The sequence below is a fragment of the Mauremys reevesii genome, linkage group 12 (assembly GCF_016161935.1).
Source record: "Mauremys reevesii isolate NIE-2019 linkage group 12, ASM1616193v1, whole genome shotgun sequence".
Lineage (NCBI taxonomy): Eukaryota > Metazoa > Chordata > Testudines > Geoemydidae > Mauremys > Mauremys reevesii.
The window spans coordinates 50890609-51031802 of NC_052634.1; the positions used below are offsets into that span (position 1 = coordinate 50890609).

At 50.6% G+C, this 141194-nt stretch overlaps 1 protein-coding gene, 1 long non-coding RNA gene and 14 other non-coding genes across 18 annotated transcripts; 6 read left to right on the forward strand and 10 right to left on the reverse strand.

Annotated features, from left to right (window-relative positions):
* Positions 1-6900: 6900 nt before the first annotated feature.
* Positions 6901-11077, forward strand: LOC120375864. Its single transcript, XR_005586848.1, has 3 exons — positions 6901-7127; positions 9880-9968; positions 10975-11077. It is a non-coding gene; the product is annotated as an uncharacterized LOC120375864 (long non-coding RNA).
* A 7527-nt stretch (positions 11078-18604) lies between these two features.
* TRNAV-AAC lies at positions 18605-18677 on the forward strand. The gene has a single exon. It is a non-coding gene; the product is annotated as a tRNA-Val (tRNA).
* Positions 18678-20513: 1836 nt separating this feature from the next.
* On the reverse strand, positions 20514-20585 carry TRNAG-UCC. The gene has a single exon. It is a non-coding gene; the product is annotated as a tRNA-Gly (tRNA).
* Positions 20586-25039: 4454 nt separating this feature from the next.
* TRNAT-UGU lies at positions 25040-25113 on the reverse strand. The gene has a single exon. It is a non-coding gene; the product is annotated as a tRNA-Thr (tRNA).
* Positions 25114-26993: 1880 nt separating this feature from the next.
* TRNAS-GCU lies at positions 26994-27076 on the reverse strand. Its single transcript has one exon. It is a non-coding gene; the product is annotated as a tRNA-Ser (tRNA).
* A 27005-nt stretch (positions 27077-54081) lies between these two features.
* LOC120375443 lies at positions 54082-67853 on the forward strand. 3 transcript variants are annotated; one of them, XM_039496079.1, is made up of 5 exons: positions 54082-54339; positions 54461-54520; positions 56471-56590; positions 56726-57159; positions 67794-67853. In XM_039496079.1, exons 1-5 carry the CDS (start codon positions 54285-54287, stop codon positions 67815-67817), a joined length of 693 nt encoding a protein of 230 aa, XP_039352013.1. In that variant the 5' UTR covers positions 54082-54284; the 3' UTR covers positions 67818-67853. The 3 variants fall into 3 exon arrangements, with proteins under 3 accessions (XP_039352013.1, XP_039352012.1, XP_039352011.1); XM_039496078.1 differs by lacking the exon at positions 67794-67853 and having other exon boundaries at positions 54082-54217; positions 54307-54339; positions 56726-58294; XM_039496077.1 differs by lacking the exon at positions 67794-67853 and having other exon boundaries at positions 56726-58294.
* Positions 67854-73268: 5415 nt separating this feature from the next.
* On the reverse strand, positions 73269-73341 carry TRNAV-AAC. Its single transcript has one exon. It is a non-coding gene; the product is annotated as a tRNA-Val (tRNA).
* A 2544-nt stretch (positions 73342-75885) lies between these two features.
* Positions 75886-75957, reverse strand: TRNAA-UGC. Its single transcript has one exon. It is a non-coding gene; the product is annotated as a tRNA-Ala (tRNA).
* Positions 75958-80950: 4993 nt separating this feature from the next.
* On the forward strand, positions 80951-81032 carry TRNAS-GCU. Its single transcript has one exon. It is a non-coding gene; the product is annotated as a tRNA-Ser (tRNA).
* A 7024-nt stretch (positions 81033-88056) lies between these two features.
* On the reverse strand, positions 88057-88273 carry LOC120376573. The gene has a single exon (XR_005587431.1). It is a non-coding gene; the product is annotated as a small nucleolar RNA U3 (small nucleolar RNA).
* Positions 88274-96191: 7918 nt separating this feature from the next.
* Positions 96192-96264, reverse strand: TRNAF-GAA. The gene has a single exon. It is a non-coding gene; the product is annotated as a tRNA-Phe (tRNA).
* A 1539-nt stretch (positions 96265-97803) lies between these two features.
* TRNAS-UGA lies at positions 97804-97885 on the reverse strand. The gene has a single exon. It is a non-coding gene; the product is annotated as a tRNA-Ser (tRNA).
* Positions 97886-104082: 6197 nt separating this feature from the next.
* On the forward strand, positions 104083-104156 carry TRNAT-UGU. Its single transcript has one exon. It is a non-coding gene; the product is annotated as a tRNA-Thr (tRNA).
* A 5369-nt stretch (positions 104157-109525) lies between these two features.
* Positions 109526-109607, reverse strand: TRNAS-AGA. Its single transcript has one exon. It is a non-coding gene; the product is annotated as a tRNA-Ser (tRNA).
* A 5042-nt stretch (positions 109608-114649) lies between these two features.
* On the forward strand, positions 114650-114723 carry TRNAK-CUU. Its single transcript has one exon. It is a non-coding gene; the product is annotated as a tRNA-Lys (tRNA).
* Positions 114724-123517: 8794 nt separating this feature from the next.
* On the reverse strand, positions 123518-123589 carry TRNAD-GUC. The gene has a single exon. It is a non-coding gene; the product is annotated as a tRNA-Asp (tRNA).
* Positions 123590-141194: the final 17605 nt, after the last annotated feature.

Below are 141194 nucleotides of genomic sequence, written 5' to 3' on the forward strand. Positions count from 1 at the left end.
CTTTGGTTTACTTAGGCCTAGTGACACCAACAGGTTCCTGGTTTGCACATCGATGGTGACAAGGGATTGAACTCGACTCCCCTCTTTCTACAGACACATTTGTTTTATTCTCTGAGGTCAAACGTAAGTTTAAATGTTGTACTTAGTCCTCTGCCTTGTAGCTTCAACAGCCGCAGATGCAAGATGAGTTACTGCAGAGCAAAGAAAGGTTGGTTCGGTCACTAGGTCTGTGTTTCTATTGCTCGTTGTCTCTCTCCCCTTCCCTGATAAGGAGCAACACTAAGAGAAGAAGAGGTTAAACCATGTGCTAGGTGGTGGCTGGGTTTGGATGACAAATTTAAAACCATCTCAGCGCCCTCTAGTGTGACACTGACACCATCAGATTCTCACCTTTCACTCACACTTCATTAATCAGAGTTTCCCTGAACTACTTTGCTGTGATTATTTCAATGGCTCCTACACCGATACCTGCTGCCCCTTCTGGCTGGTTAATTGCACTATTTGGAACCTGCTCCTAAAATTACACCCTTCCTGGGAGCAAGATTCAGAACTGCCCAAGGAAACCCCATTGGGTTTCAAGTGCAGCCCAGGCAGGGTGGCAAGGGGACTGCCCAGGGGTCTCAGAGCTTCTTCCTCCTCACAGAGAGAAGGTTAAGGGGGGGGGCCACCAGTTATGACTCCTGGGTTTTAGTCCTGGCTGTGGGAGGAAAGGGGTGTTTAGTGGATTAGAGTTGGGGGCTTAGGAATCAAAGAGGAAACATCTCCCTTTTCAGCTTCAATGCACATTGAACAAGAACATGGCTTCTCATCTCAGGTTTCAGAGGAGCAGCCGTGTTAGTCTGTATCCTCAAAAAGAACAGGAGTACGTGTGGCTCCTTAGAGACTAACACGTTTCTTAGGTTCTGTTGCCATCATGTGGCCATTTCATTTCACTTCTTATTGTTAAAAGGTTTGGGTACTTCAATGAGGCTAATCATCTAGTGGAACAAGCTCCGCAAGGGATGTGGTTAATTCCCCATCACTGCCCTGTGTAAATCAAGACCGCAGCTCTTGCTGCAAGACACCTGGTGTGTGGGTGTCCCTGTTCCCCCTTCAGAACCTCTGGTACATGGTGCGTCCCTCCTCCCAATTCAAGATCCCCCTCATGTGGGTGCTCCCATCCAGGACCTCTGGGGTGTGTCTCTGTCCCCTACCCCATGAACTAGCTCCCGTGTGTGGTTTCCCCTGCCTACCCCCATCCAGGATCTGTGGGTGTCGCTGTTCTCCTTTTTAAGATTCATGTTGCTTGGGTGCGTCCCTCCCCCCAAGTCAGAATCCCCAGCGTGTGGGTGCTCCCATCCCCCCCCCCAGGCTCTGCGGGGGGTGTCTGTATAAAAAGAGACCGTGTCTCACTGCCTTGCCCAGGCTATGCTGCAGGGGCTATTCACAGGTGCAATCCCACTACTGATCAGCACAGGAGTTTTGACCTGCTCCGTTTCTGACCTGGGCCGGTTCACCCCTCCTTAGGCAACCTGGGGACCCCAAGCTTCCCCGGGATCACCATATTGATGCCGAACTTAGTGCGGACACCCGATTGGCACAGCCCCCTGCAGCCCAGATCTCCTGAGCTCAGGCGATCCACCAGCCTCAGCCTCCCCAGAAGCTGGGATCACAGGCACCAACCACAGGGCCCAGCTGGTTACTGGGTCTCCCACTTCCAATTTCAGGCTCAGCCTGGGAGCTCTGCGCTCTGAGCGGGTGGAAGTGGAGCCTGGAGCTGAGCTGATGCGCTGAGGGTTATTTGCACTGCGCACTTCACACAAAGGTGAAAACACGGGGCACAGATCTTTGAGCACAACCCTCATCCTGAGGAATGGGGGGGGGCTGCATAAAGAGAGACCGGCTCTCCCTGGCGGGGCTGCAGCGGCTCTTCACAGGGGCAGTCCCACTGGCAATTCGTACCAGAGTTTTGAAAGCCTCTTTTCCTGGGCTGGCTCCCCTCTCCCTAGGGGGAACTGGAGACCCCAAACTTCCCAGAAACCAGCATAGCGAGGCCAACCTGAGCACAGGCACCTGCTCAGCACCCCAGGGTGCAGCCCTCAACTCCGGCAATCAGCTACGCTCAGCTGCCCACCCAACAAGCGTTACACGCAGGAGCCTTCGTGCCCCGCGTGTTCAGGTCCCTCCCAGCGCCAGCTTTAAACTCCGCTGCTCAGTTCTAAGCTTTGGCCACACGGGGGCAGCCTGGAGTTCAGCCAACGCCTCCCGTTGCTGGTTGCGTTTCCCGCTCCTCATGGCAGGTTCACACCCCGCAGGCAGATCTCTGAATCGGAGCCGAACCGTTCCCCAAATCCAGCGCTTTAGCAGCAGCTTTGCTAGGAAAGCGCCGACGTCCCCAAGTAAAGTAAGAGCCAGAGCGCTGTGTCCAGGATCTTCTATCGGTCCCCTCACCGTGGTGTCTGTCAGGCGCAAGGAGAAACCAGGGAAATGTTTTCATGGCGTTTAAGGGCAGAAGGGGCCATTAGCTCAGCTAGTCTGACCCCGAATAACACAGAATTACACCATGACATGTATTGATCCCACAGACCTTAGATAGATCAAAGCGTTTCAGCCCTCAGGAAGGAGGCTAAACTGGGTGCCAGAGGCAGCGAACAAGGGGCCCCCAAGGCAATGGCAGGGAACTGACGAGGTGAAATATTCCCAGATGATCCCAGCAGGCGACCCACCCCCATGCTGCAGAGGTGGGAGTCCCTGTTCCTCCTGCCCTTAAGAATCTCTGGTGGTAAGTGGGTCCCCCCAGTTCCCCAGATAAGAATCCTCCATGTGGTTTCCCTGGCTTCACCTCCAGATAAGAACATTGTGTGGAGGGGGTGGGAGGAAGGTTGTCTGGCAGATATGTGAAGGGGGACTGTGTCTCCCTGTCTGGCCCAGGCTCCTGGGAGGAAGTGATCTCAGTGTGTCTGGCTGTCTCCATTCTTCCCGCCCATAAGAATCCCTGGTGTGTGGGTGCACCCTAGACCATTAAGGATCTCTGGTGGGTGGGTGTCTCTCTCCCCCTAGTCAGGATCTCTGGGACGTGCCTGTATAAAAAGAGACTTTGACTCACCCAGGCTGGGCTGCCATCATGGAACAGACCAGGTCCTTCTGTGGAGGGTTTGCGTTCCTCCAAGGACGTGATCTCAGTGTGTGTGGGTGTCCCTGTCCCTTCAACCCTTAACAATCCCTGGTGCATGTGTGTGCTGGGCACCATTACAATCCCCTCTGTCTTACCCCCCCATGAGGGATCCGGTGGCTGTGGGTGTTCTCCACACTACCGGGGGTGTCTGGTTCCCCTGTCCCTCCTGGTTAATAGTGGAGTGTGTGGGTGTCCCCCTGACCGTTAAGGATCCGTGTTGTGCGGATGCCCCCGTTCTTCTCATTAACAATGGTGCAACGGAGCATATGGGTGTGTCCCCCACCCCATGAACTAGCTCCTGTGTGTGGTTCCCCTGCCCCCCTCCAGGCTCTGTGGTGTGTGGGTGTCGCTGTTCCTCTTTTCAAGATCCGTGTTGCAGAGGGCATCCCTCCCCCCACGTCAGAATCCCCAGTGTGTGGGTGCTCCCATCCCCCCCTCCAGGCTCTGTGGGGGGTGTCTGTATAAAAAGAGACCATGTCTCACTGAGGATACGCTGCAGGGGCTATTCATAGGTGTGATCCCACTACTGATCAGCACGGGAGTTTTGACCTGCTCCATTTCTGACCTGGGCCAGTTTACCCCTCCTTAGGCAACCCCAAGCTTCCCTGGGATTATCATATTGATGCTGAACTTAGTGCAGACACCTGATCGGCACAGCTCCCTGCAGCCCAGAACTCCTGAGCTCAAGCGATCCACCAACCTCAGCCTCCCCAGGAGCTGGGATCACAGGCACCAGCCACAGAGACCAGCTTGCTTTGCAGCTTGGCAGCTGGAGCTTTAAACTCTGCTTGTGAGCTCTGTGCCTGGGCCAGACGGGGACAGCCTGGAACTGGGAAATGCTCCTGCTTCCCCCGCCCCCGTCTCATGTCGAGCTGCAGGCGCTGCTGTCCTGCCAGGTAAGATCCCGGATGTTTCGGTGCCCCCTTCCCCCGTCCAGGTGTCCGGGTACCTCTGCCCCCCATACAGAATCCTGGGTGTGTGGGTGTCCGTCCCTCTGCAGAGGATCCCGGAGTGTGGATGCCCTTGTCCCCCCCTACAAGATCCTGGGTGTGTGGGTGCCACTCCCCGTAGATCTCTGGTGGGTGGGTCCCCAGGGTGTGAGTGCTCCCATCCCCCGATACAGGCTGGGGGGGAGGGTATAACTGGCTCTCCCTGTCCTGCCCAGGCGGTGCTACAGCAGCTGTTCACAGGGGCAGCGACCCCACTGTGACCCTGCAGCTTTAACCTGCCCCAGGGGTGACCTGCTTCACCCTCCTGTGGGAGCCTGGGGACCCCGAACTTCCCAGAATCACCTGATTGATGCCGAGCTTAGCACAGACACCGGCTCAGCCTGGCAGGGAGCTGCCCTGAGCCCTGACAATCAGCTTCCCTCCGCCTCCTGCTGCACAGCGAGGGTCCCACGCGAGAGGCTTCGTGCCCAGTTCGTTCAGGAGCGTCCCAGGCTCCAGCTGTAAACTCTGCTGGTCAGTTCTAGTCTTTGGCCACACGGGGGCAGCACTAATGGTCCCATCTAAACGCTGTTTGCGTTCGACCCTTCGGATCGCAGATTGTAACCCACAGGCAGATCTCTGAGTGCAGCCAAATCCCTCCCCAAACTGAACATTGAAGCAGCAGCTCCCGTTGGAAAGATCAGGATTTTTGCCTTTAAAAACAAGGGAACTATCTGCAGTGAGAAACTGAAGAAGCTCAATTGATTTCATTGACTCCATGAATGTTCCTCTGTGTCCCCCTAGGAGTCATGCCCCACATTTTGGGGACCACTGAACCCTACTCGCTAAGCAGGGGCTAGTGATGCCAAAGCCCAGGGAAAGGGAGAACAAGTGCGGGGCCCCCAGCACTGGAGCCATGTGCAGGGGCTGCAGGAGAGGGGCAATGGCTGGTGGCCCAGGGAGTTAAGGGCAAAGGGGGCACAGGAGGGGGCAGGAGTTAGGGGTGAAGGAGGTGCAAGGGTTGGGAGTGCAGGAGCTAGCGGTAAAGGGGGAGGGGGGATCGTCCAGGGGCAGTGGGGAAGTGCCAAAGTACAAGCTTTGCCCAGGGCACCATTTTCCCTAATGCTGGTCTGAGCAAACAATTGGAAATGACCCTTCAGTGAGACCAGAACCATAGTGTAGAAAAACCCCTTTGTTAAGTGGTGGTGGCTGAGGGCTTAGGGAGATGGGTTAGAAAACAACAGCCACTTGTCTGTGGAGGTTTGATTCTTGCCTGCTAGGCCAGGCTGGGGTGTGGTGTCTCCATGGCTGTACTTCCAGTGTCTGATCTGCCACAGGGAGCCAAGTCTAGACATACTCAGAGGCTCTATGCCAGGGTTCCTCAAACTTCCTTTCACTACAACCCCTTTTTGCCAAAAAAAACCCCAAAAAACTTACTACCTGACCCTAGAAAGACGCACCAAGCCCCTCTACACTGAGCACAGGCAGAGGAGACAAAGCCTGAGCCCTGCCCCAGTTGGGGGAGGGCAAAACCAGAGCTTGAGGGATTCAGCCCTGGGTGGTGGGGCTCAGACTTTTGGTTTCAGCCCCAGGCACCAACAAGTCTAATGCCAGCCCTGGCGACCCCATTAAAACAGGGTTATGACCCACTTTGGGGTCTTGCCCCACAGTTTGAGAACCACTGCTCTATGCTGATGGGAGAGTTTTCCTGTGGGTGCAGTTAATCCACTTCCCAAGAGGTGGCAGCTATGTCAGTGGGAGAAACTATATCGGTGGGTGTGCAAGCTGCGGTGTTTGCCACATTTAAGAAGTTTAATCAAACCCCATTTTGAAAACCACCTGTGGTCTGGGAATGGCAAAGGATCTCGAGGAAACAGGGTTTATCCTTCAAAGTGCTGGACATCATGGTTCCATAGTTCTGTTGTCATTGGGGATATTGCTCAGTGTTAGAGTGCTTAACTGCAGTTCAAATAGTCCTCGGTTCAAACCCCCGTGTTGTCTTATAATCTTCTTTCTTTTTTTAAAAAAAGTTAAACATTTTCATTTCCATTCTCCATTCTGTTCAGGGGCTCCTCTATACAGGAGTGCTTGATAACAATGTAAACACTCAACATTTCGCTGTCCAAATGCACAAAAACCTAGCAAAGCTGTCCATCAGCTGAAATCAGTTCCAATCCTCTAAGTGTCTAGTTTATGTTTTCATCAGTTAAACAAAGGTATCATACGAATGTACATTTGCAGATCCCTCTTCTCCAGGAGCTATGTTGTGCAGAAGAAGAAGAACCACATCCAGCTGCAGTTCAGGAGTCTGATGACCAAAGAGCCACAAAGTGTTCTCAGGGCTGGAGAAAAATGCCGTCTAGTGAGCTATTGAACGAGCTCAACCTGTTTAGCTTATCAAAAGAAGATTGAAAGGTGACTTCATTGAAGTGTTGAAGGGCCTTAATGGAGACAAAAGATAGGTAAATTAAAGGGCTTTTTAATTGAGGAGAGAAAGGCATAACAAGAGCTTGTGGCTGGAAGGTGAAAAGAAACAAATTCATATTAGAAATAAGACACAAATATTCAACAGCAAGGATGATTCACCACAGGAACAAGCTACCAAGGAAAGTAGTGGATTCTCCATCTCCTGATGTCATTTAATGAAGACTAGATGCCTTTCTGGAATGTGTTTGCCCCAAAAGTAGCTCTGGTGTCATACAGGAGGCCTGTGATATGCAGGGGGTCCACAAACTTGATAAGTGTAAAAGAGACTGTTACTGGGAGGGTTTCACGATTTCTCAGAGGGTTACACCTGGTGGGAGGGGGCTAGGCCTGTACTGGAATAAGGTCACTCTGTTCTTCACAGTGTGGCAGAACCTAGAATGTCCATTAGCAGGGAAAAATCCTGGGGAGAATCGGCTTGTGGAATGGATGAAAACCCCATCTGAATTCTCTCACATTACCCTTCTCGCCCTGACAGGCTACAGACTAACGTCCACGTTTGATCCAGATCATCCCATCCTCCCAGGGGGCAGGAAATGGCTGCAGTGGAGCTGGCTCAGGTAAGAGATTATCATGAGCTGATGGTGGGCTCTGCTTGGAGGGAGAGGAGCAGTAAATGCATAGGAGGGTGGGAGCTGCTGGAGGTGGTGGGAGGCAGGAAATATTGAGGGTGGAGAAAGGGAGGGGACAGGATGTGACAAACCCGCTGAGACTTGTGTAATGTAGGGTATGATGGGTTGTCACCCCTAGGGTGCGGTCTGGGGGCTTCTGGGAACCGCTGCGCCCTCTAACCCTCAAGCTGGGCTGGCCTTTCTCACACTGCTTTGCTGGAGATTGTCAGCCTCTCCAGGCCCTGTTATCACCCAGCAGGACAGCAGGTGGCGCCATACACCCAACTAAGCCACTCAAGGACAGATAGAAGACGACAGCCAATTTCCCATCTCCCCAACCTTGCACACTTGCTGTAGTATAAGTTCAGAATTATACCATTTTATAGTGCACAGGGATCTCTATAATGTAATCTCATTAATATAATTCGCCTTCCCCTCAATATGGGAAAGATATGCACAACAAGCTTGTGCTAACCAAGCTCAGATTTTCCCCAGACACTTCATTCAAAATACTTAACACTGGTTAAGATAAAGCACAAAACGAGTTTATTAACTGCAGAAAGATAGATTTGAAGTGATTATTGTTAGAAGAATAAAGGAGCAGGTTGACCCGCAGGCGGATACGAGTACAGGCTTCTTTATTGCAATACTTGTTCCCCTCGACCCAATAGTTGAGTAAGCACTGGATTAGTTACATCACTCTCCTTTTATCTCAGTTAGTATGTACACGCCTACATCCATTACAATACCCTCCAAACCCTTATTAAGTAATAGAAATATCCATACTGTTAGTATACCCCACCCTATCTATTATTCACAGGATTACACATGTCATACAGGTTTCAGAGTAGGAGCCGTGTTAGTCTGTATCCGCAAAAAGAACAGGAGTACTTGTGGCACCTTAGAGACTAACAAATTTATTTTAGCATAGGGAAATAGATTCAATTAGTGTAATGACCCAACCATTCCTGGGCTCTGTTTAAACCTAAGTTAATTGTATCTAATTTGCATATTAATTCAAGTTCAGCAGTCTCTCTTTGGAGTCTGTTTTTGAAGTTTTTTTGTTGCAAAATTGCCACCTTCAAGTCTGTCACTGAGTGGTTAGAGAGGTTGAAGTGTTCTCCCACTGGTTTTTGAATGTTATGATTCCTGATGCCAGATTTGTGTCCATTTATTCTTTTGCGTAGAGACTGTCCGGTTTGGCCAATGTACATGGCAGAGGGCATTGGTGGCACATGATGGCATATATCACGTTGGTAGATGTGCAGGTGAACGAGCCCCTGATGGCATGGCTGATGTGATTAGGTTCTATGATGGTGTCACTTGAATAGATATGTGGACAGAGCTGGCATCAGGCTTTGTTGCAAGTATAGGTTCCTGGGTTAATGTTTATGTTGTATGGTGTGCGGTTGCTGCTGAGTATTTGCTTCAGGTTTGGGGGCTGTCTGTAAGCGAGGACTGGCCTGTCTCCCAAGATCTGTGAGAGTGAGGGATCATCTTTAAGGATAGGTTGTAGATCTTTGATGATGCACTGGAGAGCTTGTAGTTGGGGGCTGTAGGTGATGGCTAGTGAAGTTCTGTTATTTTCTTTATTGGGCCTGTCCTGTAGTAGGTGACTTCTGGGTACTCTTCTGGCTCTGTCAACCTGTTTTTTCACTTCAGCAGATGGGTATTGTAGTTTTAAGAATGCTTGATAGAGATCTTGTAGGTGTTTATCTCTGTCTGAGGGATTGGAGCCAGTGGTGAGCTGCAGACGGTTCGCACCGGTTCGCGCGAACCGTTTGCTAAAATTAGATGCTGGACAGAGAACCGGATGTTAAGAGCCAGGCAGGTAGGAGAACAACTCTGGTCTGCTGGCCAGATGTGGCCAGCAGGACCGCCCTGTCTCCCACCTGAGCAGCTCCCAGGATTCCCTGCCCTCTACCCCCGCAGAACCGCATGGTGGTCAGCCCGCCGCCAGCTCAGCTGAGCTCCAGTTTCATGCTGATGATTTGAGCGGCCGCCAAAAGGTAAGAGGGGACTGGGTGCTTCAGGGTCGCCTGGGGCCGGGGGCAAGTGGGGCAATTTGCCCCGGGCCCTGCAGGGGCCCCCCCCCCCACGAGGATGCCCCCCCCGCCCCCGCCCCTCACCGAGCCGCAGTGACCAGCCGCAGCTTTGTCCTGTAGCTTTGAGCGGCTGCCAAGGTAAGGGGGGAGCTGGGAGCTCCAGGGCCACCTGGGGGCAAGCTGAGCTGTAATTTATAAACCTCCCAATGCAGCTCTTGGAGGAGCCTGTGTGATGAGGGAAGGATGGACTCAGGACAGGGTGTGTGTGGGGGGGCTCCTTTTATCCTCCAGGGGAGAATCATCCCCCAGTTCTGCCTCTGGGTGGGTTCAGATCTCTCCTGCAGTAGCATTTGGTAAGGCGAGCGGTGACTTGCGGGGCAGGGTCTGTGGTCCTGGGTTAGTGACCAGATGTCTCGATTTTTGGGTTTATTTTCTTATATAGGCTCCTATTACCCCCACCCCCACCCCTATCCTGATTTTTCACATTTGCCGTCTGGTCATCCTACCCGGTAAGCCAAAGGGAGCAGCCTGTGCCTGGGTAGCACTTGGCAGTGCTGTGCCCGGCAGCCGTCTGGGGCTGGCTGGCAGCAACTAGCTGTGGAGTTTGCAGACAGTTGCTGCAGCCGTCCAAGTATCTGCACACACATTCTGTCTAGGTCACTTTCTGCAAACAAGCTGCCTGTTGCAGTTCTCAGAGCCCCAAGCAGACCCCAAAGAACCCGCCGAATACCCGGAGCGCCGCTGGGTAAGTAAAAATTAAAAAGGCATCTCTAGGAGGCTCTAGCCAGGGAAGGGATTCTCACTGGGCACAGGGCCCGATTCAGGGGAATCGGTGGAATCGGCCTAAAGCCGTCCCTGCCAATGTTTGCTCACCCCAGTCTAGTTTATTATTTTATTAACAGGGTCACACTTGCCTTGTTTGTTAAGTTGATATACACATGTGAGTCAAATGTCATCACTCCCAAAGTTTCGTCTTGTTGAGAGAGAGACAACGTCTTGTTTCTGGTGTTAATTAATTGTAGCCTCACTTGCCTTGTTCGTGCACTTGTGCAACTGTTTCTACACGACCAGTCATAGTCGGTCTGTTTGTTTTTAGTAAATTGCGTGTGATATTTCAGTGTGTAATACTAACTGGACTGTTATTCGAAGATTAAAGTTTTCTATTCAATATTATTTACCCTTCATAATGAAACGCCAGAAAAGCATTAGTGATTGGTTTTCCAGTAAAATGACAAAATCATTAGTCAGTAGTTCGAGTAGTGAAAATAATGATTTAATTACTGAAAACGCCGATGACAATTTTGGTGATGAAAATATCTTAAAAGTTGAATCATCTGAAAAGGTGTCCCCAATGGAAGAGGATTTACATGATTGTGAAAATGTACTACCCGATTGTTGGACTTCCGAGCAGGCACAATATTTTTAAAATAAATATAATGGCTTAATAATTGAAGGCAAAAACTTGGCTGCTCCCACTGTGCAAAGGCATCACATTTGGGGGTCTTTGGAGGAAAATCTTTACACGTTTCTTCAGAATGGCAAAAGTGTACTATTAAAGCATCTGGAACTGATAAAAAAGTTCAGCAAGCATCATTAAGAAAAAAAATGAAGGGACATTTCGAATCAAGCTGTCATTTGAGAGTTATAAATATTTTAAATGAATCTAAAAAAGAACCTCTCACTACAGTGATTGATAAACTTACTGAACAAGATATTGCAATAACCAGCAAAATTTTCAACATCGTTTACAGCTTAGTAAAAAGAAACCAACCAATGTCAGATATGGAGGATGAAGTAGAGCTACAAATTAAGAATGAAACTGATTTAGGGAACTGCCTACATTCTCGATTTTCGGCCATCAGAATCGTAGAACATATTGCTGAATTAATAAAAAAACAAATTTTTAGTAAAATCATTGAAAACTATTCAAAGATTTGTATTATTATTGATGAAGCTTCTACAATTTCAAGTAAAACTGTGCTTGTAATTCTTCTAAAATGTGAACTACAAGATTCTTCACCAACAATTTTTCTCGATTTGGTGGAATTAGAATCAACAAAAGCAGAAAATATTTATAATGCTTTGAAACATACATTAGCTGATACAGGATTTGACACAGAATATTTAAAGAAAAATTTAATCGGATTTTGTTCTGATGGCGCAAGCACCATGCTTGGACATAAATCAGGAGTTGCTACAAGACTAATTGAAGATTTTCCAAACGTTATAATTTGGCATTGTTTGAATCATCGGCTACAACTGGCTTTAGATGATGCTATAAATGATATCAATGAAATAAGCCATTTCAAGATTTTTTTGGACAAGATTTATGCAATTTTTCATCAGTCAAATAAAAATCAGTTTGAACTTAAACAAGTTTCTGAAGAACTGTATATTGCAATAATCAAAATAGGCCGTGTTTTTGGTCCACGATGGGCTTCTTGTAGCCTTAGAGCTGTCAAAGCGGTCTGGAGAGCGTATCCAGCTCTTTATACTTACTTTTCCAAAAATCAGAAATTTTCTGGCATGGCAAAAAGATTAAAAAACAAAGAATTTTTAAAAGACTTGGCATTAATGATTGACATTTTGGATGAATTTGCATTATTATCAAATGCACTGCAAGCGAGACAATTGAGTTTAACAAAGGCAGATAAACTAATCAAACAAACTATTGTTTTTTTCATACAATTAAAAGATAGTTTTGGTATACACGAAAATAAAATTAATGAAATGATAGAAAGTGATGCTTTTAAATGCATAGAGTTTGAAGATAATGTAAAGTTTAGATCACTGCCACGAGACAAAGAAATAGAGTGCAAGACTTGCATCTGAAGAAGTGGGTATTCACCCACGAAAGCTCATGCTGCAAAACGTCTGTTAGTCTATAAGGTGCCACAGGATTCTTTGCTGCTTTTACAGAACCAGACTAACACGGCTATCCCTCTGATACATAAAATTTGTAGTTGATTTAAATGATTTTCGTGACTATGTAGACAATAACATTCAATCAAAAAATCTTCCTGATCCGGAAACAATAAGGAAAGGAAAGCAAATTATGAACACAATTGCAATTAGTTCTGCAGAAGCAGAAAGAGCTTTTTCGTTGATTAATATTATTTGTAGTGATATAAGGGCAAATTTAACAATTAAACATATCTCAAGCTTTATGACCATCAATTTGTTGGGAAAACCACTAAGTTCCTGGAACCCAATACCATATGTTAAATCATGGATGAGAAGTCATCGATCTGCATTAGATACCAGAGTTCGTGTATCCAACACCAAAGATAATGGAGAAGATCAAGAAGCCATCTGGAAATTACTACCTAATTTGTAATAAATGTACTTAAATATTCTTTAAAATGTTGTTTGTTGTTGCACTGTATACTTCAACATAAATATATTACTTTTTAAATAACTTAAATAGTTCACATGTAATATTTTAAAATACAAGAAAAGGCATTTAATTCTTTATTATTGTTTGCTTACTCATACATCTTTATATGTTTTTTCTTTTCAAATGTATTTTAAATTCATGTAATAAAGCAATACTTTGTTTCTATTGTAATAAACTTTTATAAAAATGTTTTTTTATTCTTAAGTATGACTTCCAATGATTCAATGCATTACCATTTCTTATGGAGAAAAGGTACAAAAATACATACTGTGGACGAACATCCCTTAAATCAGAACTTTTTATAGGGAACCCGTTGTTAAATCAGAACTTTTTATAGGGAACTGGTTTTGGCAGCTCATCACTGGGCCTGAGTGTATCTCTGCACCTTGAGTCCAGGGCACCCACTCTCTCTGCCCCACACATCGAATCTGGCCCTGCTGCAAAGTGACCCCTAAGAACCAGCAGCCTCCAGGACAGCAGGTTTGGCCTCAAAGCAGGGAATGTGTCCCCCATGCTGCTCTTAGGCCACTGGATGCTCTGGAAACAGGAGGGCTCTGAGTGTAACCTATAGAACACATGGCCCATCTGGGGATGTAGCTCAGTGGTAGAGCACATGCTTTGCATGTATGAGGTCCTGGGTTGCATCTCCAGGTTCTTTTCACCCTGCTGCTTTGCTCATGCCCAGAAGGGATGTGGCCCACCAGTCTGCCTGCAGGAATTTCAATCCTGCTCAGTGAGGGGCAAGTGCCAATTGCATGGAAGGTCTGGGGGGGTTTCTGCTCCTAAGTCTCCTCTGTACATTTAAGATTCCCACCTGCTGTGCTGCCTGGGACAATGGTAGATGAGAAGGGCGAATTCTCCAGCACTGGAGGGAAAGGTCCCATCTGCACAGACTGAGAGGCAAAGACTAGACTTATTTCTTGTCTGAGCCCAATCTTTTCACCTGGTATAGCCCTTGATCCAGCTCAGGTGGTAGTTAGGGGATGTCTCATGACTGCAGCCATGTTTGTTCAGTTCCACCCCTTTATACAGCTTTGGTACAAGGCAGGAATCTTTTGTCTCTTTCCTGAGGAAGAGCCCCAGGTTTAAGATGGATTCCTGTACCGGGGGACATGGTCACATGTCCTGTGAGACCCCCAAGCCTTCATTCTTCCTGGCCTGACTCACGGATGGTGCAGGACAGAGCCATCTCCAGTCAATTGTCCTGGTTAATAGGAGCCATCAAGAGTCCAAACCACTTCGCATCATTACAACAGGATCTCAGAGTTATAGTTCATATTTCTAGTTTCAAATCCAAGAATGATCGGTTCATACAAATAGGATGAACACACGCAGTAGATTATAAGCTTTGTAATGATACCTTACAAGAGACCTTTTGCATGAAGCATAGTCCAGTCACTTTATATTCACACTCATTAGCATATTTTCATAAAATCCTATGGAGTGCAACATCACAGCAGGGAAAGGGTTTTACTGCGGCACCTGGGAGCAGTTGAGTTTCATGTTCAGGCTGTGGTATGAGTTCCTCCAGGTTTCTCGTAAACACACAGGGCCCTTAGCGTGTGCATTCGATACAGGAATGGCCCCGACACGATAAAGTGATGGGGATTGCATTTTCCTTTTTTATTTTTGTATTTCCAATGACATTTCTGTTTGTGATTTCGTTTTGCTTTGTATAACTGTGTTTTCTCCTGGATTTGATATTTAACTAAAAAAAGAATAAGGCCTCAAGGCGGCGGATGGAGGATCAGGCTGGGGCCAGGACTGCTAAGAGAGCGAGAGTAGCAGGTTTTCTGTATTGTTTCCTGTCCTCATTTTCATGATTAGTTTCTCTTCTGCATGAAATTTGCTTTTTTTTATATGTCAGCCTGGCTAGCTCAGTTGGTAGAGCATCAGACTTTTAATCTGAGGGTGCAGCGTTCAAGTCCCTGGTCAGGTGAAGAAGGAACTATTCCCCTCAAAATGGAAGAAAGTGTCTCTCCAGGATGTTATTTGACATGACCTTTTTTTCCCCAGGACTTGGCATTTCACTAGGAAGGGCCATGTACTGCCTGGGACTGAAGGGGCAACTTCCTCACATGCCCACTGGCCTCTCAGTCTGGATTAAGAAAGGCCTCTGGGAGCTGCAGCAAACTGCTGCATGACAACTCGGTGAGCAAAGGCAGGGCTGCCCCCACAGGGTCATCCACACCAGAGCTCAGCAGAGGTCTGGGTGTTTCCTATTGGTCCCATGGTGTAAGGGCAGCACTCGGGACTTTGAATCCTGCAATCTGAGCTGAAGTCTCAGTGGGATCTGAGGGCAATTCCTGTGCCACAAACCCTGCTGGGTCTTCCAAGGCTCGATCTTGCTTTCTCCAATGCCATGAAAGCCTGTCTTTTGCCCGCTAGCTGTTGTGACTTGAGCACAAGAGGGGACGTTTGATCCAGAAGCCTGGCCGTGCCTGGAGTCCTGTAGGTAGGGATGCGAGCTCCATTTCCTCTGAGTCCTGAAGCTGGGCTGCAGCCTGGCCTAGGAGGTAGCCCTGTTGGTTGACCTACTGGCCCAAAGTCACTTGGGCGGTGTTGGTGTTCCCCAGGGATGCTGACGGGCCTAAGGGAGGGAGGCTCAATACTCCTCCCTATCAGTCAGGGCGGAAGAGGAGGGCTGCAAGCAGGGCCGGCTTTAGGCCTAGGAGGCAGCCCTATTGGTTGACCTACTGGCCCAAAGTCACTTGGGCGGTGTTGTCTTTCCCCAGGGATGCTGAAGGGCCTAAGGGAGGGAGGCTCAATACTCCCCCCTATCAGTCAGGGCGGAAGAGGAGGGCTACAAGAGTTTGCAGGTTGATGGCTGGGCCTTCTAGCGTTCGGTTGGGGACGAGGTGGGGAACGCGAACTGGGAGAAATGGTTGCTGGCCTGTGAGGAATGGCTCAGCCGGTGGCGGAAGGGGACCTTGTCATTAACCTCAGCCATGTGTTTCCCCCTGCTCCACGAATGCTGCTGAGACCAAACACGATGGCCTTCCACTTCTTGTGAGGCAATAGGACGTCCCTACCTAGTCAGGAGAAGTGCGGCTTTTCTGCTGTATTAGAAATGGTGGTTGGGCCTGGTGGGCTTTGAAGCCTTGTACGGCTCTACTTTTTTGTTTTTCAATTTTCAGTGGGTGGCTGAGCTGGAGGGCAGGTCAGGCCCGAGGGGAATGACGGGACAACCATAAAGAACCCAACTGACTCTTCCGATATGGCCGTATTTTTTTTACCCCACTGGGTGCAGCACCGGGTATGGGATGGCCAATAGTGGCGGAAGGGGGAGGAGATTAGGAAGGCCCCCGCCCCCCCCCCCCCCGTGTTCTTCTATTCCCTCCTTACATCCTACAGGATTTTCAGTGGGTGGCTAGGTGGAAGGTGCTTCCAGGATGGCTTCATCCGCAACAGTGGCCACCCTCACAGCAGCGGCAGCCACAGCAGCGAGGCCCCCCCACCTTTCGGCTCAGTCTGAACAGAGGTCAATGTACCACTGGGTGAGACAGGCCAATTTTAGGGAGCTTCCTCTGAAGGTGAGCAACTGTCCCCAGAACTTACTGACAGGATCTTTAAAGTATTTGCAAATGTGCATGGCCGGCATGTGCAGAGCAAAGGCGGCCCGGGGCACTGTGTCAGGCTCTGGCACCGCTCGAGACAATGGACCATCTTCAGCCACCAGGCGACCCAGGATCTAAGGCAGGAATGGGGTGAGGAAGCAAGTCAAGCTGAGCAAGGCAGGCAAAAATTCATCTCGCCTTCGTGGGCGCTTGCAAGGATACCCTTTTTGTGTGCCAGGGCTGACAAAAACCTCCCAGACAGAGAAGCAGCAGGCCAAAAAGCAGCAGGGTATTCTATCTGCTATCCAAGATCCATAAACGTAGAAATCCTGGATGCCCCATCATTTCAGGCAATGGCACCCTGACAGCAGGATTGTCTGGCTGTGTAGACTCCCTCCTCAGGCCCTACACTACCAGCACTCCCAGCTATCTTCGAGACACCACTGACTTCCTGAGGAAACTACAATCCATTGGTGATCTTCCAGAAAACACCATCCTGGCCACTATGGATGTGGAAGGCCTCTACACCAACGTTCCACACAAAGATGGACTACAAGCCGTCAGGAACAGTATCCCTGATAATGTCACGGCAAACCTGGTGGCTGAACTTTGTGACTTTGTCCTCACCCACAACTATTCCAGATTTGGGGACAATGTATACCTTCAAGTCAGCGGCACTGCTATGGGTACCCGCATGGCCCCACAGTATGCCCACATTTTTATGGCTGACTTAGAACAACGCTTCCTCAGCTTTCATCCTCTAATGCCCCTACTCTACTTGCGCTACACTGATGACATCTTCATCATCTGGACCCATGGAAAAGAAAACCTTTGAGGAATTCCACCATGATTTCAACAATTTCCATCCCACCATCAACATAAACCTGGACCACTCGACACAAGAGATCCACTTCCTGGACACTACTGTGCTAATAAGCGATGGTCACATAAACACCACCCTATACCAGAAACATATTGACTGCTATGCTTACCTATATGCCTCCAGCTTTCATCCAGACCACATCACACAATCCATTGTCTACAGCCAAGCTCTAACATACAACTACATATGCTCCAACCCCTCAGAAAGAGACAAACACCTACAAGATCTCTATCGAGCATTCTTACAAGTACACTACCCACCTGCTGAAGTGAAGAAACAGATTGACAGAGCCAGAAGAGTACCCAGAAGTCACCTACTACAGGACAGGCCCAACAAAGAAAGTAACAGAACCCCACTAGCCGTCACCTTCAGCCCCCCAACAAAAACCTCTCCAGCGCATCTACAACCTATCCTGAAGGACAATGCCTCACTCTCACAGATCTTGGGACACAGGCCTGTCCTTGCTTACAGACAGCCCCCCAACCTGAAGCAAATACTTACCAGCAAGCAAACAGCAGAAACACTAACCCAGGAACCTATCCTTGCAACAAAGCCCATTGCCAACTCTGTCCACATATCTATTCAGGGGACATCATCATAGGACCTAATCACATCAGCCACACTATCAGAGGCTCGTTCACCTGCACATCTACCAAAGTGATATATGTTATTATGTGCCAGCAATGCCCCTCCACCATGTATATTGGCCAAACCAGACAGTCTCTACGTAAAACAATAAATGGACACAAATCACATGTCAAGAATTATAACATTCAAAAACCAGTCGGAGAACACTTCAATCTCCTGGTCACGCATTTACAGACCTAAAAGTCGCAATATTACAACAAATAACCTTCAAAAACAGACTCTCATGAGAGACTGCTGAAGTGGAATTAATTTGCAAAGTGGACACCATTAAATTAGGCTTGAATAAAGACTGGGAGTGGATGGGTCATTACACAAAGTCAAACTATTTCCTCTTGTTTATTTGTCCCCCTACTGTTACTCACATCTTTTTGTCAACTGTTGGAAATGTGCCATCCTGATTATCACTACAAAAGGTTTTTTCTCCTGCTGATAATAGCTCACCTTAACTGCTCACTCTCGTTATAGTGTGTATGGCAACACCCATTTTTTTTCATGTTCTCTGTATATATATATATATCTTCCTGCTGTATTTCCACTGCATGCATCCGATGAAGTGGGTTTTAGCCCAGCAAAGCTTATGCTCAAATAAATTTGTTAGTCTCTAAGGTGCCACAAGTACTCCTCTTTCTTTTTGCAGATAAATGAATGGAGGTTAAGTCCATGAATGGCTATTAGCCAGGATGGGTAAGGAATGGTGTCCCTAACCTCTGTTTGTTAGAGGGTGGAGATGGATGGTAGGAGAGAAATCACTTGATCATTACCTGTTCAGTCCCTCTGGGGCACCTGGCATTGGCCACTGTTGGCAGATAGGATGCGGGGTTGGATGGACCTTTGGTCTGACCCAGTATGGCCATTCTTATGTACTTATGAAGGGAGGGGCAAAGGCTTTTGACAGAGTTTCTGCAGTGTAGTGGTTATCACGTTTGCCTAACATGCAAAAGGTCCCTGGTTCAAAACCAGGCAGAAACACAATGGCTTAATTTTCTAAGCTCCTACTGGCCTGTCCCTGCTGTTGTAGGAGCAGCAGTGATTTCTATGCTCAAAAGGTCTGTTGTACTTCCCCTCCTCCCACTTTTGTCTCCTCTCCCACTCTGAATGCCTGTGAAGTGGCTTTTCCCCTCCCGCTCCCTCCTGGAATGCTCGTGGGATGAATGGGCTGGTTGAAGAGCAGAAGAGCTTCCAGGTAGACAAGGTGTCTGGGACGCTAATTAGGCAGCACTCACACACCCAGAGCATGGACACTGCCCAAGGTGGAGTGTGACCAACCAGATGCAGCCAAGTCATCTCTAGTCGCAGGCCATGAGGTGCAGGCCCTTAAAAGGGGAAGGGGCCCTGTGCTCAGGAAAGCACTCACAAGCTTGTACCTCCAGTGAATGCCCTTTGCCCGGACTGCCTTACCTTGCAGAATCCTGACATCTCCAGTGCTGTGCCTGTCCTGGGAGCGTGAGTATGCAAGTGTGAGTGTGACACCCCTGCTGCCCCCCGCTTCTTCTTTTGAGCTTAGCTGTCAGTATAATAAACGTGCTGCTTTCTGCCAAACTCTGGTGGGTCATTAGCTTACTAGCTGGCCCAATTTTGGGTAACACCTGTGATAAACTCAACCCCTGCAAGATAGTGGGTGGTGAAATGAGCTGGGAAAAAGCCTTGGCATCAGCAGGGGAAAGCTAGAGGATCTTGGCCAGTCACCTTTTGAAGCCTTGTGGCTTGGTCTCCTCTGCCCTGGGAGGTTGGCCTATGGCGGCCGGCTCTTCCTGCTGGCCTCCTTTGTGTGACCTGCCAAAGGAGGGAGTGAGGCAGCAATGGGGCAAAAGAGGAAAGTCGAGCTGAGGAAGGCAGGGCAGAAGCTAAGCACCTCAGTGCGGCTAAGTGGGGTTAGTAGAGCACCACCAGTCGTTCTGCAAAGCCTGGGGAGGTGCGGTTGGCTGCTGGGAGGTAGAATCCTGTGCCTGCCTCTTGGCTTCCCAGGGATAGCTACTTGCAGCCCTGGAGAAGAAGGACGGTTCTGGGTGAAAGGAAGACAAGCAAAGCTCTGGCAGGAAATTTGGGTGCGGGGTGCGGGCTCTGTGCTGGGGGAGGGGGTTGGAGTGCAGGAGGGGTGGCGCTTACCCTGGGCACTGCAGCTCCCAAAGTGACTGGTACACACAACCCTCCAGCAGCAGGTCCTAGGTGGGCCATGCCAGGGTGTCTCCATGTGCCGCTGCCTGCAGGCGCCGCCCCCAGAGCTCCCATTGGCTGCAGTTCCTGGCCAATGGGCGCTGCGGAGTTGGTACTCGGGGCAGAGGCAGTGAATGGAGACACTCCCCCCACCCCAGGGGATGCTGGGACATGCCAACCACTTCTGGGAGCGGCACGGAGGGACGGAGGCAGAGTGGGCAGGGAGCCACCTCAGTGCTGCTGGCACATCTCTGCACACTGATGGGGGAGGGGAGCAGAGGGCCTCCATGTGCTGCCTGGGGTAGGGGCAATGAACAGAGCCGCCTCCCCTCCCGGGTCTATTACAGGAGTGGGTGGGTGGGGTCTTTTGGCCTGCAAGGTGCAGCAGGTCGGACTAGATGATCACATTGTTCCCTTCTGACCTTAAAGGCTTTGAGTCTAAAAGGGAGAGGGAAGTAAAGATTTTTTTTTTAAATAAACCAAACATTGTAATACCAGATAACTCCAACAGCTCATTGTACAGTCCCACCCCTTTCTTCCTCCATTGTGTGTTGAATGACCTGCAGGACATTGATTCTCTCATTTCATTGATAAACTGATACAACGTGACTGAAATAAAACCAATTCCCAGTAGAGAAAATGTCACATCCCTGCATTGGCTGGGAATCGAACCCAGGTCAACTGCTTGGAAGGCAGCTATGCTCACCACTATACCACCAATGCATCTGGCAAAAATGCCACTTATGCTTGCCCAATGAGGCTAGAGCAGCATTGAGGCACTTTTCTGCCTGTTAAAATGTACTGGATTCTCATCACTAAAAAAACACCTCCATCTTCACTTGGGTTTGAACCATCAGCCTTTCAATTAGCCAGCAAAGCCTTTCAATTAGCCAGCAAAGTTGTTAATCACAGGGTGTGTCTACACTACGGGATTATTCCAATTTTACAGAAACTGTTTTTTGGAAACAGATTGTATAAAGTCAAGTGCACGCGGCCACACTAAGCACATTAATTAAGTGGTGTGCATCCATGTACGAGGCTAGCATCGATTTCCAGAGCGTTGCATTGTGGGTAGCTATCCCATAGCTATCCCATAGTTCCCACAGTCTCCCCCGCCCATAGGAATTCCGGGTTCAGATCCCAATTCCTGATGGGGCAAAAACAGTGTCATGGGTGATTCTGGGTAAATGTCATCACTCAATCCTCCCTCCGTGAAAGAAACAGCAGACAATCATTTCGCGCCCTTTTCCCTGGATTGACCGGGCAGACACCATAGCACGGCAACCATGGAGCCCGTTCAGCCTTTTTTCACTGTCACCGTATGTCTACTGGATGGTGCTGACAGACGCGGTGCTGCAGCGCTACACAGCAGCATCCCCTTGCCTTTGCAAGTTAGCAAAGATAGTTACTAGCCATACCGTCCCGTCTGCTGCTTTGCAAGTTGACAATGACAGTGACCAGTCATAATGTACTGTCTGCTGCTGTCATGGGTGCTCCTGGCCGGCCTCGGTGAGGTCGGCCGGGGACGCATGGACAAAAATGGGAATGACTCCCCCGGTCATTCCCTTCTTTACGTTTTGTCTAAAGGGAGAGTCAGTCCTGTCTAGACTATCAGGCAAGCCTACTAAAGAACCAGAGAGGCAAACAGCCGCTCCGTGTCAGAGCCCCAGACATCCCGCAGAAATGATGAGCTGCATGCCATTCTAGGGGGTGCCCCTGCAACAACCACACCCATTGCTTCCCTCCTCCCCCACCCCTCCTGGGCTACTGTTGCAGTTATCCCCCCATTTGTGTGATGAAGTAATAAAGAATGCAGGAATTTGAAACAACACTGACTTTATTGCCTCTGCAAGTAGAGCTCAAAGGAGGAGGGGGGGCAGCCTCCAGCTGCTATGCTATTCCAGGCAGGACTGAATCTCCATTAGACAAAGCTTAAAGAAGAGAATGACCTGGGAGTCATTCACATTTTTGCCCAGGCGCCCCTGGGCGACCTCACCAAGGCCAGCCAGGAGCACTCATGGGACGACGATGACGCATACCAGTCCTACTGTACCGTCTGCCATCTGGAAGGGAAGGGAAGGGAAGGGGATGCTGCTGTGTAGCGCTGCAGCACAACATATGCCAGCAGCATCCAGTAGACATACGGTGACATTGAAAAAAGGCGAGAAATGATTTTTTTCCCTTTGCTTTCACGGGGGAGGGGGGGCAACGACATATACCCTGAACCACCCGTGACAATGTTTTTGACCCTTCAGGCTTTGGGAACTCAGCCAAGAATTCAAATGGTTTTGGAGAGTGCGGGAACTGTGGGATAGCTACAGTCATCAGCCCCTCCCTCCGTGAGTGTCCACTTCATTCTTTGGCTTTCTGGTACGCTTGTCTCAGCTCCTTAAGTTTCAGCACTGTGTTGAGTCCCTGTTGTGGCCTCTGTCCATCATAGCCTGGGAGATTTTTTTCAAATGTTTTGGCATTTCGTCTTTTGGAAGGGAGTTCTGATAGAACAGATTCATCTCCCCATACAAAGATCAGCTTCAGTATCTCCCCTACAGTCAATGCTGGAGCTCTTTTTTGATTCTGGGACTGCATGGTCACCTGTGTTGATCGGCGCTCCACGCTGGGCAAACAGGAAATGAAATTCAAAAGTTCATGGGGCTTTTTCTGTTTACCTGGCCAGTGCATCCGAGTTCAGATTGCTTTCCAGAGCGGTCACAATGGTGCACTGTGGGATAGCACCCGGAGGCCAATACCGTCGAATTGTGGCCACATTAACCCTAATCCGACATGGCAATGCCGATTTCAGCGCTACTCCCCTCGTCGGAGAGGAGTACAGATACCGGTATTAAGAGCCCTTTATATCGATATAAAGGGCTTCGTTGTGTGGATGGGTGCAGGGTTAATGCGATTTAACGCTGCTAAATTCGATATAAACTCATAGTGTTGACCAGGCCAGAGAGAGCAGCAGGTTTCCCATATTGTTTCCCGCTCTTGTTTTCTTGACTAGTTTCTCCTCTGCACCAACTTGCTGTTTTTCTTTATGAGCCTGGCTAGCTCAGTGGGCAGAGCATCAAACTTTTAATCTGAGGGTCCAGGGTTCAAGTCCCTGGTCAGGTGATAAACTACTCCCCAAGATCTTACACTGTCTTGCTGGAGTCCTCTTTGATGTTACTTTTTCTCTTCAGGATTTTCCCTTTCCTCAGAAGGGCCTTTTTGTGTGTGGTTTGAAGGGGCAACTTCCTGACAGCCCCTCTGTCCTTGCAGCCTGGAGGAATAAAGGCCTCTGGGCATAGAGCATATTCCTCCCCTGCGCACACACACACACACACATACAAACAAACAGAATATCCCTAAGGAATTAGAATCACCTGCTGCCTTCCTCTGTCCTGCTGGATCCCCAAATGAAGATGCTCTTCAGCCTAAACCCATGTCCCCTCTTTTCCCAGTGCCCCTCAGACCCAACCCTCAGTCCCTCCTATGCTCACTGCTCCTCACTCCCAACCAGAGCCTGCTCCTCTTCACCCTTCTCCTCTGTCCCAACCCACAGGCTCCTTCTCCTCATGCTGCTCCTCAATCGCAATCCACGGCTCCCTCCTTCCCTCCAGCAGCAGGTGCTTCAGACCCGCTCAGGAAGATTTTCTTGCAAGGTTTTGTGTATGAGTCTGCATGTGGATTTTACAGTGTGTTGGAAATAGGTTGGGTTGCTTGCCGAAATGATCACTTGTGGCTGGTGTTGGATTCCCAGTCTCCATGTTATAGGGGCAGGAGAAATAAAGGTTTGTTATCCTTGTTGTGTGAATCGAGGGCATCACAACTGTGCTTGGCAGACCCCGATTGAGGGACTCACCCTCAAATCAATAGCACTTGCTAGGCAGGGGACAGGGGTTCCAAAGCCAAGTGGGCTGGGGTCTGGGTCCCAATGCTAAAATTTAGGTGTTAGACCAACTTTAGGACAGGGTGGCTGTGGAGGGATGAGTGAGTCCCTAGACAACATAGTGAGTAGGGTGCCTTCTTATTTTCCCCCGTTTTCCACCCAGGATGGCAGGTGAACTCTACAGAGGCACCTCTGGGCTTGCACTGACTAAGGACAACAGCTGTGAGTGGGATGCAGAGAGGGGATGGCTCATGTTAAAGGACTTTTGGTTGCTGGACTTACGAACCATAGAGAGAAGGACACTGTCCAGCTTATCTGGGGGGTGGGTCTTTCCCTCGTGGTTTATGTTTATGTGTTGGGGCTGCTGACATGACTTCTACTAACCCTGGGCTTACATTGCAGTGTAGACATATCCTGAGAGGACATCTATACTGTGACAAAATCCCGCTGGCCTGGATGGTCTGATTTGGGCTCCTGGGGCTCAGGTTGTGGAGCTAAAAACTACAGCGTAGACATCTGGGCTCAGACTGGAGCCCAGGCTCGGAGACCCTCACCCCTCGTGGGGTCTCGGAGGCTGGGCTGAAGCCCAAGTGTCTATGCTGTAATTTTATAACCCTGCAGCACAAGCCTCACAAGCCTGAATCAACTGACCCAGGGTTTGAGAATAGTGGCTTGGGTGTGTTAATGGCAGTGTAGACATAATGCTAGGCTGTGTCCACACTGCAATGAAACACCCAGCGTTGTCCCGTGCCAGTGCAGGCTCCCAGGCTAGGGCTGTGGGGTGGTAAATTTGCAGTGTAGACATCTCGGCTCAGTCTCAATACCGGGCCTGGGAGCCCTCAAGGTTGGGAGGGAGTTTAGCAAGCAAACAAGGTAAAATGGCAGGGGAGTATTACCCTGGACTCGATGGCATTTCTCCATTGTTCTGTCTGCTTTGGGGCAGGGACAATAACACGTCTTGCTGCATTCGTTATTTCAAAGGGTGGTTTAGGATTTTCATTCTCACACATGGTGCACAAAGCAGGACTCAACCCTCGGTGTAAACTAAATGAGCTGCCCACAGGTTCTGGCAGCCACAATGAGCCATTCAGCATGAAAGCCCAGACCTGCCCCTGTCCCAGAAGGAAGCAGGATCATCTGTGACAGGCTGGAACACTGACCTATCAGCTCTTAACTCCCAAACTTTCAGTAAGTCTGTTATCAGTGCCTGTGAGTATAATTTAAACAACTATACTGGGCTGGACCAAAGAGCTCTGTGTTTTGTCCTCCCACAGTAGCCAATACCAGGTTGCCCAAAGGTTAGTCAATAAGGCACCACTGGGAATTGAACCCAGGATCTCCTGTTTACAAGACAGGTGCTTTAGCCAGCTAAGCCATGGTGCCTGCCTGTGGCAACAACACACTGTCTGCCCACACCTGACTCCCTGCCAACCCCACTGGGGCCTGACAAGCTTTGCTTGTGTTTGGATTCTGCAAAGCAGAGGAGCAGGTGAGGTTTTCCTTGCAAGGTGTGTGTGTGTGTGTGTGTGTGTGTGTGTGTGTGTGTGTGTGTGTGTGTGTGTGTGTGTGTGTGTGTGTGTGTGTGTGTGTGTGTGTGTGTGTGTGTGTGTGTGTGTGTGTGTGTGTGTGTGAGAGAGAGAGAGAGAATCTTTGGCCAGGTCTGCACTACAAGGTTACTTCAGCATCATTATATTGCTCAGATGTGTGAAAAACACACAACGCTCCCTCGGTCAGCAGCTTGTGGCTGGTGCACACACTGCAATACCACGTCTGGCGACAAAATTGCCCTGTTTTGGTGACAAAATAAAACCACCTCGATGAGATGCCTAGTGCTTTTTGCAGCAAACTTAAAGTGACAAATGTCAGTGTAAATGCTGCTGGTCATTATATCACCATAACTGGCCTCCACCAGTATCCCACCATGCCTGCCGTGAACTCACCTGCCCTGCATTCCTGCTACAGAGCCATGGGCCCCTCCCCTTTCATAGCTCCAGAAAGTTCTGACAGCTGAGCCACTATCTACACCGGGATTAGCTTGATAGAACTGCATTGCCAGCCTAAGTAATGTAATTACACCAACCTAATTTTGTAGTGTAGACCTGTCCAAAGAATCACACACACACCTTGGGAGCAAAACTTCATCTGCTCCTCTGCTTTATAGAATACAAACACGAACAACACTTCTCAGGGCCCAGTGGGGATTGACAGAGAGTCAGGTGTGGGCCATCTTTATCCCAGGAGAGATGGACTCTAAGGGTACGTCTCCATTGCAGTGTAAGCCCAGGTGTGGCACGCTGTGCTCAGAGCAGCACCTGGAAGCCCCATATTCACCACTCTCATATAATGATGACATGGTTTGTTCAAAGTCTGCCTGGTGACGTATCATTTCAAAAGTCTTGATCTGTTGAACATTAATATTGTGTTGGATTGTGTGTGCTCGCATTGTTATGAAGTTTTGCTCTGTGTGTGTTACTGAGATATGTTATGAGGTTGAGAAATGCCCCCCACCAACCTTTCAGGTGTGACAAGGGAGGAGCCAGACTCGCTGCTGGCCCATTGAAGGGATCCACACTCCCAAAGACTATCCCAGGAACCGTGTACAATGCAGACTTCTCCGAGATAGCACAGAGACAATGGACACTGCTTGACTCACATGGTAACAAAGGAGCTTCCTAGCAAGTTGGAAGAAACTATGAAAGAGGGGAAGAGACATCATGACTTGGCCTCTCTCCCCCACAACTCAGCAGCTAGAAACACACCTGGAGGACAGACTGAACTGACTCAGAAACAGAAGAGAATAATAACAATAATACTTTCAAACCAAAGTCCCCAAACAGACTAGTATTAGTTTTTCAGCAGAAAATTTTCAGTTTGGGGAATTTTGTTTTCTTAGTCAGACCTTGCCAAGGGAAGCAGGGAGAAAATGTTGGCGTTGCCTCCTTCAGAACAGCTTGTCCTAGACACTAGCTCTGGTTCACTGCTCTGGCCTTGCTCGGGGTGAGGGTATTTTAATAATTTGGGCAGGTCCCAGGGTGTTTGGGGGAGATGATGAGGATGTTCCCTTTTGAGATAAAAACTAAGAAATACAGCACTAGATAATTTCTTTTTTAAAGAAATCTGGGATTTAGACATTTTATTTAAAGCAAGGGAGTTCTGAGTTTCTGAGAAGGTTTTTGTTTGCAAGAAGCAACATTGTTTGAGCTGTCATTGTACCAAAGGGGGAGATGGTTGTCTACAAAGGAGGGGTGAAAACTAAACCCATCCAGTGAGGATGGGATTTGAACCCATGCGTGCAGAGCACAATGGATTAGCAGTCCATCACCTTAACCACTCAGCCACCTCATCTGAGGTGTTAGAAAACTGGACAGGAGGAGAAATCTAAGGCCAGCAGAGCTAGGGACAATAAGGAGTTTTTAAATACTAAGCGGAAGCAGGGGCTGAATGAGCTCCCCCCTCACATCTAGTGAGGAGCTGGGGGAAAGACTTCAGGAACAGACCGTGTTTGCATAGACACACCTACTCTGCCTAGGTATGCAGCATGATGGGGCCGCTTTCCCAAAATGACCCGTTTTGGCTGGTGGTGGGTTACAAATCACTTTACGAGTGAATAGAATGAAATGTTATTATCCTTCCTGCATGAGTGAAGGGCAGCAGAACAGACCTAGTCCGTCCTGATGGAGGGGTCAGTGGGTGAGAAATAGCTTTTATTGGACTGCATAGATGTGATTGAGAACATCACCCTAAACCAGTGGTCCCCAAACATTTCACACTGTGCCCTCTTAGCCATGGCTGTGGACCCTCAGAAGGTGCGATCAAGATCTCGGGTTGGGAGTGGGTCTGTTGCTTGCAGGGGAGAGGGATGCAGACAGAGGTAAGGGGGTCGAGGCTGAGCTGGGAGCCAGAGGCCCAGGCTGAGGGTGGGGTTGGGGAAGAGCTGGGGCTGAGTGGGGCTGAGTGCTGCTCCCTCCATGGGGGCTGGCTCACGCCCTGAGGTGCCCCCATGAATGTTCCTCTGTGTCCCCCTAGGAGTCATGCCCCACATTTTGGGAACCACTGAACCCTACTCACTAATCAGCGGCTAGTGATGCCAAAGCCCAGGGAAAGGGAGAACAAGTGCGGGGCCCCAGCACTGGAGCCATGTGAAGGGGCTGCAGGAGAGGGGCAATGGCTGGTGGCCCAGGGAGTTAAGGGCAAAGGGGGCACAGGAGGGGGCAGGAGTTAGGGGTGAAGGAGGTGCAAGGGTTGGGAGTGCAGGAGCTAGCGGTAAAGGGGGAGTGGGGATCGTCCAGGGGCAATGGGGAAGTGCCAAAGTACAAGCTTTGCCCAGGGCACCATTTCCCCTAACGCTGGTCTGAGCAAACAATTGGAAATGACCCTTCAGTGAGACCAGAACCATAGTGTAGAAAAGCCCCTTTGTTAAGTGGTGCTGGCTGAGGGCTTAGGGAGATGGGTTAGAAAGCAACAGGCACTTGTCTGTAGAGGTTTGATTCTTGCCTGCTAGACAAAGCTGGTGTGCGGTGTCTCCATGGCTGCACTTTCCGTCTCTGATCTGCCACAGGGAGCCAAGTCTAGACATATTCAGAGGCTCTATGCCAGGGTTTCTCAAACTTCCTTTCACTGCATCCCCCTTCTGCCAAAAAAAACAACTTACTACATGGCCCTGGAAAGAGGGACCAAGCCCCTTCACACTGGGCAGAGGCAGGGGAAACAAAGCCTGAGCCCTGCCCCAGTTAGGGGAGGGCAAAACCAGAGCTTGAGGGATTCAGCCCTGGGTGGTGGGGCTCAGACTTTTGGCTTCAGCTCCAGGCACCAACAAGTCTAATGCCAGCCCTGGCAACCCCATTAAATCAGAGTCACATCCCACTTTGGGGTCCTGACTCACAGTTTGAGAACCACTGCTCTATGCTGAGGGGAGAGAGTTTTCCTGTGGGTGTAGGTAAGCCACTTTGCAAGAGGTGGCAGCTATGTCAGTGGGAGAAGCTATATCGGTGGGTGTGCAAGCTGTGGTGTTTGCCACATTTAAGAAGTTTAATCAAACCCCATTTTTAAAACCACCTGTGGTCTGGGAATGGCAAAGGACCTCAATGAAGCAGGGTTTGTCCTTCTCAGGTCATTGTGGCTGTATAGCTCAGTGGTAGAGTGCTTAACTGCAGCTTAAGTGATCCTCAAGTGGTCAGATTAGATGCTCTAATGGTCTCTTCTGGCCATAAAGTTGACTACTTTCTGAAAAACTGAGTGTAGCATTGGGAGCAGCGTCTGATGTTTTCCTGTCTAGCCGGCTTGCTGCCTAGAACGAACGCTCCTTGAGTGGGGTGATCCACAGGGAGTAGCTCAAACCTCCAAAGTGCCTGGGCAGGGGCAGGACATTAGCACAGCAAGGGAGAGATGTGGCAGTGACATCACAAAGGCCTTTTGCAGGACCTCAGACTATTGGTCAAAGGTGGTGGGGAGGTGGTGACCTCACAGAGAGATGCTGACATCAGCCAGGCAGGACAGGAGCGAGGGGCCAGGGAAACCTCAGAGACCCCTGTGGCTTTGCTTCAGCAAGTCTCCTTCTCCAGGTCTCTCTTTGAGGACTGAGAGAGTATTCGGGTTCAGGTACGTGAGCGCCAGGAGGAACCTCTTTTGAGTTTTCTCCTTCCCTTTTCCTGATTTTACTAGAAAACAGCCGTCCCTGTTTAGAAGGTAAGAGCCTCTTCGAGGTCTGAAATCTTTTCGGTCTGATCCATCTGGTGACAGTTGAATTCTAGGCATGGAAAACACGAGCTTAAGGAGGCAGAATTTTATTTCACACTTGGGATTTTGTCCCATAGAATCAGTGGGGACATTAGGGTTTGTCCTTTTTGTTTCACCTTTTTCTCCATCCATCCCTCCCTCCTTTCTCTTCATCTCTTGCTTCTTTTGTCCTTTCTCCTGTTCCCCTCCCAACACCAGGAGCGAAGTGTGTGTGTGTGTGTGTGTGTGTTGCGGGGGTGTGCTCGGCAGCTCCCACTCTGGGAGGTCCACCCAAAAATGTGGGGCTGAAATAGTGCTTGGGCAGTGATCCCCACCGGTGACCTGGGCCATCCTTTGGGCTCTCTGGTGAGAACCCTCAGCCTCCCGTCCTGTCTCTACCCTGATTGGCTGAGCAGGGGGTTATTGACAGTGAGGAGACTCAGGTCCTTGTTGTTCTCTTTTAAGACCAAGTAAATAAGTCATAACCAGTTCTATGTTTGATGAATTTTGCTGCTTCTCTGCATTAATGGTCTCTGAGCAGTTCATGATTCTCTCTAACATTGCAGTTCTCCTCAAATACTTGCTGAATAATTACTGTCACTGTTGTTGGTCTGGAGCTCATCTGAGAGCACTTTACTCAGGTCATTCAATGTCTGAAATTCAAGATCTGATGGTTAGTTTGAAAATCAGGGCTCTTGTGTCCTACTCCCAACTCTTCCACTGACTGGCTGTGTGACCTAAGACAAGTCAATTCTCCTTTCTCAGCCTTAGCTTCTCCCTCTTTCAAGTAGGGATACTAATGAGCCGCTCCTACCAGGGCCGGCTCCAGGCCCCAACACACCAAGCACATGCTTGGGACGGCATGCCGCAGGGGGCGCTCCACTGGTTGGTGGGAGGGCGGCAGGCGGCTCCAGTGGACCTCCCGCAGGCGTTCCTGCGGATGCTCCACCGGAGCCGCGGAACCAGCAGACCCGCCGCAGGCACGTCTGCGGGAGATCCACCAGAGCCGTTGGACCAGCGTCTGCCAGAGCGCCCCCCGCGGAGTGCTGCCATGCTTGGGGCGGCAAAATTCCTAGAGCCACCCCTGGCTCCTACCTACCTCACGGTAGGTGGAGACAGGGCCGGCTCTAGGTTTTTTGCCTCCCCAAGCAAAAAAAAATTTGTCTGCCCCCCACATCCCCTTGCTGCCTGAGCCCTGGGCTCTCCCCTCCCCACACCTGCATCCCCTGCCTCCCCAGCTCTGGGTCTCCCACCACTCGCACCCCCCTGCTGCCCCAGCCCTGGGCTCTACCCCCTGACCCTCACATCCCTGCCAAGCCAGCCCTGGGCTCTCCCCCACACACACCCTGTGCTGCCCCAGGTCTCGACTCTCCCCTTCCCCCCTACCAGTGCTCCCCCACCCACACACACCCTGCTGCCCCAGCCCTGGGCTCCTCCCGCCACCTGCACCCTCCTTCCGCCCCAGCCCTGGGTCACTGGTAACTTGCTCCCAGTTTAATAGAATAGAAAAAAGAGAGGATTGAATGTGTAACAGGGAGTTTGGTAAATCTTGGTTATTTTATTTTTGCAACAGGCTCCTGTCCACCTCCAGTAGAGTTTTCAGTCCCAATGGCAACTTACTTATCAAATGTAATACAGACTAGTCCATTCCTCCCAAGTGGATGTGGTTCTTGTTCTTCTGCACATTGTAGCCCATGCAGGCCAAGGACCTGCAAATGTGTCTTCATGTGCCTTTGTTTAATTGATGAAACCAAACCTAAACACTTAGAGGATTGGAACTGATTTCATCGGAGGGACATGTTTGCTAGGTTTTTATGCATTTGCACAGGAAAGTGTTGAGTGTTTCCATTCATTTCAGGGATCCCTAGTCAGTGCAGCTCCTGAACATAATGGAAATGGATATGTAACTATTTTTGTTGAAATGCCAGGCATTTAAGGGGGTACTTAGATTTGAACCAAGGAACACTTGAAATCTGAGAGTGGAGTTCATTTCTTCCACACCAGTATTGCTGTCTGTGCATCCCGGAGCTATGGGGTGAGTGGGGAAGGCCCACAACTAGCTTGTCAGTATCGACAAAGGAGCAGCCGACATCAGGACCAACGAGACATGTTGGTGGCCCATTAAGAAGAATCCACTCTCCCAGAGACTTCTCGGCGAGGGCACGGTACACAATGGGGGCTACCTACCCGCCACGTCCCAGCAAGGGTCTTTCTAGTCCCACTTCAGTGTTACCCAATTTCTAATCAGTCTTTGGCCCAGATTCCCTCCCTGAGCGGCACCAGCACATGCCTGGGCCCCCTGCTAGTGTTAAATCTGCCTTGAGCTGGGACCCAGCTTGGCAAAGAGCCTGCAGCCCCCTCTGTGCTGGGGAGTGAGATCAGCCCTGGCACTGGGCAGGGCAGCCCTGAGGGAATGAACCCAATGGGCCCGTGAGGCCCTGATCCAGAACCTCTGCCAGGCAGCTTGTGCTGCTCGGGCGTGTCTAGTCTCCAGCGAGGATTCAAAGCTTCTCTGCTCCAGGGGAACCCCTGGGGGAGGGAGGCAGGGCTCCTGCAGGATAAATCTTCCTGCCGGCAGAGCTCCGGTCCCCTCCTCATGGGCACAGGGCGTTGCACACGGCACCCACCACATGCACACACCCCTTTGTGGGGAGAATCAGCTCTGGGATATTGGGGTCAACCCCCCCCACCTCCTCCCTGCAAACCTTCTCCTGGCTTCAGTGAGGGAATGGGGGCGTGAGGGGCTAGTGTGGTAACAGCAGCAGCGTGGCCGTGGGGCTCGGCCGGTGGCTGGGGCCAGTCACCTGAGCATGAACCCAGCCGACCCCAGGAGATTGACCCGGGTCACCAGCCCAACCCACCACGCGGCTGCTGCCGCTGCCCTGTTAGTGCGCGAGCTCCCACAGACCACGCTGGTGAGAGTCCCCAGCTGCAGGGGAGACGCCCCTGAGTGCCTGGCAGGGACCAGCTCCTGGCTGACCTGCACTGCTGGGGGTCAGGGGGCTGGGTGACAGGGAGGCTCTGGGGTGGGACTGTCACTTCCCCCCTGCCAAGCCAACAGGATCACAGCAAACGAAACCAGCTCGGCCGGCAGGGGAAGAGTTCAGTCCAGGGCCTGGTGCATTCTGGGAGCAGGGGCGGTGCAGAGAAAGGGCAGATAGGGGGCAGCTCTGAACACTCCGCGCAGAACTGCCTGTCCTGTCCCGCAGCCCCTGTTACAGGGGGCTTTTAGCCATAGTTTTAATCAGGCCAATAAATTGAAACAACCCCCTGTAAATCATTGCTCAGCCCGAGTCCTTCACCCACATTCCCTAGAGCATTGGGTGTTTCATTTCCTGCCTCAATTTCACACAGAGACACAATTTCCTTTGCACAGATCCATGAACAGCAAAACCTCCCTGTGTCTCTGGTCTGAGCCAGGGCATTCGATTCCAGTGAACCCTTCTCTCCTGCAATGGCGATGGTCAGACAGAGGGGACGTGGCACCTGCATCCCTGCCAGGGAGATATTGGCTCGGCTCTTTCTTTCTGCTGCTGTTGTTAGTCCATGAAACATCAAGGGTGGAATGCAAGGCTGAGTTCATGCACCAGTCCCCTGAAAAAATTTCAGTGCCCCAGAGAAATCCTGCCACCTGCTATTGGAACGATGTGCTGGAGATTTGAATGGGAAAGGGAATGTCTGAATTGTCAGAGTGGGGAATGGACAACAATCTACAGCAATGTCATTAACACAAACACACTCTCATCCTGCTCCAGCCGGAAGGGAAATGGGCAGGAATTCTCGCTGTTCACCTAAGGACACACTTACACTCATGCGCAGCCATGAATGTGATGGGGAAGCTGGTCTGAGCAAACCATTTGAAGTGACAATTCAGTGAGAAGTGAATTATCGTGTAGTAAAACAATTGTATATCAAGTAGTTGTGGCTGAAAGGTTAAGGCGATGGGCTAGAAATCCTTGGGGTTGCCCCGCGTAGGTTCAAATCCTGCCAACTATGCAAGCACTGCACTGTTGTTATGATTACTTTAGTTTTAGTGCCTAAGCATCCACAGTGCAAACTGGAGCTAAATCTAGTTTCACTCTGTCTACACTTAAAATGCTGCTGTGGCACCTGCTATAGCACTCTGGAGTAGACAGTCAGTGGAGAGGTTTTCCCATCCCTGTAATAGCTGCATTGACAGAAAAATTCTTCCTTTTCTTTAGCACTATCTAACCAGGGTTTAGGTCACTGTAACTATATGGGTGGACGGGGGGTTTCATACCCTGAGAGACGTTGCTCTGCCAGTGAAGTGCCCAGCGTACACCAGCCCTTAGATCCCTTTTGGTATTTCAATGCAGGCACTGACCTGTGAGAGGAAAACATCAGCTCACAAACACAGAGACTGAATTCCCCACATTTAATCTCGCTGCACTTTCCAGAAAGTCACAAAATTCAATTCATTCTTGCTAGGACAGAGAAAAAATAAGTGACACTAAGTTTTTGTCTTGGTTAAATAAAATTAAGTGTTTAATTAATATAGTAAAAATCTGTACTGATTCCTCTAACTAACACCACAGCGTGAAATAGGAACAGAGACAAAGCTTGTCAGTGATGACTAATTTTGCAAGTGATCTTCCCATTATTAATTTCCACGCTGCCCCCATTGGAGGTCTGGGCATCTCCAATGTCATAGCTCTGCATTCACCTTCCCCTTAGAATTGTTATCGGACATTCGCCTTTCTCTGCAGCATGGGGCACGGGTCACTTGCTGGAGGATTCCCTGCAAGTTGAAGTCTTTAAACCACGATTTGAGGACTTCAATAACTCAGACATAGGTTAGGGGTTTGTTACAGGAGTGGGTGGGTGAGATTCTGTGGCCTGCGTTGCGCAGGAGGTCAGACTAGATCATCATAATGGTCCCTTCTGACCTTAAGTCTATGAATCGATGAATCTATTCCCAAATTTGGAAAATTGTGCAGCTCAGAATGTGAATAGTGACCCCATCTCCTTCCTGCACCTGCTCTACATTGCTCCACAGCAGCTTCTCCACCTGCAGAGTCACCCCAGCACTGCAGTGCAGCCGCCCAGGGTTCAGCAGGGGCCCCTGGCAAGGACAGTGGGTGCAGCTAACAGCCCGGTGTGCCTGGCAGTGAGGCAGCTGTAAAAAAGCAACACTCCCCCCAGAAGTACAGAGACTGAATTCCCCAACTTTAACATCATGGCGGGGGGTCCCCACGGGGGGGCAGCGGTAAATCCGAGGGGGTCTCAGCCCCCCCCGTTTCTCCCCCCGCTCCTCGGGGGTCACCGGCTCCCCCCCCCCGGCCATGTCCGGGCTGCACCGACACTCCCCCCCTCCCCCCCCCGGGACCCCAGTCACCGCCCGGCCCCGCCCCCGGGCTCGCGCCGGGACCTGGAGGCTGCAGCTCCGCAGCGGGGGTGGAGCCCGGGCCGGGCACGGGGGGGTTAATGAAGGTCTCTCCCGCCGCGATCTGCGCATGCCCAGAGCCCCAGCGGCACAAACCTTCTCCGGCCCGGGAGAGGCTCCAACGGCCCCGCGCGAGCCAGGCAGAACCGCAGCGCTCCGCGCGCGTCCGCGCTCCGGCTCCGCCTCCCTCGCTGACGTCACTTCCGCTCCAGGGAGAATCCGGAACTACATCTCCCAGCCTGCCCCGGGGGCGCGTCCGCCCTCTCCAGCCCGGGTAAGGGAGGGGTCAGCAGCTGAAACTGCGCATGCTCCGTGCGAGCCCCGGTAGGGCGGGAGAACAAAGCTGCTGCTGCCGCCTCCGTGTGAGCCGGTGAGTGAGAGACCCCGGGGGGGGGGCGGGCACGTGACTCTGCCCCGGGGAACCTGGGAGAAGCCTCGGAGCCGCCTCGGCCCCGGGAGCCGCAGCAGGATCCGCCCCCCGCTGGGATGGGGGGGCGGAGCCTGGACCCCGAGGTCCCTGTGCGGGGGGAGAAGCCGGAGTTGCGGGGGGGGCGGGGAGTGAATTGGCTCCTGTCCCTGTTGGCGCCTCTCGCCCCCACCGGCACAGAGTCTCTCCGGTTCTGCCCCGTTTCTCTCTCGGGGTCTCGCTCGGGCTGTAACATCCGGGGAGATTCGCCCCCCCCCCCGATCCGCTCTCTCGGCTCCCCGGTCCCCCCCCCCGGTCTCTCCATGAGTCTCCAATGTCCAGTTAAAATCTCTCCGATGGGGGTCCCCCCCCCCGTTTTACCTGCAGCGATTTGTCCTTGTCCGGGTGGGAAATTGTCCCCCTGGGTCAGTCCCCAGCACGTGGCTGCCCCTGGCGGGGTGAGATGCCGGTTCTCTGCCAGGGCGGGGCGGAGGGGCACGTGTCCCCCGTGGGGGCTGCCCGGACCCCGGTTTCCCAGTTACTGCCCCCAACTACCAACACAGCCACCTGCCCATCCCCCACTGCTGCCCCCTTCCCTCATCCAGGGACCTGCCAGCTCCCCCACCCCCCTTTGCCCTCTTAAAGCAGCTCCTCACAGGGCTCCCTGCTGCCCGTGGGAATGGTGGGGGGAGCCACCACTTTCTGTATATGTATTGGATAGTAATATAAAATCCAGTCCAACAGTCCCACTTTTCCCTCTAGTTATGTAGCAGTAATATAAAATCCCCTCAGATCTTGGTGGTGTTCATAGACTATCAGGGTTGGAAGGGACCTCAGGAGGTATCTAGTCCAACCCCCTGCTCAAAGCAAGAGCAATCCCCAACTAAATCCTCCAACAGATTTTTACCCCAGTTCCCTAAATCGTCCCCTCAAGGATTGAACTCACAACCCCGGGTTTAGCAGGGCAGTGCTCCAACCACTGAGCTATCCCTCCCCCCTCTCATGTTATCACTTGCGTAGTTTCTGATATGTATTCTCTGCAAATCTAAAAATTATCCTAAGCCCCACTTTTTCTCTAATTATCTATTTCTAAATGACTATGGCCTGAGATTTTTCCCTGTCTCTCTAATTATAAAATACTAAGAAAATCTCAGATTTACACCTTTTCTCAGATTCCTGAACATGGATATAAAATGTTGGCAAATGTTGCCCATTTTCTCTCTATTCAGTTATCAGATATTGATGTGAAACACTCAGATTTTACCTCGTATCAACAACTGATATAAAATCCCTCTGATTTTCCACTTTCCTCTCTAAATGTATTTAATACCCATCAAATCCAGAGGCCTCCCCCTGTTTGGGGGATCAGTGGTTCCCAGCTGGTAACAGGAGAGTTGGCTGGACCCTTTTCTTTTCTCCAGCTGGCACTGGGTGAGGAGGTCACTCTGAGTGCAGCGTGGGTCCAGAAGTGTCCCAAAGCCCATGACAAATGGCCTCTGGGAGGGGTTGCTTCCCGCAGTGCGAAGATGTAGCTAGTGACAGGGCATGGACCTTTCTTGCCCTCCAGGCCTTCCATTCTCCTGTTGAAGCAGCACCTCCCAGGGATCCCTCTGCCCGGGTGACTGGCCAGCAGGGGGCAGTGATAACTTTCTATCCACTTAGCTGACACAGTGAGGTAACTGTTGCTGGGGTAGGGGATGGGGTGTCTGTGTGGGGCGATTGCAGCTGGAGCTGAAGGGGCATTGTGGGAGGGGGAGGCCTCTGGGTGACTGGGCAGGGGGTTCTGGAGGTTTAGGGGGAGGTTTCTGACGTGCCCAGCCCTGAGGCTGTGGGTCCTGGAGGTGGGTATCGCTGGGGACTTGTTGGTGCAGAACAGTGAGGGTGGGCGTCTCTTGGGGAGGCAGGGCAGGGGGCTGGAGGGAGCCTGGTGCTGTGCCAGGGGCTCAGTCGTGCCCAATGCACAGAACTGGGTGGGGGAGTGCCAGGCGCTAGGTCGGGATGCCAGGCAAGCAGAGGGAGGGGTCCCGTTGTAAAGCATCACGGGGTCCCAGGCAAACGGCCTGGCAGGTCCTGCTGGAGGACAGGTGGGGGTCCTAGGCAGGCAGTAGGGGAATCCTGGGCAGGCAGTGAGGGACTGAATTCCCAGTGAGGGGTCCCCTGGGGTGGGGGTCCCTGGCTGTTGGGGGCTCTTGGTGGGGGGAACCTTTAGGATTCCCAGCCTGCCAGTGATGGTCTGGTGGGGGTTCTCTGGCCAGTGGGGTGCTGAGGGGTATCTGGAGTCCCTGTTTAGGGATTTTGGGGGTTGGGTCCCAGGGAATATCTGGTGGGACTCTGACTGCGGGGTCTGGGCTCTGGGTACTGGGGGTGTCTGGGGGGCCCTGGATGGAGGCTCTGGGGGCTGCTACTAACCATGCTCCTTCTCTCTGATCAGCTTGTGCCAGAATCCTGACTCCAAGCACATCCCAGCATTCCCCAGCCAGGCCCAGTCACCATGATAACTTTCTAGCCACTTATCAAACATCTTGAAAACTCCAGGACCTTCCAGTTCCATTGGGAAAATTTGTGCCCCGAGTCCTTATACTAGATCTTGAGGGTGCGGCAGGTGGGAAGGGGGCTAGAAATGCCACACAATGGTCTCTTCCACAGCATTCTGGACTCATTCATTCTGAAATCTGGTTTCATTGAGACCATTGTTAATCCAGAGTCACTGCATGGAAAGACAAGGAGTGACTCCAGATGGACAGTGGGGCAAATGAGATCAGCAGTTCTCCCTGTGAGGAGGGGCTCTCATTAGCTGCTCTCCCCAGAGAGCTAAAGGAGGGAAGCTGCTCAAACGCTCTGTCCCTCTCTGCTCAGGATATTGGGGTTCAGCTTCCTGGGGCAGTCGCTGCAGCCTCCATTGTGATCTGGGAGACCAGGCTTAGCAGCTGCTGCTCCCCCAGCGGGGCTCTGTGCTGGGATGTGACCTTAATTAAAGCTGCTTCTCTGCCTGGCCCAGGTGATGACTTTCTCCAGCTGGTCCTAGCCCCTTGGGGCAGCCCTGGGCCCTGTTAATACAAATTCTACCACAGACTCCAGGTAACTGAAAGTCCTCTGGGAAAGTGCTGGGGACTGGCAAGAAAGTGACTCTACACAAACAGCCTCTCCTCCCATTAGCAATTGCCAGGAGCAAATCCAGCCATGGGAGAGCAAAGCCCCCAGGAATGGGACTGTCCCAGCCAGAGGGGCAGGGAGAGAGGACAGGGGAAGGAGAGACTGAAAGGGGCAGTGGGAGAAATGAGTGGGGGGAGAGATTTCCAGCTCTCTAGTCCACCCAGACACATGTATTGCAGCATCCCTGGGCAGAACCACTTTCCAGTGAACAAGAAAAGGATCAGACAGAGGAAAAGCTGGTTCTTGACTCCATATTCCCCCTGCTGGGGTGTGACTGCCATGGGGTCAGTGTCCGAGGGAATCCCCCACAGTGACTCCTTTGGTTCTGCTCTTTTCCAGCCTTGTGTTCAGAGACTTAGTTATGAGATTGGGAGAGGGAGAAGGAAGGTTAAAAATCTCTCTCTGGGCTTAGCCTGGCAGGAGGGGCCAGCTCCACACTGTAATACAGAGATTGAGCATTTTCCCAGGATGGCAGAATCTAGGATGTCTGTCTGCAGGGAAAGGGCCTGGGCGAATCGTCCTGTGACATTAACTAAAGCCTGTTCTGTAACCCCCACAACTGCCCTTCTCACCCTCCCAGGCTGCAGAATGACGTCCGTGTTTCACTCCAGCTCATCCCATCCTGCCATGGGACAGGGGAGAGAAATGGCTGCAGAGGAGCCTGTTCAGGTAGGGACTATCGGGGGGTAGCTGGTGGGTTCCTGCAGGAGGGAGAGGGACAGCAAATACACTGGAGATGGGAAGATTTGCACAGTCTGGTTTGGAGCAGGGCAGGAAATGCACAGGGTGGGGAAGGGAGGAGGACAGCTTGTGACATTCCTGCTGGGGGGAGTTTAATGATTGGCCCATATTCTAGGAACAGACCCATGAGATTAGGAGGTGGAAATAACCTAATTTGTGAAACAGAAAATAACCCTCCTACATGGGGCTAGGAAAACTGACCAGACTCCCAGTGCTGGAGCCTGACCTGACTAACCAGTGGCTGCTGTGAGATATGAAGGGGACACCCACTAGTGAGGTTTAGGGGAGATTCCCCTCCTTTCGTATCCAGCTCTGCACAATGGGGAGGGTGCTGGGCTTCCTACCGGAGATCTCTCCCTGGTCCCTGCTAGGGGCTCCATCTCCTTTATCCGTCTGTGGCTAGTAGGAGTGTGATGGATCTGCTGGGAGAGAAAAGGGACTCTCTATTCGTCCCCTTAACCTGGTGTTTCCAGGATGCTCTGAGTGGGGTGGAGGTGGGACTCTGACTGTGATCCACCCAGAGCTTGCATTTGATTGACTTCTCTCCCCCACAAATAGTGGGGCTGTGAGTGAGGCAGCAGGTACTGAGTGTTGGACTCTTGCTCTTTCAGAGGCCAGTGACCTTCGAGGAGGTGGCTGTGTATTTCTCCAGGGAAGAGTGGGCTCTGCTGGACCCTGCTCAGAGAGCCCTCTACAGAGACGTCATGCAGGAGAACTATGAGAATGTGACCTTGCTGGGTAAGGATTCCTGTCCCCTCAGTTCTTGGAAGGGGAAATGAAGAGATACGGTTCATGCCAGCCCCACAATGGTACCTCTACACTGTCCTGTCTCTGCATCACCCCAATATGCCAGTGACCCACACACTGCCACAGACCCTCCCCTGCTGCAGAACACAGGAACAATATTGCACAGTGTCAAATATCTCCTGTTTGCATAAGTAAACTTCTTTGAGATGGGGTGACCACACCTGCACGCAGTGTTATGCTCCTACAAAGCACATGGGATCTTTATAGAGGAAGGTAAACACGCACACACACACACACACCCTCTGCCAGAGCAGTTCATAGTTACCAGTCTGTTGTAGCTCGAGTCAATCTAATGGCCAATTACACTGAGCACGAGTGTGGGGCTGGGTTCTTGTCGGTCGCAATCCAATGCTCCGGGAGTGTGGAAAGATGAACGCAAAGTCCCATGGCCAAGCACCCTGGTTCTTATAGGGTTTTTTCCTTTGTTGAAGTCTATGGATTTTGCTGTATCAGTTTGTGATCGGTTACTTCTTAACTGGTGTAAACATTCCAGTGCACCTCTGAGAGGGTCAGCCTGTCCTTTGTTCTCATTTAATCAATTGTCCTCAGGGGTGCCAGCCTTGACCTCAGGGTCATCAATCTGCCCTTCGTTATGGATGCGCGTTGATGATTCTTTGATGTCCTTTAAGTCTCTTGACTCCTTCTTCCTTGACTCTGGCTATAACAATGGCCTTTACACCTTCTCTTTTCCTGATGCATACATCCTCATTCACACAAACCCACTGAGAATACAAACAGTAGTGTTTTATATCGAGCAAAAAGGCATTGCAAATGAAACCTTGCCTTCAATGTTTCTCTAATCTACTTAACATAGACACAATAGTGAATCCTGTCTCTTATTTACTAAACCTTAAAACAAAGACATGTAGATTTAACTAGAGTGCCTAATTTGTAATACATAGAGGAATCCATAGTAGACAGTGTAACTTATCCTAAAACAAAAGGTGACCATAATCAGTCAGAAGGATTGTTCTGGTCTGTCATTCCTTTCTGCTATTCAAACAGGGTGGCTGACAGGATGAAATCAAATCGTACATTAAATTCTCCCAGTACATTATAAAATCCAGCTCCTACAGCCGTATTCGAGATGTGGGCGTACCATAGATTTGTATACAGGCAATATGATATTTTCCGTCTTTTCTATCCCTTGCTTAATGATTCCCAACATTCCGTTCGCTTTTTGACTGCTGCTGCACATTGAGTGGATGTTTTCAGAGAACTATCCATGACTCCAAGATCTCTCTTGAGTGGAAACAGCTAATTTAGACCTCATCATTTTATATGTCTAGTTGGGATTATGTTTTCCAATGGGCTGCACTATGTGCTATCCTGACATCTAGTACTGCTGAGATCCTGCATTCAGTACTATCCCTGCCCTTCCTGTTCCCTTTCTCCACTGAACCCCACCAGCCCATGCTCCCTGTTCCCAGCTTCTCCAGGACTCTCTCATTGTCTCTGGACCTCTCCGTCAGCAAGAAGCAGTGGCAGGGAGACTTGCCCTCTCTCTGGAGTCTTGGATTTCTGGGACATGGATTTACTTTCTCTGTGTTTTGGGAGCCTCTTTGAAATTGAGTGTCTGTGACATTAACTACAGTGCAATCTGGAGTGCTGAACAGCTGTGTCCCCTCAGTTTCCCAAGCTGGGGTGACTTTTACTCTGTTTTACTGTGAGAGCAGCCACTCCTGGGCAGTTATCACACAGTCTCCAGCATGTAACTCGCTCCCAGCTACAGTATTGAGTGCTGCTAGTCAGCGACTCAGGAGTTACAGTGCAGCACAGGAAAACCCCAGAAAAGTCTCTGTTCCCAGACTTCCCCCAGAAATGTGCATCTTTCCCTGTCCAGCACACTACTGAACAAGGCAAGCTCATATGACGTCTGTCATTTCATCAGTGGAAACTGACATGCACCAGCCTTGTTATCCCATGTAGATGAGTGGACTCATCCCTGCGGCACCCCCTGCTGGTGACTTCTGGGAATTAGCTCATTCCAGCTCCCGCGCACCCTCTGCAGGCCGGTGATCTGCCTGTCCTCTGGCCCCCCGTGTCCCTCCCTGGACCTGGTGCCCCTTTTACCTGGGGTGCTGCCCTCTGGCAGTAACCCCTCAGTCTTAGGGTCTCCCCTCCCCAGGGAACTCCCACCCACTATTCCCACCTCGGCTCAGTATAAGGCCAGTCATCGTCTAGCCCCACACCCTGGGGCAGACTGCAGTATCAGCCACTCATCACTGGCAAGGAGGGTTTGGACCTGCTGCCTTTGCCTACCGCTGGGCTGCCCTCTGCAGCCCCCCAGTACCTATTGCCTTCTGCTAGGCCACAGCCTGGGGCTTTCCAGGCTGGAGCTCCCCAGCTCCTCTGCCTTTCCCCAGCCCTGCTTCACTCAGGTACCCTGTGTCTAGCTCCCTGCAGCCGGGCCCATCTCCCTCTACAAACAGAGAGAGATTCTATCTGCCCCTGGCTTCTCTGCCTTTATAGGCCAGCTGAGTCTGTTTGGGGCGTGGCCCCAGCTGCAGCCACTTCCCCCAAGCAGCCCAGCCTAAAAGCTGCTTTCTCCAGCCACAGCCCCCTCCCAGGGCTGTTTTTAACCCTTCAGAGCAGGAGCGGACGTCCACCCCGCTACATCCCAAATGCAGTTTCCAACACACTTTAATCCAAACACACTAGTTGGATCAAACAATAAAACAAGGTTGTTAATTACCAAAAAAAAAAGATTTTAAGTGACTACAGGTAACGAGGCATAAAAGACAGAATTGTTTACAAAAGAAATGCAGATAAACCACAAATAAATTTGTTAGTCTCTAAGGTGCCACAAGTACTCCTGTTCTTTTTACAAACTAACGTGTAAGTCAGGGGTAGGTAAACTACGGCCCACAGGCCACATCCGGCCCGCAGGCCCAGCTTGCTTGGCCCCTGAGCTCCCGGATGGGGAGGCTCCCCTCTCCCTCCCCTCCCCTGCTGTTCCCTCGCCCCTGCTGTCCCACTGTAGACTCAACATGCCGCGCCATCAGCGCTCTGGCCCACCACTCCTGGGCAGTGCTGCAGCGGTGGGGCTGCGAGCTCCTACTGCTCTGGGTGGCATGGTAAGGGGGCCGGTCAGCGCTCTCCTGAGGGACCTCGTATCTAGCTCCGGCGAGCCGCGTGGCTGTGGTAAGGGGGCCAGGGGGTTGGATAAGGGGCAGAGAGTCCTGGGGGGCAGTCAGGGGACAGGGAGCAGGGGACGGTTGGGCGGGCGGTCAGGGGATGGGGAACAGGGGGGTTGGATAGGCGTAGGAGTCCCGGGGTTTGTCAGGGGGCGGGGGTTTGGATATGGGTTCATATCCAGGACCCCACCCCTACCCAACCCGCTGCTACCTGTCCCTTGATTGCTCTGACCTCTATCCACCCCCCTGCCCACTGACAGACCCTTGGGACTCCCACACCTATCCAGCCCCCGTCCTCCCAGAACCTCCGCCCCATCCAACTGTCCCCTGACTGCCCCCTGGGACTCCCTGCCCCTTATCTAACCCCCCGGCCCCCTTACCATGCCGCTCAGAGCAGCGCGTCTGGCAGCCACGTGGGCCACGCAGAGCCAGACACACTGCCCTGCAGGAGCACACAGCCCCGCCCTGCAGGAGCGCTGCCCACGCGGTGGCGTGGCTGTGGGGGAGGGGCTAGCCTCCCCAGCCGGGAGCTCAGGGACCGGGCAGGACGGTCCTGTCGGCTGGATGTGGCCCGTGGGCCGTAATTTGCCCATCCCTGATCAAGGGCATAAACCTATTGAGTCAGCAAGACATGCAGGGGTATGTCTGTGTGCTGAGACTTCCGAGGCTTTTCCATGCCCTGTGCTGTGAAGCTTGTGTTTGCGACACAGGAAGTACAAGCCACATGGCAAAGGGAATATAAAGGGCAGCTGCATCATCTCCATTTTGTCTTCAATCCCTCTTCCTACCTCTGGAGCAACTTCTCTACAAATTGAAGCCTGGAACAAAGGACTGAAAGACCCATCGAACTTGTGGATGTGTTCCAGACGGACTTTCAAGCCAGCAGCTCAACAATACTGCTAATAACCTGATATATAGATTTCTGAATGCATCTCACTGCTTTTCCATTTAACAACTTTTTTTGTGTCATGTCCTGTCTTGTCTTTCCATGCTAAAGGATTGGCTGGCAGTGTGGTCTTTTGGGTAAGATCCAAACCTATAGTGATCTTGTAATGTGGCTGACCCTTTGGGGTCAGAAAAACATTTTATATATGAGCAGAGTTTTTAAATAACCTCTCACTGTACTGGACCTAGGTCCTGATTGGGAGTCGGAGAACTGGAATGCAATAAAGGGGGCCATGTGATTTCTTTTTTCAGCTTCTCGATAACCCGTGTGTGGGATCAGAAGCACAGTTTGTGACTGGTCGTTGAGTTTAACTTCAGTGTTAACCACCAGTTTTGGGAGCATCTGCTCTCCCTTTTTCATCCTGCCCTGACCCTGGCATTTTCAGTGTGGACTGCCCCAGGCACACCCGTCACACTAAGCACTGAAGTTAAATTAATAGAATGTTTTTTATGACAAAGTTATGAAATCAAGTGACCTCCTTTGTTTTCTTTCATCTGAGCAGGGTTTCCAATTTCCCAACCTGATGTGATCTCCCAGCTGGAACAAGGGGAAGAGCCATGGTTCCCAGACCTCCAGGGTTCAGAGGAAAGAGAGATCCTGAGAGCTCCCTGCACAGGTGAGGAAATATTAAACCAACTCAGAATCTGTAAGTGCCTGAAGGAAACATCTGGGATGCCCTACAATGCCCTGGGAAGGTCTCTCAGTTCAATATTGTCCCTAGCAGGGGTCGTATCCTTAGGGTAAATATAGCTCATGGCTTCCTGTAGACCCTAGCAGACACCAGACAGTAGCTTCCTCCTTTCCCCCTGTGATATTGGATGGGATGTGATGAATTGATCCCCTCCTCTCTCCTGTTTGGGGAAGAACTTGGGGGAGTTCAGTTCCTGATTTTTATTTGACCTCTCTCCAGTACTTGTATTGGTTTGGCCTTCCCCTTTCCATCCCTGTTTGAGGTTTCTGTCTCTATCACAGCAGGTGACGCAAGGGTATGTGAGAAAGAGGAGCAGAATTCTCAGCAGGAAAATGTTGAGCAAGTGGATAAACACAGAGCATTATCACAAAGATCGAAAAGGAATGTGTCCTGGAGTCATAAGCAGGAAAAATCCCATGACATTCAACACAGACCAGAAGGAGAGCAGGGAAACCAGCCAGGGGAGAAATTGGGTAAATGTATTTCCTGTCAGGAAACTCAGAAGGACCTCAAGGAAACCACAACACAACAGGAAATCCTCAGCAGAAGGAGAAAAAATACATGCCGTGAGTTTGGGGAAAACGTATGTGATTACTCCATCCTTATAAAGCATCACAGAATCCACACAGGGAAGAGGCCCTATGAATGCACTGAGTGTGGAAAATGCTTCCCTAGCAGCTCAGGCCTTTCTCAACATCAGAGAATTCACACAGGGGAGAGGCCCTATGAATGCAGTGAGTGCGGGAAAACCTTCAGTCGCAGTTCACACCTTATTACGCATCAGAGAATCCACACAGAGAGGCCCTATGAATGCAGTGAGTGTGGGAAATGCTTCACTAGCAGCTCAGGCCTTTATCAACATCAGAGAATCCACACAGGGGAGAGGCCCTATGAATGCAGTGAGTGTGGGAAAAGCTTCACTAGCAGCTCAAACCTTCTTGCCCATCAGAGAATCCACACAGGGGAGAGGCCCTATGAATGCAGTGAGTGTGGAAAATGCTTCACTGACAGCTCAGCCCTTTCTCAACATCAGATAATCCACAGAGGGGAGAGGCCCTATGAATGCAGTGAATGTGGGGGAAAATTCAATCGCAGCTCAGACCTTATTAGACATCAGAGAATCCACACAGGGAAGAGGCCCTATGAATGCAGCGAGTGTGGGAAAACCTTCAATCGCAGCTCAAACCTTCTTATCCATCAGAGAATCCACACAGGGGAGAGGCCCTATGAATGCAGTGAGTGTGGAAAATGCTTCACTAGCAGCTCAGGCCTTTATCAACATCAGAGAATCCACACAGGAAGAGGCCCTATGAATGCAGTGAGTGTGAGAAAAACTTCACTAGCAGCTCAAGCCTTTCTAAACATCAGAGAATCCACACAGGGGAGAGGCCCTATGAATGCAGTGAGTGTGAAAAATGCTTCACTGACAGCTCAGCCCTTTCTCAACATCAGAGAATCCACACAGGGGAGAGGCCCTATGAATGCAGTGAATGTGGGGGAAAATTCAATCGCAGCTCAGACCTTATTAGACATCAGAGAAACCACACAGGGAGGAGGCCCTATGAATGCAGCGAGTGTGGGAAAACCTTCAATCGCAGCTCAAACCTTCTTACCCATCAGAGAATCCACACAGGGGAGAGGCCCTATGAATGCAGTGAGTGTGGGAAAACCTTCAGTCGCAGTTCACACCTTATTAGGCATCAGAGAATCCACACAGGGAAGAGGCCCTATGAATGCAGTGAGTGTGAGAAAAACTTCACTAGCAGCTCAAGCCTTTCTAAACATCAGAGAATCCACACCGGTGGGAGACCTTATAAATGCAGTGAGTGCAGGAAAACCTTCTGTGGGCACTTAGCCCATGTTAGTCATCAGAGAGTCTGCAAGGGAGATCAACAACATAAACACCTCTAGGGCTATCAATACTTTTTCTCTAAGAATGTTCCTGATTCCCACATAGTAACTTTTACAGCTGTTTGAACTGTTTGCAGCGTGGTTATCCCTCAGTTTGACCAGATGAGTGGCCATTTTTGCCGTTTGCCCTGTTTTGAAGTGGACCCATTTGTCCTTTCTATCAACTCCATTATCCCATGAGTAATTCAAGTGTGCCCTTCCTATCAGGAACCAGGGAGCATCACATTTATACTATTCCTCCTATTTCAAAATTATTGTTGGTCATCAGTGATACAGATTGTATCATTGCCTGTTGTTCTCACATTGCTCTGGGTTGTGCTGAAGAGCAGATATAATGGGAATTTTTCAAATTATAGTTAAATGAAGAGGAGCAGGGGCAGGAAAAAAAGTGTAATTTCAGCCTCTGTGACACTGGAAAGAGATGGGGAGACGCAGAGATTCCCTCCTTCCCCATCACTGCAGAACTGTTACCTTTTGTCTGAGCCATGCAGAGGTTATCATCATCACATTCTATCCATCCACTTCTCAAAGTGTCCTGTGAGGAACACTTCTCAGCTGTCTGTGCTTGGAGATGATGCTTTGACTTCTTTAATCTTATATCAGAGTTGCTCTGAGATGAAAGTGTCAAAGACCTGGAAGGGGAATTCAAATGGATCCCAAACACAGTGTGCTCATTGGGAGTTTAAATCCCAGGTTCCATCTATTGGTAAAGCCACTTCTGGCAAGGTGAGTGGTTTTGTCCCTAATTATAGCAATGCTCGGATACTAAAATTTTGTAAATAACATAACTGGCTATTGAGACAGTGCTGAGTGAAGTATGTTTGAATGGATCAGAGGAGAATGTGATGGGAGAATCTCTTGTCCTGATTCTGAATAATCAGATGTAACCTGCTCTGGAATTTCACTTCACACTTTCATTGCCATGTATTCTAGCTCTCTGTGATGTCCCCATCCCTGCACGATGTCATGGAGAAGGTTGAAGTGCAGTTCTGTCAGCATTAGAGAACTCTCAATTTATTGGACAGGCTAACAAAGAAACAGCAGTGATTTAAAGTCTGTACTCAGAAATGGTCAACAACAGCAGAACCCGAACTAACTGAAGGAAGTGCATATGATCACGGTGTAGTTCAATTGTTTAAGTCAATATTGTCCCAGATGTTCTGGGAGAAAATTCCATGCTAAGTGATTTTGAACTAGGCACAATGCCCATGTATTTGGTTCCAAAGCCTTTGTAACCCAGGCCCTACAGAAGATCTTTCCTAGCTAATCTTATTGTATCGGAGATGCTGCCCTTCATGATGCAGATGTTGAGGAAATAGAAGCAGAGTTTTGTTGAATTTGTCCTTTGTAGGTGCTAAAAATGTATATCGATCAAATCAGTTCTGGAAATCTAATAGCTGCAGAAAAATAGCGATTTTTTAATAGAAACTCCAACTCTGGTCACTAATGAAGATTGTGATCCAGCCCTGTATCCAGTCCCTTGCCTGGAACTGTGCCACCAAATTAAAGAAAAGCTGGGCATGTTTTGGTAAGCCTCACTAACACTACTGAGATTTGGAGAGGTTTTGTAAAGGATTCTACTTTGGAGAAGTGTAAATTTATCCTGGCCAAGGATTTGGAAAGAGCTGGGGCTGAAAGAGTCCACATCCAGTTCTTGGTTTCCACCCCAGTAAAGGAAGCTATGGTGACCAGTGACCCAAGGAAAATTGTTTGTACAACTCCATTTCCTAGTTCAGTGTCACTGATTACAGTTCCAAAGGATGCCAGGTTACATTGAGAACAATCATCCTTCACCATTTGGATCCAAAGAGAGAGAGCTTCAAAGGACATTCCTTCCCCGTGGATCCCAAACTGGCTGCCTGATTGGGTAACAAGGACTTCAAGGCTGTAGAAATGATGGTAACCAATGAGGCAATGAATGTATCAGGCTCCAATTTCAGACTTCTGGATACTCGCATGTTGAGTTCTGATTCTATGGTTTTGTGTCTGATGCTGTGGCTACACAATAAAGCTGATGTTGGTGCAGCTGCACCAATGTAGCTGCGCTGCTGTAGCGCTGCTATTACAGACGCTTTCAGCCAATGGGAGAGATTTCTCCCATTGGACTTGATTAGTCCAACCCTCGCAAGCGGCAGTGGCTCTTTTGGCAGGAGAAGTTCTGCTGCTGATGTATCGCTATCTACACAGGGGGTTAGGGCTGTGTAACTACATTGCTCGGTGGTGTGGATTTTTCACACATCTGAGTAATATAGTTATACTGATAAATGTCTTTAGTGTAGACCAGACAGTTCTCTCTTGCGTTTTATGCATTTAAATCACTTCTCTATCTTCTCCCACTTTGAAAGATTAAAAGTGTGACACGAGAGGCATTTTTCCTCATGATGTAAAGATTCCCACATAGGAGATCCCTTACACCAACACATACTGCAGAAGATCCTGAGATATCTGAACTCACAGAAGTGGTTGGGACAAACCACAGCTTGAGCCAAGGTTCAGTTGTTGGCAATGGGCATTAGAAGAAAACTAACATATATGATAAGAATTTGTGATCTTTGAATATGTTTTTGTTACCTATTAAAATGAGATTATTGGTGAAGTTATTAGTTAAAGAAGAAGAGACTAAATGTGTGATAATCTGAAGTATTTTGGAAAACTGAAAGTTGTCTTTTTTTGTTTTGTTTTGTTAGTCATACAGGAAATGATGGCTAATCTTGAAAAGTTAATTTGATTTAATTTACCCCCTGTAGTGTAAGGAGTTCTGGTCAAAAAGGTTGGGGTGGGAGAATGTGTGTAAGAGAGTGTGTATAAGAGAATATTGGCCAAGTATCGATTTTAATATTTTGTGTTTTCAAATAGAATTTTTTTGCTTAGTTTCAAAGTCAATTTCTATTCAAAGGAAAGCTACTTGAGGAGATAAGTTGTATAAGTTTTTACCCACTTAGACTGTAAGGGTCACTGTCTTCCCCACTTCTCTAATTTGCAAAGGAAAGGCCTGACATCTGTCACAGGATGTGTCCAGCAGGTAGGACAGCTGCACTCATCAACCATCAATATAAAGAACAAGACCGAAATCCATTGCCTTTCAGGTCAATAAGCCATCTAAAGCCTGGTCGATGTAGAAAAGCTGTGTTGGCATAGCCACATCTCTCAGGGGTGTGAAAAGTCCTCTCCACTGAGAGAAGTAGTTAATGTGACCTGAGCCCCAGTGTAGACAATGTTAGGTTGTCAGAAGAATATTTCCAGTGTTTGAAGTGTAGACACAGCCTTAACTTCAATTCCAATTTTGACCCATCTCCTATGTGTGAGAAAGTTACTCGTATGGAGGGCTGAGCCAGCTGTCCGCTCACCTGGTTCCTCAACTGTAGCTACAGCTCTTAGTGCCCATGAATGCAAAGACTGAGAGAAATGGAGAGTTCCAGCCATTGTCATTTTAGTATCTTATTGTTCCTCTCTCTGTTTTTTGTGCTGGCCTTTCTGTTCTATCAGGGGGTGACTGTATAGCTCAGTGCATCTGTGACAAAAGCTCATTGGTGCCAATTGGCAAAGGGTCACTATTCTTCACAAGCAACTCCTGTGTCAGACCTGACAAACTCCCCACAGCTAATACACTGCTTTTATGATAGTTATCCAGGAAGCATAGCAGTGGGATCTCTACTGAAAGCTTGTAAATTATTGATACTCCGAATCACTGCGAGAGGTGTGTCCGAGGCATGGTTAAGGGGTAATGTAAGTACATGGAAAATTATGCCCATGTGGTATTGTTGTGAAAGTGAGTCACCCCAATCATAGGTCTTGTTGGGAACGGCCCATTCCAGTGGGAGGGAATTGGCACCTGTCCCTTGCTAGCCAGTTATGTGATGTATTGCTCCATTGTCAGCCTTTGCACCAACCCAGAAAAGCCAATGGAAAACCATCAAAGACAAATTATAGACATCGAACCCCTGTGGAAGTGACAAGGACAATATGAGAATGAGGAGATCGTCCTTTCTGTGAATAAAGACAAAAGACTGATTCAGTTCATAACAGGGTGGAGAAAAACACTCTGTGTCCATTCACCAAGGAGATTCCTAATGACCAGTGGCGCTTCATGAAAGGCAGGGCCGTGGCGCCTAGGGACTAGCAATCAGTGAAATTGACTGAAGTGTGAGGTGAGAATCTACTTAGATTGGAAAGGTAACTATTAAAAAGTGTAGGTTGCATTTTCTGATTTTGTTTAGTTGGTAACAGTTGGTTTCCATCACTCACATTTGTTTGTTTACATCTCTATCGGTTGTTAAATAAATTTCTGCTTGTTTGATAACTATACTCAAGTGCTGTGTGAGATACAGTAGCAGTGGTCCACAGTAAAACTAGTAACCTGGGATATACCATTGCTTTGGGCAGAGAGAATCTGGGATTTCTCTGAGTATCTGGTGATCCGGGCTGGACCCCAGAGGGGGACACATTGAAGGAACTCAGGGGTTAGGGAGGCTGCTGTAGCTCAGAGGAGGGTCCTTGAGTGCCTGACGGGCTGGGTGAGTTTGGTCACTAACATTCAGCTGCCAAATGCAAAACTCCCTCTTCCTAGTGGAAGGTGGCAACAAGGAAACTCGCAGCCCTCAGCTCCCTGAGAAGGGTCACAATATGTCTCTGTTGATTCACCTGTCAAATTCACACAGGGAAAGCTCCCTATAGCATAAAACTCTGCCATATGAAATCATGGAACATGTGCTCTTCACTCTGTGAAAGCATGTAAAGAATCCAAGCGCTGGAGGACAGGGTTTGGGTCCAGAGTGACCTAGACAAATTGGAGGATTGGGCCAAAAGAAATCTGAGGAGGTTCAACAAGGAGAAGTGCAGAGTCCTGCACTTAGGAAGGAAGAATCCCCTGCACTGCTACAGCCTGGGGACCGACTGGCTAAGCAGCAGTTCTTCAGAAAAGGACCTGGGGATTACAGTGGATGAGAAGCTGGATATGAGTCAACGGTCCCCTTGTTGCCAAGAAGGCTAACAGCAGATTGGGCTGCGAGTAGTATAAGGGCCCTACCATCAATCAAACCCTAACCCCGCCCCTAACCCCGCCCCTTGACCCCTGTAGTCCCTCCCACCTGTCACCGGAAGTCCCACCCTCTGGGGGTATTACTTCCGGGGTCAAGATGGCCACATGACCGGAAGTGAGGTGGGTCATGTGACCCCTCTAAGAACTCCTCCCACCCCCCTCTACCAATCAGGAGGGGTTTCGTCCCGGAAGGACCACCCCCCAGAAGAGATTTGCCCAATCAGGGTGACTTCCGGGGCGGGTGACCGGAAGCGACGTGGGTCATGTGACCCCTCTAAGAACTCCTCCCACCCCCCTCTACCAATCAGGAGGGGTTTCGTCCCGGAAGGACCACCCCGAGAAGAGATTTGCCCAATCAGGGTGACTTCCGGGGGTGGCCACATGACCGGAAGCGAGGTGTGTCATGTGACCCCTCTAAGAACTCCTCCCACCCCCCTCTACCAATCAGGAGGGTTTCGTCCCGGAAGGACCACCCCAAGAGGAAATTTTGCCCAATGAGGGTGACTTCTGGGTTGGGGTGAGCGGGCCGGAAGTGGGTCGTGTGACCCCTCTAAGAACTCCTCCCACCACCCTCTACCAATCAGGAGGCGTTTTGTCCCGACAGGACCACCCAGAGAGGAGATTTTGACCAATCGGGGTGACCCCTCTAAGAGCTCCTCCCAAGGCCCTCCGCCAATCCGAGTGCAGCACCATTACCCCATAAGTCCCAGCGCCGGACAGAGGAGGCCATTTCTTACCAAGCACACGTGTTTTAGAAAAGCGTGGAAAGGCTGCCGAGAGGAAACATGGACTCCTTCACCACCCCGTCAGAACTTGGACTTTGTTTTAGCCCGAGGGTCTTTGACCGTCCACGGAAAAGACGTTACATCAGCGACAGTTCTGAGGAGGAGGGTGTGACTTTGGGAGCCCTTTGGCCCAGCCGTTGTTGGATCGCGGACCCCGACCCCAAAACCCTCGTGAGACACCCCGAGGAGCCTGATGGTCTCTCTTTGTCCACCCCCTCAGATTGCCACTTGGGAGAGTCACCGGTGGACAAGGCAAACGGAAAAGAAGGCGCTCAGGTAAATGAATGATTAAGAAACGGCGGCGGCGGTGGTGGTGGTGGAGGAGGTAACGAGGCTAGGAACCGGGGGTTTGTGTAAAAATTAAAGAAAACCAACCAAGCAGCTGGAGTACTTACACTGTTTCTTTTTTTTTTTTTGAAAATTTTTAGCAGCTCGACGATGCCTTTCTAGAGGACCCAGAGCCCCTGGACAGCGTTGCATCAAGCAGCGAAGATGAACCGGGCCCACCATGTTTTTGCTCAACACCAATACAAATTGTTGAAGAGGGCTCCGAGGATGATGGGTTTGAGGAATTTAGGAGGAGGCTTGGCATAGAACTATCCGAGCCAGTGCCACGTCGTGAGCGTAAAAAAGTTATGCGGACTATTGTACGCGTTGCTGTTTATGCTGTTCTTAAACATTGCCTTAGGGAAAAGCTTTTTGAAGATTGTGAGGGCTGTGCTATAGATGCGCCAGCCCAACGACACCATGACTGTGTGACTTGGACTTCAGTGGATATAAACTGCAAGCTCCGGGCCCTGTGTGCTGAGCTGTGTTTGGAAAGCTTATTAAACACTGTTATTGCCATAGGTTATGCTATGCAATGTCTGTACCTAACCCAAGAACATTTAGCACAAGGGGTGACTTTGATAAATGCTGTGCAATTCAGTGAAGACCCTGACCGTGTTTTAAAGAAAATGACCAAGCCGGAAGATGCCTGCTTACAACGTTATATTGATCGTCTAGTTCGCACAAAAAGTTACAGAACCCTGCTTAAGAAAAAGACTATTTGTAAGAAATCTAAAAGGCTTAAGTTAGAGAATGGTGAGGAGGCAAACATGCGATATAAAACTTGGTAGCTGTAAATTTAAAAAAAAAGGGGGTTGTGATTATTGTGTTTTGTTAGAAGGCCTTTTGCCCTTAAGTTTTAATGAAGCATCTTGGTTTGTTTTGAAGGAGTTGTATGTCTTTTTAAAATAAAATAGTTTGTGAGAATTAGCTTTTGTGTTTTTGTGCTTGTGTGTGAAATGTATGTTGTGGGAGGGGGGGGGGGGAATATCCTTAAAAAAAAAAATGTGCTTACAATAAAAAAAAAAATAGAGCCAGGACTAGTTCAGACATGTTTGAGTATAATACAGTTAATATGGAGATATACTTATCTCATAAGACCTGCCTTTTTACTAGCAGGACCAAATATTCATTTTTACCCCAGATCAAGGATTGAACTTACAACCCTGGGTTTACCAAACCATTACTCAAACCACTGAGCTATCCAGGCTTTGTTGAAATGAATGGATTTAAGCATACACAACCCTCACCCCCACAACCCAGCTCACAAAAGGGTGTGTTGCAGTTTACCTGTGGTGATTAAATTAACCTTTTAGCAACTATTTGAAAAACAATGGGCATGAGAGGCTATAAAAATCTTAGCTGTGCTGGAGTTTGTCCTTTTTAACAGAAAACCTTCTTGGAGAGCTGCTGGACTCAAAAAGAGGTAAGACCTTGTGCCTTTAACTCTGAAACTATAAAGCCACTTTTTGCCCAGGCTGTCTTAGTAAATAATGGTGCCTGTATGTATTTCAGGGGTGGATCTGTTTAGCATGGAACCAGGCCAAGGTAAAAACCATTTTAACTATAGTTGTGCTTAATACTGTTAAAAAAAAGAAAAGTATTACCCAGGTTGTATAGGGATTTGGTGGTAATACTAACATGTTTCTGCTTGCTCTATAACCTGAAGGCACACATGGGGGGGAACAGAACAACCATGTCCCTGCAACACTTTATCCCATAGTAAAAGGTAACTTTTTTTGCAACTGCCTTTTAAATGCATGGTTTGGGGCTTTTTTCTTGTTTGTTTGAAAAGTAACATGTGGCTTTTTGAAAAAAGTGTGTGTGGCTGCAAGCATGATTTGGTGTGTGTGTGTGTTATAAAGCTGGGGCATAGGTTTTTTAAAAAGTATTTGGTTTTTTTACTGTACATAATGTGGGGGGTTTATGGGGAAGGCCCAAACACACATGGGTTTTTAAATGCATGGTTTTTTTTTTTTTCTTGTTTGTTTGAAAAGTAACATGTGGCTTTTTGAAAAAAGTGTGTGTGGCTGCAAGCATGATTTGGTGTGTGTGTGTGTGTTATAAAGCTGGGGCATAGGTTTTTTAAAAAGTATTTGGTTTTTTACTGTACATAATGTGGGGGGTTTATGGGGAAGGCCCAAACACACATGGGTTTTTAAATGCATGGTTTGTTTTTTTTCTTGTTTGTTTGAAAAGTAACATGTGGCTTTTTGAAAAAAGTGTGTGTGGCTGCAAGCATGATTTGGTGTGTTATAAAGCTGGGGCATAGGTTTTTTTAAAAGTATTTGGTTTTTACTGTACATAATGTGGGGTTTGAGGAGGGGGAAGGCCCAAACACACATGGGTTTTTAAATGCATGGTTTTTTTTTTTCTTGTTTGTTTGAAAAGTAACATGTGGCTTTTTGAAAAAGTGTGTGTGGCTGCAAGCATGATTTGGTGTGTTATAAAGCTGGGGCATAGGTTTTTTAAAAAGTATTTGGTTTTTACTGTACATAATGTGGGGTTTGAGGAGGGGGAAGGCCCAAACACACATGGGTTTTTAAATGCATGGTTTTTTTTCTTGTTTGTTTGAAAAGTAACATGTGGCTTTTTGAAAAAGTGTGTGTGGCTGCAAGCATGATTTGGTGTGTTATAAAGCTGGGGCATAGGTTTTTTAAAAAGTATTTGGTTTTTTACTGTACATAATGTGGGGGGTTTATGGGGAAGGCCCAAACACACATGGGTTTTTAAATGCATGGTTTTTTTTTTTCTTGTTCGTTTGAAAAGTAACATGTGGCTTTTTGAAAAAAGTGTGTGTGGCTGCAAGCATGATTTGGTGTGTGTGTGTGTGTGTTATAAAGCTGGGGCATAGGTTTTTTAAAAAGTATTTGGTTTTTTACTGTACATAATGTGGGGGGTTTATGGGGAAGGCCCAAACACACATGGGTTTTTAAATGCATGGTTTGTTTTTTTTTCTTGTTTGTTTGAAAAGTAACATGTGGCTTTTTGAAAAAAGTGTGTGTGGCTGCAAGCATGATTTGGTGTGTTATAAAGCTGGGGCATAGGTTTTTTTAAAAGTATTTGGTTTTTACTGTACATAATGTGGGGTTTGAGGAGGGGGAAGGCCCAAACACACATGGGTTTTTAAATGCATGGTTTTTTTTTCTTGTTTGTTTGAAAAGTAACATGTGGCTTTTTGAAAAAAGTGTGTGTGGCTGCAAGCATGATTTGGTGTGTTATAAAGCTGGGGCATAGGTTTTTTAAAAAGTATTTGGTTTTTACTGTACATAATGTGGGGTTTGAGGAGGGGGAAGGCCCAAACACATGGGTTTTTAAATGCATGGTTTTTTTTTTTCTTGTTTGTTTGAAAAGTAACATGTGGCTTTTTGAAAAAGTGTGTGTGGCTGCAAGCATGATTTGGGGGGTGTGTGTGTGTGTGTGTGTGTGTTATAAAGCTGGGGCATAGGTTTTTTAAAAAAGTATTTGGTTTTTTACTGTGCATAATGGATTTTTTTTAAAAAAGCAGTTTTGGTTTTTATTTTGCAAAATAAGATGTTTTTAAAAATTGTTTGTTGTAGGGCCAAAAATGGATTATTTTGTGGTAAAGCTATGATTTTTTTAAAATAGAAAAACACCCTACTGAATGAAATATATAATTTTTAAGTTTTACAAGATGGTTTTATGTGTGTGCTCACAGTACAGTCAAAACATGAGAAATCCTTAGACCAGAGGGAAAACAAACTCAAAAGAAAAAGGAAGGAGACGGCTGAAAAGGAAAATTCACCAGCATCAGTGACTGAAGGATGCATGAAGCCCTGTAAATATACTTTGCTTATTGGTTTAGTTGTTCTATGAGCTTTTGTATTTTAAGTAAATACATAGGTATGGGTGAGAGAGTAGATGGTAAAGTTCAGTTTTTTGTAAAATGTTACGGTTTTTTTCTCCCTCATAGGCAGGGGCAACCTTTCTGAAAATGCTGTTGTCAGCGCTACAAGGACAAGGACACCTCCTCCAGAACCACTAAAGAACCAGGAATCTGCTTTGAGACCTTTAACAACGCAAAACAGCCCAGATCTCATATACGTGAAACCCAAGGACAAAACAAAAGACTCTGGTAAAAAACCACCACACAAACACAACTCCAGTTCCTCAGCGGTCACCGCCACACCAAGCCCTGAGGAAACTGTGAGCGAAAATGCCCACGTTCACAACCCCAGAGCACGCACTCTAGGGGTTCTGAAGGTGCGCAGACCTGGAGCATGTAGTGTATGGGCTCCATATAAAAAACCATGGACTAGAAGCTTCTGCAATGCCGAGGTGCTGCAACCACACAAACACGATTCCAGTTCCTCAGCGGCCACAGCCACACCAAGCCCTGAGAAAACTGTGAGTGAAAATGCCCACGTTCACAAACCCGGAGCATGCGCTCTAGGGGTTGTGAATAAAACACCGAGCACTGACAAAACATTCTCCCAAAACCATAAGCTCGCCGCAGCTCCCCCGAGTTCTAGTGTTTGGGAAGAGTTTGATGCTTCCATCAGAAAAGTGATGGATGCTGTATCCTTGGGGAGTCTAAAAGAACGGCCTTCTAGAAAGACTTGGGAAAAATATGATTCTTTGTTCAGAGCAATGCTGAAAGACAGGAGGGTTGGAAAGGGTGTCTCTAAGCAGGCATGACTAGTCGTGGAAAGGGGCCTGGGTAAAAGGGGCACCCTCCAGGGTTCACACCAGCTCATGTGTAAACAAAAGGGGGGACAGCGCTTGGGGGATAAACAGATGGCTGCCAAAAAGTTCCAGGCCAGGGTGGTTGTAAAACTTTTAAAAAGGGCTAAAGAGTTCATGAGGAAAAAAAAACAAAAAGAGATGCCTCCTACTGGAGGCTCTCAGACTGGCTTCTCTGAAAATGGGGAGATGGAATCAGACTCTGGTTTAGTAAATTCCCCAGAGGGCTCTCTAGATGGGCCCCGTTCCTCTCCCAATGACCCTCAAATAGCATCTGATGTAGAAGATGTCGCTAACGATCCTGTAGAGGAACCCCCAAGTAACCCCGAAAATGCAGAGGTGTATATGGAAAGAGTGAGAAGTTGGCAACGTGAATTACTTAGATTCGGGGGGTCGGTATATTGTGAGGAATTTCGTTTTGTCAACCTTGAGCAAATAAATTCAGCTCAGCAGGTTGTTGAAGCCATACACCGGGGAATACAGTCGGTCCTCGATGACATTAATGGTAGGGTAGGCCCTGATGATTACGTTCAGTTACGTTTAGAGAGCCGTAATTTAGCTAACGCTTTGTTTTCAGTCAGAAGAACTAGGGATGAGCTATCTGCTGAGGATTTCTTAAATCACACCTCAAAGCTGCTACAGAGCAATAGAGAGTTGCATCTCGATGGGACATTGCGCCTTGTTGTGACAGTTGTAAAAAACAGGGGTGGGGGTGCTCGTAGAGTTTTAAATTCTATTCTGAGTAGTCAAATTATTCATAAAAAAAGACAGTGTTTGGTAGACCTGACTTACGCCGGTACCAATCTGTGTTTTGCGGGTGGCCTTTTGGCCGTCATGTCCGATCGTAAACCTATGGACGCGAAATTGTTAGCGGAGGCGAGAAAGTTGCATGAGCAAGTGGGGTGGTCAGATCAAAAAAAGGTTCTGTTGAGTGACGTAGCAAAGTTTGAACAGCATTTAGGAGTGAACATACAGGTGGTGCTGTATACGGAAAAAGGTGGCTGGGGCTTTTTCAAAACAGGAGGCCTAGCGTACCCCAAGACTTATTTCATCCTGTTGCACGATGAGCATTACTATGGAGTTCTGGATGTGAAAAAGTTGTTCGGAGCGAAAAATTATTGTGAGTTTTGCCATACGGTGTACAGTCACGACCACTCTTGCAGGTATCGTTGCCGCCTCTGCTTGAGTGTAACGTGCTCAGACAGCGTGGGCGTGCAGCTGCGGTGTCCTAGCTGTAGACTGTATTGTCGATCCAAAGAGTGTTTAGACAGACATGTCGACTGTGCGTCAAAAAACCAAGTTGAATGCCTGTCTAAAACTTTATGTGATAAGTGTCAGTCTTACGTGAACAAGCGGCATAAGTGTAAAGGGAGACGATGTAAGCAGTGTCAGGGTTCGATCGTTGGTGATGTAGACAGTCACTTTTGCTTTATGGATAGCCTTAGAAAGCCTGAATCCTCAGAAAAGTATATCTTTTATGATTTCGAATGCATGCAGGAGACTGGGGTGCACACTCCCAATTACATTTTTGCTACGTCCTTAAAGCCCGAAAAATCCTGGGAATTTAAGGGCGATGAGTGTCTGTCTGTCTTTGTTAAGACCTTTATCGGCAAAGAGTTTCGGGACTACACGTTCCTAGCGCACAATTCCAAAGGTTATGATGCGTATTTCATCGTTAGGCAGTTACTGAAGGAAAAGATGTGCATAGAACTGATTACTCAGGGTAGTAAACTAATGTGCGTGGAAGTGAAGGCCCTGGGGATTCGTTTTATAGACTCTTTAAACTTCTTGCCCATGAAGCTTAGCAAGCTACCGCAGGCAATGGGGTTTGAAGGGTGCAAAGGGTATTTTCCCCATTTTTTTAACACTTTAGAAAATCAAAATTATGTGGGGCCTATGCCCGGTGTGGCACACTATGGTGTAGAAAGCATGATGCCCGGAGAAAAAGCAGAGTTTCTCGACTGGTATCAGGACCACAGTTCTGAGGTGTTTGACTTGCAGAAAGAGCTCGCGTATTACTGTCAGCAGGATGTCAAAATTTTGAGACAGGCTTGTATCCTATACAGAGGAGAGATTATGAAAATGACGGAGAAGGGAAATGTAGTAGAGAGAGAACCTGGTAAATTCACCGAGATAAAACTGTGCATAGATCCATTCCAGTACATAACACTGGCATCCGTTTGCATGGCTATGTACAGGTTTATGTTTTGGAGCCTAAGACGGTAGCTCTTCTCCCTCCAGACAACTATCACAGGCAGAAAAAGAGATATTCAACCCCATCTATTCAGTGGCTGTTGTATACCTCTCACAAAGAAAATATACAGATACGGCATGCTTTACAGGGTGGGGAACTACAGGTAGGCCCCTACTTTTTAGACGGTTATGCCGATGTTGATGGGGTACGCACAGCCTTTGAGTTTAATGGATGTTTTTTCCACGGCTGTGTCACCTGTTATTGTGAAAAAACACAAAATCCTATGACAGGGACATCTTTTGGGTTTCTTTATTACAAGACGCAGCTCAAGGCTGACTTTCTAAAACAACAGGGTTTTGTAGTGAGGACTCTTTGGGAGCATGAGTGGGAGGTAATGAAAGAAACAGACAGGGAGTTGGCAGACTTTTTAAACCGAGCCCAGTTACCACAGCCTCTTGTGCCTAGGGATGCTCTTTTTGGGGGGAGGACAAACGCTATCAGTCTGTATTACAAGCCTAACCCCGGAGAAGAAATTCACTATTATGATTTTACCAGCCTGTACCCTTTTGTAAACAAAACCAAAGAATACCCTATCGGACACCCCGATATAGTTTATGACAAATTTGGACCCCTGGCAAATTATTTTGGAATCGCAAAAGTTAAAGTTTACCCCCCACGAGGCCTCTTTTTCCCATTGTTACCTGTCAGAGTGGGTGGCAAGCTTATGTTCCCGCTATGCCAAACCTGTGCTGAAACCGAGCAACGGGAGACATGCACCCATACTGACGAGGAGCGGGCCATCCTGGGGACTTGGTGCACGGTGGAATTGAGCGGCTATAGCAAAGAAGTGCGTGGTGGCTAAAATCTACGAAATCTGGCATTTTAATAAAAAATCTGATAAACTCTTTTCAGAGTACATAAAATTACACCTCCGCCAGAAACAAGAGGCTTCGGGGTATCCCAGCTGGTGCACAAATGAGGAAAAACAAAATAAGTACATCAGCGATTTCTACCAGAAAGAAGGCGTGCATTTACGCCAACACGAAATCAGATCAAACCCTGCTAAACGCCAAATCGCTAAACTGTTTTTAAATTCTCTGTGGGGTAAATTCGGCCAAAGAACCAACCTACCCAACACCAGCATCGTGAGAGACCCTGATGAACTCTGGCAGTACCTATTTTCCCCCAATTACGAGGTTTCATCCTGCGAGTTTATCGATGATGAAACAGCGTGCGTGTCTTGGAAGCATGCAAAAGAACGGTACACGGTCTCTGGCAATACCAATGTTTTCATAGCCTGTTTTACCACCGCTTATGCCCGCTTAGAATTATACAGCCTCCTAGACGGTTTGCAAGAGCGGTGCCTGTACCACGACACAGACTCGGTGATTTTTGTGAAAAGGGAGGGTGCCTGGAATCCCCCTCTGGGGGATTATTTAGGGGACCTCACAAGCGAGATTCCACCAGATCAACACATCACCGAGTTTGTGTCGGCAGGCCCAAAAACATACGGGTATAAGCTGTCTGGAGGAAAGGCCTGTATGAAAGTCAAAGGTATTACCCTAAACGTAGCAAATTGTGAAAAGATCAACTTTGGCAGTTTGAAAGATCTAGTTCTGGACTACTGCACGGGTCTGCAAGAAAACACCTCGAAAAAAATAGAGGTGCAGCAGCCCTCTATTGTAAGAAACAAAAAACAGTGGCAAATAGAAACAAAAACCCTTAAAAAAACTCAAAAAGTGGTTTATAACAAGAGGGTACTAGGAAAAGATTTTACAACCCTGCCCTACGGCTTTTGAAAAAAAAAAATGGATACGAGGTGGAAACACCCCTTTTCTGCAATTCTAGCGGGGCCTAGCAACTGCGGAAAAAGTTACTTTATAAAAAACGTGTTGGATAATGCCAAACAAACACTGTCTGTTATGCCTGAGAATATCGTGTGGTGTTACAGTTGTTGGCAACCTCTGTATAAAGAACTGCTCTGTAAATATCCCTTTATCAATTTTGTGGAGGGGTTGCCTGATGCTTTGGATGATGACGGTTTGTTTCCTACTAATAAAGTAAATATGATTATCATAGACGATCTGATGAACTCTGCTTGTGAAAGCGATGAAATTGAAAAAGCTTTTACCAAGTACGTGCATCACAGAAACCTGAGCATTATGTATATAGTTCAGAACGTATTTTGTCAGGGAAAAAAGAGTCGCACGATTAACCTAAACACAAAGTACATGGTTCTGTTCAAAACCCAGGGACAAATTACAAATCACCACGCTCGGCAAATGTACCTCGGCAAAGCTCAATTCTTTCTAGAAGCTTTTGAGGATGCTACCAAAAGACCTTATGGCTACCTGGTGGTGGATTTAAATGCTTCCACACCAGAAGCTTATAGACTAAGAACCGGTCTTTTCCCTCCAGACTGGCGGTGGTTTATACTTTAAAAAAACAGCAGCTGGGTATAAAAGAGATGACTTATCGGCAGGCCCCTTTTTAACAGCTGGGGCTGCTGACTGAAAACATGTCTAGCTGCGTGAAGAGAAACCTGGGCCTTTTAAAATTACTTAGCAAATCGTCCCCGCAGCAAAGGAGGGCTATACTGTGTTCGGCCTCTGACGATCTAGTAGCGGCCATTTCAGAAATAGCGCTCAATACCTTAAAAGGAAACGTACCATTGACACAGAATCAAGTGCGTGTGTTAAAAAGAAAGCATGCGCTTATAAAAACTTTGTGTAATAAGAGCGTTTCGCTTAAAAGAAAAAGCTTCTGGTAAAGCAGTCTGGGGTTTATCGGGCCTCTGTTAAGTTTTGCTATCCCTCTGATAACAGGGCTTTTAACTAATCGATAATGGAGTATGCAGAAAAATGTACCTGGTGCCCAGCCACCAGTTGGAGCAATTAAGGGCTCCCCCTCCGGCAGAGGAAAATATCATAACAACAGCGAATCTCTTACTGGACGCTGAAATGAAGTCTGTTCTTCAAAGAACTGACCTGGCGAATCTGAAAAGGCTAAACTTTACAGCGCCGTGCTTCAAAGGTACCTAACGTGCGTGAAGCACAGCGATGCGGATAAAGGGAAAATAAGTCTGTTTCTACCGGAACAGGAACAAAGCGTAACTGCCAAACCCCCAGAAACACCAAAGAACTCAGACTCTGTTGCTCAGGAGGTGCTGGATAACGTGAATAAGCGTTTTAAAAAAAATGCAATAGTATTGCTAAATAAACTGGGCCAGGATAAAAATCTCTCTTCATGGGACGATAAAGGGTCTTTTGTGTACAAAGGCTCTGTGGTTAATGGTTCTAACATGCTTGACTTAGTCAGGGCCGTCACCCAAACGCGCTCTGTACCTAGCAAACGTGTACCTAAAGGATGGGATGTGTTTATGAATGCCATGGCGGAACTGAACGTACCCTCTTCCGTCATGGGCAATGCGGCCAACAGAGACCTTTTGGAACGCCTCAAGGCCTCGACCGCTGACACCGGGGCGGATCAAGAATCCGTGACCCCTTTTTTGCCCTATAAAAAAAAAAAAAAATTGGCTAAAAGAGCCCAGTGGCTCAGTGTGTAATGTTTTTTTCACATTCTAAAATTTTTAAAATTTGTAATGTTTTGCTTTAAATAAAACATTTCTATACTTTTTAAAAAAAAATCTGTGTAATTTTTCTCAATTGGTCATTTAAAAAAACAAAAAAAAACCCCACCAAACATCAATTTCTTTAAACCCCACACTTGGGGTGTTTTATTGGGTAACACGGCTATAAAAATCATTACAAGATACACACGTCTGGGCTTGTTGAAACATGTTTTGAGCAAGGCTAGGCATGCCCAAGAATTTAAATTTACTCTTTACAAAATTCATTACCATCCGGTCATTTTGCACTAAGTCATTAGAATACAATTTTAAAAGCCGTTCAAAAGATAAACCCTTGCTACGATGATGTAAGAAAAACACGCAGTGATAGCCACAGGCGACGGAGCGGGGGTCTTGTAATTGTCTATTGTGAAACACCAGGTCTGTGGCATTTTTGTTTAAAAATTTCATAATGCTTTTAGGAAACAACACGCTGTTCGGGGGTTGCCCATATGAGTCAAAAAACTCTCCACGGTTACGCTCCGCCAGATACAGGGCGAGCCAATGTTCACCCGGTTGGTTGTGCGGATGCGTGTTCACCACCAAACCTAGGGGTCTCTGAGACAGCTTGCCTCCAGGGAGCCAATCACAAGGGAACACATCTAAGAAATTCTTTTTCGTGTAAGGATCCGTTGATAAGACACGTGAGAGCTGCACGGTGTCCATGTTCACATGTAGTCAAACAGAACGTTTCTTCTCTGATTTATCTCTATGACATTGTCAAAAACCCCATACACGATCATATTAACGGTGACTGTCAAAGCCTTTCCAAAACGTATTTCTGCTCTCAGGTTCCCAGTTTTAATTAGGGAATAATGATCTGCACATTCCTGGTCGGGAGACAGGTCAAAGGCAAACAAGGTGTAACCCTGTGCAAACTCCTCCCGGTCAATTAACAAAGAACGATCTTTCATGTGTTTACCAGCTGTCTGTACCAGATTCATGTATTCTCTCACGCAGCGTCCTGCCTCGAAGTCCGGTTGCAGAGGCTTGGTCGGTACCTGTTCACCATCCACATACAAGGCCACAAAATTTATATCGTAATGTTTAAAATGAAAGGGATTTTTAGTGTAACTTCCGCTAAAGGCATCGTTATCCACAAATCCTAGGACGAGCATTTTGGGTAACTGTCCCAAAAACAGGTTCTCCTGGTTACTGACCCTGCTGCCCGCAGGGATGCTAAACACTTTCATTCCCACACGGTCCACGGGGTATTTAGCATTAGAGGCAAGCAGGGCCTCCGCGTGCCCCAGACGGACACCGGGGCCACCCGTACTTTCTTCACAAAAGGGGCGCTGATACAATGCGCAGTTTAAAGCCTTCAGCGCTGCCCATTAAACAGAAAGCGTCTTTACTGCGCGTCAGTTTAATTTTCACATCCACTCCGTTTAACAAAAGTTTTTCTTGAAAAAACAGGTCACTGTGTAGATGGCCCAGCAGCTCTACCGTTCTGCTTTCAGCCGTCAGCTTTGCACGCCTCACAAACCCTAGATTCCTTCCATCCAACTCTGTTTTTTCATGTTGTCCAGCAGTGTCTTTGTAAAACAGACCGGCAGAAAATTGCGTGGCGAGGTGTCATCGCTGTAATTGAGCACTGATTCTATAAAGGCCCTGTAAGGATAACAATTGTTGCTTTGGCTTACAAGGCGGTCTCCCAGAGTAACATCCAACTGGCTGAAAATAGAGGCCACAGGGTAATTCACCAGGCCCACTTCGGCGTCCGCGGCAAGTTCGGTTCCGTCTCCTTTTACAATCTTGCAACACAGGTAAAGCAGCGTGTTGTTTAAATCCATATAATCTATGCCATTCCCTGCTATAAAAAAGTCAATGGGGGCAGACTCCGTAACGGCCGATAGAGGTGGCACCTCAATGTAAATGCTTTTTTCGATGCTGGTCTGCGTAGGGGCTATTTGAAACAAGTCTAGTTCAGATTTGGCGCACTCTTCAGACCCGCAGTGAACAAAAGCCATATCGATTAAAATATGTCTCTTTTAGCAGGCAGCGCGCGTCTCCTCTTTTGCCCAGGCTTCCTCTTGGACTTTCGTTTATGGCTGGCCCTGCGTGTCAAAGCCCTTCTTTTAAAGGGTTTTGGGGGACCTGTGCGTCGCGGGTATGACGTATTTCTCTTTCTCTTCCTCCTTTTAATGTACATCAGCCCCGCTCCTTCCTGTGAAGCTGTATTCCCCACCTTCTCCAGAACAGCCCGGGAGACATGACCTACCACGTCTTTAGCTATGTTTTGAGCGGCAGTTTTTACGTGGGGTTTAATAATCTCTAGCCCTCTCCTCAAAAGCGGTACAGCTTTTCGAAAGAGGCTACGAAATATTCCACCCACACCAGCCCCGTACATCACGGGGGCCCCATGATATCCAGGAAGGGCATATCCAGCCTGGGCTTTGTAATAGTTCCTGTAGATGGTGGGGTCACCATAATTTTTTACGATCGCCATAATAGTGTTTTGCTTTTTCTTTTTAGAAACCTCGCTCTCTCCATGATCGCAAATGCAGCTTGACGATCACCTTGCCAAAGCGAAATGAAACGCCTCTGTTCTGATCTGTCTTTATTTCAATGGTAATGGTGTCGATGTGGTGTTTACTGACAGGGACGTAATGAGGTTTATCGTAGGTGATGGTAACAAACTCATTGTTCCTTCCTCGGACAGGGCCAGCGTAACAGGGGAACAGAAAAGTCCCCCACAAACTGGTACTCTACGATATCCGTGTACAGATACAAGGAGTTAAAACCCCCTGTGATGTCTGCCGAGAAGGAAAATTTTTGGACGTTGCGTTTGGGGCCCAAACCCAGAATGTTAGCTAGCTCCCCGCCAGTAGAAAACCCGTACATAACATTGGTAGATTTAAGTCTCACTTTTCTGCCCACAGGGTCGTAGTTCATGACCACCTCAGGTGGTCGGGGTGACGAGCCACGGCGCTGTTCATATGCTCCAGTAATTCAGGTATGGTCGAGTAATAACCTCGTCGTAGGATAAAATTCCACATCGTATCTCCAAGGTGATTTCAAAGGGGTGTCTTCATTGATAGTATTCCAGCTGTGCGGGTATTGTATTTCCACTAACCCCACCTCCCAGGCACCAGGAGATCCAAGGGCTTAATTAGCCGTATTGTAAAGTTCGAGATGGTGTTTTGGGGAAAAACTGCAGAGCTGGCATTGCTGGGCAAAGTGATGTAAAACCCGCCATCGCTCATTATTAATTTTTTTCTTCTCTGTCTTTTGCAGGAGGATTTTTTTTCTGTTTCGTGTCTAAATGTCACAGAGCTGAGAAGCTTCCACCCAGCTGTTAAACTTATCAGGCCAACCCAACCATTTCACCAGTAGCTGTTTTTTTCTCCCTTTTCCTTTCTCCGCTAGAATTTTTTCAATCCTGTAAATCCTGTCTCGTTTGGGGTTTACTTTTGTAATTCTTCAGGGTAAAAGATCCAGTCACTACCTCACCCTCATAATCTTTTAATCGGTAGACAGGTCTTTGGCTCCTGGTTAAGGCTTCATCCACTATGAATATCTCATCGGTAAACATCTGTTCATAACCTTTTCAAAAGCGCCTTTGGTTTTAGATAGTCTCACGTGGTCACCTTTTCTAAAAGGGGCAACAACCCGTTTATTTTAAAACCATCTCCGTAAACCGTTTTCCATACCTTCAGAGAATTTGAAGGGTTAACATCAAGGGGTCTGGTACGTATAGTTCTGTGAAAGCTCTGGTTGTAACTCTTTATAAAGTCAGGTAAGACGTCAATGTAGCGAAAGGTGTTATGGGCTGTAAAATATCTCCACATCCTAGTTTTTAAAGTTCTGTTAAATCGCTCCACAACCCCTGCTTTGACTTCATTATTAGTAACAAAATGGTGAACCCCATGCCGCTTTAACAATCCACTTAAAGGTTTGTTTAAAAATTCTTTCCCCCGATCGGTTTGTAATTTTTGAGGCACGCGACCTTCGCTGAAAATAGCTTTAAAGGCCTTGGATACTTCACCACCCGTCTTGTCTTTTAGGCCTAAGGCCCAGGCATATTTGGATAGAATGTCTATCACTGTTAAGATGTACTTAAAACCGCCGTTGTGTTTGGAGAACCGGTGCATATCCACCAAATCTGCCTGCCACTGCGCATCCACATCTGAAACAATGGTCTTGTTTCTTTTAAAATGTATTCGAGCCGGTTTGTGTAAAGTGTAAGCATCCTGGTCTGAAAGCCAAGCTGTTACTTGTCTTCTATTTAAAGTTTTACTATGCTTTCTAGCCTCTCGAAAAGAGGGTTCACTCCGCCAAAGCTCCCAACTTCCCTGGGATTGTAATATATTTTCTTTAAAAGAGCCGTCGGCGTAGACATGACTGCTACTGGTACCGTCTTTTACTACCACAAGTATGGAAATGGACACGCTCATATTGACACATTTAAATAAATTTTATTAATTGCCTGGTTTAACATAATCTTTTTTTTGTTTGTTTGTTTTGTTTTTACAGACAGCTGTAAAATGGACGCCATAACCCCCACGGTAAGTCTGAGCTGGTTCATTCTTCCATTTTGTTTTACAGACGGCTGTAACATGGACGCCATCACCCCCTGGTAAGTCTGAGCTAGTTGATTCTTCCATTTTGTTTTTACAGACGGCTGTAAAATGGACGCCATCACCCCTGGTAAGTCTGAGCTGGTTCATTCTTCCATTTTGTTTTTACAGACGGCTGTAAAATGGACGCCATCATCCCTGGTAAGTCTGAGCTGATTGATTCTTCCATTTTGTTTTTACAGACGCCTGTAAAATGGCCACCATCACCCCCCCTGGTAAGTCTGAGCTGGTTCATTCTTTTACTACCACAAGTATGAAAAATGGACACGCATGCTCATATTGACACATTTAAATAAAAATTTTATTAATTGCCTGGTTTAACATAATCTTTTTGTTTTGTTTTGTTTTTCCAGACGGCTGTAAAATGGCCGCCACCACCCCGGGTAAGTCTGAGCTGGTTCATTCTTCCATTTTGTCCTTTTTTTTTTTTGGCTTAAAATCTGTGAAAAGGACATGAGCAAAAACAGCTGATGTTCGATCTATTTACTCCCACCGGGTTACTGATACGCAAGTTCTTTAAGGCGTCTAGAAAGGCATCGTCAAGCTGTTGAGAGATTTTCAGAAAAGAAACAGTATAAGTACACCAACTGCTTGGTTGGTTTTCTTTAATTTTTTACACAAACCCCATTCCTAGCCTCATTACCTCCTCTTCTACTGTCGTTTCTTAATCATTCATTTACCTGGCGCTGTCTTTTCCGTTTGCCTTGTCCACGGTGACTCCTCCGGCGATCAGGCTCTGAGGGTGGACAAAGAGAGGCCATCAGGCTCCTCGGGGTGCCTCACGAGGGTGTCGGGTTTGGGTTCGGCGTATCCATCAACGGCTGGGCCAAAGGGCTCCCCTCGGTCACTCCCTCCTCCTCCTCAGAACTGTCGCTGACGTAGCGCCTGCGCCACATAAGTATGGTGCTTGGGTCTAAAACAAAGTCCGAAGTTCTGACGGGGGTGGTGAAGGAGTCCATGTTTCCTCTCGGCAGCCTTTCCACGCTTTTCTAAAACACGTGTGCTTGGTAAGAAATGGCCTCCTCTGTCCGGCGCTGGGACTTATGGGGTAATGGTGCTGCACTCGGATTGGCGGAGGGCCTTGGGAGGAGCTCTTAGAGGTCACCCCGATTGGTCAAAATCTCCTCTCTGGGTGGTCCTGTCGGGACAAAACGCCTCCTGATTGGTAGAGGGTGGTGGGAGGAGTTCTTAGAGGGGTCACACGACCCACTTCCGGCCCGCTCACCCCAACCCAGAAGTCACCCTCATTGGGCAAAATTTCCTCTCGGGGTGGTCCTTCCGGGACGAAACCCCTCCTGATTGGTAGAGGGGGGTGGGAGGAGTTCTTAGAGGGGTCACATGACACACCTCGCTTCCGGTCATGTGGCCACCCCCGGAAGTCACCCTGATTGGGCAAATCTCTTCTCGGGGTGGTCCTTCCGGGACGAAACCCCTCCTGATTGGTAGAGGGGGGTGGGAGGAGTTCTTAGAGGGGTCACATGACCCACTTCGCTTCCGGTCACCCGCCCCGGAAGTCACCCTGATTGGGCAAATCTCTTCTGGGGTGGTCCTTCCGGGACGAAACCCTCCTGATTGGTAGAGGGGGTGGGAGGAGTTCTTAGAGGTCACATCACCCACCTCACTTCCGGTCATGTGGCCATCTTGACCCCGGAAGTAATACCCCCAGAGGGTGGGACTTCCGGTGACAGGTGGGAGGGACTACAGGGGTCAAGGGGCGGGGTTAGGGGCGGGGTTAGGGTTTGATTGATGGTAGGGCCCTTATACTACTGCTGCGTTAGTAGAAGCATTGCCAGCAGCTTGAGGGAAGTGTGTTCATTTCAAACCTGCAGCTTATTCATTTCATGTGGTGACCCCTCCTACTTCTTGTGTTATGAGAAGGAGTAAATAATACTCCCTTCCTTGGTCCTTTAGAAGATATTATGTGACCTCCTCCCCCTTGTTGTATCCATGTTGGTCCCAGGACATGAGAGACAACACCGCAAACAACAAGGTTCCAAGTCAATGCACATGGGAGAAGCATCTTGTGTTTCATTCCTTATGTCCTAGTCCCATCGTGTGGCCATTTCCTTTTCTTCCTTTCTGTCAAAAGCTTTGGTGTTTTGCACAGAAACATTATTTCCCCAGGAGAGACTCAGGAGTGGGGGCTGCATTCCTGTACCAACCAGTCACTAGAAGGGGGCAGACAAGGGCCTTTAGGATGAGGTGTCCGTCACTGTCAAAAAATCATCTCCCTCCTGTGGTTCCGCGGGCGGCAGGAGCAGCCACAGCTCGGTGGCCCCTGGCAGCAGCACTCCTGGGGTGGCCGGAGCAGCAGCAGGCCCCCTGGGGCTCCCCCCGCCCCCCGCCGGGGCAGCAGCTGGAGTGGCCGCAGGTTGGCAGGGCTTCTCCCCTGGTAGCTGGTGCTCATTATCCATCAAGTAAATCAAAACACTTCCACCTGCAAGTGGATTTAGCCCAGGACCCTCAGAGTCAGCAGCTCTTACACCCCCCACTGCGCTCTCTGGTCAGGTGTCCTAGCGCCGGAAGCCTCCTGTTTAGATCCTAAAATAGCATTTTTGCACCAGGGTGGGGCTGAAATTTTGGACTGGACATTGTAGCTCCACCGTTATTTTATTGAATTGCTTCAAAACAGCAAGTGTAGAAAGTCTCCTAAGGGCCAGGCTCTCTGCCATGGAAACAGCTGCCCCTGCTCTCCAGGAGTCTGTGCATTCCACCCAACAAAGTACAAACCCCTGAACTGAAGGGGGGTCAGACAGTGACGGTAACACAAATCTTCCGACTGTTAACCCAAGTCCCTTCCTTTCTTTAACCCAGGACGTGCCAGTCACCTGTTAGCCATGGTGTTATCTTCATCTTAAAATACCTCTCAGGACATTGAACAGAGGAAGTGAAACCCCCTCCCTGAATGGCTCCCTGTTGAGGCGTTGTACCGTACCTGCCCCTGGAGCCTGGTTTTATATCCTTAGAGCTTTTTCTCTTCAAACCCCTTATCCCAATCTATGGGCCACCGCCCCATTTCAGAGTTTAGAATTTACTCTCATCACCCTTATATGGCACTTTCCATGTGAATTAGACCAAGTGAGTGGGGGAAGCTCCATAGCTAATGAAAACCGATGCTTTGGGTGAGGCCTGAACTCATAACCCCAGCAGTGCGCCCCCCTCACTAGCCAGGTGTGCCCCTGTAGGTGCTTCATAGACAAACTTGGGAAGTAGGGTAGTTACCTGTGTCTGTGATTAACCACTTTGGTGACCTAATTGAGAGGCTGATGGTCCAAACCCAGGTGAAGATAGAGGTAGGTTTTTTTTTTTAGTGATGAGACTCCAGTACATTTTAACAGGCAGTAAAACGCCTCAATTCTGGTCTAGCCTCATTGGGCAAGCATAAGTGGTGTTTTTGCCAGATGCATTGGTGGTACAGTGATGAGCGTAGCTGCTTTTCAAGCAGTTGACCTGGCTTCAATTCCCAGCGAATGCAGGAATGTGATGTTTTCTCTGCTGGGAATTGGTTTAATTTCAGTCACATTGTATCAGTTTAGCAATGGAATGAGAGAATCAATGTGCTGCAGGTCATTAAACACCCAGTGGAGGAAGAAAGGGGCGGGACTATACAATGAGCAGGTGCAGTTATCCTGGTATTACAATGTTTGGTTTATTTTTTATTTTTTTCCCTTTACTTCCCTCTCCCTTTTAGACTCAGAGCCCTTAAGGTCAGAAGGGACCAATGTGGTCATCTAGTCCGACCTGCTGCACCTTGCAGGCCAAAAGACCCCACCCACCAACTCCTGTAATAGACCCAGGAGGGGAGGCAGCTCTGTGCACTGCCCCTACCCCAGGCAGCACATGGGGCCCTCTGCTCCCCTCCCCCCATGGGTGTGCAGAGATGTGCCAGCAGCACTAAGGTGGCTCCCTGTCCACTCTGCCTCCGTCCCTCCGTGCCACTCCCAGAAATGTCCGGCATGTCCCAGCATCCCCTGGGGCGGGGGGAGTGTCTCCATGCACTGCCCCTGCCCCGAGTACCAACTCCGCAGCACCCATTGGCCAGGAACTTCAGCCAATGGGAGCTCTGGGGGCAGCACCTGCAGCAGTGGCACACGGAGACCCCCTGGCCCCGCCCACCTAGGAGCTGCTGCCAGAGGGTTGTGTGTACCGGTCACTTTGGGAGCTGCACTGCCCGGGGGAAGCGCCACCCCTCCTGCACCCCAACCCCCTCCCCCAGCGCAGAGCCAGCACCCCGCACCCAAACTTCCTCCCAGAGCTTTGCTTGTCTTCCTTTCACCCAGAACCATCCTTCTCCTGGGTTGCAAGTAGCCATCCCTGGGAAGCCAAGAGGCAGGCACAGGATTCTGCCTCCCAGCAGCCAACCGCACCTCCCCAGGCTTTGCAGAACGACTGGTGGTGCTCTACTAACCCCACTTAGCCGCACTGAGGCACTTAGCTTCTGCCCTGCCTTCCTCAGCTCGACTTTCCTCTTTTGCCCCATTCCTGCCTCACTTCCTCCTTTGGCAAGTCACACAGAAGAGCCGGCCGCCATAGGCCAATCTCCAAGGGCAGAGGAGACCAAGCCACAAGGCTTCAAAAGGTGACTGGCCCAGATCCTCTAGCTTTCCCCTGCTGATGCTAAGGCTTTTTCCTCAGCTCATTTCACTACCCTCTGTCATGCAGGGGTTGGGGTTATCGCAGGTGTTACCTGAAATTGGGCCAGCTAGTCAGCATAGGGAGCACTAATGACCCACCAGAGTTTGGCAGAAAGCAGCACATTTATTATATTGATAGCTAAGCTCAAACGAAGGGGGGCAGGGTGACACACTCACGCTCCCAGGACAGGCACGGCACTGGAGATGTCAGGATTCTGCAAGGTAAGTTTCCCACAGCGCAGCTATGGATGGTGTGACAAAGGTAAGTCTCCCTGAGGCACAATGAAATGCAACGCAGAGAACCACTGGCCAGGCAGTCCGGGCAACGGGCATTCACTGGAGGTACAAGCTTGTGAGTGCTCTCCTGAGCACAGGGCCCCTCCCCTTTTAAGGGCCTGCACCTCATGGCCTGCGACTAGAGATGACTTGGCTGCATCTGGTTGGTCACACTCCACCTTGGGCAGTGTCCATGCTCTGGGTGTGTGAGTGCTGCCTAATTAGCGTCCCAGACACCTTGTCTACCTGGGAGCTCTTCTGCTCTTCAACCAGCCCATTCATCCCACCAGCATTCCAGGAGGGAGCGGGAGGGGGAAAGCCACTTCACAGGCATTCAGAGAGGGAGAGGAGACAAAAGTGGGAGCAGGGGAAGTATAATAGACCTTTTGAGCATAGAAATCACTGCTGCTCCTACAACCGCAGGGAATAGGCCAGTAGGAGCTAGGAAAATTAAGCCAGCATGTTTCTGCCTGGTTTTGAACCAGGGACCTTTTGCATGTTAGGTAAACGTGATAACCACTACACTACAGAAACTCTGTCCCAGTACCTTGCTCCTCCCTTCATAAGACCATAAGAATGGCCATATTGGGTCAGACCAAAGGTCCATCCAACCCCGCATCCTATCTGCCAACAGTGGCCAATGCCAGCTGCCCCAGAGGGACTGAACCTAACAGGTAATGAGCAAGTGATTTCTCTCCTGACATCCATCTCCACCCTCTAACAAACAGAGGTTAGGGACACCATTCCTTACCCATCCTGGCTAATAGCCATTCATGGACTTAACCTCCATTCATTTATCTGCAAAAAGAACAAGGAGTACTTGTGGCACCTTAGAAACTAACAAATTTATTTGAGCATAAGCTTTCCTGGGCTAAAACCAACTTCATTGGATGCATGCAGCGGAAAATACAGCCGGAAGATATAGATTATCTATCTATCTATATACATACACACACACACACACACACAGAAGATGCAAAATTGGGTGTTGCCATACACACTATAACGAGAGTGATCAGTTAAGGTGAGCTATTATCAGCAGGAGAAAAAAAACCTTTTGTAGTGGCTTTCATGGCCTTTGAGAAAGCAAGACAGAGCCTTGGAAGGCCCCGCAGGATTTGTGGCACAGGAATTGTTCTCAGATTCCACTGAGACTTCAACTCAGAGTGCAGGATTCAAAGTCCTGAGTGCTGGCCCTTACACCATGGGACCAGCAGAGCACCTGTTGATTACTGTAGACTTCCAGAAGGGAGGACTCTGGGGGAAGGGGCGGCTCTAGGCATTTTGCCGCCCCAAGCACGGCAGGCAGGTTGCCTTCGGCGGCTTGCCTGCAGGAGGTCCGCCGAAGTCGCAGGACCAGCGGACCCTTTGCAGGCATGCCGCCGAAGGCAGCCTGCCTGCCGCCCTCGCGGCGACCGGTAGAGCGCCCCCTGTGGCTTGCTGTCCCAAGCACGCGCTTGGTGTGCTGGGGCCTGGAGCCACCCCTGTCTGTGGGGACAATTTTTTCTGGCAGGGAGGACTCAGTGGGAAGATGCCTCTCTGGCCAGCCCTGCATTTGCTCAGAAAGTCAGCACCCAGCACTTTGCTGCAGGCCCAGAGGCCTTTCTTCCTCCAGACTGTGAGGCCAGTGGACAGGTGAGGCAGTAGCACCTTCAGTCCCAGGCAGTAAAGGGCCCTTACTAGGAAAGGCCATGTCCTGAAAAGGAAAAACTAAAGTGAAGGAGAGTCCTTCTAAAAATCCTTGGGGATGTCACAGGGGGGAAAGTGTTTCTTTGCCTGACTAGGGACTTGAACCCTGGACCCTCAGATTAAAAGGCTGATGCTCTGCCAACTGAGCTAGCCAGGCTCACATTTTAAAGAGGCAAATTTCATGCAGAAGAGAAACTAGTCAAGAAAAATGAGGGCAGGAAACAATACAGAAAACCTGCTACTCTTGTTCTCTTAGCAGTCCTAGCCCCAGCCTGCTCCTCCATCTTGTGCCTTGAGGCCTTATTCTTTTTTCCGTTAAATATCAAATCCAGGAGAAAACACAGTTCTACAAAGCAAAACGAAATCACAAACAGAAATGTCATTGGAAATACAGAAATAAAAAAGGAAAATGCAGTTCCCATCACTTTATCATATCTGGGCCATTCCTGTATCGAGAGCACCCGCGAAGGTCCCTGTGTGCTTACGAGAAACCTGGAGGAACTCATACCACAGCCTGAACATGAAACTCAACTGCTCCCAGGTGCTGCAGTAAAACCCTTTCCCTGCTGTGACGTTGCACTCCATAGGATTTTATGAAAATATGCTAATGAGTGTGAATATAAAGTGACTGGACAATGCTTCATGCAAAAGGTCTCTTGTGAGGTATCATTACACAGCTTATAATCTACTGTGTGTGTTCATCCTATTTGTATGACTCGATGATTCTTGGATCTGAAACTAGAAATATGAACTATAACTCTGAGGTCCTGTTGTAATGATGCAAAGTGTGGGCCATTAACAGTGGTTTGGACTCTTGATGGCTCCCATTAACCAGGACAATTGACTGGAGATGGCTCTGTCCTGCACCATCTGTGAGTCAGGCCAGGAAGAATGAAGGCTTGGGGGTCTCACAGGATATGTGACCATGTCACCTGGTACAGGAATCCATCTTAAACCTGGGGCTTTTCCCCAGGTGAGAAACAAAAGATTCCTGCCTTGTACCAAAGCTGTATAAGGGGGTGGAACTGAACAAACATGGCTGCAGTCATGAGACATCCCCTAGCTACCACCTGAGCTGGAACAAGGGCTATACCAGGTGAAAAGATTGGGCCCAGACAAGAAATAAGTTTAGTCTTTGCCTCTCAGTCTGAGCAGATGGGACCTTTCCCTCCAGTGCTGGAGGATTCGCCCTTCTCATCTACCCTTGTCCCAAGCAGCACAGCTGGTGGGAATCTTAAATGTACCGAGGTGACTTGGGAGCAGAAACCCCCCCTGACCTTCCATGCAATTGGCACTTGCCCCTCACTGAGCAGGATTAAAATTCCTGCAGGGAGACTGGTGGGCCCCATCCCCTCTGGGGATGAGCAAACCAGCAGGGTGAAAAAGAATTGGAGATGCTGGGGATTGAACCCAGGGCCTCATACATGCAAAGCATGTGCTCTACCACTGAGCTACATCCCCATATGGGCCATGTGTGCTATAGGTTACACTCAGAGCCCTCCTGTTTTAAAAGCACCTAGTGACCTAAAAGCAGGATGAGGGACACATTCCCTGCTCTGAGCCCAAAATAATACACTGATGATAATAAGAAGTATATAGAAAGATTTTGCAGTCACTATGGGCATAACTATGATGATTGTTTCGTGTTTCACTCTTAATATCTGGCACCACCACTGCCTTTCCCTTTAGTCTTGCAGTTAACAAAGGGTAAAACTAAACATCACTTCAGATACAAGGGAGTGTGTGTTCATTCCTGTTAGCTACACAGGGGTTTGATGTAGCTGCTTTCAATTCTCTGGTTCTGCCGGGATAAGTAACATTTCAGAGTGTCACTGAACTGAAGAGAGGAGATCATTTTTTGACAGGTTACGCCTACTCTTAAGGGTGTTTGTCTGGCTGGCAGCCCTGGTTCCCAGGTCTCTCCTGAGGGAAGAAAGTTTCTGTGCAAAATACTAAAACTTTTAACAGAGAGGAGGTAAAGGCCATGGCAACATGATGGGGCCAGTATGTACCACAACATGGTTCTTCTATGTGGGATGACTCTGAACACTGACTGATCTCCACTCCCTTGGATTTGAAGAGATGTTTAGTTGTGCACCTGGGAACATATAAGGCTGAAGCAATTTTATGGATGGTGACAGTACGATTGAAGGGTTATTTAATGTTGTAAAAATTGTAAAAACACTGAGCTTAAACTGGAACTACCTGTTAGTAAAGGCTGGTTTCCCCACGTCAGTTCCATAAGCTCTGCTAGAAACACCCTGGGTTCTCTCCTGCCTCGGTGGGAACTGGAGGGAATCGTCCCCTGCTGCCCTTGGCTCCAGGCTGGTTTTTCTGGGGAGAGGATGTGGAATTGGTTTTTTTGCTGTTGAGAAGGGAGCCAGGCCAGTTCTCAGGGAACGTGAACTCCCAGCATCTTTCCAGCCCAACCCAGGCTGCTGCCCTGTCCCAGCCTCTGTTCCCCTTGGGGCCCTGCGTGTTTGACTCTAGAGCAGGCCGGGAGCAGCAGCTGAGGCAGAGGACAGCCTGGGCCGGGCAGATAAGAAGGAATTTAGCCAGCAAAAAAGGTAAAATGGCAGTGGAGTGTTACCGTGGACTCAATGGCATTTCTCCATTGGTCTGTCTGCTTTGGGGCAGGGACAATAACACGTCCTGCTGCATTCGTTATTTCAAAGGGCAGTTTAGGATTTTCATTCTCACACACGGTGCACAAAGCAGGACTCAACCTTTGGCGTAAACTAAACAAGCTGCTCACAGATTCTGGCAGCCACAATGAGCATTTGGGTGAGAGCTCAGACCTGCCCCTGTCCCAGAGGAAGGGGGTCATCTGTGTGGGGACTGGACCACTGACCTACCCGCTCCTAACTCCCAAACGTTCAGTAACTCTGTTATCAGTGCCTGTGAGTGTTATTTAAACCATAAGAAAAACCACACTGGGCCAGACCAAAGGCCCATCTAGCTCTGAACCTTGTTTTCTGACAGTAGCCAATACCAGGTGCCCCAACAACCAGTCAACAAGGCACCACTGGGAGTTGAACCCAGGATCTCTTGTTTACAAAACAGATGCTTGAGCCAGCTAAGCCATGGTGCCTGTGGGTAGCTATAACTCTCTGTCTGCCCACACCTGACTCCCTGCCATTGCCACCAGGGCCTGACAAGCTTTGCTTGTGTTTGGATTCTGCAAAGCAGAGGAGCAGGTGAGGTTTTCCTTGCAAGTTGTGTGTGAGTGAATCTTTGGCCAGGTCTGCACTACAAAGTTGTTTCAGCAGAATTATATTGCTCAGGTGTGTGAAAAACACACAACGCTACCTCGGTCGGTAGCTTGTGGCTGGTGTACACACTGCAATGCCATGTCTGGCGACAAAAGTGCCCTGTTTTGCTGACAAAATAAAACGACTTTGATGAGAGGTCTAGAGCTTTTTGCAGCAAACTTAAAGTAACAGAGTAGACACTGCTGTTCATTATATCACCATAACTGGCCTTCCCCAGTATCCCACAATGCCTGCTGTGAACTAGTCTGCCCTGCATTCCTGCTACAGAGCCATGGGCCCCTCCCCTTTCATCACCGCGGGAAGTTCTGACAGCTGAGCCTGCTGCTCTGCTCCGGCTGCCAGGAGCAAATCACTGCCATGGATGCTGCTCTCTCCCGCACTGCAAACACAGAGCAGGTGGCGGGAGTTTCCTTACAGTGTAGGGGGGCCACTGGCATCCGAACTGTGACACGCCCATGACACCCCTTCCCTTGAGGAGGCTCTTACCTTCTAAACAGGGACTTCTGTTTTCTAGTAAAATCACGAAAAGGGAAGGAGAAAACTCAAAAGAGGTTCCTCCTGGTGCTCACGTACGTGAACCCGAATACTCTCTCAGTCATCAAAGAGAGACCTGGAGAAGGAGACTTGCTGAAGCAAAGCCACAGGGGTCTCTGAGGTTTCCCTGGCCCCTCGCCCCTGTCCTGCCTGGCTGATGTCAGCATCTCTCTGTGAGGTCACCACCTCCCCACCACCTTTGACCAATAGTCTGAGGTCCTGCAAAAAGCCTTTGTGATGTCACTGCCACACCCCTCCCTTGCTGTGCTAATGTCCTGCCCCTGGCCAGGCACTTTGGAGGTTTGAGCTACTCCCTGTGGATCACCCCACTCAAGGAGCGTTCGTTCTAGGCAGCAAGCCGGCTAGACAGGAAAACATCAGACACTGCTCCCAATGCTACACTCAGTTTTTCAGAAATGAGTCGACTTTATGGCCAGAAGAGACCATTAGAGCATCTAATCCGACCCCCTGCATATCACAGGCCTCCTGTATGACACAAGAGCTACTTTGGGGCAAACACATTCCAGAAAGGCATCTAGTCTTCATTAAATTACATCAGGAGATGGCAAATCGACCTCTTTCCTTGGTAACTTGTTCCTGTGGTGAATCATCCTCGCTGTTGAATATTTGCATCTTATTTGTAATATGAATTTGTCTTTTTTCACCGTCCAGCCACTGGGTCTTGTTATGCCTTTCTCTGCTAGATTCAAGAGCCCTTTCATACCCAACCTTTTCTCTCCATTAAGGCCCCTCAACACTTCAATGAAGTCACCTTTCAATCTTCTTTTGATAAGCTAAACAGGTTGAGCTTGTTCAATAGCTCACTAGAAGGCATTTTTCTCCAGCCCTCAGAACATTTATTGGCTCTGTTGGTGTCACTAGGCCTAAGTAAACCAAAATTGTGACTGCAGGCCTGAGTGAACCAGAGGTCTTCCATGCTGTGAACTTTAACCAGCCTAAGATGCTAAGAGACAGCAAGCAAAATGTGTCTCAGCTTGCAAATGCAGGAGTTTAAAACAGCAGAAGCGGGGGGGAGGAGGGGGAGGGGGGGGAGGAAAATCTGTATGCGTTTGTGCTGTGAAGGCCATAGATAAGCATGCGAATGAGAACTTTTCTAACACGCTGAAATGTAATGTTTAAAGTAACTGCTGTTGGGAAGGGAGGGGTGAGGGGGAAAACCGAACAAAAGGCTTACACAAACAAGAGGGGTATAAATGCTGGGACCCCGCCTGCACGCGGGTGTGCAGGATTTGAGAATGCTTTTTCTCCCTGGCACCTTATTTGGGCTCAAATAAACCTGATTTTGCTTCTCCACCCTGGTGTGTCAATTAGTGCTACGCACACCGGGCAATGAACCCTGCTGTTGCTCCGCCTCAGGCTCTTTAAGCTGGCAACAGCTCTTTGGTTATCAGACTCCTGAACTGCAGCTGGATGTGACTCTTGTTCTTCTGCACAGCACAGCTCCTGGAGAAGAGGGATCTGCAAATGTACATTCATATGATACCTTTGTTTAATTGATGAAAACATAAATTGACACTTTGAGGACTGAAACTGATTTCAGCTGATAGACAGCTTTGCTAGGTATTTATGCATTTGGACAGTGAAATGTTGAGTGTTTACATCCATATCAAGCACCCCTGTACAGTGGAGCTCCTGAACAGAATGGAGAATGAAAATGAAAATGTTTTCCTTTTTTTTAAAAAAAGAAAGAAGGTTATAAGGAAACACTGGGGTTTGAATCAAGGACCACTTGATCTGCAATCAAGCACTTTACCACTCAGCTATACTCCCATGATGGCAAAAGCATGGACTCATGATCTCCAGGACTTTAAAGGACAGACCCTCCTTCATCGAGGTCCTTTGCCATTCCCAGGCTACAGATGGTTTAAAAAATGGGGTTTGATTAAACTTGTTAAATGTGGCAAACACCACAGCTTGCACACCCACTGATATAGCTCCTCCCACTGACATAGCTGCCATCTCTTGGGGAAGTGGATTAACTACACCCACAGGAAAACTCTCTCCCTTTAGCATAGAGCAGTGGTTCTCAAACTGTGAGTCAGGACCCCAAAGTGGGTCATAACCCTGTTTTAATGGGGTCACCCGGGCTGGCATTAGACTTCTTAGGGCCTGGGGCTGAAGCCAAAAGTCTAAGCCCCACCACCCAGGGCTGAATCCCTCAAGCTCTGGTTTTGCCCTCCCCCAACTGGATAAGAGGGCACAGTGTGAAATGTTTGGGGACCACTGGTTTAGGGTGATGTTCTCAATCACTTCTATGAAGTCCAATAAAAGCTATTCCTCACCCACCTACCCCTCCATCAGGACCGACTAGGTATGTTCTGCTGCCCTTCACTCATGCAGGAAGGATAATAACATTTCATTCCACTCAATCCTAAAGTGATTTGTAACCCGCCACCAGCCAAAACTGGCCATTTTTGGGAAAGTGGCCCCATCATGCTGCATATCTAGGCAGAGTAGGTTTGTCTATGCAAACATCGTCTGTTCCTGAAGTCTTTCCCCCAGCTCCTCACTAGATGTGAGGAGGGAGCTCATTCAGCCCCTGCTTCCGCTTAGTATTTAAAAATGCCTTATTGCTCCTGTCTCTGCTGACCTTAGATTTCTCCTCCTGTCCTTTTTTTCACACTTTTGATGAGGTGGCCGAGTGGTTAAGGTGATGGACTGCTAATCCATTGTGCTCTGCACGCGTGGGTTCAAATCCCATCCTCATTGGATGCATTTAGTCTTCACCCATCCTTTATAGACAACCATCTCCCCCTTTGGTACAATGACAGATCAAACAATGGTACTTCTTGCAAACAGATACTCAGAACTCCCTTACTTTAAATAAAATGTCTAAATCCCAGATTTCTAAAAAAGAAAAAAATATTCTCTAGTTCTGTATTTCTTAGTTTTTATCTCAAAAGGGAACATCCTCCTCATCTCCCTCAACCACCCTGGCACCTCCCCAAATTATTAAAATATCCTCAACCCGAGCAAGGCCAGAGCAGTGAACCAGAGCTAGTGCCTAGACCAAGCTGTTCTGAAGGAGGCAACTCAAACATTTTCTCCCTGCTTCCCTTGGCAAGGTCTGACTGAGAAAACAAAATTCCCCAGACTGAAAATTTTCTGCTGAAACACCCATACTAGTCTGTTTGGGGACGTTGATTTGAATCTATTATTATTATTCTCTTATGATTCATCTCAGTTCAGTGTTTGTCCTCCAGATGTGTTTACAGGTATTGAGGTGTGGGGGAGAGAGGCCAAGTCATGATGTCTCTTCCTCCCTTTCATAGTTTCTTCCAACTTGCTAGGAAGCTCCTTTGCTACAATGTGAGTCAAGCAGCGTCCATTGTCGCTGTGCTATCTCGGAGAAGCCTGCATTGTACATGGTTCCTGGGATAGTCCTTGGGAGTGTGGATACCTTCAATGGGCCAGCAGCGAGTCTGGCTCCTCCATTGTCGCACCTGAAAGGCTGGTGGGGGGCATTTCCCCACCTCATAACATATCTCAGTAACGCACACAGAGCAAAACTTCATAACTTCCCAACCAATGTGAGCACACACAATCCAACACGATTTTAATGTTCAACAGATCAAGACTTTTGAAATGATACCTCACCAGGCAGACTTTGTACAAACCATGTCATCGTTATATGAGAGTGGTGACTATGGGGCTTCCAGGTGCTGCTTTGAGCACAGCGTGCCACACCTGGGCTTACATTGCAATGGAGACGTACCCTTAGAGTCCATCTCTCCTGGGATAAAGATGGCAGCAGGGCTGGCCTGGGTCATCTGACTTGGGCTCCTGGAGCTAAAGCTGAGGGGCTAAAAACTGTGGTGCAGATATTTGTGTTCATGCTGAAGCCTGGGTTCAGAAACCCTCACCCCTCGTGGGGCCTCAGAGGTTGGGCTCAAGCCCATATGTCTGCACTGTAATTTTATAGAGGTTGGGAGGGAGTTTAGCAAGTGGAAATGGCAAAACCACATTGAGGGAACTGGACCACTGACCTATCAGCTCTTAACACCCAAACTTTCAGTAACTCTATTATCAGTGCCTGTGAGTGTAATTTAAGCCATAAGTCCATCTAGCTCTGAATCTTGTCTTCTGACAATAGCCAATACCAGGTGCCCCAAAAGCCACTCCTCAAGGTACCACTGGGAGTTGAACCCAGAATCTTTTGTTTACAGGACAGGTGCTTTAATCAGCTAAACTATGACACCTGTGGTTATTTAAGCCATTGTGTCTGCCCACACCTGAATCTCTGCCAATCCCCACTGGGCCCTGACAAGCTTTGCTCATGTTTGGATTCTGTAAAGCAGAGGAGTAGGTGAAGTTTTGGTCCCAAGGTGTGTGTGTGATTCTTTGGACAGGTCTACACTACAAAATTAGGTTGGAGTAATTACATTACTTAGGCTGACAATGCAGTTATATTAACCTAATTCCAGTGTAAATAGCAGCTCAGCTGTCAGAACTTTCTGGAGCTATGAAAGGGGAGGGACCCAACCTCTGTAACAGGAATGCAAGGCAGGTGATTTCACGGCAGGCATGGTGGGATACTTGTGGAGGCCAGTTATGGTGATATAATGACCAGCAATCCAGCAGCATTTAGACTGACAATTTGTCACTTTGAGTTTGCTGCAAAAAGCTCTAGACCTCTTGTCAAGGTGGTTTTATTTTGTCACCAAAAGAGGGCAGTTTTGTCACCAGACATGGCATTGCAGTGTGTGCACCAGCCACAAGCTGCTGACCGAGGGACTGTTGTGTGTTTTCACACACCTGAGCAATATAATGATGCTGAAATAACTTTGCAGTGCAGACCTGGCCAAAGATATTCACACACACACACACACACACACAGCTTGCAAGGAAACCTCACCTGCTCCTCTGCTTTGCAGAATCCAAACACAAGCAAAGCTTGTCAGGCCCTGGTAGCGATGGCAGGGAGGCCGGTGTGGGCAGACACGGTAGTTTAGCCATAGGTAGGCACCATGGCTTAGCTGCCTAAAGTGCCTGTCTTGTAAACAGGAAATCCTGGGTTCAACTCCCAGTGGTGACTTGTTGTGTAACTCTTGGGGCACCTGGTATTGGCTACTGTCAGAGGACAAAACACAGAGCTAGATGGGCCTTTGGTCCAGCCCAGTATGGCTGTTTAGATTATACTCACAGGCACTGATAACAGAATTACTGAAAGTTTGGGAGTTAAGAGCTGATAGGTCAGTGGTCCAGCCTGTCACAGATGACCCCCCTCCCTCTGGGACAGGGGCAGGTCTGGGCTCTCACAGCAAATGCTCATTGTGGCTGCCAGAATCTGTGAGCGGCTCATTTACTTTACACCAAGGATTGAGTCCTGCTTCGTGCACCGTGTGTGAGAAAGAAAATCCTAAACCGCCCTTTGAAATAACGAATGCAGCAGGACGTGTTATTGTCCCTGCCCCAAAGCAGACAGACCAATGGAGAACTGCCATTGAGTCCAGGGTAATACTCCACTGACATTTTACCTTTTTTGCTTGCTAAACTCCCTCCCAACCTCGTGGGGTCCCAGAGCCCGATATTGAGCTTGATCTGAGATGTCTACAGTGCAAATTTACCACCCCACGGCCCTAGCCTGGGAGCCTGCACTGGCACGGTGCAGCCATGGGTGTTTCATTGTAGTGTGGACATAGCCTAGCATTATGTCTACACTGCCATTAACACACCCACGTCACTATTCTCAAGCCCTGGGTCAGTTGATTCAGGCTTGTGGGGCTTGTGCTGCAGGGTTATAAAATTACAGTGTAGACACTTGGGCTTGAGCCCAGCCTCCGAGACCCCACGAGGGGTGAGGGTCTCTGAGCCTGGGCTCCAGTCTGAGCCCCAGGAGCCCAAATCAGACCATCCAGGCCAGCCGGGCCAGTGGGATTTTATCACAGTATAGATGCCCTCTCAGGGTATGTCTACACTGCAATGTAAGCCCAGGGTTAGCAGAAGTTATGTCAGCAGCCCCAACACATAAACATAAACCACGAGGGAAAGACCCACCCCCCAGATAAGCTGGGCAGTGTCCTTCTCCCTACGATTTGTAAGTCCAGCAAACAAAAGTCCTCTAACATGAGCCATCCCCTCTCTGCACCCCACTCACAGCTGTTGTCCTTAGTCAGTGCAAGCCCAGAGGTATCTCTGTAGAGTTCACCTGCCATCCTGGGTGGAAAAGGGGGGAAATAAGAAGGCTCCGTACTCACTATGTTGTCTAGGGACTCACTCATCTCTTCACAACCACCCTGTCCTAACGTTGGTCTGACACCTCAATTTTAGTATTGAGACCCAGAGCTTGGCCCACTTGGCTTTGGAACCCCTGTCCCCTGCCTAGCAAGTGCTATTGAATTGAGGGTGAGTCCCTCTATCAGGGTCTGCCAAGCACAGTTGTGCTGCCCTCGATTCACACAACAAGGATAAAAACCCTTTATTTCTCCTGCCCCTATAACATGGAGACTGGGAATCCAACACCAGCCACAAGTGATCATTTCGGCAAGCAACCCAACAGATTTCCAACATATTGTAAAATCCACATGCAGACTCCTACACGAAACCTTGCAAGAAAATCTTCCTGAGGGGGTCTGAAGCACCTGCTGCTGGAGGGAAGGAGGGAACCGTGGGTTGGGATTGAGGAGCAGCATGAGGAGGAGGGGGCCTGTGGATGGGGATTGAGGGGCACTGGGAATAGGAGGGGGCTGTGGGTTGGGACAGAGGGGAAGGGTGAAGAGGAGCAGGCTCCGGTTGGGAGTGAGGAGCAGTGAGCATAGGAGGGACTGAGGGCTGGGATTGAGGGGCACTGGGAAAAGAGGGGACATGGGTTTAGGCTGAAGAGCATCCTTGTTTGGGGATCCAACAGGAAAGGGGAAGGCAGCAGGTGATTCTAATTCCTTAGGGATTTTCAGGTGTGTGTGTGTGTGTGTCTGTGTGTGCGCGCGCGCGTGCAGGGGAGGAACATGCTCTATGCCCAGAGACCTTTATTCCTCCAGGCTGCAAGGACAGAGGGGCTGTCAGGAAGTTGCCCCTTCAAACCCACACACAAAAAGGCCCTTCTGAGGAAAGGGAAAATCCTGAAGAGAAAAAGTAACAAAGAGAACATGAGAAAGACAGTTTAAGATCTTTGTGAGTAGTTTATCACCTGAACATAGACTTGAACTCTGGACCCTCAGATTAAAAGTCTGATGCGCTACCAACTGAGCTAGCCAGGCTGAGAAAGAAACCAAATAAGTTGGTGTAGAGGAGAAAGTAATCAAGAAAACAAGAGCAGGAAACAATAGGGGAAACCTGCTGCTCTCTCTGGCCCGGTCAATACTACGATTTTATATCAAATTTAGCAGCGTTAAATCGCATTAACCCTGCACCCGTCCACACAATGAAGCCCTTTAGATCGATCTAAAGGGCTCTTAATACCGGTATCTGTACTCCTCCCCGACGAGGGGAGTAGCACTGAAATCGGTATTGCCATGTCGGATTAGGGTTAGTGTGGCCGCAATTCAATGGTATTGGCCTCCAGGCGCCATCCCACAGTGCACCATTGTGACCACTCAGGACAGCAATCTGAACTCGGATGCACTGGCCAGGTTGACAGGAAAAGCCTCGTGAACTTTTGAATTTCATTTCCTGTTTGTCCAGCATGGAGTGCCGATCAGCACAGGTGACCATGCAGTCCCAGAATCAAAAAAGAGCTCCAGCATGGACCGTACGGGAGATACTGAAGCTGATCTCTGTATGGGGAGATGAATCTGTTCTATCAGAACTCCGTTCCAAAAGACAAAATGCCAAAGCATTTGAAAAAATCTCCAAGGCCTTGATAGACAGAGGCCACAACAGGGACTCGACACAGTGCTGAAACTTAAGAGCTGAGACAAGCGTACCAGAAAGCCAAAGAATGAAATGGATGCTCATGGAGGGAGGGGCAACTGACGTCTGTAGCTATCCCACAGTTCCTGCACTCTCCAAAAACAATTTGAATTATTGGCTGAGTTCCCAAAGCCTAAAGGGTCAAAAATATTGTCGCAGGTGGTTCAGGGTATATGTTGTCCCCCTCCCTCCCCATGAAAGCAAAGGGAAAAAATCATTTCTCGCCTTTTTTTTCAATGTCGCTGTATGTCTACTGGATGGTGCTGGCAGATGTGGTCCTGCAGCACTACACAGCAGTGTCCCCTTCCCTTCTCTAGATGGTATGGTAGGGCTGATATCCCTCATCGTTGTCCCATGAGTGCTCCTGGCAGGTCTTGGTGAGGTCAGGTGGGGGTGCCTGGGCAAAAATGGGAATGATTATCAGGTAATTCTCTTCTTTAAGCTTTGTCTAATGGAGATTCAGTCCTGCCTGGAATATCATAGCAGCTGGAGGCTTCTCTCCCCTCCCCACTTTGAACTCTACTTGCAGAGGCAATAAAGTCAGTGTTGTTTCAAATTCCTGCATTCTTTATTACTTCATCACACAAATGGGGGGATAACTGCCACGGTAGCCCAGGAGGGGTGGGGGAGGAGGGAAGCAATGGATGGGGTTGTTGCAGGGGCACCCCCTAGAATGGCATGCAGCCCATCATTTCTGCAGGATGTCTGGGGCTCTGAGCTGGAACGACCGTTTGTCTCTCTGGTTCTTTAGGAGGCTTGCCTGATAGTCTAGGCAGGACTGACTCTCCTTCAGACAAAACTTAAAGAAGGGAATGACCTGGGAGTCATTCCCATTTTTGTCCATATACCCTGGCCAACCTCACCTAGGCCGGCCAGGAGCATCCAGGACAGCAGCAGACAGTACAGTATAACTGGTAACTGTCATTGTAAACTTGCAAAGCAGCACATGGTACAGTATGGCTGGTAGCCATCTTTGCTAACTTGCAAAAAGCAAGGGAATGCTGCTGTGTAGTGTTACAGTACGCGTCTGTCAGCGCCATCCAGTAGACATAAAGTGATGGTGACAAAAGGCTGAATGGGTTCCATGATTGCCGTGCTATGGTGTCTGCTCAGGCAATCCAGGAAAAGGGCGCAAAATGATTGTCTGCCGTTGATTTCACAGAGGAGGATTGACTGATGACATTTACTCAGAATCACCGCGATGCTGATTTTGCCCCATCATGCACTGGTATCTCAACCCAGAATTCCAATGGGTGGGGGAGACTGTGGGAACTATGGGATAGCTACCCATGGTGCAATGCTCCAGAAATCGATGCTAACCTCGGTACATGGATGCACACGGCCGAATTAATGTGCTTAGTGTGGCCGCGTGCACTTGACTTTATATAATCTGTTTCCAAAAACTGGTTTCTGTAAAATCAGAATAATCCCATAGTGTAGACATACCCTGAGACAGCTTTAGAACCCTCTACCCACTATACAGCCAGGAGACAGCAACTCTCAGATCCTGTGTGGATTGTCTGATGTGCTTGGGGCCAAGAGCAAACTGTGTACCCCCTGCCAGAGCAGGAGAAGTAAAAATAGGGGCTTCCCAAAAAATGGGACAGGAAGAAGAGAGAAGTGGAGAGGCAAATGGAAAAGGAAAAGAACATGCAGACACAGGACCCTACCTAAATTCTGAAATAGATTACAAGAAAAAAAAGAGAGAGCAGCATAAAGAAATCTTTAAAATCTTTCAGTAAGTACTGAACTAGAAACTTCTAAAACACCATTTTCACACTACCTTTACTTTTTTTAAAGAGAACTGAAGAAAAGCTTTAAACAAGTTCAGATAATACAAAAAAAAGCCAAAACATTTATTTTTAAACTTGTTTTATAAGGACTAACCACTCAGTCTGTGCTCTTTTCCTCTCAGCTTCCCAAAAGGAAAACAAGAACACTCATCAATAGCAGACAGCAGATGCATTAAAGCACCACTATCCACTCACTTCATGCTCAGAAAAGAACACTTTAACTCATCCCCATAGTTAGCGAGATCATACACTTTCAACCACACTTCTCTAGTTACAAACTATAGAAATGATCCCTGAAAGTACAGTCTTAACAAAACTGTCCTCGGCTACACATCCAGGCTAATATGCACAAGCTTTCTTCCCACGGTGAATGTTTTCATACAAGGGGTTTCACCCCCAGCGAATTAAAGAACAAAAATCTAAAACCAGGTCCCCATTTCATTAAGCACAATTGAGACAGCTTTAGCACACTGGCCATTAGAAGATGTTTATGTCGCTATTTACAGAAACACACCTCCTGATTAGCATGTGGAGCTCCTAGCAACTAATCAAACCCTCTTGCTTTGCCATACCTCTCACAGGCTCCTCTGTAGCACATGACAGCTTGTCAGGCACAGACAATCCAGACGGGTCAGCCTTATCTAGCATGCTCCGCAGCTGTTTCTCTCTGGCTTGCTCTCAAATTCATCTGCACTAGAAGTTTTTGCAGGGTTCTATGTTACCGGTGGTACCTGCACTAAATCAGTGGGTCTCAACCTTTAGAGACACCTGTACCCCTTTCAGGAGTCTGATTTCTCTTGCATACCCCCATTTTACCTCACTTAAAACTACTTGCTTACAAAATCAGATGCAATATTTATAAAAATAAATCCCTTGAATATAAGTATTGTACTTACATTTCAGTGTATATAGAGAACAGTATAAACAGATCAACGTATGAATTTTAATTTGTTACAAATTTGCTAGTGCTTTCTATGTAGCCTGTTGTAAAACTAGGCAAATATCTAGATGAGTTGCTGTACCCCCTGGAAGACCATTGGATACCCCTGTTTGAAAACCACAGCACTAAATCACCCTTACTTTTAGAACTGGTGCCACTTGACCCAAGGCATTCTGAACCATTTCAGTGCTAGTAGACAGTGGCAACACAGCTGCACTAGGTCTGTTGTTCCTCCCTGCACAATTCCCACTTGGAAAGAAGATCTCTTCTGGTCTGCCCCTATTTACTATTGTGAGCTGCATAGGCAACTTTCTCTGTGTTATGTGAGCACCATTCACACAATATATATACTACCTCTGCAGCCATGGGTGGCGGGAGCCCCACAGCCCCACACCACTGTATATGGACCCTGCAGCTCCCAGCTCCTACAAGTAGACCCCAGAGCTCCCAGCTGCTGTGAGCGGACCCAGGATTTCCCAGCAGGCATTGATGGCGTGAGGACCCTGCAGCCCCACGTCATTGCTAATAGACTCTGCAGCTCCTTGGAGCTCCCAGCTGACACAGGCAAGCGAGGAGCCCCAGCTCTCAGACACCGCAGGCAGAGCCTGGAGTGCGCAGTCACCATGGGGGGTGAGGAGAAGCCTCAGCCAAATGCCATTGCAGATGGCCCCATAGCTCCCAGCCACTGCAGGTGGATGCCAGAGCCCCCAGCTGCCATCGGGACCCCACGGACCATGGCCACCATGGGCAGCGAGGGGACCCCATGGCCCCCGGCCGCCACGGGCAGCAAGGGGACCCCATCGGACCCGCGCGCCATAGGCAGTGAGGGGACCCACAGCCCCGGCCGCCACAGGCAGCGAGGGGACCCCATGGACCCTGGGCTGCCACAGGCAGGGGACCCCACAGCTCCCAGCCACCATGGGCGGCGAGGGGACCCCATGGCCCCCGGCCGCCACGGGCAGCGAGAGGACCCCATGGACCCTGGCTGCCACGGGCAGTGAGGGGACCCCATGGCCCCCGGCCACCACGGGCAGCGAGGGGACCCCCCAGCTTCCGGCCGCCACGGGCAGAGAGGGGACCCCATGGACCCCGGGTGCCATGGGCAGCAAGGGGACCCCATGGACCACGGGTGCCACGGGCAGCGAGGGGACCCCCCAGCTCCCGGCCGCCATGGGCAGCGAGGGGACCCCATGGACCCTGGGTGCCATGGGCAGCGAGGGGACCCCCCGGATCCTGGCCGCCACAGGCAGCGAGGGGACCCCGCAGCCCCCAGCTGCCACAGGCAGGAACTGTCACCCAGCGACCAGCAGAAAACAGCAGCGGGCAAAGGCATCAAGCAAACTCTCAGCTTCTGCTGCTGCCACTCCTTCAAGTGGCTCTCAGTCTGCCCTGTTCACTCTGCGTCGCTGCCGCTCCACGGCATTGTCCTTCACCCTGCTGCTGAGAGCTCCTGTGTCACCACTTCCCCTGCTGCCACCTGCCTGTCTCCTGCAGCCCCTGCGCCGCCACCTAGTGGGGGAACCTCGCTACAAGTGCAGCCTGGGCAGCCTCTGTCATTGCAACACCATGGGCAGGGCGAGAACCGCCAGCTGGGGGAGCCTAACGCCCTGCCCCGCCCCTTCCACCTGAGGCCCCGCCCCTTCTGCGAACACCCCTGTGCCCAGCGTACACCAGCCCTTAGATCCCTCTTGGTATTTCAATGCAGGCACTGACCTGTGAGAGGAAAACATCAGCTCACAAACACAGAGACTGAATTCCCCACATTTAATCTCGCTGCACTTTCCAGAAAATCACAACATTCATTTAATTCTTGTTAGGACAGAGAAAAAAATAAGTGACACTAAGTTTTTGGCTTAGTTAAATAAAATTACGTGTTTAATTAACATAGTAAAAATATGTCCTGATTCCGCTAAATAACACCGCAACCGGAAATAAGAAGAGACATATATTGTCAGTGACGACTAATTTCGCAAACGATCTTCCCATTATTAATTTCCACGCTGCCCCCATTGGAGGTCTGGGCACCTCCAGTGTCACTGCTCTGCATTCACCTTCCCCTTAGAATTGTTCTCGGACATTCCCAAATTTGGAAAATTGTGCAGTTCACAATGTGAATAGTGACCCTGGCTCCTTCCTGCACCTACTCTACATTGCTCCACAGCAGCTTCTCCCCCTGCAGAGTCACCCCAGCACTGCAGTGCAGCCGCCCAGGGCTTTGCAAAAATTAATAATACAGAGTTTGGAGGAAAGTAAACATTTGGGAGTTGTGGAAATAGCAAAAGGCAACAGTTGTGGTGTTACAAGAAGGCAGTTTTTGGTTTAATAATAAAACCCAGTTATATAAATGTAACTGTATGTGCAGCTCTGTGCACTCCTGTTGGATGGAAGCTTAGTAATTAAATTATACAAGAGGGTCAGGTAAAGTTTTGTCCCGAGAAGCCTTCACAGCCATTCTGAGGGGAAATGGGCCCTTTGTCCACAGAAATGGTCTATAGGGGACGGCTGCAGGCAGCAGGCGGAGAGATAATCTCATCAAAATGATTTGACTCCTGGGTAATGTTAGCAAAATCACTAAAGGAATGTCCGGGGTTTCTATTGGCACTTAACGTGCCTGCCCCTGGCTGTCTCTGGTTGTACAAGATGGACGTGTAATCAGGGTACAGTTGTGTAAAAAAAAATTATTGCAGTGCAAGGGATGTTAGACAAAACAAAATGTTGTGTGTAGTGTCAGGTTTTAAAAACCTAAAGTGAGACTTATGTTTTGTAACATAATGTTATGAAGGTTAAACTATGGAAGGAATGTGCATTTTCCCAGGACGTGTGCAGTGTATATTGGAGAAGGGGTAAAAGAAATGCAAACAAAACATGGTACTTAATTCAAACCCTATTAGGGCTCCAAAGGGAGCCACAATAGGTTGTGGTTTCTTTTTCAGATCTGTATGTTTTGAAGCAGAAGATGAAAGTAGAAAGTAATCAGAACTCCGGTGGAAGTTGATTGTGTCCCTTTTAAGACAGTCTCTGAGCTGCTGATGGCTTTGGATCCAAAAGCCAAGCCCGAAAGCCGGGGTGAATGCAAATGACCTAGCTGATGGGGGAAGGAGAGAACTGCCCATCAGTGGCTGCACAAAGGAGCTGCAAATAATAAATACATCTGGTCAGCAACCAAGCTACTGGAAGACTCAGATTGTGGCCCTCCAGGAAAGGGAGGTGAAAAAACAAGTCAAGCCTGAAAATAAGGGGGACAGGTTAACCCTAAGGAGTGTGTGTTTCTGTGTGTGTGTGTGTGCGTGCGTGCATACGTACCGTGCTAAAGCTGTCTCTCAGCTATTACCCGAGAATAAACTTAAAGCTTGGTACAGCAGAGAAACTATTGCAAACTGGGTCTGTTGTACAAGAGGGGAAACTGAGGCACACCACCTCATGAATTTCATAAATGACCCGTGAGTGGGGTACTTCACTATCTGACTATAGAACAAAATAAGGACAGCCTGGAGGTAATTCTTCTGTTTTTCCTGCAATTAGCAAGGAAATTTGTAAAAGGAAGAGGTATTATTATTATTAAGCACTAATCTGTCCCCACTGGGGGTGTGTGTGGAAACTGTTTCTTTTGTTTTTCAGACACTCTGCAAGGAAGCTGGTGCCAGCAAAAGACTAACCCAGAATACCATGAATCTATGTTTTGTGTTGTTTGTCTGTGGTGTTTGTCTTGTTGTTAGCATTGTTGTGTTTCAATGAACAGAAAACCTCATGACATGGGTGGGGATGGCTTCAAAAGGCTGATCTTGGGGAAGATGTGGATGGAAATTCAAAATGCTCGACTAGGAGGCCAGCACCTATGTAATAGCTACCGTGGTATCTGGAAGTGAATCGGCAGCTAAGGTGGGCCCCACAAGCCCTATGGGAATAATGAGAAGGGGATTTGCTCGCTGGGAATCAATGGAGGGGTGTGTAAAATGGTGTAAATCCAGAGAAGATGTTTGAATGTGCCCCTCCCTGATGGCCGTGGAGGAGCACACCCAATGGCCCATGGCAAGTGGTGGACAATTGGGTGTACTGTGTATGAGGTGTTTTGCTGGAAATGTACATATTACTGGGGGCACAATTACCCCAGCCCCTAACCAAATTCCACACTACACACTGCTCTCTGGGCTTTGGTGCACAGATAGACCTGTGAATCTTACTGCTGTGAATAATCGAACCAGCGCATACAGCCTGATTCCACACCACGTGGTTAAGTTGGTTTGGACAGTAACCCATTTCTCTGTGGACATTCAATGGACTTATGCTATGGACAAAAGCACGAAAACCTGCAGCGGCAGCGTATTGCAACTGGACATGTTAAGAGCTTGACCCCGTCGAAGGAGGAGAGGAGGTGTTTCGGTGGTGGCCGGGATGTTGGACCATGCTGCAGTGCTCAGGTCTCTCGGTGTTGCTGTGGATTATTACAGCGGCTGGTGTATTGCTAAGTATACTTGTGTGACGTTGCCTATGGAAATAACCTAGAAGTAATGGAGTAAGCCCCTCCCCCCTGTACTAGACAACCTGGACCCAACCTTCTCGGGCCCACTATAGTGGGAAGTCTGGAACGCTAATTGGAACAGGTGTGGCACGTCCGTACGAGAGAAGGTGCAGGGCACTGTACTACGCACGGGGCAGTGGGACAATGGAATATCAACACCTTCCACCTTGAGGCCTGGCCCTATCAGGAAATGTGTCACCACGTGTCCTATGTCTTGCTAAGGGGGAGAATGGGAACAGGGACACAGGCAAGGCTCTGTGGTGTCAGGGCTGGGATGGGGACACGGAGGAAGGAAACTGGAATCATTGCTTGCTGGAAGTTCAATCCAATAAACATCTCATTGTTTGCACCTTCGGACTTTGGGTATTGCTGCTCTGTGTGTATGCAAGAAGGACCCAGTAATGGGAGGGTGAAGGGATAAACCCTCTAACACTAACTAACATCTAACACACATTTCAACCTCTTCTTTTCACACCGTTGCTCATTCTCAGGGGCTGCTTTGTCTCCAGACAGATCCATTCTCTTTCAGAACAGCCTTGCTCTTTCCGTCTGTTTCACTCACTGAGGTGTCAGAGTAAACACTCCCCTTCCCTCTAGTCTCAGACAAACACTAGTATTAACTGTTTGCTACTGATGGGTTTAGAAAGCATTTATCAAGATGCCATTTCTGGGGGATTTTTCCCAAGATCCAGTATTTTGTGTTCAAACATCTCCTAGCTCCCTTGGTGAAAATAAGGCCAAGGTTTCCTTGTAATATACAGTAAGAAGGCAGTTTTTCACCCCACATGGGACTTGAACCCACAATCTCTGACTTAGAAAGCTATTGCCTTGTCCATTAGGCCACTGATGAAAGAATGGAAGCTCTATCTCCTAAATGCATATTTCTCATATTAACTTGGAAGCCAAATACCCTCTTTCTGCACCTTACAGAAATGTCTGCATCCCCTGGCAGCGAGGCTACTGGGCAGGTCACTTACAGAGCTGAGCACCACCTTTCTGCCAGCCATCTTTAGAGAAGAAGGGTCTTTCCCCTGACAGCCACACAGCGCTGCCTAGCATCCCGAGAGCCTCCCTCGTGTTCTCCCACAGCAGCCGCCTGCCGGTGTGGGTGGGAAAAGGGGACCAGGAAGCAGTGCGGCCTCATTACGGGACAAGAGGCCCTCGCCATGCCCAGGCCTGCCTCTTGCCTTCAGCCCAGGCAGCCAGAGGTGCCAGGGAGCTCCCTGGCAGGCCGCCGCCTCAGCCAGGAAATAAGGAAAAGGGGATGAATGAAGAAGTCAGGAAATAACAAGGAAATGAAGAGGTTTGTCGAATGGGTTTCTGCCCAATTTACCATCTTCTCAGCTACTGCTCAAAGTTAAAGACCTAAAGTCAACCTATTGGCATAAGTATAGATGGTTGGATGGGAATTAAAAGGAGCTGCTGTCACAAGTGTTAGGTGCCTGCAAGCAGCATGCAGACCATTTAAAAACACCGCAATTAGAGGCTCAGATGAAACGTTTGCCCTAAATCAGAAACAACAATAGGAGGACCAGCAGAACGCCACTCTAGGTACATGGCAGAGTAATGGAGGCTGTTAGAGGCAAAAAGTCATTCCTCAAAATTTGGAAATCAGATCCTAGTGAGGATAATAGGAAGGTGAACAAACTCTGGCCTGTTAAGTGTCAAAGTGTAACAAGTCAGGCCAAGAAAGAATCTGAGAAGCAACATGCTAAAGACACAAAAGCTAAGCATAAATCCGGTCAATGCGAGTCCTGGTCTGTCCCTGCAGAAAGGTGAACCCCCTCTGTGGCTGGAGTGAGCTCCTCTAAGCCGACCTCACTACAGACCTGTGCCAGGTAGTGCTCATTGTAAAAATGTTTCCTCTGACAGTTGGGAAAATGGGACCAGCGGTGCTCAGGCCGGCTGACACAATTAACCCACCCTCCCCCTCAACAACAAACACCATGCAGCCCAGAGGAAGGGAGCCTTTGATCTTCCCTCTCATGCCTTAACTGGAGACCATACACACTAATATAGCAGTAACCAGTGCCACAGAGCACAAAGTCCACCAGTAATGCCCTCCCTGGTTGGAGCTCCACCACCTTCTGTACTCGCACCGCGAATGTGAAGAACAAGACTCCAACCCCATCATTCTTTCCTGGCCAGGAGGCCCTTCCTCCCATCACCCTCTGCCCAGCAAGCTACCCTAGAGTTGTTAATGTGCATTTCCTGAACACCCACCATGGCCAAGTCCAGCTGCTCCAAGGCACTGAACAGCAAGTGCCTCCTCCTGGACCCCCAAATCCCTTCCACACGGCCACTTTCACAGATGCCCCTTCCCTGGTACTGCCCTTGCTCAGCTGCGCAGAGGAGTTTTCACCCCCACTCCCTGCCTGTCACTGCCCAGCAGCCCTCTGGCACCATTCCTGAGGGTCACCCTGCCTTGCTCTCTCCCTGACATATTGGGAAAGACAGATCCCATCTCTCCTTGTTAAAGGTCAGGTGGGCCAACTAGGGGCAGAAGCCCATTCTATGTTTTCCTACTGCAGAGCCCAAGATCAGAGACTCACCATCAGTGCCACCCAGAGGGGAGGCAAGCAGGGCAATTTACCCCAGGCCCCATGAGAATACAGTATTGCAACTTTTTTTTAATTGAACGGGCTCCCAAAAATGCTTTGTTCCAGACCCCTAAATGCTCTAGGGCAGCCCTGCTCATCTTGGGTGCTGACACACCACTGTGCTCCCAGAGAACAAGCCAGCAGGGCACGAAGAGGGATGAAAGGGCCTGCCAAAGCCTGGGATTGAACCAGGGACTTTTAGATCTTCAGTCTAACACTCTCCCAACTGAGCTACTTTGGCAGCTGTGTGGTAATGTTTGGGCCTGTTGCTTCTCTGCCCAGGAGGTTTTTGCAGCAGTTGCACACAAAAAGGACGTCATTGGGAGGTGCCCATGAAGACAAGACTCGCTTTTGCCTGCCTTGCTCAGCTTGACTTGCTGCCTCACCCCGTTCCTGCCCTAGTGCCCGGGTTGACCTGGTGGTGGAAGGGGACTGGGGGCCGGTGGCGCGGGGAGGAAGTTGAGCTGGACCCTGAGCTAGACTAGACCCTGGCGGTGAGAGTCTGGCCACCACCTGCCGCCCCACCCTGTTGTCCTGGCTTCCCCCACTGGGCGTCATTTCGGGAGGGAAGTGGGGCTTCTGCCTCCCCTCCCCGATTTTCACACCGCAGAGGAGTGCGAACAGGAAAACGAACGGCTGCTCCACACCCCCACCGGAGGAACCCGGCACCCTTAGCTGTGGGGAGTAAGAAGTGGCTGTTGGCTGACAGGGCCTGTCCCCGAGGAGCTGGAACAGCAGCTGGCGCCTCCCCCTCGGCTCCAGGCTGTGGGAAATGCTCATTGCCTGGCTGCATGGGCGGATGCTGCTCCATGCTCTGGAGAGCGTCTGTATTGCTCTGTCAACCCCCCGTCTTCACTGAGCCAGTCTGGTAAGGTCCCAAGTGCCCCCTCCGGCCTGGCAGCTGAGAGTCTGTGCAGACATCAGCCCCCCTGCCAGCCCCACAGGCAGCAGCAGCGCCAGCCCCCCAGCACCACAGGGGCACTCGATGCACTTCCAGTGGGGAAATGGCTCCTTGGCGTCCAGCTGCTGGAGTGAGAGCCAGGAGAGAGCAGTGTCTGGCTCAGCGTGGGGGAGAGAAGAGACCTGGTGAGTGCGGATCTCCCTCAGCCTCCCCCGCAATGCTGGTCAGTTATATTGTCACTGTGATAGTCAGTGCTTCCCTTCAGGGCCGGCCCTAGAGGGATCTGTGACAAAGCCCCCCCTTTCCTCCCCAGGCCCTGCCCCCACCCCACCCCTTCCCCCAAGGCCCCACCCCTGTCCCATCTCTTCCCGGCTTGCACCTTCCTGCCCCATTCCTCTCCCTCCCCCACCTCTTCCCGTCCCTGCTCCTCCCCATCCCCTGCCAGCCCCTCCTGCACCCCACTGAACAGCTGATCACTGGCAGGTGGGAGGCGCTGAAGGCGAAGAGGAGGAGCTTGTCAGCAAGGCCTGTAGTGGCGGGGTGTGCGGGGGAGCTGGCTGCCAGTGGGCACTGAGCACCTATTTTTTCTCTATTGGTTCTACAGCTCCCATGGATTCGCTGACTCAGCTTCTTTCACACCCTAGAGAGAGGAGCAGAACCAGGGCTATGTCTGATCTATGGGGCACCAGGTGAGTGGCAGAGGCTTCAGGTGCTGAGAGTTTGCCTGACCCCTCAGGGACACAGTGTGAGGTGGTGTCCCAGGGATCTCCATGAAAGGAGCAGAACAGGATTTCCTTGGGGTGGGGAGAGAATTGAGAGTGTCTCAGGGGGTTGTACAGAGGTGTTGCCCGGGTGAGAGACTGGCTAAAATACAGGCTTCGCTGTGAGCAGGATTTGAACCTGCGCAGAGGAACCCTATTGGATTTCAACTCCAACGCCTTAACCACTCGGCCATCACAGCTGTGAGCACAAAACTGCCTGAATGCCAGAGAAACTGGTAAAGAATCACAATGCCCAGGTGTGAAGTCATCTGAACTACAGAATTCCCACCGCAAACCTGGCTCCCAAAGCACAGGGGGGATTTGGGGTTTGTTCTCTTTGCTTAACTATGTCAGATGTATTCACCCACGAAACCTCATGCTCCAATATGTCTGTTAGTCTATAAGGTGCCACTGGACTCTTTGCTGCTTTTACAGAACCAGACTAACACGGCTACCCCTCTGATACTCCTAGTGACACTCTCCAATGGATCCCATCCTCCACCCACTGTGAGGTAGGTAGGAGCGGTTCATTATTATCCCTACTTGAAAGAGGGAGAAGCTAAGGCTGAGAAAGGAGAATTGATTTGTCTTAGGTCACACAGCCAGCCAGTGGCAGAGTTGGGAATAGGACCCAAGAGCCCTGATTTTGAAACTAACCATCAGATCGTGAATTTCAAACACTGAATGACCTGAATAAAGTGCTCGCAGATGAGCTCCAGACGAACAACAGTGCATAGTAATTATTCAGCAAGTATTTGAGGAGAACTGCAATGTTAGAGAGAATCATGAACTGCTCAGAGACCATTAATGCAGCAAAGCACTAAAATTTGTCAACATATAACAGGTTATGACTTATTTCCTTGGTCTTCAAAGAGAACAACAAGGACCTGAGTCTCCTCCCTGTCAATAACCCCCTGCTCAGCCAATCGGGGTAGAGACAGGATGGGAGGCTGAGGGTTCTCACCAGAGAGCCCAAAGGATGGCCCAGGTCACCGGTGGGGATCACTGCCCGAGCACTATTTCAGTCCCACATTTTTGGGTGAACCTCCCACAGTGGGAGCTGCAGAGCACTCCCCCGCAACACACACACACACACACACTGCTCCTGGTGTTGGGAGGGGAACAGGTGAAAGGACAAAAAAAGCAAGAGACGAAGAGAAAGGAGGAAGGGATAGATGGAGGAAAAGGTGAAACAAAAAGAACAAACCCTAAGGGACAAAATCCCAGGTGCGGAATAAAATTCTGCCTCCTTAAGTTCCTGTTTTCCATGCCTAGAATTCAACTGTCACCAGATGGATCAGACTGAACAGGTTTCAAATCTCAAGGAGGCTCTTACCTTCTAAACAGGGATGGCTGTTTTCTAGTAAAATCAGGAAAAGGGAAGGAGAAAACTTGAAAGAGGTTCCTCCTGGCGCTCACATACGTGAACCCGAATACTCTCTCAGTCCTCAAAGAGAACTTGAGAAGGAGACTTGCTGAAGCAAAGCCACAGGGGTCTCTGAGGTTTCCCTGGCCCCTCGCCCCATCCTGCCTGGCTGATGTCAGCATCTCTCTGTGAGGTCACCACCTCCCCACCACCTTGGACCAATAGTCTGAGGTCCTGCAAAAGGCCTTTGTGATGTCACTGCCACACCCCTCCCTTGCTGTGCAAATGTCCTACCCCTGGCCAGGCACTTTGGAGGTTTGAGCTACTCCCTGTGGATCACCCCAGTCAAGGAGCATTCGTTCTAGGAAGCAAGCCGGCTAGACAGGAAAACATCAGACGCTGCTCCCAATGCTACACTCAGTTTTTCAGAAATTAGTCAATTTTATGGCCAGAAGAGACCATTAGAGCATCTAATCTGACCCCCTGCATATCACAGGCCTCCTGAATGACACAAGAGCTACTTTTGGGGCAAACACATTCCAGAAAACCATCTAGTCTTCATTAAATGACATCAGGAGATGGCAAATCCACCACTTTCCTTGGTAGCTTGTTCCTGTGGTGAATCATCCTCGCTGTTGAATATTTGTGTCTTATTTGTAATATGAATTTGTCTCTTTTCACCTTCCAGCGATTGGGTCTTGTTATGCCTTTCTCTGCTCGATTAAAGAGCCCTTTTATACCCAATCTCTTCTGTCCATTAAGGCCCTTCAACACTTCAATGAAGTCACCTTTCAATCTTCTTTTGATAAGCTAAACAGGTTGAGCTCGTTCAATAGCTCACTAGAAGGCAATTTTCTCCAGCCCTCAGAACATTTATTGGCTCTTTGGTCATCAGATTCCTGAACTGCAGCTGGATGTGGCTCTTGTTCTTCTGCACAGCACAGCTCCTGGAGAAGAGGGATCTGCAAATGTACATTTGTATGATACCTTTGTTTAATTGATGAAAACATAAACTAGACACTTAGAGGATTGGAACGGATTTCAGCTGATGGACAGCTTCGCTAGGTTTTTATGCATTTGGACAGCGAAATGTTGAGTGTTTACATTCATATCAAGCACCCCCGTATAGTGGAGCCCCTGAACAGAATGGAGAATGGAAAAATAAATGTTTTCCTTTTTTAAAAAAAAAGAAAGAAGGTTATAAGAGAACACAGGAGTTTGAACGAAGGACCACTTGAGCTGCAGTTAAGCACTCTACCACTAAGCTATACCCCCATGACAACAGGAGTATAGAATTGTGATCTCCAGGACTTTGAAGGACAGACCCTGCTTCATTGAGCTCCGTTGCCATTCCCAGACCACAGGTGGTTTTAAAAATGGGGTTTGATTAAACTTCTTAAATGTGGCAACCACCACAGCTTGTGCACCCACCGATATAGCTTCTCCCACTGACATAGCTGCCACCTCTTGGGGAAGTGGATTAACTGCACCCACAGGAAAACTCTCTCCCCTCAGCATAGAGCAGTGGTTCTCAAGCTGTGGGTCAGGACCCCAAAGTGGGTCATAACCCTGTTTTAATGGGATTGCCAGGGCTGGCATTAGACTTGCTGGTGCCTGAGGCTGAAGCCAAAAGTCTGAGCCCCACCACCCAGGGCTGAATCCCTCAAGCTTTGGTTTTGCCCTCCCTTAACTGGGGCAGGGCTCAGGCTTTGGCTCCCCCCTGCCCCTGCCTGGTGTGGAGGGGCTTGGTCCCTCTTTCCAGGGCCATATAGTAAGGTTTTGTTTTTTTTTGGGCAGAAGGAGGTTGCAGTGAAAGGAAGTTTGAGAAACCCTGGCATAGAGCCTCTGAATATGTCTAGACTTGGCTCCCTGTGGCACCGTGGGTGATCAGACACTGAAAGTGCAGCCATGGAGACACCACACACCAGCCTTGCCCAGCAGGCAAGAATCAAACCTCCACAGAGAGATGCTTGTTGTTTTTTAACCCATCTCCGTAAGCCCTCAGCCACCACCACTTAACAAAGGGGCTTTTCTACACTATGGTTCTGTTCTCACTGAAGGGTCATTTCCAATTGTTTGCTCAGACCAGCATTAGGGAAAATGGTGTCCTGAGCAAAGCTTGTACTTTGGCACTTCCCCATTGCCCCTGGATGATCCCCACTCCCCCTTTACTGCTAGCTCCTGCACTCCCAACCCTTGCACCTCCTTCACCCCTAACTCCTGCCCCTGCTGTGCCCCCTTTGCCCTTAACTCCCTGTGCCACCAGCCATTGCCCCTCTCCTGCAGCCCCTTCACATGGCTCCAGTGCTGGGGGCCCTGCACTTGTTCTCCCTTTCCCTGGGCTTTGGCATCACTAGCCCCTGATTAGCCAGTAGGGTTCAGTGGTTCCCAAAAAGTGGGGCATGACTCCTAGGGGGACACAGAGGCACATTCATGGGGGCACCTCAGGGCCTGAGCCAGCCCCCATGGAGGGAGCAGCGCTCAGCCCCACTCTGCCCCAGCTCTTCCCCAACCCCACTCTCAGCCTGGGGCTCTGACTCCCAGCTCAGCCTTGACCCCCTTACCCCTGTCTGCACCCCTCTCCCCAGCAAGCAACAGCCCCACTCCCACCCTCGGTCCTTGACCACGGCTTCCGAGGGGCCACAGCCATGGCTAAGAGGGCACAGTGTGAAACGTTTGGGGACCACTTCTTTAGGATGATGTTCTCAATCACTTCTACAAAGTCCAATAAAAGCTATTCCTCACCCACCTACCCCTCCGTCAGGACTGACTAGGTATGTTCTGCTGCCCTTCACTCATGCAGGAAAGATAATAACATTTCATTCCACTCAATCCTAAAGTGATTTGTAACCCGCCACCAGCCAAAACTGGTCATTTTGGGGAAGCGGCCCCATCATGCTGCATACCTAGGCAGAGTAGGTGTGTCTACGCAAACACGGTCTGTTCCTGAAGTCTTTCCCCCAGCTCCTCACTAGATGTGAGCGGGGAGCTCATTCAGCCTCTGCTTCTGCTTAGTATTTAAAAACTCCTTATTGTCCCTATCTCTGCTGGCCTTAGATTTCTCCTCCTGTCTTTTCATTGCCAGCTGAGATGAGGTGGCCGAGTGGTTAAGGTGATGGACTGCTACTCCATTGTGCTTTGCATGCATGGGTTCAAATCTCATCGGATGCGTTGAGTTTTCACCCCTCCTTTGTAGACAATCGCCTCCCTCTTTGGTACAATGACAGATCAAACAATGTTGCTTCTTGCAATCAGAAACTCAGAACTCTCTTGCTTTAAATAAAATGTCTAAATCCCAGATTTCTTAAAAAAAGAAATTCTCTAGTGCTGTATTTCTTAGTTTTTATCTCAAAAGGGAACATCCTCATCATCTCCCCCAAACAACCTGGGACCTGCCCAAATTATTAAAATACCCTCAACCCGAGCAAGGCCAGAACAGTGAACCAGAGCTAGTGTCTAGGCCAAGCTGTTCTGAAGGAGGCAACTCAAACATTTTCTCCCTGCTTCCCTTGGAAAAGTCTGACTGAGAAAACAAAATTCCCCAAACTGAAAATTTTCTGCTGAAAAACCAATACTAGTCTGGTTGGGGACTTTGGTTTGCAAGTATTATTGTTATTATTCTCTTCTGATTTCTGAGTCAGTTCAGTCTTTGTCCTCCAGGTGTGTTTCCAGCTGCTGAGTTGTGGGGGAGAGAGGCCAGGTCATGATGTCTCTTCCCCTCTTTCATAGTTTCTTCCAACTTGCTAGGAAGCTCCTTTGCTACCATGTGAGTCAAGCAGTGTCCATTGTCGCTGTGCTATCTCGGAGAAGCCTGCATTGTACACGGTTCCTGGGATAGTCCTTGGGAGTGTGGATCCCTTCAGTGGGCCAGCAGCGAGTCCGGCTCCTCCCTTGTCGCACCTGAAAGGCTGGTGGGGGGCATTTCCCAACCTCATAACATATCTCAGTAACGCACACAGAGCAAAACTTCATAACTTCCCAACCAATGCGAGCACACACAATCCAACACGATATTAATGTTCAACAGATCAAGACTTTTGAAATGACACCTCACCAGGCAGACTTTGTACAAACCATGTCATCATTATATGAGAGTGGTGAATATGGGGCTTCCAGGTGCTGCTTTGAGCACAGCGTGCCACACCTGGGCTTACATTGCAATGGAGACATACCCTTAGAGTCCATCTCTCCTGGGATAAAGATGGCCCACACCTGACTCTCTGCCAATCCCCACTGGGCCCTGACAAGTGTTGTTCGTGTTTGTATTCTGTAAAGCAGAGGAGCAGATGAAGTTTTGCTCCCAAGGTGTGTGTGTGATTCTTTGGACAGGTCTACACTACAAAATTAGGTTGGTGTAATTACATTACTTAGGCTGGCAATGCAGTTCTATCAAGCTAATCCCGGTATAGATAGTGGCTCAGCTGTCAGAACTTTCTGGAGCTATGAAAGGGGAGGGACCCAGCCTCTATAGCAGGAATGCAGGGCAGGCGAGTTCATGGCAGATGTGGTGGGATACTGGTGGAGGCCAGTTATGGTGATATAATGACCAGCAGCATTTACACTGACAATTTGTCACTTTAAGTTTGCTGCAAAAAGCACTAGGCCTCTCGTCGAGGTGGTTTTATTTTGTCACCAAAACAGGGCAATTTTGTCACCAGACGTGGCATTGCAGTGTGTGCACCAGCCAAAAACTGCTGACCGAGGGAGCGTTGTGTGTTTTTCACACACCTGAGCAACATAATGATGCTGAAATAACTTTGTAGTGCAGACCTGGCCAAAGATTCACACACACACACACACACACACACACACACACACACACACACACACACACACACACACACACACACACACACACACACACACACACACACACACACACACACACACACACACACACACACAGCTTGCAAGGAAAACCGCACCCGCTCCTCTGCTTTGCAAAATCCAAACACAAGCAAAGCTTGTCAGGCCCCAGTGGGGTTGGCAGCGAGTCAGGTGTGGGCAGACACTGTATTGCTTCCACAGGCAGGCACCATGGCTTAGCTGGCTAAAACACCTGTCTTGTAAACAGGAGATCCTGGGTTCAATTCCCAGTGGTGCCTTGTTGACTAACTCCTGGGCAACCTGGTATTGGCTACTGCGGGAGGACAAAACACAGAGCTCTTTGGTCCAGCCCAGTATAGTTGTTTAAATTATACTCACAGGCACTGATAACAGACTTACTGAAAGTTTGGGAGTTAAGAGCTCATAGGTCAGTGGTCCAGCCTGTCACAGATGATCCTGCTTCCTCTGGGACAGGGGCAGGTCTGGGCTCTCAGGCTGAATGGCTCATTGTGGCTGCCAGAACCTGTGGGCAGCTCATTTAGTTTACACCGAGGGTTGAGTCCTGCTTTGTGCACCGTGTGTGAGAATGAAAATCCTAAACCGCCCTTTGAAATAACAAATGCAGCAGGACGTTTTATTGTCCCTGCCCCAAAGCAGACAGACCAATGGAGAAATGCCATTGAGTCCAGGGTAATACTCCACTGCCGTTCTACCTTGTTTGCTTGCTAAACTCCCTCCCAACCTTGAGGGCTCCCAGAGCCCGGTATTGAGCCTGAGCCGAGATGTCTACACTGCAAATTTACCACCCCCACGGCCCTAGCCTGGGAGCCTGCACTGGCACGGGACAGCCGTGGGTATTTCATTGCAGTGTGGACATAGCCTAGCATTATGTCTACACTGCCATTAACACACCCAAGCCACTATTCTCAAACCCTGGGTCAGTTGATTCAGGCTTGTGGGGCTTGTGCTGCAGGGTTATAAAATAACAGCGTAGACACTTGGGCTTCAGCCCAGCCTCCGAGACCCCACGAGGGGTGAGGGTCTCCGAGCCTGGGATCCAGTCTGAGCCCAGATGTCTACGCTGTAGTTTTTAGCTCCACAACCTGAGCCCCAGGAGCCCAAATCAGACCATCCAGGCCAGTGGGATTTTTTCACAGTATAGATGCCCTCTCAGGATATGTCCACACTGCAATGTAAGTCCAGGGTTAGCAGAAGTCATGTCAGCAGCCCCAACACATAAACATAAACCACGAGGGAAAGACCCACCCCCCAGATAAGCTGGGCAGTGTCCTTCTCCCTACGGTTCGTAAGTCCAGCAACCAAAAGTCCTTTAACATGACCCATCCCCTTTCTGCACCCCACTCACAGCTGTTGTCCTTAGTCAGTGCAAGCCCAGAGGTGCCTCTGTAGAGTTCACCTGCCATTCTGGGTGGAAAAGGGGGAAAATAAGAAAGCACCGTATGTCCCCTGCCTAGCAAGTGCTATTGAATTGAGGGTGAGTCCCTCTATCAGGGTCTGCCAAGCCCAGTTGTGCTGCCCTCGATTCACACAACAAGGATAACAACCCTTTATTTCTCCTGCCCCTATAACAAGGAGACTGGGAATCCAACACCAGCCACAAGTGATCATTTCGGCAACCCAACATATTTCCAACATACTGTAAAATCCACATGCAGACTCATACATGAAACCTTACAAGAAAATCTTCCTGAGGGGGTCTGAAGCATCTGCTGCTAGAGGGAAGGAGGGAGCTGTGGGTTGGGATTGAGGAGCAGCGTGAGGAGGGGGGGCCTGTGGGTTGGGATTGAGGGGCACTGGGAATAGGAGGGGGCTGTGGGTTGGGACAGAGGAGAAGGGTGAAGAGGAGCAGGCTCTGGTTGGGAGTGAGGAGCAGTGAGCATAGGAGGGACTGAGGGTTGGGTCTGAGGGGCACTGGGAAAAGAGGGGACATGGGTTTAGGCTGAAGAGCATCCTCATTTGGGGATCCAGCAGGACAGGGGAAGGCAGCAGGTGATTCTAATTCCTTAGGGATATTCTGTGTGTTTGTGTGTGTGTGTGTGTGTGCAGGGGAGGAACATGCTCTATGCCCAGAGGCCTTTATTCCTCCAGGCTGCAAGGACAGAGGGGCTGTCAGGAAGTTGCCCCTTCAAACCCACACACAAAAAGACCCTTCTGAGGAAAGGGAAAATCCTGCAGAGAAAAAGTAACATCAAAGAGGACTCCCAAAACACAGTTTAAGATTTTAGTGAGTAGTTTATCACCTGATCAGGAACTTGAACCCTGGACCCTCAGATTAAAAGTCTGATGTGTTGCCAACTGAGCTAGGCAGACTCACAAAAGGAAAAATAGCAAGTTGGTGCAGAGGAGAAACTAGTCAAGAAAACAAGAGTGGGAAACAATACGAGAAACCTGCTGCTCTCTCTGGCCTTGTCGGGGGGCTGTGCCGAACGGGTGTCCGCACTAAGCTTGGCATCAATATGGTGATCCCGGGGAAGCTTGGGGTCCCCAGGTTGCCTAAGGAGGGGTGAACCGGCCCAGGTCGGAAACGGAGCAGGTCAAAACTCCTGTGCTGATCAGTAGTGGGGTCACGCCTGTGAATAGCCCCTGCAGCGTAGCCTGGGCAAGGCAGTGAGACACGGTCTCTTTTTAGACACCCCCTCCACCCCTGCAGAGCCTGTATGGGGGGATGGGAGCACCCATTGTGGGGATCCTGAACTGGTGGGAGGGAGGCACCATGTACCAGGGATCCCGAAATGCGGAACAGGGACACCCACACACCAGGTGTCTTGCAGCAAGAGCTGCGGTCTAGATTTACAAATTGCAAGTGATGGGGAATTTACCACCTCCCTTGCGGAGCTTGTTCCACTAGATAATTAGCCTCATGGTTAAAAAATGGTCATTTCCAGGTGGGATTTTCTGACATCGACTACTAGCCAATTGGTCTTGTTCAGTCTTTGTCTGGTGAATTAAAGAACCCTTTAAATCACATATTCCCCCCTCTGGGAATTTGTCAAACGTATTTAAAACAGTGATTAAATCGCCTCTTAACCTCCAGTCAATGAAATCAATTGAGCTTCTTCAGTCTCTCGCTGCAGACATTCTCCTTGTTTTTAAAGGCAAAAATCCTGATCTTTCCAACGGGAGCTGCTGCTTCAATGTTCAGTTTGGGGAGGGATTTGGCTGCACTCAGAGATCTGCCCGCGGGTTACAATCTGCGATCCGAAGGGTCGAACGCAAACAGCGTTTAGATGGGACCGTTAGTGCCGCCCCCGTGTGGCCAAAGGTTAGAACTGACCAGCAGAGTTTACAGCTGGAGCCTGGGACGCTCCTGAACAAACTGGGCCCAAAGCCTCTCGCGTGGGATCCTCGCTGTGCAGCAGGAGGCGGAGGGAAGCTGATTGTCAGGGCTCAGGGCAGCTCCCTGCCATGCTGAGCCGGTGTCTGTGCTAAGCGCGGCATCAATCAGGTGATTCTGGGAAGTTCGGGGTCCCCGGGCTCCCACAGGAGGGTGAAGCAGGTCACCCCTGGAGCAGGTTAAAGCTGCAGGGTGACAGTGGGGTTGCTGCCCCTGTGAACAGCTGCTGTAGCACCGCCTGGGCAGGACAGGGAGAGCCAGTTATACCCCCCCCAGCCTGTATCGGGGGATGGGAGCACTCACACCCTGGGGACCCACCCACCAGAGATCTACGGGGGGGAGAGTGGCACCCACACACCCAGGATCTTGTAGGGGGGGACAAGGGCCTCCACACTCCGGGATCCTCTGCAGAGGGATGGACACCCACACATCCAGGATTCTGTATGGGGGGCAGAGGTACCCGGACACCTGGGTGGGGGATGGAGGCACCAAAACATCTGGGATCTTACCTGGGAGGACAGCGGCGCCTGCAGCTCGACATGAGATGGGGGCAGGGGGAGCAGGAGCATTTCCCAGTTCCAGGCTGTCCCCGTCTGGCCAAAGCACAGAGCTCACAAGCAGAGTTTAAAGCTCCAGCTGCCAAGCTGCAAAACAAGCTGGGCTCTGTGGCTGGTGCCTGTGATCCCAGCTCCTGGGGAGGCTGAGGCCGGCGGATCGCTTGAGCTCAGGAGTTCTGGGCTGTAGGGGGCTGTGCCAATCGGGTGTCTGCACAATGCTCAGCATTAGTATGGTGAGCCTGGGGAAGCTTGGGGTCCCCAGGTTGCCTAAGGAGGGGTGAAACAGAGCACGTCAAAACTCCTGTGCTGATCAGTAGTGGGATTGCACCTGTGAATAGCTCCTGCAGCATAGCCTGGGCAAGACAGTGAGACACGGTCTCTTTTTATACAGACACCCCCTGCAGAGCCTGTAGGGTGGGATGGGAGCACCCACACGCTGGGGATTCTTACTTGGCGGGAGGGATGCCCCCCTGCAACACGGATCTTGAAAAGGGGAACAGTGACACCCACAGATCCCGGATAGGGGCAGGCAGGGGAAACCACACACTGGAGCTAGTTCATGGGGTGGGGGACAGAGACACCCCCCAGAGATCCTGGATGGGAGCACCCACATGATGGGGATCTTGAACTGGGAGCAGGGAAGCACCATGTACCAGAGGTTCTCAAGAGGGAACAGGGACACCCTCACACCACGTGTCTTGCAGCAAGAGCTGCGGTCTTCATTTACACAGGGCAGTGATGGGGAATTAACCATGTCCCTTGCGGAGCTTGTTCCACTAGATGATTAGCCTCACCAGGTCAACACTACGAGTTTATATCAAATTTAGCAGCATTAAATCACATTAACCCTGCACCCCTCCACACAACAAAGCCCTTTATATTGATATAAAGGGCTCTTAATACTGATATCTGGGCTGGTCTACACTACGGGGGGAAATCAATCTAAGATACACAACTTCAGCTATGTGAATAACGTAGCTGAAGTCGAAGTATCTTAGATCGAATTACCTACTGTCCTCACGGCGCGGGATCAATTCTAAGGGGAAGGTGAATGCAGAGCAATGACACTGGAGATGCCCAGACCTCCAATGGGGGCAGCGTGGAAATTAATAATGGGAAGATCATTTGCAAAATTGGTCGTCACTGAAAAGCTTTGTCTCTGTTCCTATTTCACGCTGTGGTGTTAGTTAGAGGAATCAGTACAGATTTTTACTATGTTAGTTAAACACTTAATTTTATTTAACCAAGCCAAAAACCTTAGTGTCACTTATTTTTTCACTGTCCTAGCAAGAATGAATTGAATTTTGTGACTTTCTGGAAAGTGCAGCGAGATTAAATGTGGGGAATTCAGTCTCTGTGTTTGCGAGCTGATGTTTTCCTCTCACAGGTCAGTGCCTGCATTGAACTACCAAGAGGGATCTAAGGGCTGGTGTACGGTGGGCACTGAACTGGCAGAGTGACGTCTCTCAGGGTGTGACCTCCCCCCCAAACCCATAGAGTTAAGGTGACCTAAGCCCTGGTTAGATAGTGCTAAATAAAAGGAAAATTTGTTCGGTCCATGTAGCTATTACAGTGATGGGAAAACCCCTCTAGTCACTGTCTACTCCAAAGTGCTATAGCAGTGCCACTGCAGCCTTTTAAGTGTAGACAGAGTGAAACTAGATTTATCTCCAGTTCGCACTGTGGATGCTCAGGTACTAAGACTACAATAATAACAGCAGCAGCACAGCACTTGCGTAGTTGGCAGGATTCAAACCTGCGCAGGGAGACCCCAATGGATTTCTAGTCCATCGCCTTAACCACTCGGCCACAACTACTTGACATACAGCCCCCTTTCACTACATGATGATTCAGTTCTCACTGAATTGTTACTTCAAATTGTTTGCTCAGACCAGCTCCCCCAGCACACTCATGGCTGCGCATCAGTGTAAGTGTATTCTAGGCTGAACAGCCAGAATTCCTGCCCATTTCTCTTCCAGTTGGAGCATGATTAGAGTGTGTTTGTGTGAACGACATTGCTGTAGATTGTTGTTCATTCCCCACTCTGACAATTCAGACAGTCCCTTTCCTAGTCAAATCTCCAGCACATCGTTCCAATAGCAGGGGGCAGGATTTCTCTGGGGCACTGAGGGCTGGTGCGTGAACTCAGCCTTGCATTCCACCCTTGATGTTTCATGGACTAACAAAAGCAGCAGAAAGAAAGAGCCGAGCCAATATCTCCCTGGCAGGGATGCAGGTGCCACGTCCCCTCTGTCTGACCATCGCCATTGCAGGAGAGAAGGGTTCACTGGAATCGAATGCCCTGGCTCAGACCAGAGACGCAGGAAGATTTTGCTGTTTATGGATCTGTGCAAAGGAAATTGTGTCTCTGTGTGAAACTGAGGTTGGAAATGAAACGTCCACATGGTGGCCCTATGCTCTAGGGAATGTGGGTGAAGGACTCGGGCTGAGAAATGATTTAACAGGGGTTTGTATTTATTGCCCTGATTAAAATCTATGGCTAAAAGGCAGCCACTGTTGTTAGTACTTGTACCTGTGTAGGGACACCCCAGTGGGTGTCAAGTACATTGTCTTCACCAGGGGCAGTCGATTATTTTATTAAGGTACAAATTTCTTGGTCAAGGCCTAGGCTCCAGAGAAAACAATACACTGCTGATAAGAAGAAGTACATCAAAAGATTTTGCAGCCACCATGGGCATAACTATGATGTGTCGTGTTTCACTCTTTATACCTGGCGCCACCTCCTTTCCCTTTAGCCTTGTAGTTGACCAAGGGCAAAGCTGAACATCTCCTCAGATACCAGGGAGTGTTTATGCCCATTCCTGCGAGCTACACAGGGGTTTGATGTTGCTGTTTCAGTCCTCTGGCTCTGGCGGGATAAGGAACAATTCAGGCTGTCACTGAACTGAAGGAGGAAGATCAGTTTTTGACAGGCAGAGGGATGCCTCCTCTTAAAGGTGTTTGTCTGGCTGGCAGCCCTGGTTCCCAGGTCTCGCCCGTGGGGCTCCAGCAGTTTTGGGACCAGGTCACTCCCTTGGCCCCACTGGCCACCCCCAGGCGCTCCCCCCCAGGGGCCCCGTCAGTGCAGCGGAGCTGAGCAGCGTTTGCCTGCTCGCTCCAGTGGCTGCTGGCCCCTCCCAGCGTCTGCACGCCCTCCTTCCCTACCCCCCAAACTCCCTCCCAGAGCCTGCACCCCACCCCTCCTCCTGTTCCCCCCACCCCCTGCCCCAGCCCAGAGCCTGCACCCAGCACCCAAACTCCCAGAGCCATAACAAGGAATTTTTGTGCCCGAGGCAAGGGCCGGCTCCAGGCTCTTTGGCGGCAGGTCCCTGAGTCCCTGTTGGAGGGAAGGACCTGCCGCCCAATTGCTGCCGAAGAAGGGGCAGTGGTAGAGCTGCCGCCGAAGCGCCACTGATCGTGGCAGAGCTGCGCCCCTCCACTTTGTGCGCCCGAGGCAAGTGCCTCACTCGCCTCACCCTTGTTACAGCGCTGCAAACTCCATCCCAGAGCCTGCCCCCCAGAACCCCTCCCCCACCCAAACTCCCTCCCAGAGACCAGCCTCTCACCCCTTCTGCACCCAAACTCCCCCCAGAGCCTACACCCCTCCTGCACCCCAATCCCCAGCAGGGGGGCAGTGGTTTGAAATGAATTTAAACACTCAGCATTTTCCTGTGCAAATGAATAAAGACCTAGCAGAGCTGTCCAGCAGCTGAAATCAGTTCCAGTCCTCGGCGTCTCTAAGAGGGACACTCGGTAGCTGAGGCACGTGGGACACCTCTGTGGTGAGGACAGGTGAAAAAATGCTGGATTCAATGAACGCTGAGCCCATAGGAGGGGAAGGTGAACGGCAGCACCACACAGGGTCATAACACTCAGACACGGGGCTTCACTGTCACTGCCCCTGTGTTTTCCATTATTTATTTCCCCCTCCCCCGCACACTGTCACACAGAACCTTCTCCCCTTGAGCCCAATCCAACCCTCCCCCTCTCCCCCACACACGCCATGGGACACAGCCTCTCGGTGAGTTACTCAGATGGGGGCTTGTCTCTGCATCTCCCCAACAGGGGAGCAGAGAGCCGAAAGGGCCACAGGAGACCAATGGAGCTAGGCAGGGATAGAAAAGACTTCCCCTCTCTTCTCCTTTCAAGAGTCTTGTTAATCTCACCCATGGGACGTTCCAGCACCGGGTGGGCTCAAAGCACCAACCTTCCCCTGAGCAACGGAAGGGGCAACCAGCTCTATCACATGGAAGGAGGCTCCCACCTCTGCTGCTGCCATCCTGCAGCCTTTAATATGGATTTGTTTTAGCTAATACAGCCCGCCTCAACCCCTAATCCATCCATAAATCAAGGAGAAAAGTCAGGCACCAGAGGTGCAATGGGTTAGTGCCCAGTACTTACAGAGCAGTGCTGAGTGGAGTCATGCTGAGGTTGTGAGTTCAAACCTCACCTACAGCGCTAGTTTCTTTTAAGCAAATGGCTTCTGCCAATCATTGTGCCCTGCAGAAAATACAATTGCAGCTCAGAAGACACCGAGGTCCCCTTGCTTTACAGAGAGCAGGGCAGATTCCACAGATCTACCAGGCTCTGCTCTCCACCAGCCGCCTGTGTCAGGAGGGGTCAGGCAGAGCCCAGAGCACTGCCCCCGACTCCCCCTCAGTCTTTGCTCCCCAAACCACCTGTGTGCTCACCCTCTTCGCTGTGAGACTCAAACCCTGCCTGGCTTTCTCTATGTTGGGGGGGGGTTTCATCTGTCGTGTTGATGTGCATGTGGGTCCTGTGCGATTTTGGTGGATGCCTGGCATAGTTTTGTGTGCGTGGGTGTGTGTATGATTTTTGCATGCAGATTGTTTTTTGCTTAGTATTCTTTTGGTATGTGGGTTTTGTGTTTCCTGTTGTGGGCTTTTGCTGTATTTTTGGTGTGGATTTGTTCTTTCTATGTTTTGTGTGGCTTTCCCTTATGGGTATATGCCTCTGTGTGCTGTGTGGGTTTGGTTTTTGTTTATGTCTGTGTGGGCCTGTGCAGTCTGTGATTTTCTCATTCTCTCTGTGTGTGTTTGTCTCTCTGTTTGTATCTTCATGTGTAAATTCACTGGAACTTTTCAAAATCTGCACAACTTTGCCAATTTTCACCAGGGATTTTTCTCCATTAACAAATTCTCACTTGTTCCCTACCAGTTGGTGACCATTGCCCCAGGGGCCTGTCAGTCTCTGGGTCCTGATTTCCCATTGACCCTTCCCCCTTCTATTGGGACTGGGAACTAGCCAACCAAAAAAAACCCACTCAGTTTTAGTAAAGGGCCAACAGTCCCTTACACAAGCCAGTCTTGTGAGCGTCACCAATGTCCAGAGATGGCAGCACAAGCTGCTCCCATAGTGTAATACACAGGACTCTGAATCCTGTAATCTGAGTTCAAATGTCAGTAGGACCTTGTGTTAGTGGGTGGTAAAGATCTGGTGCTCAAATTGCTTTCCTAGCTCCACCTACATAAGAGTGAATCATTTCCCTCCTGCTGGGTAACTCCTTCCCCACTGGAGCCAGGTCTTTGATTGGGGTCCAGAAGTGGCTGTGGCTGTCTGGTGGGTGGGATTCTCACTGCTTCACCTGATGCCCCCAAGTTTGGTGCTTGTGGCCACACCTTTCCTCTTGCCCACATGGCACTTGAAGAAAGCAGTGCCAGGGCCAGGCTTGATAGGGAGGCAGAGTCCCAGGCTGGAGCCCAGCACCTCTCCTCCTCTGGGCACCTGGAGCAGAGGCGGCTGGTGCTGACAGCTCCAAGGGAAGGCTTAAAAGCCACAGAGCAACTGAGGGCGGGGCTAGATGAGGGCAGGCCCATGCCTATGTGTGGCCAGCAGACAGGCAACAAGACTCCCGGCCAGCCTGCTCCCTGCTCCCTGCCATGCCAAACCCCCACTGAAGGCCACCCGCAGACCACCATGCGGGGCGGCTGCTGATGCTCTGTGGCCAACAACAGAAGACAGTAGGAAAGCAAGGCCAGCCCCCATGGTGGAGCCTCTGACTGTTCCCACTCCAGGTGCTCACTTTGGCAGTGGGGCAGAAGATTTTACCCCAGGAGGCTTTTCCCCAGCTGGCGAGAAGCAGAGAAACACCCAGGCTCCCAAGGTGCTATGTAGCAAGTACCCTCCAGCACAGGGACAGGTGCACACTTGGAAGAGGGAAACTGCTCCACACGCTAGCCCGGGCAGCCGCCCATTTTCTTTGGCAAGTCAGGAAGGGCAAAGGCGAGACTGGAAGCGCCTGGGGCTCATGCCCCAGCCTGTGTGACACCCAACCCCCAACTCCTTCCCAGGGCTCTAGCTGAAGCCAGAGCATTGGCCTGAGCGGCCAAGAAGAGGTTCCAGCCCTGAAGGGAGCAGGACTTTCAGCACAAAGGTAAAACTGCAGCAATGCAACCGTAAAGTGACTTGAATTTTCAATCACTTGAGCCAAAGTCAGATATCTTAGTCATTAGACCACGTAGACACAGGAGCAAAGGAAGGTTAAAAATCTACTTCACACACTTCTTTGGAAAAGGTGGACACTGTGTTTCTTGGGTCATCTACTGAGGGGGGGGGAGACTCTGTGGGCACAAGAAGTCGAGTTCCCAGCAAGACGTGAGATGTAATTCCCTGGAGCCAGGTGAAGGACTTTGGTAGGGAGGCTCAGGCATGGGGGATTGGGGTGCAGCAGACGGACTTGCTGTCTAGGTGCTTAGATTTAGTCTCCCTGAGGAGGAGGAGGAATCCTGCTGACAGGCAGTGGCTGAACAGAAAGAGGAGGGGTTCCTGGGACTTTTTTTGCCTCTCTTTTGCCTGCCTGCTCACTCTTGTGCTGAACGCTGAAAATGTTTCTCAACAAGCCCAGGTAGCTCAGTTGGTAGAGCATCAGGCTCTTAATGTGAGGGTCCCAGGGTTCAAGCCCCTGTCTGGGCACTCAGCTTTTAAGTAGCCTTGTGTGCCAGGACCCAAATTCTGTTCACAGCCACAGCTGGATTCCCAGAAGCTGTGGCCATTTTCTGGAAAGGTTCCTTTCCTTAGCAATCAGGAGAGAGGCCACATCCACAGGAGCAGGCCTAGAACACACAGTCTCTGGCTGGCAGGAAGCGCTGTGGGGCCAGGTGCTGAGAAAGCCCAGAGGTGGAGCAGCAGAGATGGGGGGAAGGGAGAGAGAGAAGCAATGAGGACAGACCGTAAGTGTAAGGAGAGTCTGTTCTGGCTATTGTTGGGAACTTCCCTGGATTTTACAAGACCCCAGTGGAATTGGCCGGTGGAAGGATCTGAGTCCCCACCCCCTTACCCAGAGGCTGCCTGACCCCAAGGATGCTCTTTCTACTCTCCTGTGTGGCAGAGACCTCGTAACCCCTACAAGGCTGGGCCCAGGAATCCTGGGGGGCTTGACCCCCCCAATCTTGTCATGATCACTTGAACAGGGCTACAGTGTCTCCACTCTGGGCACTTCCCTGACCCACTCCTCATTGCATGTGCTTCAAGCAAACACCATTTATTACCCAGCAATCAATGTAAAACATAAGGAAAGATGGGAAAGCAAAACACGTCACCCTGTTCTGTGGCGCAGGGAGATCACAACCAGCATCTCTGGAGGGTCAGGGCAGGTCACAGTCTCTCCCTCACATGTCCCAGGCCTCCTCCCCAGGCCCTGGCTGTGCTGCAGGGACACCCCGGGCTGGACACTTGCTCTGGCAGTGGCCACATGCTCTAGGGACAGGCCCCTTGTTCCCAATGGCTGCCACCCACATAGAGCTGGTCCCATGGTGTAATGGGCAGCACTCAGGACTTTGAATCCTGCAATCTGAGTTCAAATGTCAGTGGGACCTCCTGGAGATATGTGATTTTGCTGCAAACCCCTGGAGCTCAATGTGCTTGGCTACCCTCTCTCAGGATGAACTAGAGTGAGGTTTTTCCCTCCTGCTGGGTGACTGATGCCCACTGGAGATAGGTCTTTGGTCTGGCTAGTTCAATGAGCTTAACAGTCTGGCTAGAGATTCCTGCGGGTTGACTGGATGGTTGTTTCTCGCTGCTTCACCTGATGCCCACAACTTTGGTCCCTGTACCTGCAGCTGCCACACTCTTCCTCTTGCCCATATGGCATTTAAAGGAAGGCGTTCCAGGGCCAGGCTTCATAGTCAGGGCTAGGCAGGAGGGAGGCAGAGTCCCAGGCTGGAGCCCAACACACCTCTCCTCCTCTGGGCACCTGGAGCAGAGGCAGCTGGTGCTGACAGATCCAAGGGAAAGTTTAAAAGCCACAGAGCAACCAAGGGCAGGGCCAGAGGAGGGGAGAACCATGCCTATGCGTGGCCAGCAGACAGGCACAGAGACACCCAGCCAGGCTGCTCCCTGCTCCCTGGCATGCCGGACACCCACTGAAAACCACCCACAGCCAGCTGCTGATGCTTTGTGGCCAACATCAGAAGATGGTAGGAAAGCAGGGCCAGCCCCCTGGTGGGGCCTCTTACCATTCCCACTCCAGGTGCTCACTTTGGCAGTGGGGCAGGAGATTTTACCCCAAGAGGCTTTTCCCCAGCTGGCGAGAAGCAGAGAAACACCCAGGCTGCCAAGGTGCTATGTAGCAAGTACCCTCCAGCACAGGGACAGGCGCACACTTGGAAGAGGGAAACTGCTCCACACGCTAGCCCGGGCAGCCGCCCATTTTCTTTGGCAAGTCAGGAAGGGCAAAGGCGAGACTGGAAGCACCTGGGGCTCATGCCCCAGCCTTTGTGACGCCCACCCCCCAACTCCTTCCCGGGGCTCTAGCTGAAGCCAGAGCATTGGCCTGAGCGGCCAAGAAGAGGTTCCAGCCCTGAAGGGAGCAGGACGTTCAGCACAAAGGTAAAATTGCACAACCACAACGGGACTTGAACTCTCAATTGCCTGATTTAAAGTTAGATGCCTTATCCATTAGGCCACACGGTCATAGAAACAAAACCTTTCCAAGCACTTATTTGGAAAAGGCAGACACTGTGTTTCTCAGGTCCTCTACTGAATGGGGCCAAGACTCTCTGGGCACAAGAAGTCGAGTTCCCAGCAAGATGTGAGACAATTCTCTGCAGCCAGGTGCAGGACTTTGGCAGGGAGGCTCAGGAAGCGGACGGACCGGCTGTCTAGGTGCTTAGATTTGGTCTCACTGAGGAGAAGGAGGAATCCTGCTGATAGGCAGTGGCTGTGGAGAAAAAGTGGGATCTCCAGGCTGCTCAGGTCTCCTTATTCCAGCTCCTCATCTGGCTGAGCTGCTCCACTGGCCTAGACAAGTCCTCTGCATGCACAGCAAATAGCCCAAGAGCCATTTCTGCCCAAACCTGTGCTGGGGGGTGAGCGTCTGTCTTCCCTGTCCCATCGGCGCTAGAGCAGACCACTAGATTGAGAGAGACAGTCAACAACTATTAAGGCTAAGATTATATAAAGGGGGTCCCAGAATCTGTGACTTTCAGAGATCTCAGTGACATTTTCCTCCTCAGCCCTGGGGCAGCAAGACTGGAGCTGTCGGCCGGTGGGGGCCTCACAGCTATCAGCCACCAGTGTCGGAAGGGGCTCCCACAGGCCCATGCCACCACGGATGGACCCCACAGTTCCCAGCTGTTGTGGGTGGATCCCAGAGCTCCCAGGTACCACATGTGACAGGGGGACCCTGGAGCTCCCAGTCGGGTGACTGGATTATAAAGTCCGGTCAGCGGTGCTGCGGGGCTCAGGCAGGCTGGTCCCTACGTGTCCTAGGGCACCGCACTGTGCCCTGGAAGTGGCCAGTAGGTCCCCCCTGCTGCACCGCTGACCAGGAGCCGCCCGAGGTAAGTCTGCACCCCAACCCCCAGCCCCAGCCCTGAACCCCCAAACCCAGCGCCCCCTCTTGCACCCCAGAGCCCTCACCAGCTTCCTCCCACACCTGGAACCCATCATCCCTGCCCCCACCCCAGAGCCATCACCCCGTCCTGGACCCCAACCCCCTGCCTCAACCCACAGCCCCCTCCTGCACTCTGAATCCCTCGGCCCCATCCTGCAGGCTGGAGCCCCCTCCTCCACCCCAAACCCCTCATCTCCCCACAGCTCCCACAGGCAGACCCTGGAGCTCCCAGCAGCCATGGGTGGCCGGGGAGCCCCCACAGCCCCACACCACTGCGTATGGACCCTGCAGCTCCTACGAGCGGACCCCAGAGCTCCCAGCCGCTGTGGATGGACCCAGGATTTCCCAACAGGCATTGATGGTGTGAGGACCCTGCAGCCCCACGTCATTGCTAATAGACCCTGCAGCTCCGAAGCCCCTGGAGCTCCCAGCCGCCACAGGCAAGAGAGGGAGCCCCCAGCGCTCAGACACTGCAGGCAGAGCCGGGAGCTCCCAGTCACCGGGGGGGTGAGGAGAAGCCGCAGCCCCCGGCCATTGCAGATGGCCCTGTAGCTCCCAGCTGCCACAGGTGGATGCCAGAGCCCCCAGCTGCCATCGGGACCCCCCGGCCCCCACGGGCAGGAACCGTCACCCTTCGACCGGCAGAAAACAGAGGTGCGCAGAAACCCATCGCGCCCTGTGACCCCCCCCCCCGGTGCTGCGGCTTCTCGCCAGGCAGGAGGCGGCGCCCAGTAGTTTCCCCAGGAATTGAAATTAGGCGGGGTGTTTGAATTTACGGGGGGGGGTGTCAGGGCCAATGAGATATATAAAAGAGATGTGAATAAAGTAAATGTTTTGTTAGGATAATGCAAATTTAATATAAGGATAATGCAAGTTACACATAACAGGTCTAGATTTCTAAAAATATATATAATTAAAAAAAATGTATTTAATTTAAATTGACTTTTGAAAAGTAAGCCATCATGGGATAAGAGGGAAGTCCTCTCATGGATCAGTAACTGGTTAAAATTTTGGAAACAAAGGGTAGGAATAAATTATCAGTTTTCAGAATGGAGAGATAAATAGTGGTATCCCAGGGGGTCAGTACTGGGACCATTACTGTTCAACATACTCATAAATGATCTGGAAAAATGGGTAAACAGTGAGGTGACAAAATTTGCAGATGATACAAAACTGTTCAAGAGAGTTAAGTCCCAGGCAGACTGCGAAGAGTTACAAAGGGATCACACAAAACTGGGTGATTGGGCAACAAAATGGCAGATGAAATTCAATGTTGATAAATGGCTTCATCGGATGCATAGAATGGAACATATAGTGAGGATATATGTATATGCACACACACATACACACAGAGAACATGAAAAGGTGGGAGTTGCCCAACCAACTCTAAGAGGCTAATTAATTAAGATGAGCTATTCTCAGCAGGAGAAAAAAAACTTTTGTAGTGATAATCAAGATGACCCATTTAAGATAGTTTGACAAGAAGGTGTGAGGATACTTAACATGGGGAAATAGATTCAATGTGTGTAATGGCTCAGCCATTTCCAGTCTCTATTTAAGCCTAAATTGATTGTATCTAGTTTGCATATCAAGTTCATCAGTTTCTCGTTGGAGTCTGTTTTTGAAGCTTTCTGTTGCAAAATTGCCACCTTTAAATCTGTTACTGAACGGTCAGAGGTTGAAGTGTTCTCCTACTGGTGTTTGAATGTTATATTTCCTGACGTCTGATTTGCATCCCATTTATTCTTTTGCACAGAGACTGTCTGGTTTGGCCAATGTACATGGAAGAGGGGCATTGCTGGCACATAATGGCATATATCACATTGGTAGATGTGGAGGTGAACGAGCCCCTGATGGCATGGCTGATGTGATTAGGTCGTATTATGGTGTCACTTGAATAGATATGTGGACAGAGTTGGCATCAGGCTTTGTTGCAAGGATAGATTCCTGGGTTAGTGTTGTTGTTCTGTGGTTGCTGGTGAGGATTTGCTTCAGGTTTGGGGTTGTCTGTAAGCAAGGACTGGCCTGTCTCCCATGATCTGGGAGAGTGAGGATCATCTTTCAGGATAGGTTGTAGATCTTTGATGATTCTCTAGAGAGGTTTTAATTGGGGGATGAATGTAAAGGCCAGTGGTGTTCTGTTATTTTCTATGTTGGGCCTGTCTTGTAGTAGGTGACTTCTGGGTACTCTTCTGGCTCTGTCAACCTGTTTTTTCACATCAGCAGGTGAGTATTGTAGTTTTAAGAATGCTTGATAGATATCTTGTAGGTGTTTATCTCTGTCTGAGGGATTGGAGCAAATACGGTTGTATCTTAGAGCTTGGCCATAGACAATGGATCATGTGGTGTGTCCTGGATGGAAGCTGGAGGCATGTAGGTAAGTATAGCGGTCAGTGGGTTTCGGTATAGGGTTGTGTTTATGTGACCATCGCTTATCAGCACAGTACTGTCAAGGAAATGGACCACTTGAGTGAATTGATCTAGGCTGAGGTTGATGGTGGGATGGAAATTGTTAAAATCACAGTGGAATTCCTCAAGGGCTTCTTTTCCATGAGTCCAGATGATGAAGATGTCTTCAGTGTAGTGCAAGTACAGTAGGGGCATTAGGAGACGAGACCTAAGGAAGCGTTATTTTAAGTCAGCCATAAAAATGTTGGCATACTGTGGGGCCATGTGGGTACCCATAGCAGTGCCGCTGACTTGAAGATATATATTGTCCTCAATGTGAAATAGTTGTGGGTGAGGACAAAGTCGCGAAGTTCAGCCACCAGGTTTGGCATGTAACTAGTTCACAAAACTAGGGGGGCGGTCTTGGAAAATCACTGCTCATGCCCCTGGGCAGCCTATTTCCCTTTACCGCTCTGAAACGTGCCCCCACATGCAGACCCCGAAGCTGGGCCCGGGGGCGGAAGGACAGGACGAGCGTGTCCTTGCGAGGTAATTGTCTCTCTGGAGGTGAAAGTCATCAGTGAGGGGTGCGACGGGACGTGGCAGTAGAAGAAGAATGCAAGGCATGTGGTGGGCAGGCCAGGGATTTCTTTGTCCCCTTTCAAAGGGGTCACACTCCCCATCAGGAATTGAACCCCAGTCTCCTGCATGACAGGCGGGGATACTCACCACTATACTAACAAGGAAAGGAGCACATTGAGTGGTCCTAACTCCCTGAACTAGCTATGGTCAGCGTACACCTACACCGTCGCATGGGCCCCAGCAGGCAACAGCACCCCTGGCCCTCTTCTGCTTCCCAAAGGCTTTGGCCACAGCAACAGCCATGGGAAAAGCCCTGGCCCTCCTCACCTGCCCTTGCCCAGCAGGACGCCTTTCCGGGCCTACACAGCTCCTCACACAACACCCGCCTGGGACTTTGCCCTCCCCTACCAGCTCAGCAGCAACTTTTTTCCTCTCAAAACCTCCTCTTGCCACCCTCCCCCTTCCACACTCCCGCGTGACAGGCGGGGATACTCACCACTATACTAACGAGGAAAGGGGCACGGTGAGTGGCCCCAACTCCCACAGACCAGCTATGGTCAGCGTACACCTACACCGTCGCATGGGCCCCAGCAGGCAACAGCACCCCTGGTCCTCTTCTGCTTCCCAAAGGCTTTGGCCGCAGCAACAGCCCTGGCCCTCCTCACCTGCCCTTGCCCAGCAGGACGCCTTTTCGGGCCTACACAGCTCCTCACACAACACCCGCCTGGGACCTTGCCCTCCCCTACCACCTCAGCAGCACCTTTTTTCCTCTCAAAACCTCCTCTTGCCACCCTCCCCCTTCCACACTTCACACTCACCTCATCACAAACTCACCCACGGCCCCTTTGGCTTCTCAAGCGCCTCTGGAGGACGCAGCTTCCCTGGCACGCAGATCCTTCCCTTCAACGCGCACTGGACGGACATTCGAAACACAGCCCTTTCCAGGAGGGAATGCGCTGCTTTTGGACCCTGGCGCCCAGCAAGAAGTCCTGGGACTCTTTTTCTGACCGATGGACCCCACTGACTTGCCTTTACCAAGCAGAAACTGAGGACCGGCTGATGGCTCTCTTTGCAAACGGACGCCATCAGACTGAGCCACGAGGCGTGCTGCAGGATAGCCCCTCCCCACCAAAAAGCAATGCCATGACCCGGATTCGAATCGAGGTTGCTGCGGCCACAGCGCAGAGTACTAACCACTATACGATCACGGGCAGGCGCTGGGGGTGCAGGCAGCAGCCCAGCGGAAAATGCTCAGCTCTGCGCTCTCGGGGCGGCCACCTACCTCGCCGGCGGCCACAGGTCTTTCTCAAGTTTCCCCATTACAGTCACAGGTCAAATGCTGAGCAAAGGAAAAAAGACAGGAAGCCAATCCCATGCCTGTCCCTTTTTCTGTCTTCCTCCACCCCTGGACCAAGTCCCTCCCCGTTTGTCTGGGCCATTGTCCTCATGGCCCTGGCCAGCCTATTTCCCTTTGCTGCTCTGAAACGTGCCCCCACATGCAGGCCCCGGGGGAGGCTTTGGCTAGGGCGAGCGTGTCCTTGCGAGGTAACTGTCTCTCTGGAGGTGAAAGTCATCAGTGCGGGGTGCGAAGGGAAGTGGCCGTCGAAGGAGAATGCAAGGCATGTGGCGGGCAGGCCAGGGATTTCTTTGTCCCCCCTTCAAAAGGGGTCACCCTCCCCGTCGGGAATCGAACCCTGGTCTCCCGCGTGACAGGCAAGGATACTCACCACTATACTAACGAGGAAAGGGACATGGTGAGTGGCCCCAGCTCCCACAGACCAGCTATGGTCAGCGTACACCTACACCGTCGCATGGGCCCCAGCAGGCAAAAACACCCCTGGCCCTCTTCTGCTTCCCAAAGGCTTTGGCCACAGCAACAGCCCTGGCCCTCCTCACCTGCCCTTGCCCAGCAGGACGCCTTTTCGGGCCTACACAGCTCGTCACACAACACCCGCCTGGGACCTTGCCCTCCCCTACCAGCTCAGCAGCACCTTTTTTCCTCTCAAAACCTCCTCTTGCCACCCTCCCCCTTCCACACTTCACACTCACCTCATCACAAACTCACCCACGGCCCCTTTGGCTTCTCAAGCGCCTCTGGAGGGACGCAGCTTCCCTGGCACGCAGATCGTTCCCTTCAATGCGCACTGGACGGACATTCGAAACACAGCCCTTTCCAGGAGGGAATGCGCTGCTTTTGGACCCTGGCGCCCAGCAAGAAGTCCTGGTACTCTTTTTCTGACCGATGGACCCCACTGACTTGCCTTTACCAAGCAGAAACTGAGGACCGGCTGATGGCTCTCTTTGCAAACGGACGCCATCAGACTGAGCCACGAGGCGTGCTGCAGGATAGCCCCTCCCCACCAAAAAGCAATGCCGTGACCCGGATTCGAACCGAGGTTGCTGCGGCCACGGCGCAGAGTACTAAGCACTATACGATCACGGCCAGGCGCTGGAGGTGCAGGTTAGCAGCCCAGCGGAAAACGCTCAGCTCTGCGCTCTCGGGGCGGCCACCTACCTCGCCGGCGGCCACAGGTCTTTCTCAAGTCTCCCCATTACAGTCACAGGTCAAATGCTGAGCAAAGGAAAAAAGAGAGGAAGCCAATCCCATGCCTGTCCCTTTTCTGTCTTCCTCCACCCTGGACCAAGTCCCTCCCCGTTTGTCTGGGCCATTGTCCTCATGGCCCTGGCCAGCCTATTTCCCTTTGCCGCTCTGAAACGTGCCCCCACGTGCAGGCCCCGGGGGAGGCTTTGGCTAGGGCGAGCGTGTCCTTGCGAGGTAACTGTCTCTCTGGAGGTGAAAGTCATCAGTGCGGGGTGCGAAGGGAAGTGGCCGTCGAAGGAGAATACAAGGCATGTGGCGGGCAGGCCAGGGATTTCTTTGTCCCCCCTTCAAAAGGGGTCATCCTCCCCGTCGGGGAATCGAACCCCGGTCTCCCGCATGACAGGCGGGGATACTCACCACTATACTAACGAGGAAAGGGGCACGGTGGGTGGCCCCAGCTCCCACAGACCAGCTATGGTCAGCGTACACCTACACCGTCGCATGGGGCCCAGCGGGCAACAACACTCCTGGCCCTCTTCTGCTTCCCAAAGTCTTTGGCCGCAGCAACAGCCCTGGGAAAAGCCCTGGCCCTCCTCACCTGTGTTAGACGCAAGAGCCAGATATATGTTTAGGCCAAATGTATGCTAATGCAATTGTCATCCTCCCCGCTTATTTTTCCAGTTGCTACCCATGCCAAAAGTTACACGAACACAGGATATATACATATATGTGATTTATATATGTGAAAAGGGGGATGAGTTAAACAGATGTTCCACGACCATGGGAAAGGAATGTGAGGAGGGGGTAAGGGGGAACAGATGCTTCCTAATTATGACCAGGCACAAATGTAAAGAATGCATAGGTTAGCAGAATTCGACACGCAAGGTTTTTTTTGTTCATGGGTATAAAAGAACATGCTTCGGACCTGTACGGTGTGCTCTCTCTCAGGCACGAGCCGAGAAAGACACCCACTCAGCTGATTGAATAAAGAATCTGGTAACCGTCCCCCTGTCTCTCCGTGCCTCCTTGGGGTAATTGGGACAGCTCCAGGGGGAACGAGCCTATTTGGCTAACAATGGCGAGCCAGCCAGGAGTTCTCTCCCTGTAGGGGACGTTTGACCGGCGGCCGAGGACGACCTAGGAGAGTGGCCACCTCGGGCTGTGGTTTGCTCGAGCTCCAGGTCGCCTCAATCGGCCGGGACGGCTGCGCCCCCTCTATAGAGAACTCCATAGGTCACGGAAGCAGGGCGGACGAAGCGGAGGGGAGTCCAACTGCCGGACGCGGCCACTCCAGGCGGTAAGTGCGTTTGCCTGTCGGGTTTGAGGTATAATACCTAACAGGAGCGCCCCTGCAGTGTAGGTTGGACACGGGAACCCTCTAGGTAGCACGTGCATGGGATAGTGGACTGCAGTATGCTATGTTGTTATATCAAATGTATAATGTTCCTTGTTAAATGATTACTTGCCAATGACTAACTCCACCAGTTCGTGGGCTGTTCTGGGCAATTACTGGGACTTGGAACAACCCCAGGGATTGATCCTGTTTTTGACAATTGTTTTCTTGTTCTTTCTATTAATGTTTTGTTGGAAACCGAAATTATAATCATTTGAGCAGGCAGTTAGGGAACCTGTGTATGTATGAAAGGAGTGAATGCCGCTGACCAGGTCTGGGACTTAAGCTGATCCTAGCCGCCCCAAGATTTCTGCGAGAGGAAACTCGATGACCAGAAAATCTTGATCGCAAGGGGGGTCAGCCGAACCTCGTGACCCAGTGGAACCCTGAATGAATGATACTCCTCTTCTTCTTTCCCTCTAATAGGTCAGGTCAAAATATAATGGGGTCCTCTCAAAGCACCTTTCCTGGGACACCCTTAGGGTGTATGTTGAATAATTGGAGAGCGTTTAGACGCCAGGCTGACTATGGCATTGTATTATGTAAGGACAATCTTATAAAGTTCTGTACTCTGGAATGGGCATCACTCGGGGTGGAATGGCCCGAGGGGGGAACACTCAAACCAGAAATCATACAAGCTGTGCATAGCGCTGTAACCCAAAAAGGCAATTGGGATCAGTATCCTTATATAGATATTTGGCAGGACCTCGCGGCCAACCCCCCCCCATGGTTGCAAAAATGTAAAACACGGACTATTAAAACTCTAATGGCCCGTGCCCCCATTAGGAAGGCCGGTACTCCTGTCAAGAAGTCTTGTCCGCCAGCTGTAATTCCCTCTGCCCCTGATCCCATGCCCCCTCCCCCTCTGTATCCCGGCCTCCCGGTCCTGGCAGCCCCAATAAAGGGCCCCCCTCCCTCTGAGGATATCGCCTCAACTGCAAAGCAGGAGGACCAGTCAAGCATCCCAGGAACCTCCAGGCAGGAGCCCCCTCAAACCCCCTCAGGCCCCTGGGAGAACACTAGGAGCAGGACAACGATTCACCTCAGCCCCGCAATACCTTTCACAAGGAAGGTGGGGAAGATACCACCTGAAGATACCCAACTAACCCTTACTCACTCCCCAGACGGGGGTGAGGGTAACACGGTGCACACAATGCCCTTAAGGGAGGCTTTAACCTCAAACGGTCAACTCACTATGCTTTATGTCCCCTTCACTAGCAGTGATTTATATAATTGGAAGCACCAGAATCCCCCGTTTTCGGAGGATCCAGCCCCGCTAACGACAGTATTCGAGACCTTGATCTCGGCCCATAATCCTACCTGGGGCGATATGAGAGTAGCTCTAAATACCCTACTCACTGCCGAGGAAAGGCGTTTAGTCTTCTTAAAAGCCCGTGAACAGCTAGAAGAGACAGAAAAAGACCCAGCCAAGCTGGCAGAACTATTGCCAGAAAACCCTCCTGATTGGGGCATGGTACGGTGATTTAGCTAAACACCGCAACTATGCCGCCGCTGTAGTACAGGGCATGAAGCGCTGTATTAGAAAAACACCAAATTGGTCTAAGCTGTATAATGTTCGACAGGAAAAGAGTGAGAATCCAGCTGCCTTTTATGAACGTCTGTGTAACACTTGTAAGAAATACACAGACATTGATCCGGACAGTGACAATGGAAAGCAGGTGTTGATTCCCCTCTTCATTGGACAATCTTATGAGGACATCAGGAAAAAGTTGCAAAAATTGGAAGGGGCATCGGGTAAAAATATAAGGGAGCTTTTAGAGATCGCAATAAAGGTTTATGATCGCAGGGACGATGAGGAACGAAAGAAAGGGGCCCGCGTATTGGCACTGGCCCTAAGGGAGGGAAATGAGGAGAAGGGGGCAAGGCTAAAGGACGACCAGGGCCACCGAGTAAGAGTAAGGGAAAGGGTCCCGTTTAGGCGAAATCAATGTGCTATCTGTAAGGAGGAAGGACATTGGAAAACGAATGCCCCGGCGACATGCCAAAGGAAAGAGCACACGGACAGGGTTTTTCCCTCCCCGTTTACTACAACGGTACAGGACTTTCGGAGAGAGATCCTCCCCATAGGGGGCCGGGGACCCAGCGGCCCCTCCTGGCAGCACAAGCTGCCAGCTTGGATCCCACGGTAAAATTAAAGTGGAGGGCGGCCCAATAGACGCCCTAATCGATACTGGGGCTACCCTTAGTTTACTCCCCCTCGATAAGGCTCCCCGGGGTAGGGCTCCGGGACGTGCTGTTGTTCAAGGGATTGAGGGACAGACTACAGCTTTGGAGAAAACTCTCCCTCTCCTAGTAAAAGTCGGGGACCAACAGATCTCTCACCAGTTCGTCTGTAGCCCCTCCTGTCCCATAGCACTGCTCGGACGAGACATCCTCACTAAATTACAGGCGGAAATCTCATTCGAGAATGGGACAATGGAAGTCAGGGTCCCGAAACAACAAACCTCTAACTACCAGATGGCTCTCATAAGTGCTAGAAATCACTCCTCGGAGTGTCAGGGGAGTGGCGAGAGCCAGTTGCCGGGGGTTAACTCTGAGGTTTGGGCGGAGGGGGGAGGAACTGCCCGAGCTAAGAATGCTGCACCAGTGCGAATCTCCCTTAAGGCGGGAAGTAGTCCGGCCCGAATTCGACAATACCCCCTTAAGCTAACCATTCGAATCGGGCTGAAACCTCTGATTCAAAAATTCCTGCAGTGTGGATGGCTAAGAGAAGGCACATCCCCATACAACACTCCGATAATGGGAGTGCCTAAGCCAAATGGACAGTATCGATTGGTCCAGGACCTGAGACAGATTAACAGACTAATAGAAGCCCCCTACCCAGTTGTCCCAAATCCCCATACGATTTTAGGCCAAGTACCTAAAGACCACGGGTGGTTCTCGGTAATAGATTTAAAAGACGCCTTCTTTTCCATTCCCCTTGATTTAGAATCTCAAAAGTTGTTTGCTTTTGAATGGGAGGATCCGGACACCCACTACAAGGCCCAATATCTCTGGACCGTTGTCCCACAGGGGCTTACCTGTGCGCCTGAGATTTTTGGCAGCCAGCTAAAAAGGGACCTGGCTCCATTCCTAGCTAACCACCCTGCATGTAACATAGTTCAATATTGTGATGATCTACTCTTAAGCACTGAAACAGAGGCAGCATGTAAAGAACACACAATAGAGCTCCTTAATTACCTTGGGGAACAAGGATATAAGGTTTCACGGGAGAAAGCTCAATTAGTTAAGCAACAGGTCACCTTCCTCGGGTATCACCTCTGCCAAGGGAGTCGCAGTTTGGGGAAAGAAAGAATTCAGGTTATACTCGACAGCCCTCAGCCCCGGAACCCCCGAGAATTAAGAGCATTTCTGGGACTGACTGGCTTTTGTCGACTCTGGATTCCTGACTATGGGGGAAAAGCTAAACCATTATATGAGTCCCTAACTAAGGAAGGTTTGCTTCACTGGGGATGGACCAAGGAAATGGAAAAAGCATTTCGAGAGCTTAAAGAATCCTTGGTTCAGCCTCCTGCTCTGGCCCTCCCAGATTCCCGAAAGCCATTCACCCTATACGTGCATGAAAGGAGAGGGGTGGCAGCTGGAGTCCTGTGCCAGAGGTCAGGGCCAACCTGGCGACCCATCGGGTACTATTCAAAAGTCTTGGACCCCGTCGCCAAGGGATGGCCTGCCTGTTTACGGGCCGTAGCGGCAACCGCCCTCCTCGTGCAGGAAGCCGAAAAATTAACCCTGGGTGGAGATACTGAAGTTGTGGTCCCCCACGGGGTGCCTCAGATACTGGGAACTGGTGCTGGGGAAAAGCATCTAAACCCCAGCCGACATACTAGATATGAAGTGGGGCTCCTGTTGGCCCCCAATCTGACCTTTAAGACAGTCAGTTCCCTTAACCCGGCCACTCTACTGCCCGACCCTCAGGCCTCCTCTGAGGCCGGTCCTATTCATGACTGTATTGAAGTCTTACAACAAGAGACCAAACCCCGATCTGATCTCTCAGACCTGCCCTGGCCCAACCCCGATGTTGAGGGATATGTTGACGGGTCTAGTTATGTGGTAAATGGCAAGCGATTTACTGGGGCGGCAGTAGTGATTAAGGATAAAGGGATACACAAATTTAAACTCAGCCCCAACTTATCTGCTCAGGCAGCAGAACTAGTGGCTCTCATTGAAGCTCTCCGCAGGAGCCGGGAAAACCCTTAACTTGTATACTGACAGTCGGTATGCCTATATGGTAGTGCATGCACATGGGACCCTGTGGAGAGAAAGAGGATTCATTACGGCCTCAGGCCAAAAGATTGCACATGGGAGCCTCATTAAAACGTTGCTCGAGGCCCTAATGCTCCCTCTCCGGGTTGCCGTGATACATGTGCGTGCCCATGGGAAAGCCCCAGAGGCCGAACAGCGGAGGTATAACCAGCTAGCTGATCGGGCCGCGAAGGAGGCCGCCCGAGACGGGGCCTTATGGCTTCTCATGGTTCAGGATACCGAGGCTAAAACCCCTCCTCCCCAATACACGGCCGAGGAGATAGGTCAAGCCCAGGCTGCGGGAGGCCGGCAGGTTTCCTCTGGATGGTGGAGACTGCCTGGGGGAGAGGTTTTTGTCCCCAGGCCAGTACTCCAGGAAATCTTCCGGCTCTTGCATAAAGAGGGACATTTGGGGTCTGGGGCAATGGTTGATTTGGCCGCCAGATCCCTGAAGGGACTAGGTATGCACATGGAAGCCCAAAGAATTGTTAGTAACTGTGCCGTCTGTCAGCAAACAAACCAGAGGATGTGGCCCTCCTGCCCGATGGGAGGCCGACCATGGGCTATGTTCCCTTTTCAAAGGTGGCAAGTGGACTTCGCTGAGGTGCCCCCTTGCAGGGGCTATAGATACCTGCTTGTATTTGTGGATCAACTTACCGGATGGGTGGAATGTTACCCCTCCCGGCATTGTCAAGCCCGGGCTGTTACCAAGGCCCTGGTACAAGAAATACTTCCTCGTTTCCATCTCCCCGAAGTAATTGAGTCTGATAGGGGAAGCCACTTTGTTTCACAAGTGGTCCAGCAGGTGTCCCGGGCTCTCGGCATACAGTGGAAACTGCATACACCCTGGAGGCCGCAGAGCTCGGGTCAAGTGGAAAGGATGAATAGAACTCTCAAAGATACTCTTACTAAAATATGCACAGAATCTAACTTAAAGTGGCTCGATGCTTTGCCACTCGCCCTCACCCGCATTCGGAGGGCCCCGCGAAAGGGTCTTAAACTTTCACCCTTTGAGCTGGTCTTTGGATTTCCTCCCCGAGTACTTATCCCGGGGTTCCGGGAGGACGTAACCTGGGAAGTGGGAAATGACTTGCTATGGAAACAGGTCTCCGGGTTGCAATCTGTTTTGTTACAGCTGCATCGCTACGCGGCGCCTTTCCAGGCCCTTCCCTTGGACCAGACCGTGCATCCATTCCGGATCGGTGACCAGGTCCTTATCAAAAAGTGGAAGCGCGACCCTCTCACGCCGAGGTGGGACGGTCCACACACTGTTTCGCTCATCAGCCAAGCCGCGGTTAAGGTCCTCGGGAGCGACAAATGGACACACCACACACGGGTTAAGCGGTTCCTGACCCCGAACCTGGAAGCCGAGTCAACAGAAGAGGACATCAGCCCTCTGTCCGCCCCGGCTCCGGAGGCCCGGGGTGGCACGGGCGAAGACACCGTCTGGGAATATCAAGGACTAGACGGACTAAAAGGATTGTTTAAGAGAAAATGATGATGCATTTACTATTAATACTATTGTTTGTATATTCGCACTGTTATTCTGATTGGGAGAATAGGTTTGTGCAACTAGGGGAGACAATAGCTAATTCCTTTAATCTTAGCAGCTGCTGGGTTTGTGGGGGTCCAGGGGATTGGAATGAGTGGCCTTGGGTAGCCCAGCCAGTACAAGCTAAATGGTGGATTAGTAACTTGAGTATAGTCCATGATGGAACGGGACATTGGACTGAGGATAGCAGTCCCTGGCGCCTCTATTCTTCTGGAGTAGGGATCCTTTGTCTAAATCGGACTCGACAAGAGGGAGTGTATGTGGGTGAAAGTCGATGTGATTGGACCCTATCTCTAGGGTTTGACTGCCACGATCACCCTAGTTGCCACACGTATGACTGTTCTAAATATCAAGGGCGATGGAACGACACCCACGTACAACTCACTAATCATAGCTGGGTACCATGTTCCTACCAACAGCATACTGGCGAGGGTTGTAAGGCCGTAGGACTGGATGGGTTCTTTGATGCCCTCTTTTTAAGTTGCCAGCGCGATAATTCTATCAGTAAGGACCATGTGGTACGCTGGTACCAGTGGGCATGGCAACACTCTAATGGAACTCGGGTAACCCATTTTAACCATTTCTGGTCTACAACCAATAATCCTAAATTCGGTTGTAATTGTGGTTGGAGGGAAGGGGCTGGGGCATGGAAATGTGAGTATTGCAATCCCGAAGGTACGTCCATCGTGCTAGGGGGTCCCCTAGAGATGGGTAACTCTTTATACTATGAGGAGCCGGGCCCCGAGGACTACCCCGAGACTTGGGAGGGCCCCTTTGCAAAAGGAAATTGGGCCCTAAAGGGTCACTATTGGATATGTGGGCAATACGCTTATCGGAGATTGCCCCCAAATTGGTCAGGAATATGTTACGTCGGCTACATTAGGCCCTTGTTCTTTCTACTACCCCAGGTGCAGGGAGGCAAACTGGGAGTTAAGGTATATGATGATCTGATTAGGGAAAGGCGGTCTGTGGATTCCTCATTAACCGTTGGAAGCTCCCAAACGTGGGGAGCTCAGGAATGGCCTCCTGAGAGAATTATAAAACATTATGGGCCAGCTACATGGAATCCAAATGAATGGATCGCAGGGGCAAGAGAGCCCATTTACAACTTAAATCGGATAATCAGGCTGCAAGCTATCTTGGAGATAATAACTAATCAGACGGCTGAGGCCCTTGATCTCTTAGCTGATCAGTCCACTCAGATGAGAAATGAGATCTATCAGCACCATCTAGCTCTTGATTATTTGTTGGCAGAGGAAGGGGGAATCTGTGCAAAGTTAAACGAGTCTAATTGCTGCTTACAAATAGATGATAATGGAAAAGCAGTAAAACAGATCACAAAGGAATTGAGGAAGTTAGCCCATGTCCCGGTTCAAACCTGGGGTGGGTGGAATACGGATTGGTTTACGTCCTGGTTGCCGCAACTGGGATGGGTCCGAGAAGGCTTTCTTCTCTTTGTACTCTTTATTACAACCCTATTGACCCTAGCTTGCTTCGCTCCCTGTGTAGTCACCTTGGTCCGACGAATGGCGAACCAAGTAATGCGTCAACAAATGATGGCTATGTATCAGCCAGTGAAGGCTGAGGACTGGGGGCCATAGGGCTCTCAAAATGCTTTTTAGGGGGGAATTGTTAGACGCAAGAGCCAGATATATGTTTAGGCCAAATGTATGCTAATGCAATTGTCATCCTCCCCGCTTATTTTTCCAGTTGCTACCCATGCCAAAAGTTACACGAACACAGGATATATACATATATGTGATTTATATATGTGAAAAGGGGGATGAGTTAAACAGATGTTCCACGACCATGGGAAAGGAATGTGAGGAGGGGGTAAGGGGGAACAGATGCTTCCTAATTATGACCAGGCACAAATGTAAAGAATGCATAGGTTAGCAGAATTCGACACGCAAGGTTTTTTTTGTTCATGGGTATAAAAGAACATGCTTCGGACCTGTACGGTGTGCTCTCTCTCAGGCACGAGCCGAGAAAGACACCCACTCAGCTGATTGAATAAAGAATCTGGTAACCGTCCCCCTGTCTCTCCGTGCCTCCTTGGGGTAATTGGGACAGCTCCAGGGGGACCGAGCCTATTTGGCTAACACCTGCCCTTGCCCAGCAGGACGCCTTTCCGGGCCTACACAGCTCCTCACACAACACCCGCCTGGGACCTTGCCTGCTTAGATAAAGATTGTAACTCTATGAAGTTAAGTTTTAGTCACTAGAAAGCTTGTTTTGTTTGTTTTACTTGTAATGATATCTGTGCCTTCTGTTCTTACTGATTATCATGTAATCCTGCCTGCCCGGCCCGGGTCCAGCGGGGCAGGGGCGCGGCTCCTGCCTGCCCGGCCCTGGGTCCAGCGGGCCGGGGGGGCGGCTCCTGCCTGCTCGGCCCCGGTACAGCCGCGGGGGGGGGGCGCGGCTCCTGCCTGCCCAGCCCCGGGTCCAGCCGGGGGGTGGGTGCGGCTCCTGCCTGTCCGGCCCCCGGGTCCGGGTCCAGCCGGAGGTGGGAGGGGGGCGCGGCTCCTGCCTGCCCGGGGCCGGGTCCAGCTGGGGGGGGGCGGCTCCTGCCTGCCCGGCCCCCCGGGTCCGGGTCCAGCCAGGCGGCGCGGCTCCTGCCTGCCCGGCCCCCGGGGCTGGCCCCGGGTCCAGGTAGGACGGTAAGGGAACAGGGAGGGTGTGTTGGATAGAGGGCAGGGGAGTTGGGGGGGGGGAATGGATTAGTGTCGGAGCGGTCAGCGGGCAGGGAACAGGGGGATTGAACGGGGCAAGGGTCGGGGGGGAGGCAGTCAGAAAGGAGCAGGGGTTGGATGGGGCAGTGGGGGGGCAGTTAGGGGTAGGGATTCCAGGGACAGTCAGGGGACAGAGAGAAGGGGTGGTTGGATGGGGTAGGGGTCCCAGGGTGCCATCAGGAATCAGAGAAGGAGTTGGATGGGGTGGCAAGGGGCAGTCGGGACAGGGAAGGGGGTGGATAGGGCATGGGTCCTGGGGTGGGGGCTGTCAAGGAACATGGCGGGGGTTGGATGGGGCAGGAGTCCCGGTGGGGGGCATGACCCCTCATGGGGTGAGGAGGAGGAGGAGGGAACCGGTTGTTAGCATTTTGGCAGCTCATCACTGGTGAAAACTATCAAGAAATGCAAATCCTCGAAGGAGCCTGTGCCAGAAACCGGGTGGTGCAGAAACCACAGCCCTATCCCCACCTCTGATCCACCCTTGGCTGGCACTGGATCGTGCCCCCTGTGCCCCCAATCGGCCCCGTGAGCCCTGGGGGGCAGGGAATAGCCATGGTGCTGGGCCCCCCATCCAATTGAAGTATTCAATGTCACAGTGAATGGGGATGGGGTGTGTGGGTGTCAAGAGTGGGGCTGGGGGGAGTGAGGATCAACACTTTGTCATGGGCAGATCATGCTGGTCCCAGGGTAATTTCAGGGGGTTCTGATTCCCCACTCAGCCAGGGGGCTCCCCTCTGCGCTGAGGAGCCCTGGGGTGGGTGGGTGCAGGGGCTGGGTGTGTGTGTCAGGCTGGGGGAGCTGCCTGGGCAGAGGGGCTGGAACCAGGGGCGGCTCCAGGCACCAGCACACCCAGCGCGTGGGGGGGGGGGGACAAGCTGCAGGGGGGGGGCTCTGCTGGTCACCGCGCGGGCAGCAGGCCCCCCAACCCCTCCCCCCCACTACTCCCCGCGCCCCACACCCCACCCCGAGCTGGGGGCGCACCCAGGAGTCCTGGCTCCCAGCCCTGCCCCTCCCCCGTATTTCCATATGGCTCCATCCAACAGCCCCGCCCCCGAGTGGGGAGAGACGAGGCCAAGGGACACGCGAGTTCTCGTCACGAGCAGGAGAGGGGCGGGGCCGGGGCTCTCTGGGGGGCGGGGATGAGGCGTTGCGCTGGGGGGGGGAGGTGTCAGGTTGACCCAGGGACCCGCCCTCACCTGGGCTGGAGAGGACGGAGGCGCCCCGGGGCAGGCTGGGAGTTGTAGTTCCTGGCTCGTCTCAGAGCGGAAGGACGCGCCGGTTGCTCAGACAACGCGCCCCCTCCCGGTGCACTCTGGGAAGCGTAGTTCTCTCTCTCTCTCTCACACACACGCGGCCTCTATTGGAGGAGGGGCTGCAGCTCATCACTTCGCCGCGCCCCTCCGCGCTCCCTGATTGGCAGTGAGTGCGCGGGACAGAGACTCGGCGCGTGGGGGGAGGCCCAGGTTCCTCGCCCGAGGCTGCTGCCCCGCCCCTCCCGGGCGCTGCGGCCGTCAGTTCGGGCGGGGGCGCAGGGCAGAGGCAGCGCGGAGTGAAAGGGCTTCACCCCCCCAGCTGGGCCTGGGGGGCAGCTCCGGGGGGGGGCTGAGCTGCCTGGGAGCAGCCCCACAAGCGGCAGCCTGGGGCCGTGGGGCCCCTTAGCCCCCCCCCCCAACCTGCCCCCGCAGTGTCCCCCGCTGTGACCCTCCCGCCAGCCCCGCCCCCGGCGGCCCCGCCCCCACCCTGTCTGCGCTGCCCGGCCGTGCCCTTCACCCCCCACTTCCCTGGGGGGAGGGAGAGCTCAGTGGTTTGAACATTGTCCTGCTAAACCCCAGGTTCTGAGTTCAATCCTTGAGAAGGCCCCTTAGGGATCGGGGGCAAAAATGGGTCCTGCTAGTGCCGGCAGGGGGCTGGACTCAATGACCTTTCAAGGTCCCGTCCAGCTCTAGGAGATTGGTATATCTCCAATTATTACCTTTATTGCCCCAACCTCCTCCTCCCCTCCTCACCACTCCACCCTCCTCCTCCCCTCAGCGTCCCACCCCTAACTGCCTCCAGCCCATTTCCCCATGGCTGGGCCCCACTTTCCCATCCCCACCGACCGAGTCCATCCCAGGGTGTGAGGTTCCTCAGCTCCAATCTCTGCTGCCCCAACCTGCCGGGTTCCCCTTTTCAGCCACTGTAGGGTCCTCCAACCCACCCCACCCATCCACTCTGGGCTCTCTAAATCCCACCTTCCCACAATGCACCTTGGTAACCCCACCCTCCTCTATCCCTAATCCCCTAGTCCGCAGTCGAGAACCGGGGCTGGGAGTGGGGCCGTTGCTGGGGAGAGGGGTGCAGACAGGGGAAAGGGGTTGAGGCCGAGCTGGAATCCAGAGGCCCAGGCTGAGGTGGAGTTGGGGAAGAACTGGGGCAGAGTGGGGCTGAGTGGTGCTCCCTTCATAGGGGCTGGCTCAGGCCCTGAGGTGCCCCCATGCATGTTCCTCTGTGTCCCCCTAGGAGTCATGCCCCACATTTTGGGAACTACTGAACCCTACTTGCTAAGCAGGGGCTAGTGATGCCAAAGCCCAGGGAAAGGGAGAACAAGCGGGGCCCCTAGCACTGGAGCCATGTGAGGGGCTGCAGGAGCGGGGCAATGGCTGGTGGCCCAGGGAGTTAAGGGCAAAGGGGGCACAGCAGGGGCAGGAGTTAGGGGTGAAGGAGGTGCAAGGGCTGGGAGTGCAGGAGCTAGCGGTAAAGGGGGAGTGGGGATCGTCCAGGGGCAATGGGGAAATGCCAAAGTACAAGCTTTGCCCAGGGCACCATTTTCCCTAATGCTGGTCTGAGCAAACAATTGGAAATGACCCTTCAGTGAGACCAGAACCATAGTGTAGAAAAGCCCCTTTGTTAAGTGGTGGTGGCTGAGGGCTTAGGGAGATGGGTTAAACAATAACAGGCATTTTTCTGTGGAGGTTTGATTCTTGCCTGTTAGGCAAGGCTGGTGTGTGGTGTCTCCATGGCTGCACTTTCAGTGTCTGATCTGCCACAGGGAGCCAAGTCTAGACATATTCAGAGGCTCTATGCCAGGGTTTCTCAAACTTCCTTTCACTGCAACCCCCTTCTGCCAAAAAAAAAAACTCACTACATGGCCCTGGAAAGAGGGATCAAGCACCAAGCCCCTCCCCACTGAGCAGAGGCAGGGGAGACAAAGCCTGAGCTCTGCCCCAGTTAGGGGAGAGCAAATCCAGAGCTTGAGGGATTCAGCCCTGGGTGGTGGGGCTCAGACTTTTGGCTTCAGCCTCAGGCACCAACAAGTCTAATGCCAGCCCTGGCAATCCCATTAAAACAGGGTCACATCTCACTTTGGGGTCCTGACACACAGCTTGAGAACCACTGCTCTATGTTGATGGGAGAGAGTTTTCTGTGGGTGCAGTTAATCCACTTCCCAAGAGGTGGCACCTATGTCAGTGGGAGAAGCTATATCGGTGGGTGCGCAAGCTGTGGTGTTTACCACATTTAAGAAGTTTAATCAAACCCCATTTTTAAAACCACCTGTGGTCTGGGAATGGCAAAGGACCTCGATGAAGCAGGGTTTGTCCTTCAAAGTCCTGAAAATCACAATTCTCTATTCAGCTCATTGTGCTGGTATAGCTCAGTGGTAGAGTGGTTGATTGCAGCTCCAGTGATCCTCAGTTTAAACCCCAGTGTTCTCTTATAACCTTCTTTCCTTTTTTTAAAAAAAAGGAAAACATTTTCATTTCCATTCTCCATTCTGTTCAGGGCTCCTCTATACGGGAGGGAGGGAGGGAGCCCCTGTGTTTATATGAATGTAAACACTCAAGATTTTGCTGTCCAAATGCATAAAAACCTAGCAAAGCTGTCCATCCGCTGAAATCAGTTCCAATCCTCTAAGTGTCTAGTTTATTTTTCATCAATTAAACAAAGGTATCATATGAATGCACATTTGCAGATCCCTCTTCTCCAGGAGATATGTTGTGCAGAAGAACAAGAACCACATACAGCTGTAGTTCAGGAGTCTGATGACAAATGTTCTGAGGGCTGGAAAAAATGCCTTCTAGTGAGCTATTGAACAAGCTCAACCTGTTTAGCTTATCAAAAGAAGATTGAAAGGTGACTTCATTGAAGTGTTGAAGGGCCTTAATGGAGAGAAAAGGTTGTGTATTAAAGGGCTCTTGAATCTAGCAGAGAAAGGAATAACAAGACCCAGTGGCTGGAAGGTGAAAAGAGACAAATTCATATTACAAATAAGGCACAAATATTCAACACCGAGGATGATTCACCACAGGAACAAGCTACCAAGGAAAGTGGTGGATTCTCCATCTCCTGATGTCACTTAATGAAGACTAGATGCCTTTCTGGAATGTGTTTGCCCCAAAAGTAGCTCTTGTGTCATACAGGAGGCCTGTGATATGCAGGGGGTCAGATTAGATGCTCTAATGGTCTCTTCTGGTCATAAAGTCGACTAATTTCTGAAAAACTGAGTGTAGCATTGGGAGCAGCGTCTGATGTTTTCCTGTCTAGCCGGCTTGCTTCCTAGAACGAACGCTCCTTGAGTGGGGTGATCCACAGGGAGTAGCTCAAACCTCCCAAGTGCCTGGGCAGGAGCAGGACATTAGCCCAGCAAGGGAGGGGTGTGGCAGTGACATCACAAAGGCCTTTTGCAGGACCTCAGACTATTGGTCAAAGGTGGTGGGGAGGTGGTGACCTCACAGAGAGATGCTGACATCAGCCAGGCAGGACAGGGGCGAGGGGCCAGGGAAACCTCAGAGACCCTGTGGCTTTGCTTCAGCAAGTCTCCTTCTCCAGGTCTCTCTTTGAGGACTGAGAGAGTATTCGGGTTCATGTACGTGAGCGCCAGGAGGAACCTCTTTCGAGTTTTCTCCTTCCCTTTTCCTGATTTTACTAGAAAACAGCCGTCCCTGTTTAGAAGGTAAGAGCCTCCTTGAGGTTTGAAACCTGTTCAGTCTGATCCATCTGGTGACAGTTGAATTCTAGGCATGGAAAACACGAGCTTAAGGAGGCAGAATTTTATTCCGTACCTGGGATTTTGTCCCTTAAAATCACTGGGGACATTAGGGTTTGTTCTTTTTGTTTCACCTTTTCCTCCATCCATCCCTCCCTCCTTTCTCTTCGTCTCTTGCTTCTTTTGTCCTTTCTCCTGTTCCTCCCAAAACCAGGAGCAGTGTCGGGGTGTGTTTGGGGCGGGGCAGAAGAGGGGATGGGCGGCACTGGGGACGGAGAGCTCGGGGGTGTGGGGCAGGGGCAGAGAGGGGATGGGCGGCAGTGGGGAGGGGGAGCTCGGGGGAGTTTGGGGCGGGGCAGAGAGGGGATGGGCGGCACTGGGGAGGGGGGGAGGGGGGGTTGGGGGGGGGGCAGAGAGGGGATGGGCGGCACTGGGGAGGGGGAGCTCAGGGGTGGGGCGGGGCAGAGAGGGGATGGGTGGCAGTGGGTGAGGGGAGCATGGGGGTTGGGGCAGGGGCAGAGAGGGGATGGGTGGCACCGGGGAGGGGAGCTCAGGGGTTGGGGGCAGGGCAGAGAGGGGATGGGCGGCACTGGGGAGGGAGCTCAGGGGATTTTGGGGCGGGGCAGAAGAGGGGAGGGACGGCACCGGGGAGGGGAGCTCAGGGTGGGGGTTGGGGCGGGGCAGAGAGGGGATGGGCGGCATTGGGGTGGGGAGCTCAGGGTGAGTTGGGGGCGGGGCAGAGAGGGGATGGGCGGCAGTGGGGAGGGGAGCTCAGGGGGTTGGGGAGGGGCAGAGAGGGGATGGGCGGCACTGGGGAGCGGGAGCTGGGGGTGTTAGGGGCGGGGCAGAGAGGGGATGGGCGGCACTGGGGAGGGGAGCTCAGGGGTGTTGGGGCGGGGGCAGAAGAGGGGAGGGGCGGCACTTGGAGAGGGGAGCTCAGGGGGTGTTTGGGGCGGGGTCAGAGGGGAGGGGCGGCACTGGGGAGGGGAGCTCAGGGGTGTTGGGGCAGGGGCAGAAGAGGGGAGGGCGGCACTGGGGAGGGGAGCCAGGGGGTGTTGGGGGCGGGGCAGAAGAGGGGAGGGCGGCACTTGGGAGGGGAGCCTGGGGGGTTGGGGAGGGGCAGAGAGGGGATGGGCGGCACTGGGGAGGGGAGCTCAGGGGTGGGGCAGGGTCAGAGAGGGGATGGGTGGCAGTGGGGAGGGGAGCATGGGGGTTGGGGCGGGGGCAGAGAGGGGATGGGTGGCACCGGGGAGGAGCTCAGGGGTTGGGGCAGGGCAGAGAGGGGATGGGCGGCACTGGGGAGGGGAGCTCAGGGGATTTTGGGGGCAGGGGCAGAAGAGGGGAGGACGGCACCGGGGAGGGGAGCTCAGGGTGGGGTTGGGGCAGGGGCAGAGAGGGGATGGGCGGCATTGGGGGTGGGAGCTCAGGGGTGAGTTGGGGCGGGGCAGAGAGGGGATGGGCGGCAGTGGGGAGGGGAGCTCAGGGGTTGGGGAGGGGCAGAGAGGGGATGGGCGGCACTGGGGAGCAGGAGCTGGGGGTGTTAGGGGCGGGGCAGAGAGGGGATGGGCGGCACTGGGGAGGGGAGCTCAGGGGTGTTGGGGCGGGGGCAGAAGAGGGGAGGGCGGCACTTGGAGGGGAGCTCAGGGGTGTTTGGGGCAGGGTCAGAGGGGAGGGCGGCACTGGGGAGGGGAGCTCAGGGGTGTTTGGGGCAGGGGCAGAGAGGGGATGGGCGGCACCGGGGAGGGGACCTCAGGGGTTGGGGAAGGGCAGAGAGGGGATGGGCGGCACTGGGGAGAGGGGAGCTAGGGGTGTTGGGGCAGGGGCAGAAGAGGGGATGGGTGGCACCGGGGAGGGGAGCTCAGGGGTTGGGGCAGGGCAGAGAGGGGATGGGCGGCACTGGGGAGGGGGAGCTCGGGGATTTTGGGGCGGGGCAGAAGAGGGGAGGGACGGCACCGGGGAGGGAGCTCAGGGTGGGGTTGGGGCGGGGGCAGAGAGGGGATGGGCGGCATTGGGGTGGGGAGCTCGGGGTGAGTTGGGGCGGGGGCAGAGGGGATGGGCGGCAGTGGGGAGGGGAGCTCAGGGGGTTGGGAGGGGCAGAGAGGGGATGGGCGGCACTGGGGAGGAGCTCAGGGGGTGGGGCAGGGTCAGAGAGGGGATGGGTGGCAGTGGGGAGGGAGCATGGGGTTGGGGCGGGGCAGAGAGGGGATGGGTGGCACCGGGAGGGGAGCTCAGGGGTTGGGGCAGGGCAGAGAGGGGATGGGCGGCACTGGGGAGGGGAGCTCAGGGGATTTTGGGGGCGGGGCAGAAGAGGGGAGGGACGGCACCGGGGAGGGGAGCTCAGGGTGGGGTTGGGGCGGGGCAGAGAGGGGATGGGCGGCATTGGGGTGGGGAGCTCGGGGTGAGTTGGGGCGGGGCAGAGAGGGGATGGGCGGCAGTGGGGAGGGAGCTCAGGGGTGGGGCGGGGTCAGAGAGGGGATGGGTGGCAGTGGGGAGGAGCATGGGGTTGGGGGCGGGGCAGAGAGGGGATGGGCGACAGTGGGGAGGGCAGCTCAGGGGTTGGGGGCAGGGAGGGGATGGGCGGCACTGGGGAGGGGAGCTCAGGGGTTGGGGCGGGGAGGAGGGGAGGCGGCACTGGGGTTGGGGCGCTCAGGGGTTGGGGCAGGGAAGAGAGGGGATGGGCGGCAGTGGGGAGGAGCTCAGGGGTTGGGGAGGGGCAGGGAGGGGATGGGCGGCACTGGGGAGGGGGCTCAGGGGTGGGGGCAGGGGTCAGAGAGGGGATGGGTGGCAGTGGGGAGGGGGCATGGGGGTTGGGGCGGGGCAGAGAGGAGGGCGGCAGTGGGGAGGAGCTCAGGGTGAGTTGGGGGCGGGGCAGAGAGGGGATGGGCGGCAGTGGGGAGGGAGCTCAGGGGTTGGGGAGGGGCAGAGAGGGGATGGGCGGCACTGGGGCAGGAGCTGGGGGTGTTAGGGGCGGGGCAGAGAGGGGATGGGCGGCACTGGGGAGGGGAGCTCAGGGGTGTTGGGGCAGGGGCAGAAGAGGAGGGCGGCACTTGGGGTGGGGGCAGGGTCAGAGAGGGGATGGGTGGCAGTGGGGAGGAGCATGGGGGTTGGGGGCGGGGCAGAGAGGGGATGGGCGACA

What these genes read in the sequence shown, in the direction of transcription:
- LOC120375443 (XM_039496077.1), top strand. Translation starts at nt 54,285, where the DNA reads ATGGTGCCTGTATGTATTTCAGGGGTGGATCTGTTTAGCATGGAACCA. An exon ending in TAGCATGGAACCAGGCCAAG is followed by an intron (nt 54,340 to 54,460) that starts GTAAAAACCATT and finishes TATAACCTGAAG; the next exon opens with GCACACATGGGGGGGAACAG. An exon ending in TGAAGGATGCATGAAGCCCT is followed by an intron (nt 56,591 to 56,725) that starts GTAAATATACTT and finishes TCTCCCTCATAG; the next exon opens with GCAGGGGCAACCTTTCTGAA.